General features: G+C 58.7%; 2 protein-coding genes and 1 long non-coding RNA gene across 4 annotated transcripts; 2 read left to right on the forward strand and 1 right to left on the reverse strand.

Moving 5' to 3' along the window:
- The first annotated feature begins 1577 nt into the window (after positions 1-1577).
- On the forward strand, positions 1578-5797 carry LOC147582142 (uncharacterized). Its single transcript, XR_015249853.1, has 3 exons — positions 1578-2301; positions 2877-3079; positions 5324-5797. It is a non-coding gene; the product is annotated as an uncharacterized LOC147582142 (long non-coding RNA).
- Positions 5798-23327: 17530 nt separating this feature from the next.
- On the reverse strand, positions 23328-65437 carry ACOX3 (acyl-CoA oxidase 3, pristanoyl). Its single transcript, XM_086705546.1, has 18 exons — positions 65334-65437; positions 58845-59002; positions 58286-58519; positions 57114-57188; positions 56676-56765; positions 54165-54308; positions 49697-49785; positions 46998-47094; positions 45180-45362; positions 43420-43542; positions 41811-41931; positions 39459-39581; positions 39161-39274; positions 34113-34228; positions 29694-29868; positions 28573-28640; positions 26328-26414; positions 23328-23797 (listed from the first exon to the last, which is right to left on the reverse strand). The coding sequence occupies exons 2-18, from the start codon at positions 58986-58988 to the stop codon at positions 23678-23680; spliced, it is 2103 nt and encodes a 700-aa protein (XP_086561672.1). The 5' UTR covers positions 58989-59002; positions 65334-65437; the 3' UTR covers positions 23328-23677.
- Positions 65438-74982: 9545 nt separating this feature from the next.
- Positions 74983-105042, forward strand: TRMT44 (tRNA methyltransferase 44 homolog). 2 transcript variants are annotated; one of them, XM_086705547.1, is made up of 12 exons: positions 74983-75617; positions 76408-76522; positions 83886-84105; positions 85588-85656; positions 86445-86552; positions 88228-88299; positions 92253-92359; positions 93434-93617; positions 95514-95584; positions 95771-95922; positions 98102-98218; positions 104110-105042. In XM_086705547.1, exons 1-12 carry the CDS (start codon positions 75029-75031, stop codon positions 104337-104339), a joined length of 2034 nt encoding a protein of 677 aa, XP_086561673.1. In that variant the 5' UTR covers positions 74983-75028; the 3' UTR covers positions 104340-105042. The 2 variants fall into 2 exon arrangements, with proteins under 2 accessions (XP_086561673.1, XP_086561674.1); XM_086705548.1 differs by having other exon boundaries at positions 74984-75617; positions 95514-95922.
- The last annotated feature ends 33821 nt before the right edge of the window (positions 105043-138863 follow it).

The following is a 138863-nucleotide window of genomic DNA, read 5'->3' on the forward strand; positions in this document are numbered from 1 at the left end:
AAGCTTACCTGGGGTTGGCACCATGCAGAGAAGGAAGGAAGTGGGGGGACTGGCCCCCAGGTAAGACCGATGTCTGCACCCCCAAGAGCACTGCCTCATGCACCGGCCCAGCGCTGTCACTGGGAGGTCCCCAGGGACAGAAACCCCCACTTGCTGCTAACCGGCCAGGAGCTCCCAGGGTCACGGAGGGGCGTTCCTTACACTGCCGGCTGAGCTGGCACCAGGGGGCCGCCGAGGGAGGAGAGAGCCGGTCTAAGAGCCACAGGTGGGGCCTGGGCCCGGACAACTCTGTCCAGGCCCCGGAACAAGCTGTGCCCATATCAGCCACTGAGTCAGGCAACTGCCCTTTTAGATTAAGCTGGTTTGAGTCACGTTTCGACGCCTTGTCGTGAGAGGGTCCAAACGAACCCAGTGAGGGTCTTCTGCGCCCGAAAGTCATAATCAGAAGATTTGCATCACAAATCACAGCCAGATTATGGAAAGAGCCCAAATGTCCACTGACTGGTGAACGGATAAAGAAGAGGTGGGGTCTATTCACACCCCATGGAATACTACTCGGAGATGAAAAAGGATGAAATCCTGCCATTTGCGACAACATAGATGGAACTAGAGCGTATTAGGCTGAGCAAGGGACAGATAAAGGTGAATATCAGATCATCAGGGAAAGACAGATCATATGATTTCAGTCCTCCGTAGAATTTGAGAAACTCAACAGATAACATAGGGGAAAAGAAGGAAAAGTGAGAGGCCAACAGAGAGGGAGGCCAACCATAAGAGGCTCTTAAATACAGAGAACAAACTGAGGGTTGATGGGGGAATGGGGGTGGGGAAAATGGGAGATGGGCACTGAGGAGGGCACCTGTTGGGATGAGCACTGGGCGTTGTGTGTAATCGATGAATCACGGGAATCTAGCCCCAATGCCAAGAGCACGATGCATACGCCGTATGTTAGCCAACGTGACAATAAGTTACATACACCAAACAAAGGTTTTTTAATCGTATCTTACAGCCATGTTAGTCCAAAGATGAATGTGCCCAGGCCGTATTTCTTATTACATATTCATATCTTCATATTACATATGCGTATCTTCACGTTTCCTTCTGATTCCAAAAGGACTTAAGGCTGAACATATGCAGGGTCCTGTGGGCCTGTGTGTGCCCTTGCCCGCCGGAGGTGCCGGCCCTGACCGGCCGGCCAGAGCCGTGGGCACCCCACCCACCCAGCACCCACCCCACCTGCCCGAACGCCGGGCAGAGCTGTCACGGAGGGAAACTACCCACCCACAAAAGCGCGTTGGTGAAGAGGGCGGAGGTTGCTGAACATCTGCTCGAGTCTCCCACAAAGGCATCGGTACCCGAGGCCCTGGTGATTTAGACCCGTGGACCGCCAGTGGCCTGCCCAGGAAGGGGACCCTGAGGGTAAAGACCCAAGAGCCATGGCCCAGGAAAGGGTGATCGGAGCACCACGGCAGGCCTTGGGGACACAGGGAGCCCTGTCCCAGCGCCTGACCAGGTGCCTAGTGACCTCCTAGATATCCCCCCGATCAGCCCCACCTGCCCCGCCCCGGTCACCCCGCTCGCTCAACCCCACCTCTAGGGAGTGCACACCCTTTGGGGTCCCCTAGAGCCTCAGGTAAGGGCCGGCTCCTTATCCTGCGTCCCAGTCTCTGCCTCTGTCTCGGGGTCTGCCCGGCCCAGCCCGTCCTCACCCACGTCCGGAGGCCCGCAGGCCACCTGGTTCAGCATCCCCGGCCCAGCCTGGGGTCTATTCCACCTCCTTTCTGGAAGGTTCAAGTCCTCTGGCTTGACCCTGGCGAGCTGCAGGGACTTGGGCCGTGAGGGTCCCAAGGCGACTGTGAGGAGGGATGCGGCCCAGCAGGGGAGGGGGGGTGAGGAGTCCTAATGAGAACCAGAGGGAGCTGGCGGCCCAGCCCTTCCTGGCGGGAGCCCCTCCAATCCCAGAAGGCTGCAGTTCCGGGGCCGGGGCCAAGGGGGCTGCGGTTTACGTCAGACAAGCCTGGGGCTTCTCCAGTCAGAGCCTCTGGGGTCTGTCACGAGCATTTGGGCCAACCAAGGACCCCCGGCTTTTTGGCAGACTGTTCTGCAGCAAACATGAGGACCTACTGTGTGCCAGGCACTTGTCAAGCCGCATCTTGTTAACTGCTTTCATTTTCAAAGTAGCTTTCTTCTCCCCGCTTTACAGATGAGGAGACTGAGGCCCAGAGGCCCGAGCCCTTAACCTCGGTCTGCACAGCTGGGAAGGCAGCCCGGTGATTTTATCCTTCCCACCGGTGCTTGTAGGTGAGATAATCACACTCAAACGCGAGGTAGGTGGGAGGAGGGGACAGTCTGCTCCCCTCCCGCAGGATCGCCCATGGCACGGGGCGGGGGAGGGCCTCTGGGGCCACCCCGAGTTGGGAGGTCGGCTGTCACCAGCAGGGAGGGCCACGGAGAGCGCCAAGGGGCTGATGCAGGGGCAGCCAGGTGTGTTCCAGAAAGGTGCAGGTGCCCCGGGCGGGGACGACAGTGCTGGCCGCTCCCCCCCGCGGGCCCACCGGTGCCAGGCTCACTCCCCAGGGTCCTACGGCCAGCGCCCACAGCACGCAGACCCAACGGGCCAGATTTCTGACAACAGTGAGCTGATGGCAGTCTTCATTATGTTCCCGCAGCTCCACACTTGATGGGCTTGAGGGGAAAACACAGCCACGATTTGTTCCTTTGATTATTTCTGGATTTGCAGTCCAGCTCCCATGACCACAAGAGGAGACCGAGACTGGCTTTTCTTGTTTTGTTGTTTTTTTAAGTTGAAGGACACAGGAGTGTGGGCCAAATGAGACTGCTCGACAGTTAACTTATTTTTATTTTTTATTCTTCAGTAGGTAATACAAGAGGGCAAGGTCACTTATAAGGAATTAGGAGTGGGAACGGCTTTGGACTTGACGAGGGCTACACTGACGAGAAGGGGATGGAGCCAGTCCTACGCGGTTGGCCCCTGCCCAGCTTCTTCTGTAGGAAAATGATTTCCAGACTAGAATTCTACCCAGTGCTATAGACTGAATATCTGCAGCCCCACCCCCAGGTTCGTACGTTGAAACCCTAACCCCCAATGTGACGGCGTTAGGGGGAGGCCTTTGGCGGGTGCTTGGGTCATGAGATCCCAAGAATGAGATCAGTGCTGTTACCAAAAAGACCTCAGAGTGCCCCCCTTACCCCCTCTGCCTTGTGAGAAATAAGCAGAAGGCGCCATCTGTGAACCAGGAAGCAGGTCCCCGCCAGACACCAAAGCCAACAGAGCGTGAGCTCTGCCCCACGAGGGAGTCAACTCAGACCAAGCAAGATGCAGAACACCTGGTGTGTCCAAAGTTCTGGGCACTTACTTGTTTATTGTTTAAGTAGCCTTCACACTCCGCGCAAAGCCCAGCGAGGGGTGTGAACCCACGACCCCGAGATCGAAACCTGAGCTGAGATCAAGAGTCGGACGCTTAACCAGCTGAGCCACCCAGGTGCCCCCAAAGCTCTGGAGATTTAGACAAGACAAAGAGTTTGGTGTTGAGTTAGGAATAAGCACACACACACACGAAAACCAGATAAAATAACATAGCAATTGATAACTATAGGGGAAAAAACGTAAGGCGGATAAAGTGATCATCGTATATGACCTGGCTCTGCTGGCTCTGCTGTGGGTTACATTTACATGATCATATGAATCCACTCCACACCACACTCTCTGTGATCGGGAGGGATGATGAGAAGGCGTGTGTGGGGTGGGAGTAGGGATGAGAGCAAGCTAGTGCCTCTCCTCCATAAAGGAAGTCAGTACTATTGACCAAGCTGAAAAAAGCAAGAATCGGCAACACAAGAAGGCTATTTTGGAATACAGACATAAACACCCAAAGAATTAGTTTCAAAAGGAAAAAGGAAGTGGTTGCCTCTGGGGAAGAACAGTTGGTGTAGTGGGCGGGTTCATAACAAGCCTTGGGAATGATATAATTCCTTAGATCACAAGCGCATACAGCTTTGATGTAAAATGAGACAGAAGGAAAGCTGTCCTGCGAGCCGTGGAAAAGAACAGCTCGGACGGTGGCCTGAGACGTGTGTCCCAGAGGGGGATGGGGAGTCGTCCCAGCTGGAGAGGCAGGGGGAGGGGGAAGCATGAGATCTCAGGGCCACAGGCTCCTGGTGGAGGGTGTAGACTTCAGAGTCCAGCAGATAGATGGGTCCGGGGGTCCCCACTGTGTGGGGTCATGTCCCCCTTCCCAGTGTCGTGTGTTGTGTAGGAGGAAGACATTTGGCCTCACACCCTGAGATGCGCAGGAAAGTCACAGCAGCAGAGGCCGTGTGGACGGGGACGGGGAGGTTCCGGCACCTTGAGCTTGCCTCCTCCTAGATCCTAACTGGAGTCCCTTGAGTGCGGGGGCTGTGGGCCCAGGCCTGGGGACCAGCTGGTGCTCGGTGCCATGGGCCCATGTGGCCAGCCCTCGTGCCATGCTGGAGCTTTGTCCTCCTGATTCTGCCACCAGATGTAGGGCCGATGCGATTTTTTTCCCATTTGAGGGTCATAGGAGTGAGGCCCAGGGTTCATTTATATTCCGAGAAAAATATAACGCCTGGTGCCTCTGCCCCCAGCGCGAGAGCAAACAACTCCTCGCTCGGGGAAGAGGGGATACGGATCCGTGCTCACGGGCCCCAGCTGTCCCTTGCGCTCGGGCCAGTTCTCTCCAAATTACTGGCAAATTCTGCAGTTCTGACAACAGCTGTGAACACTCTGTCTCCCCGTGAGCTCCATGGCCAACGCAAAGGACTCAGTTTGCTGAGCCCTAAATCTGCCCCTGGCCCCGTGTGCCCGGGCGCCCTGGGCAGTGACACGGGTGGAGGGCTGGCTCAGGGGCCTCTGAGTGCTTGGTCTCGTCCTTGCTGCTTACAGCGTGGGCTGCTGTCAGGCAGCTTTGGTTCCCCCCCCGAGACGTGACGGTAAGGTGAGTCCCACTGACCCGGGATCTGCATTCAACCGTTACCGGGGAGGTTAAAGTTCAGGGCACTCTGGCTTGTAGGACTGAATTCCCACCCCAATCGCCCAAGGTTGAGAAAGGTGAGGTTCAGGGAGGTGGAGTGACCGAGCCCCGGGGTGAGCCCACGCACGCGTCAACTCTCTGGCCTCAAACCCGGGGCCGGGCCAGCTGGGGCTCAGAGGACCGCTGGCTCCAGTCTGGACGCAGCCTCTCGGGACACGCAAGGGACGCGCTAACTGCCCGGGCCTCAGTTTCCTCCCCTGGAAAGTGGGGAGAATCGTATCTGAGCGCTCCTGCATTTTGCATACTCTTAGGAGCCCCCGCTCTGCCGTGGGCGGACCCAACCGTGCCCGGGGCTGAGGGCAAGCAAGGGCAGAAGGCGGCAGACGCCGGAGCCCAGCGCCGGTCTGAACCCCAACTCCACCCCTGCCGGCTGTGTGACCCTGGGCGAGGCACCTGCCCTCTCTGTGCTTTGGGTTTCCTCTTCCGTGAACGAGAGAACGCCTGGGGATGAGGCACGCGGCTCTCTGTTGGCTGCCTACCACGGAGCCTGTTACCGGGTGAGCTCTCTAGCTTTGTGGAGCAGACATTAGAGAAAACAGGGTGCTAGGCCAGGCTCAGCTGGAGGGAGAAGGACCCAGGGGTGGGGGGCCCAGGGGAGGCTTCCCGGAGGACACCCCAGGCCAAGGCCACGGGGGAAAGGAGCAGGCAGGGGCGAGGGCCCGGTGGGGGGAAGGAGACCAGGGGACCCTCTTGATGGTGCACAGCGGCCGGCTGGTCCCAGCGGGGCAGGCACGGACTGTGGAGACGCTGGACCCCCCCCCCCCCACCCACCCGCCAGACTAGTCACCAGGCCTAGTGATGCTGGTTTCCCACCAGCTTATTTTGTCTTCTAGAAAGAGCCGAGTGAAGGACCTTGGCGAGAAGTGAAGCCAGGCTCGGGGTTTGGCCGCTGAGGGCCGCGTCCTCGGGCTCTGCCCACGGGAGGGGTCCCAGGCCGCTGTGGACACAGCACGTCCCTCCCGGCCTGCCCTCTGTCTACGGGACACCCCTCCTCACAGACCGCCCCCCCCGCTCACGGGCACCCCCTCCTCAGGTCCACCCTTGCAGTGACGAGGGCCCCACCCGCATATGTCCCCGTGGAGGGGTCCCCAGGTTCGGGGACAAGGGGCTGGAACTGCTGCGCCCGCAAAGCCAGAGGCAGAGAGGATATGCAGGCGCGAGGTCGGCCCGTGGCATCTGAGCTGGGGCCCCGAATGACTCCCGGGGGCTCCAGGAAGCTGGGGCCCAGGACGGGGTGAAGGACACACGTTCGGGAGGACGGCGGCCACCTGGACCCCTTGGTGGAGGGCTCCTCCGCGCAGGCCAGGCCGCTCTCCCACAGCCGCCCGGCGGGGCCGTGTCTCCCTTGCACAGCTGGGAAGCCGGACTCGGGAGCCTGTCACTCGCTCCAGGTGGCCAGGCTCACGAAGGGCAGAGCAGGGCTCAGGCAAAGCCCCTCTGTAGCCTGCCCTGCCCACCTGCCTCCCCACCACCTTCAAAGCCAAACTGACCGCCGGGGTCTCCATCCTGGGGACTATCCGCCCCCCCTTCCACTTGACTGGACCGTGGCCGTCACTCCCTTCTCTTCGCATGGTGTGTGCAACCCAGCAGCAAGTTCTACAGGTGCCACCTGCAGACGATCTAGAACCTTCTCCCCACCTCTGCTGCTCTGAGCCACGAGCGGCAGCTGGGATGGCCCTGCGGGAGCCTCTGACCGTCTCCCTGCTTCTGCCCTTGCCCATTTTTACTTTTCCCACAGAACGTGCTGCTGTCTGGCATTTTATGTTTTTACTCGTTAACAGTTTCTCCTTATTGTTTCCTGTTTGAATCTGCCTCTCCCCCCAGATGTCCGGGCCACAGGAGCAGGGGCTCCCTGCTTTGCTCCCTGTGCCCCGTGTCCCGGAACAGCCGTCAGAGAACGGGCAGATGCAGGGTGGGGGTGGCCAGCCCGAGCGGGGCTCTGATGGAGGGAAGCACGGGGAAGGGCTCAGGAGGGCTCCCTAGAGGAGGTGAGGCTGGGTTGAGTCTGCCTGGCCGTGCAATTCAGAAACGGGGTGTTGCAATGACCAGCATTAGCGTGGGCTCCGCAAGGACATCCTACCTCCCTGCTAATTGCATGAAGCTTTAAAGAGGCGATCGCAGGGGCGCCTGGGTGGCTCAGTCGGTTAGGCGTCCGACTTTGGCTCAGGTCGCGATCTCGCGGTTCGTGGGTTCGGGCCCTGCATCGGGCTCTGGGCTGATGGCTCAGAGCCTGGAGCCTGTTTCCGATTCTGTGTCTCCCTCTCTCTCTGCCCCTCCCCCGTTCATGCTCTGTCTCTCTCTGTCCCCAAAATAAATAAACGTTAAAAAAAATTAAAAAAAAAAAAAAGGCGATCGCAGAGGGCAGAGGCCCAGGTGATGCACTGTTGTGCCCCGGGAACCAGCAGGTGCCCAGTCCAGGAAGGCCTTCGTGCAACCAGCAGTAACCGGATGCTTGTCGTATGCGCAGGGGGCTCAGAGACCCCGAGGAGAACCACAGAGCCGTGGCCCAGCCCACATCCACAGACAGCACGTCCGTGGGACGGAAGCAGATGCGTCGCACGGATGGGTGAGAGGCAGGGAGCGGGGGTTGGGTGGGAACAGCCCCCACAGGAGGAGCTGCAGGGAGGACATCGAAGGAACAGTGTCAGAGGTAGAGGGAACAGCCTGTGCAAAGGCTCCAAGCGGGAGGCCCCGCTGCCCCTCTGTCCTCAGGGGGGCCTGATGGGCCTGTGGGTGGACAGTGCTTGGCCCTTCACACAGCGACTTCAGCAGGGAGGGCCAGAGCTCCTTTAAGCCGAAATTGGCCAGCACAGCTGTTCGCGTTGTTCGCTCTCCGACAGCAGCCTGGCCAGCACGCCACTGAAGCCCCACTTGGTTGTTTTGGGTTTGATTTGTGTTTTTCTTTTTAAGGAAAAACAGCTGCGCGGCCAAGAGCGAATGGGTATTTTGGAGAAACTTCTGATACCACAAGCCCAGCTTGGAAACTTGGAAACACGCCCCTCCCGCAGGGCCGGCGGCAGCGATCCCACGCACGGGCTGGACGGAGCTGCCCCCTCCAGGGGTCACGATCAAGGCGACCACCCGGTCCCTCGGGCCTCAGACTCAGGCCAGCAGGGCACCGGCCCTCCTCCGTCCTCCCGTGACGGGAGCCCTCCCTGCAGGTGGAGCACTCAGACCGGCTCGCCCAGTGCGTCCCCCCGCCCACTCTGCGGCCCCGCTTGCCGTGCGTCCCCCCCGACTCTGGGGCCCCGCTCGCCACAGCAGCAGTGACGGTCAGCATCTCCTGAACCTTCTAACGCCAGCCTGGCCTAGCATGTCTGCAAATCCTGAAGGAGTCCCGCCACATAGGGGACGCTGTCCCATTTCGCAGATGGGGGAACTGAGGCGCCACAGGCCTGCCATCATGTGCCTGAGCCCCGGAAGCAACATGCCAGCTCCCTTCCCTCCAGGGTACCTGCGTCCGGCTTAGAAAAGGGCCAAGAGGCAGAGTGGTGCCCGGTCCAGGGCCCAGAGGGGACACAGGGAGGTCCCTGGAGGCTGGCACGTGAAGGGCCCTGAACGCCAGTCCGAGGCGCCGCCACTGGACCCCCAGAGCAGTGGGAGCATGGAGGCTGGCTCGGGGGGTAGCGGTCCCAGGAGGGCCCCAGAGGGAGGGAGCACCCTGAGCCTCGGCAGGCCCAGGTACCAGGGGGCCGAGGGTCCCCTGGGAATCCAGCCGGTGATCCCAAGGATGCGCCTTCCTGGGGAGGAGGGGGCCGGGCCAAGCTACTTTCTTGGGGACCTGGCTCTGGCTGCCTGGTCCAGGGGAGGCGGGAACCCAGGGGCCCTGGCACCTGCCCAGCGCTCTCCCACGGTGGGCAGACCTTCCCTCCAAGGGTCGGTCTCCTCAAGGAGCAGAGAATAAAACCTCTTTTGAGCCTGGCTCCCCCGAGACGCGGCCCCACCCGAGGGCTGTCCCCGCTGCCAGGAGACGTACACACACGCACGCTAAACCCACGGGGGGTCTCTTTCCAGCCATGAAATCAAAACGTTCTGGAACAGCAGAGCTGGCACTGGGGGGTGAGCTGGCTGCCGCGTCCCATGCTTTGCTGTTGACTTTATAAATTGGGATAATGAGTCTGAAATGGAAACTTAGATCAGCCATTAAACAACAAAAACGTTCGTGGACCGCAACCCAGAAATTCTGCTTCTGGGAGTGCATCCTAAAGAAATAGTCCCAAATACGTGGAGGAGAGGGACGTGCACGCAGTCGCCCATCCACCCTTGCTGTGCCGTTCGCCAGGAACCGGAACGCGGGTCCAGCGGCAGGGGAAGGGCCGAGGGACGGGGCTGGCTTGCCGGATGGAATAGTACGCAGCCGTTTACAAGGTCCGCATGAGCGCTGCACGGCGCCACGGGAAACACCAGAAGTGGAGCGTGAACAGAAGAAACAAGGGAAGGATGGGTCAGCCCGGGAGACTCACTGCAGGAGGGGGTGTGCAGAGCACCATGCAGTGAGGCGCTTGTCCTCTGATTTTGGAACCTCACAGAATTTGTTTATATGGTTTGTATGGTTTTAACCAAGAGAGATGCTCTCAGCTGGAAGGCCTGTGCTAGAGCTTTGAGTTCAAATCCGCGCATTTAGGAGCCAGAGAAACTGAGGCACGGCCGGGAAGGGGGCCCGAGGCTCCATGGCAGAAGGGAAGGCGGAGGCCTCCTAACGCACAGGGCACCGGGGCACGGCCCCACCCGGGGGGTCTTCCTCGAGCCCCCAGCTGGGCCAGGAGCTGAGGGTTTCCTGGAAGGACACAGGCCTAGCCTGGGAACACCCTGCAGCAGGGAGGGGACAGGCCCCGGGGCCCTGGGGGAGGGGAGGAGCGCTGCCCGGTGAGGGGAGTGCCCACCTCCAGGAGCTGGAGCCCAGCTTGCTCCGCGCTGCCTGGCTCTTCCACACCCCGCCCCCGCCCCGGGTCTGCAGGGCTGGGCTCCCCGGGCGCCAGAGTCTGCGTCTTGAAATCCTCAGGCTCGGGCGCCCTCCGCAGGGGTGTCGCCGTCAGCTGTGGGAAGAGGCGCCGTGGGGCCCCCCCGACTCACTCAGCTTCATCAGCCGTCGGGGAACCGCAGACCGAAACCGCAGCGAGACGTTTCTGCACCACCGTAGAGGAGGCAGTGTCGAGACGGGGATGGGGGGGGGGGGGCCGAGGAGCAGGCCGCGTGCGGTCCCCCGGCCGTGAGCTCCCAGCGGAGACGCGCCGGGTGCACCCAGAGACCCGGGACGGCCTCAGGGCAGCCGCGCGGACACGGCCCAGACGGCCACCCACGGGCGCACGGGTAAACCGAGGTGCGGCCGCACGGCGGAGACCACGGGGCGTGATGTGGCGGTCTCCAGCCACACACGTCACTTGGGCGCTTCTCCCAGATGCACGGCAGAGTGAGCACAGCCAGACACAGAAGGCCTCGCGTCCGCGCCGAGCGGCCACGCTTGCGTGGTGCAGTGACCCAGGTGGGGGTGCGGGGAGGGGACAAGGCAGGCCGGGTTCTGCTCACGCGGCCTGGTCGGTAGGAGCAGTGTGAATCTGCCCGGGCGACTGGCCGGACGTCCGTCACGCAGAGAGAGAGCTGGGCACTGCGGTCCGGGGAAGAAGGCTGTGGCTTTCCCGTCACCCTCTGGGCTCCCATCTCCTCAGGACATCTGCCGAACGAACGGGACAGGGCCTTCTGGGCCCTGGCCGCTGCCTGCTCGGGTGGGTCCCTGCCCTCCTGGGCCCTTCCAGGAGAGTCTGGGGGGTCGGGTGGGGTGGCCAGGAGCAGCCTGCTCTCCCGTCGTGGTCAGCTTCCTGTGGGCCGAGAGGTCACAACAGAAGTGGGGGGCCGAGGACCGAGACGGAGGACTCCGGCAGCGTGCGAGGCAGGCCCTGGCAGGGGCACGGCGGGGAGCTGGCAGGGTCAGGGGGTCAGCCATGGCCTGATCTCCCAAGTCAGGGTGGTGCAGCAGCCAGGCCCTGTAGGGCTCCCCCCCCCCCCAAGGACCCCCACACTCGCCCTAGACATGCTGTGTTCCGAGTGCTTGCTGCCCAGAGGGCTTTGAGGGTAGCAGTAGAGTTTGCTGCAGAACGGGGTCAGTAGCAAAGAGAGAAGCCCTCCGCGTGCTCCGCAAGCCCACCGCACCCCTGCAGCGGGGCTTGGCGAGGCAGGTGTCAGGGCCGGCTCGAGCCCCCACCTCTCCCTTCCTGGCAGCCGGACCCTGGCTGGCCTGGCGCACAGGTGGGGAGACGCAGCTTGAAACAACCTTGAGATTGAACAGCCTAATTAGGATTGACTTTCCCCGGCTGCAAGCAAAGGTCGTGAGGCCGCCTGGATGGAGCTCAGGTTGGGGTAGGGGGACTCCCAGAGCCCTCCAAACACAGGGACAAACAGCCGCCTGCCCTTCTGTCTCTACTCACTTGCACCCTGGACCTCCCACCGTCTGCATGTGGGGAAACCGAGGCCCAGAAAGGGCCAGGAATTCGTGTCAGACCGCACAGCAAGGAACTGGGCCCTGGGTCCTTCTGCCAACACAGGACACTGGGGTTCCGATGACAAGCATTCGAGGCCTCGTGCCCCGGGGCCAAGGGGCTGGGCGGGGACCAGGCAGGATGAGTGTCACAGCCCGGACACGTCGTCAATACCGTCCTCCCCAAACAGTTGTCACAAAGAAGGTCGGCTTGGCAGAAGTGATTGCTGAGACCGGCGAGAGATAGGAGGTGCCTCTGTGGCCTGGGGCCTGCGGTGCAGGTGCCCCAGATGGGCCGGGGGTCAAGCGCGGGCACGGGGAAGAAGCCGGCCCCTTACAGGGGGGACGGAGAGGCCAGGCCTGTGCTGGTCAGCCAGGAGCGCTGCAAGGGACAGGACACCCGCCCTGCAGGGGCCTAAACAGCGGGTCTCTCCCACCAGCAAGCAGCCTGGGACTCAGATGGCCACTCAGGGGCCCTGCTGCTGTCACTGCTTTGCCCATCGCTGTCCCTGGCGGCCCCCATGGTCTCAAAGCAGGTGCCGCCTTTCCAGGCGGGCGGGTGGCGGAGGGCAGAGGGGCTTCCCAGAATCTATCACTTCCCGAAACCTTCCCAGAAACCCCATCCCCACCGCTGACACCCGCTGCCCAACCTAGGAGGCGCGGCAAACTGGCTTCCCGGGGCCACCGTAACAAAGAACCACACGCTGACATCTGTTCTCACGCTTTCCAGAGGCCAGAGGCCCGAGGTCAAGGCGTGAGGCCTCTCTCCTTGGCAGGGAGCCATCCTCTCCCCACGTCCTCACCTGGTTGTGCCCCTGTGTCTGTGTCCTAATCTCCCTTTTTATAAGGACACGGCCCTAGCGACCTCATTTTACCCTAGTCACCTCTTTAAAGACCCCATGTCCAAATATGTCACGTCTGGGGGGGCACCACTCAGCCATCACGCGTGGCCACCCCCAGCCAGTCCAGCGCGGGCCGGACAGGTCCGCGCGCTGGCCCAGGGCTGGTCAAACCACAACCGTTGGAGCCCGCTGTCTTGTCACCCTCTGTCCTCGAGGCTTCCTGCTTACTCGTTTAGCCTGAGGCGTCTGCTCCCATGTGGTGACCTCACCCGGAAGAGGTATCCGGGGGCTTCTGCCCTGGCGCAAAGTCTATGCAAAGGTAACAGGTGGTGAAATGTTCTGGGGCTTCCTTCACCAGGGGCCTGAGCCAGCCGCAGCCGTCTGGAACTCTGCCCGTGTTTACTGAGCACCTAGCATGTGCCCAGCACGGCGACAGGCGCTTGGCGGGCACAGCGAGAGGCAGTGGCTTCCCAGGAGGTCCAGGACGCCCCGGGGGGAAGTTCTCGGGGGCGGCAGGAAGGGCGTTCCAGGCGAGGGAGCAGCCGTGCCAAGGCCCAGCGGTGTGAGGAGGGGCTGCAGGCAGCAGCGGGAGGCAGGCTGGGAGTCCAGGCTCCTGCCCGAGGGCAGTGGGACCCCCGCGAAAACTCCGGGCTGGGGCTGGGCTCGGGTTTGTGTTGGACACACCTGGGGAGACTGGGCCGGAAGGATGGGCTCCGAACAGAGGGGAGGTGTGCAGCTGGGACAGACGCGCTCAGTAAGAACCTAGAGCAGCTGGACGGAGCAGGGAGGCAGGAAGGACACACCCGGACATCTGGCAGGAGCCAAGACATAGTCATCCTTGCTGAGTGTGGGGGTGCTGGGTGAGTGTGGGAGGGGAGGGTGGATGTCCAGCGGGCGCGGGAGAGATGGGGGGGTGGGGCTGGTGGATGTGGGAGGGGCTGGTTGGAGGTGGGGGAGGGGCTGGTAGATGAGGGGGAGGGGCTGGTAGATGTGAGAAGGGCTGGGTGGAGGAGGGGGTGGGGCTGGGTGGAGGTGGGAGGGGCTCGGTGGAGGTGGGGGAAGAGGATGGAAGTAAGGGAGGGGGATGAAGGTGGGATGGGCTGGATGGATGGCGGCAGGGAGGAGGATGGATGTGGGGCAGGGGCGTGGAGGTGGGAGGGGCTGGGTGGAGATGGGAGGGATTGGATGGAGGTGGGAGGGGCTTGTGGAGGTAGGAGGGGTTGGGCGGAGGTGGAGTGGGGGATGGAAGTTGGGGGAGGGACTGGATGGAGGTGGGAGGGGCTGGTGGAGGAGGGAGGGGCTGGTGGAGATGGGAGGGGCTGGGTGGAGGGGGGAGGGGCTGGTTGAGGTGGGAGGTGTTGGGTGGAGGTGGGAGGGGCTTGTGGAGATGAGAGGGACTGGATAGAGGTGGGAGGGGCTGGTGGAGATGGGAGGGGCTGGGTGGAGGAGATAGGAGGAGCTGGGTGGGGTGGGAGGGCCTGGAGGAGATGGGAGGGGTTGGGTGGAGGTGGGAGGGGCTTGTGGAGATGGGAAGGACCGGATGGAGGTGGGAGGGGCTGGTGGAGGTGGGAGGGGCTGGGTGGAGGTGGGAGGGCCTGGAGGAGATGGGAGGGGTTGGGTGGAGGTGGGGCGGCGGAATGGAAGTTGGGGGAGGGACCGGATGGAGGTGGGAGGGGCTGGTGGAGGTGGGAGGGGCTGGTGGAGATGGGAGGGGCTGGGTGGAGGAGATAGGAGGAGCTGGGTGGGGTGGGAGGGCCTGGAGGAGATGGGAGGGGTTGGGTGGAGGTGGGAGGGGCTTGTGGAGATAAGAGGGACTGGATAGAGGCAGGAGGGGCTGGTGGAGGTGGGGCACTGGATGGAAGTTGGGGGAGGGACTGGATGGAGGTGGGAGGGGCTGGTGGAGGTGGGAGGGGCTTGTGGAGATGGGAGGGGCTGGAGGAGATGGGAGGGGCCGGGTGGAAGAGATAGGAGGGGCTGGGTGGAGGTGGGAGGGCCTGGAGGAGATGGGAGGGGTTGGGTGGAGGTGGGAGGGGCTTGTGGAGATGAGAGGGACTGGATAGAGGCAGGAGGGGCTGGTGGAGGTGGGGCACAGGATGGAAGTTGGGGGAGGGACTGGATGGAGGTGGGAGGGGCTGGTGGAGGTGGGAGGTGCTTGTGGAGATGGGAGGGGCTGGAGGAGATGGGAGGGGCTGGGTGGAGGTGGGAGGGCCTGGAGGAGATGGGAGGGGTTGGGTGGAGTTGGGAGGGTCTTGTGGAGTGGGAGGGACCGGATGGAGGTGGGAGGGGCTGGTGGAGGTGGGAGGGGCTGGAAGGCCCAGGCACCCATGGTGTTGGTGGCCACGGCACCCCCATGCCCCCGGAGTTTTCAGGGGGGCTTGGGGAAGTGCGGTACCTGGCCGGAGGCTGGGGTCTGTTGAAACCACTGTGGTCCTGGTCCTGGAGCACACCAGGGAAAGGACATGGTCGCTCCCCTGCAGCCGGTGGAAGGGGCACTTCTCCAGCCTGGCTGCGGGAAGACAGGGAGCAAACACAGACCAGACGCCCGTCTGATGCCAGCAGCTGGGCAGGACGCCCATGCCCGCTTCCCTCCTGTCCCCACAAAGGACCGTGTGTCCCCCTGGCTGGGCTGCTGTCACAGCTTTCTGCGCGAAGCGAGGTCTCGGCCGCCTGGGCCCGCCAGGCAGGGGTGGGGTACCCTGGGATGGGGGCGGGCACCGTCCGCAGAGCTTTCATCATCACCGTCACCGTGGCCACAGACCGGAAGTAGGAGGGGCGCAGAGGTGAGGGTTCTGCGGCCTCCTGTCCCTGAGTGCCCTGTACCGCCTGCCCTCTCTGGGAGGTTGGGTCTGCCTGGCTGTAAACCCAGCTCCTCGCAACCCCAGGGGCTCACCTGACGGCAGGTGAGTGAGCGCACCGGGGGGGGGGGGGGGGGGGGGGGGCGACTGGACACCCACCTTCTTCACGGTCCAGTGAGGACGGACCATCCCAAACTCCTCGGGCTTTCTATTCTGTAACAGAGTCTTTCCTAAATCTTTAACACTCCCTGCCCACCCCCAAACGCTCCAGAAAGAACCACCAACTTGTGTCCTGTGACCCCCTGGTATGCCAGTGTGGCTGGAAGGGCCTGAGGAGAAGGTGGAGGGAAGGAACCTTCTAGAAGGAAGAGCTTACCACAGACAGAACACCCAGACAGACCACAAGGCAGAAAGTCTCCCTTTGCTCTTTTTCGCACACAGCGGTCCCGGAGCCTCCTCTGGACTAGCCCCTCGCCCGAGGGAGCCCTCTCCGAGGTGACCGCAGGCCGGTCACTGAGGCCGTCCCGGTATCAGCCTCCTCATCTGGAGAATGGGGATGACCCCCACCTCTCGGATCAGGTGACACGTGGACGGTAAACTGCTGGGGGCCTGCGCTGTGGAGGAGGGGGGGTTGGGTTTGCACCCAGCTCCCGCCTGTGGGCCGCTGCCCACCCTCAGGGCCCACGTCCTCGCTCTGACGCTGGCTGTGTGGCGGGCCCCAAGTGGACACTGATTCCCCAGCCAGCGTCACGCACACGTCTCCCGCCGCCTCCCCATGAACATCCGTGTGGCCCAGTGTCCACCCGCCCCGTGAATTCCCTGGACACACGTGTCCCCTTATTTCCCTCTGGGCAGCAGAACCAGAAATTGAAATCCACACACCCCGCGTGCATGTGCCCCACTGTCAGAGGGACCCTGGGCCAGCCGCCACACCACTTGCTGCCTCAGTTTCCTTCTCGGAAATGGATGGAGATCCAAACTTCTCTCCTCATGCTTCTGGAGGCTGGGAGTCTGAGATCCAGGCTGATTCCCCAGAGGCCTCTCTGCCTGGGGTGTTGACGGCCACCACTCTCCCCGTGTCCTCACATGGCCGGCCCTCTGCCTGTCTGTGTCCTACTCTCCTTACAAGGACACTTGTTGCACTGGATCAGGACTCACCCACATGACCTCATTATCACCTCCGTAAAGTCCCCATCTCCAAACACGGTCACGTTCTGAGATGCTGGGGGTGAGGGCTTCGCATGTGGGTTTGCGGCCATGACACCTCGGGTGGCTGTTACTTCGGGGAAGGAGGGCGTAAAAGCCGAGATCGGAAGCACCGTGGCCACAAGAATCCTTCTTGCGGAGCTCCCCTCCTCCACTCGCCCTGCCCGGCAGCCGGCCCCCTCCTGCACGGGTCCCCACGGAGGGCCTGCACCCTGCGCGGAGTGACGGGCTGAGCATGTGCGACCGCAGCCTCCTTGGGCAGTTCTGGAGTTCGTGCTCACAAACCGTCATCCTGAGTCCTGTCATCCACGTGATATTCTCCACGGGAATAGACCCGCCTGCCTCAGAGGCTTCAGTTACTGCAACTGGCAAGCGAGCATCTCTGGAAACGACATTTGTTCACTCCGTGGGACTGGAGGAGAGCTGCGGCTCGCGCTTTTCTCCTTGGGATGATTTTTAAAGAATTTCAACTGCAATGACGTTGCAAGATGAAAAACGGATTTTTCACCGGCTCTTGAGCTCTGTCTGGTCCTAGGGCTCCAGCATCAGTTTTGAGGCTGTCCACAGGGTATGCCTGCTGGAGATGGGACTCCATCCGTCCTTGGGGTGAAGGACGCGTCCACACCTCTGCTCACCCCTCCCTCCACCCGGCACCTCATGGGCGGGGCCCTGTGAGGGGCTCAACAAGAACCCCCTCCCTGGTCCAGAGGGAGGCAGCCCCACCCAGGGGCGGCTAACCAGGAGCTGCAGCCAGCATTGGGGCTGGAAAGGTGGCACGGGTGGGGAGGGGTCAGCGTGGGGGCCGAAGCAACAGCACAAACCCAGGCTAGTGACAGGAAAGCCCGTGTCTCCTATGGGGAGGGGTGAGTCGCCCCACTTGGTAGAGTGATGAGACCATAGCTGTATATGCCCATCGCTAAGGAACTTGGGGCCAAAATGGTCCTCCTTCCCTGTGGAATATCTAGACCCACCCAAATCATGCATTCATTCATTCATTTCATTCATTTATTTACTCATTCATCTTTTTCATTTAACTCATTGATTCATCTGTCCACCCACCCACCCCCCATCCACACGCCCATCCATCCATCCACCCACCCACCCACCCATCCATCCACCCACCCACCCACCCATCCACTCACCCATTCACCTACCCACTCACCCATCTATCCACCCATCCATCCGTCCATGCCTCCCTTCAGTGCTTGCCAAACACTTCCCATGAGTGGGCTTGTGCTGGGCGCTGAAGGCAATGGAGGATTCAGATCCAATCCAATCCCTGACTTTAATGAGCTTCCAGGCTGGTGGGAAGGCTGACCACAAACCAGTCAGTGTTTTCCAGGGAATTCTGGGCTATGACACGGAGGAGGAGGAATGTCACGTAATCCCTTTTGGGAAAAGGGGGACAGCTGGGCAGGGAAAGTAATGGGCCGCAGTAGCTGTCACGTGAAGTGGGAAGCAAGATCCTTCCCGGTACTATACCCGCATCCACACAGAAGCCCGAGGAAGGACACCGAGGGCGCCAGGCTCAGGCGCGGTGCCCAGCGGCTATCCTGGGGCTGGAAAGTCACGTGGGCAGCCAAGCAGCACCCAGGGATGGAGCGAACTGCCCACCAGGCCCCTGGCCCTTGATGACCGGGTGTTGGGGGTGCCCATACGGAGACAAAGACCACGTAACCAGGGCGCGCCCAAGGGGTGGCCCTCTGTGCAGGTCCAGGATCCACAGGAAGTTCCTGCTGTGGCCACCCTGGTTCCTGGAAAAGACCCTCTTTTGAGGTGGGAGGGCTGGAGGCCAAGAGCAGAGCTGGCCCCTGGGCGCGTGTGGGCAGCTGGTGGGACCACACAGGGTCATTCCCCATCTTGGCATCTTTGTAAAGGCCATGGGACGGCCCTTCCCGTCCCCAGGGTCACTGGCTACCCCGTTCTCCCCAGAATCCAGGCCCATAACAGAGGTGGGGGTCCTCAGACTCCGCACATCACCACTGGCCACAGTGCCCGGTCACAAGCATCCTGGTCAGTGAGCTGTAGGCCTTCCACATGCTCGGGACTATGACTTATAAAGGAGCAAACACCCTCAGGAACGGGAAGCAGTGTGCGCAAGCCTCCACACCCAGTGACCACACAGGCCTTGAACCTGGACCCACGTCCAAAGCTGGTCCTCTCCAGAAGCTGCCACCAGCCTCTCCGGGCTGCCAGAAGGAACATCGGGCTAGGGCGTTTAAGGACGATGACCTGAGAAAACAGTCCCGAAAACTGACTTTGTTTCTGCAAGCCTTGCTCAGGGGGAAGATCTCGAGAGATGTCAGAACTGTTTGCGAACTGAATTCGGGCACTTGGGACACGCACCCAGGGACTGTTCTCACGTCCTGTTTCCACGCCCCAAGCCTCCGGCCTTTGTAGGCGCACACTCAGGGTTCCTCTTGCAAAGCAAACAGTTCAGCACAACGTGGGCCCCTCCCCAAGAGACTGGCGAACCTAGCTGTATGCGCGAGCACGTAAAGGGAGTGACTGTGCTCACACGCCATTTCACGGGGCCAGGACTGCCTGCCTCTGGGGCTCTCAGAGCTGGGCCACCTCCCCGGGCCGCTGGGCAGCCTGGCGCGACAGGAACCAGCTGAGGTCCGTGCTTGCGCTTGAAGGGAAACGGGGCAGGAGAGTTTTCCCGGCAGCCGGCAGGACCCCTGGGTTCTCACAGGGCCTCCCTGACCTCCTGGACTCAGGATCAGTGCCCACAGCCGAGAAGAGTCCCCGCATAGAAGTTTCGATGACGGCAGGTGGCCGTAGGGAGAATGCGAAGGCGAAGCAGGGGCTGCGTGGGCTCGCTGGGCTGAACCACGTGGCCAGGAGTCCCCGATCCAGAGACTGAGGATGTCTTCCTGCCCCCCATGGAGAGTGGACCTCACACACATAGTCAGGAGCCACCCGGCAGGGCTGTTCTGCAGGTGACCGGGGGGCTGGTCTGACGCTGGGACTCCCTGCGTGGGGTCTGTCGGCCCGGGTGGCCTGCCTTGAGCTGCTCCTGTGCCTGGAGGCCGTTGCCTGAAGCCGTGTGGCCTCCTGTGTCTTCTGACAGGGCCCACCGTCTGGCGGGACACAGTCCGCATGGAGCGTGGGCAATGTCCAAACGGCTGCGTGCGCCAAGTCTCGCGGAAGGGAGGCTTGGGGACGGGACGCATGCCCGTTGCCCTTGGCGTGGTGCCAGGTGCGGCTGGGTGCTGGGTGCTGGGTGCGTGCTGACTTTGTGGGAGGGGTGGTCCCGGCGGCATAAAAAAGACCGGGGTAAAGGTGACTAGACTTAGGCCGGGCTATCAGAAGCACATCAAAAGTGACAGTCACCAAACATCAATGACACGTCCCACGGTAACAGAGGGCCCAACAGCCACCGTGGTGGCCACAAGGAAGACCTCAATCCCAGGATGTTAATGGGCTCTCACAAACGATGATGGGGTTTGGCGAGTTCTTCTTCATGCTGGTGTGGTTTCCATTTGTATCCACCCACCGGCCCCACGTAGCCGCAGGGGGCCGGCTCCTCGTCTGAGAGAGGACCCCACTCTGCAGCCGTTGTCCTCGGGGAGTCCGACATCCGGCCACGAGCACACACCTGTGTGCAAAGAGAGAAGGTCCCTCGCGTGGTCTTCTGCCTTTGTCTGTCTTTGCCATACATCCCCCTCGCCCCCCCCAGCATCGCACCAACGCAAACCGCTGAAGGCATTTCCTGAACGTCTGAGACCAGACAAAGGGTGCCACCATCACCTGTAAGTAAACTGTTCCGGCAGGGCCGGCAGATGCTAGCCAGGAAGGTTAAATGCCCGGTGAAGGTTTTGGAAAGGTAATGGCCAAACCATCGGTATTTGCCAATGACATACAGAGAAAACCGAAGAGAATCAGTGAAAGACTATTATAATTAAGGTGTTTTGAAAGGGACCAGTTACAAAGTAAACATACCAAAACAAGACAGCCTTTTATTAAAAACCTGAAAAAGTGGTCTTAGCTGGGAAGACTACTCGCCATATAGATATAAATTCTCCTGATAGTGATCTATAAATTAAACAAAACCCCCGAATTCCAAAGAATGGTTCATTAATCTGGGGAAGGGAGAGCTCGCAAGGACAAAACGATACCAAAATTAAAATGTGCATACTTAAGAAATGTTTTTCAGGGGCGCCTGGGTGGCGCAGTCGGTTGAGCGTCCGACTTCAGCCAGGTCACGATCTCGCGGTCCGTGAGTTCGAGCCCCGCGTCAGGCTCTGGGCTGATGGCTCAGAGCCTGGAGCCTGTTTCCGATTCTGTATCTCCCTCTCTCTCTGCCCCTCCCCCGTTCATGCTCTGTCTCTCTCTGTCCCAAAAATAAATAAATGTTGAAAAAAAAAATTTAAAAAAAAAAAAAAAAAAAAAGAAATGTTTTTCGAAAGATGAGCAGCACGGCTTTACCTGCTCCAAAGGATACTGAAAAGTACGAAAGCCACAAGAACAGAAACGGGAGGAGCTGACGTCAGAAAAGGCAATAAACTAGAAAAAGGCAGAAATAGGCCCTGGAACATCCACGATTCTGGCATTTGATCCAAGTGGCCGTTCTGGTTGGTCCATGCAAGGGGCCAGCTATCCTGGATCCCTACCTCACACCGTACCTCCAAGTGACTTCCTGGTCAGTTAAATACTGTGATGCACACTGAGAAGAATAAATGAAAATAGCAACAATCTTGGTGTGGGAGAGAACTTTCCAAGCATGACCTCAAAGGCCGGGGCAGAAAAGATTCTTAGTTTTATGTACATAAGATTTCAAATTTTATTTTAAACATCATGTTAAAGCAAAAAGAAAAAATTAATTAAAAGGCAGATGATAAATAAGGAAGAGTCATATAGACCATACGTATATGTTCAGGTTTATTGTCCTTAATATGTAAAAAGTATGTTTAAAATCAACAAAATATCGTAAAATCGAAAGGCTCCGTTAGGCAAAAAAACCAAGAAGGGACAGTCATCACAGAACACATAGAAACAGTCTCTAAATGGATGAAAAGACCCGTGCAGCCTCAGTGGGGGGCAGAGAAGGGTGCACCTGCCCAGGAGGTGTCAGGGCTCCTTACCTCTCAGACTGGAACCAGGAGGACACTGCAGGGAGGGGCCAGGAAGCAGTGTGGTAACACAGAGACACCCCGCACCCCAGGTGCCGCGTGCGGGCCAGGCCTGTGTCTGCTTCTGCATCAGCCCATGTCAATGCCGACAAACCGCAGAACTGGCAGACTTTGGTGCGTGCGGTTTCACCAGGGACACACGGGGATCCGCCCAGGCGATCTGGCCCCGCCTGGCTCTCACCCTATGCTTGTCCACCCTGGCGCCACCATCTGGGACTCACAAACCCCACCCTCAAGGCGCTGGTCCTGGCGAGCCGGCCTCCAGGGGCGGACCCGTGCACGGAGCTGCTCGGAGCAGAAACCCTAACGTCCGCGTCCCTCAGGAGGCTTGTGGACTTGAACCTTCGTGATGCTGGATAGGGGAATGCCCGAGGTGTGGCTTTAAGCGGGAAAGGGAGTGCGGCAAGAGGATGACCCCGTTTCTGTTAGGGGAATCACACGCACACGGGCGAGTGCACAGACACAGAGGGGGGCCTCGGGAATGGGGTGCCCCAGGGATGAACCACCCACCAGGCCCCAAGCGGTGGGCACAAGTCCGTCAACGTTCATGCCTCGGAGTGGCGGGGGCCGATCCGGCCAATCAGGACCACGAGGGACCGAATCCTTTGCCCTCTGGCCCCAGAGTAAATGAACACACGGCCAGGGGTTATCTCTGAGAGTGGAGTTGTTTTCTTTGACGGTTCCCAGTGCCCAAGGGCCACGTGTCGGCCGCACGGCCGGATTTCCAGTCTGTATGACGTGCCAGCTGCCGTGCTTCAGGGACAAAGACATTCCTGATGGACGGACGTGACAGCAAATCCTCAGAGAAGCTGCACGTGTGACACCAAGAGCCAATGTGTGGTGCCCTTAGACGCAGCACCCTCGACCCGGACGACCCCTTTGGGGCTGCTGGCAAAAACCACCCACCGCCCGCCGGGAGGCATATTAAATTCGGGTGCCATTGGATTGTTTCCTGCTTAAAACCAGGACACCGATTCTAGTGAGCGCCTGCTCCGTGCCAGCCCCGTGCTGGGCCAACGATGTTGGGATGGCCACGCAGGGGACCTCGTGCCCGGGCCACCCCGCACTTCCTGGCTGTTTGGCCCATGGCGGTGATTTAGGCGTTTGGGGGTCAGCGGGCACGGTAACACGACTCCCCTCACACGGTCGTCTGAGGGTCCAAGGAGGTGGGGACAGCAAAGTCCCTGCACGCAGTAAGTGCTCATCGGAAGCCGCCCCTGTTACCCACTGATGTGCTCCTGGCTGCCCTGGGGGCTCGGGGAGTGGGGCTGAGGCTTGAGAAGTCAGGGTCACCACCCAGGGGGTTTCCGAAGCTGGAAACAGAGCTCAGGGCCACTCTGGGCTGTTTGGGAAGGTAAGACTCCGTCCTCGTCCGCTTGGTACCACCTGTGCTCCGCGGGCGCCTGGGTCACGTGCGCCTGCTGCGCTCGGGCCAAGGGGCAGACCCCCGAAACGGAGAAGGGCCCCCAAGCCCGTCACCTGGAGCCGGGACACAAAGTGACCGGGTGGGTGTCTGGCAACCTCTGACCTGGCCCCTGCCGGAAGGAGCTCGCACTCAAGCGCGGCGTGGGGAGCTCCGAGCCGCTGGCTGACTGTGGAACGGACCCCCCCCCCCCGCCCGAGCAGCAGACCGCTAGACAGCAACGTGCACGAGGCCGGCGGGTCAGGACTTGAAACTGACCAGACCGGTGTCACGCGTCTTTTTTCTTTGGAAACACTTCCTTGATGGAAACTTCTATGTTCCCATAAGGAAGTCATGAAATAGATTTTCTTCTCCTTAAACATCTAACACTACGTCATCCGGGTATGATTAAAATACAATTTAATTACCTGATAAAGTCACATTAGTTAACAAAAAGCATCACGCTGGCATCATTAAGCGTTCAGTGAAGCAGAGCTTTGTAGAAAAATCAGAATGCAAAAGGTCATCCGACCAGAGAACCTCTTAATAATGAGCGGCTGGCGGCCTCGTCCGGCCCACGCTCCGGGGCTGAGCCCTCCCGGTGAGGTCGGGAGACGGGCCGGGCACAGGACCATCAGACGAGCGTTCAGAAGGCGGCAGCCATTTCCAGTATCTTCCGGAACCAGCATTTGAGGTCAATGTCCTCATCAGCTGGATGAGCTCACTCAGACTCAGCTGAGCGAGCCGGTGAGCCTACAGCCTCGACTTCAGACTTTCCACGTGGGTCTTACTGGCAGAAAACTCCGCCCACCACGATGCCCGCTCCAGCACTTGGCTCTCCTGAAGGACGGCGGTCCAGAGGTTTTTATAGAGCTGCAAACAAGGAGCACACGCGTGAACAATACACAAGTTTCCTGAGGACGGCCGAGGGGGCAGACGCAAACCCCCTCGTTAGCTTTTGCTGAAACCACAGGATGTTCTGTCACCTTTTAGCAACCTTTAAGGGGATCTAATTCACGGAAATCTTTTTCTCTAACCGAAAGCAAAGGGTAGAACGCGTTTACGAGGACGGCTCCTCACGCCTCCTGCCCGGACTCTGCAAGCGTGCGCTAGCCTTCGGCCCTGACGTGCCCTGTCCCCACGTGGCTGCCGGCGGGGCAGGAGCCCGGCACGCACTGTCCCCCTCTGTCCGGCTTGCCACCTCCTCCGGGACCTCCACACTCAACTGCCTCCCGCTGGGCAGCCCCGCGGGACAAGGAGAGCGGCCGCCGTCCCGGACGAAAGGCCGTGAGCGTCGCGGGAGCTGGTGGCTGGTCCTTCGCCCACCCCAAACCGGGCTCCCAGGCTGACCTCCAGCCCGCGGAGACAAGGAAGGGGCCTACGCTGTGCCTGGCTGGGATCGACAGATCTTACTTGGGAGAATCGCCTGCAATTTGCCTCCGACACTGTGCTCTGCCCCCTCCCAGACACACACACTCGGGCTCGCCTGGTGACGGGCTCCGTGGCCGCTTGGAGCTTCGGGCTTCGCTTAACGATCGTCTCTAATAACCTCTGGCGGCTGTGTTCGTTCACTCAAGACGAACGTCTCACGTGGCAGCACCTGGCTAAGGTGTGCGCCACAGAAACCACCCCGACAGGTGAGCCTCGGGCCGGCTCTGGTTCCCACCATGGAGTCCCCACACCGCGGGACGTGCCCCCGGGCACCGGTCGCTCTCCGGCCCGTCAGCCTGGCTGCCTCTGCAGGGCAGCCGCACGGGCGCCTTCTGTGAGCACCAACGCCCCCCTGTGCTCGGGGCCCCGGGGGCGGCCACGTCCCCGCGCTCCGTGACGCCACCGCCCCTGCCGTGTCTCCTCCTCACGCGCCCCCCACGGGCCCGGGCCAGCCCTCTCCCGTGGCCTCGTCGGCACGTCCTCCTCCGTGCGCCTGAGGGGGCCCTGGCCACACCGGGGACCCATTTCGGCCTCCTGCCTCCTCTCCAAACGGTAGATCTGTCCCCAAACCCTGGCTCCGTTGCCCCTGGTGGGGCAGCTGTGGGCAGGCCACCTGGCTTCTCCGGAGGGTGGGTTTCTCCCCGGCACGACGGGCGTGCGACATGCACCGTGTGGGAGGGGGCCAGACGCCCAACCCTGCAGCGCGAGGACCGCAGGCCTCCATGGGGGCCACTGTCCCCTGCCAGCCTGAGTCAACGGGGGACTTCTGTCCTGCCCACCCCGGGGCCCAGTGCACCATCCCAAAACCCCACGCGTGGCCTGGGCCGTGCCCCTTTCCCGGATGTGATCTCGCAAAGAACCGAGTCCAGCGTTCCCCTGAGCACACGTGCAGGGGTGCTGTCCCCTTTTGTCCGATTTCCACCGAAACAGAGCCTGGGTCAGCGGCACGTGTCCCCACAGAAAACACACGGTCTTGGGGGTCGGGGGTCAGGCGGGAGTCATTCCTGTTCCACTGCTCACAGCCACAAGACCTCAGGTAAGTGACTTTACCACACTGAAACGTCCCCGCGGTAACACAGGGGCAAACACGGGGCCGCCTGTTGATAGCGCAGTGCTGGGAGGTGCTGAACAGACCTGTGAGCATCAGCCAGCACACAGGGTTATGAGCTGGCTCAGTAAAGAGCACAAGGATCACAGGGCAGGACAAGGTGGGGCACACGCCTGGGGGTGGGGGCACTTTGGTTGGAGCCAGAGAAGACCTGAGAGGGGGCATTCTGCTTGGACCCAATGAATGGAAGTGGTCCAGGAACAGCAGGTACAAAGGCCCTGGGGTGGGAAAGCTCACACACCACAACAGAGAGGGATGGTGAGGCTGGAGTCCAGAGGGCCGGAGGAGCACGGCATAAAACGACCTCGGAGAACCAGGCAGAGGTCAGGCCGCCAGGCTGGGGGTGTGGGAAGGGCCGTGCCTGCAGTTTCCGGTATGAGGGCTCAACAGAAGAGCAGCCCGACGAGATCACTTTAAGAAATCATCCTGCAGCATGGCGCGACAGGACAGATCGGGGAGCCGAGGGGGGCTGCCGGGAAGTGAAGGAACGAGGGGTGAGCGCCCGGTGGCCAGAAGGGGTCAGGAGCCAGCACGGCAACGGGTTCCCGGGGGTGTGAGCGCGAGGGCCGCACGAGGGCCTGTGCTGACCCGGCGCCCCGGGCCGACGAAGGTGGTGCGGCCGCCCCCATCTCAGAGGAAGGCGGGCTGGGGGGGGCAGGATGGCTAAGTCACCCCAGACATCTCCCGGCCGCTCCCTCCACCGCCGCCCGAGCGTGACAAGTCCCCAGAAGGCGCCAGGGCGCTCCGGGCCCACGTCAGCATCTCGGGCTCTGCCACAGCCACCGCCGGCCCCCGGAGCAGCCCCCGCTCGCGCTCGGACACACGGCGGTTCCCACCGGGCCGCAGGGGGACAGCTGCGCTCACCTCGCCGTCGGCTCTGCCAATCGGTGAGTCCAGGATAAAGTCGGGAGGGGCGATCACGTCCACCAGGGCAACGGCGTCGTCTTTCAGCTGTTGGGAAACAAAGTCCGTACGCCTGGCAACCCCTGCAAATCTCCATGGCGACCCCTAAGAAACAGAGCCCGGGCCGCCTGTTGCCACGACCCGCTAGCAACGCTGACCACAGCAGGCGCGCGCGCGGCTCGGCCAGTAACGCATTATCTTTTCGTTGGCCTGGACTACAGATCCCCCGGGGGCGCGTCTGAATATTTTCACCACGTTGCTAATCACTCAAGACTTCCAGCGTGTTAACTGCTTTTCAGTAAGGTAGGGGCCCCTCGTAAAAGCGTCCTGCAGGCTCGCTAACTGGCAGCCGTCCTCCGAGATTTGTGTCTGAATCCTGACCCATCTGGGCAGCTGCCGCCGCAGTAGAGGAAAGTATGTCCGGAAAAAATGTGACGGGGAAGGTGTTTACGGGGGCCCGGGAAGGCTGTCCCACGAAGGCTGCCGGTGCACAGCGCTTTTATGACTCTCCCCTCGTGCGAGTCACCTTTCACTGGGACACGTGGAACTTATGTGAGGAGCCTCCCAAGAACTCTCTTGAAATGCAGGAGCGTTTTTTTCCCAAAATAACCGTGAAGTGTCCCGGCTGCACTGACCGGAGCCCTGGAGTGGGGCAGCCTCTGCGATGGAGGCAAGCAGGCGGCCAGCGCGGAACAAGGGAGTCCGCGAAGCAGAGGAAAGGAGAACGCCCGCGGGGCTCAGAGGCTGCTCTTTAGCGCCCCCGCCCGTCTGCCCCGCGGCTGCGTGCCCTCTGCCCCTCGGGCCTCGGATGAACAAGCCTGGAGCCGTCCGCGGAGAGACCCCCTCGTCCAGACAAGGAAACGGTCCGGCTCGGGGGCCGTGCGTGGGGTCTCTGTCTCACTGTGCACCTCAGCCGAGGCCGCACACCCGCCCACGATGCCCACGTGAACCACCGGACGGGGCTGGCGCCCCTCTGCCTGCCTGACCCGGGCCTCCCCGAGCGAGAATGGGGACCTGGCCCTGCCAGGCGGTGGAGGGAGACGAGGCGTCGGCTGCACACCGTGCACGTGACCACCTGCCTGCGGGGGTCACGGTCACCGGGCGGGGGTCTCGGGGGGCTCAGCTGTTTGAGAGCAGAGGAACACCCGCCGCGCTCTTTGTGAACGGCAGCTGGCCCCCGCGGAGCCCACACAGGAAATCCCTGTGGTCGCTGGTTTTGCTCGAGGAACAGTAAACGTGGCCACACGCCGGGGCGGTGCAGCCACAGACGCTGATCCAGAAACCAGGAGGCAGAGGGACCACACTCACGAGGGGTCCGGGGAGAGGGGTCACCTGGAACTACATCAGCTCCAAGCACGGAGAGGGGCCAAGTGAGGTGGCCCGTCACCGGCCATTGAGACGTCTGATAAAATGCTGGCAGGGCCTTGACTTAACTGTCCAACGTCAGGAAGACAGAGGACGCAGCTACCTGCGGGGGCCCGACAGGGCAGCACCAGCACGTGTGGCCCTTTAACTGCAAATCGGTTCAAAGTAAGGACAGACACCCTCAGCCACACCGGGCACACTTTCACCCGCCAGCCGCCCACGGGGCTGTGGTGATCACAGGGGACAGCACGGCCCCAGGACACGTCCACCCCCGTAGACGTTCCCACTGGACACGGTGCCACACGAACATAAAGCGGGGTCTGGACCCACCTGACCTTTCTGGATGACAAAGGTCAAAGAGTACAATACACAAAAAAATAACGAGGCACCTGGGCGGCTCGGTTAGGCGTCCGACTCCTGATTATGGTTCAGGTCACGGGCTCATGGTTCGCGGGATCGAGCCCCAGGTCGGGCTCCGCGATGCGCTGACAGCACGGAACCTGCTTGGGATCCTCTCTCTCCCTCTCCCTGCCCCTTCCCCACTCGCTCCTGTGCACTAAGTACCTAAACAAATAAGTAAATAAGCCACGAAATGAATTTAAGCTGGCCACCGAGTACCTTGGAAGGCTCGAAAAAAGAATTACCAAGGTAGCTGTAAAACAGCGTATTACAGAGTCTGGATTCTAAGACGCTCCCTAAAAATCACTCTTTGCCTAACATTTCTGACACGAGCATATTTTCCCGTTCTGGCCCAAAGTCGCACGCACGCTCGTGTGTGTGTGTCACCAGGCAGCGGTTACCTGGAACGCAGGTGAATCACAGGAGGGTGATTGCAACTCACCTGTGCGCACAGGTCCAGGATGGCGTTCTCGATCATTTTACCCGCCTGCTCACCAGAAAAGTAGCCACCTGTAAGCAGAGGGCGGGTCACACTGGGCACGGGCGCCCTGCGGCCACATGGGCCCCTCCGGGCGCCCCACCCCACCCCCGCCTCAGGAGGGCTCCCTGCCACCCAGGCCCGACTGCAGCCCTTTTCCAGGAACACGCTGGCCGGGGCCAGGGCTCCCAACGTCCCTGTCCCATCACTGCACATGCGCCTGGAGGCCGCGGCCACCACCGTGGCCGGCTTGTGGTGGCATCTAGTGGGCCCAAGCATGCGGCCTGTGCATTTGAGAGCGCATTTGCTGCAGAATCTCTTCTTTGCCTTTTGTGATGGAAACTGCCCGTCACTGGGAGTTGTGTCGTAAAGCACGCGGTCTCCTGCCCTGCCCCTGCCGCACCCTCTGTTTGAACCGCCCTCCCCTCTGCTAGCCTCGCATGAGCTCTCGTGGCCTCCGGGGGCAACACCAGCCCCGAGGGGGAACCTGGTTCTTGGCAAGGGGAGTAGGGCACACAGGCTGACTCCTCGCCAGGCCGGATGCACGCACAGGACACTTACAGACACAGCATTAACGTGTCCGGAGGGAGACTGGGGAAAAAGGTCTAAAGTCTCTCCTTGGAAGGACAATAATGAAAACAGGTTGAGAAGCTCAGGCTTGCCCCATGTTCACCAATCTCCCGGGAATCAGCCCACACACCACCTCCTCCAGGCTGCCCTCCTGGGTCCACAGGCTGGGCGTTCCTGAGGGTGCCTCCCAGCAGCCTGGGCTTGTGTCTATGTAGGACCTATGGGACTCGAGGGGTGGGTAACCAACTCCCTGTCTGGCTAACGTGGGCCTTCTGGAATATTCTCTGAACTGGAAGTGGACTTCAAAGGGACCCTGAGTGAAAGCGAAACTACGTCGGCAACATCGTCCTGATGCCACTTTTCTTGCTCCTCATCTGCCCACAGGCTCACGCAGCCTGTGAGGACCGCTCAGGACGAGGAGCCAAAGCCTCCCGGACAGAACAGGCTGCACTCCGGGGCGGGACGGGGCGGGACGGGGCGGGGAGGCGGGCTCAGGGGCGGCCGCAGGGCCTCACCTCGGTAGAGCAGGGCCGTGTGCTGGTTCAGGGACCACAGGGCGTAGAGAGCACTGAGCCGCTGGAGCACGGCCCGCAGCGGGGGCGGCACGCTGGGCTGGTGCACGTACTCGTGGAACGTCCGCACCACCGTGAGCTCCAGGAACGCCAGGGCCAGGGAACGGCAGCGGTACACCTTAAAACAGAGCACGGCCCGGGGCCACCGACCCCCGTGAGCGGGCGGCCGGGGCTCCTGTCACAGCGGTTTCCGGTGGAAGAAACCCTCGGGAACACAGACGAAGGTCTGAGCTCCGGCGCACGTCCAGACCCGGGGACGACGACAGCAGGTGAGGCGGTGCACGGAGGGGTTACGGCGTGAGAAACGCCCCCGCGGGAGCGCTGCGGACAGGCCCGCACGCCAGAATGCCCAGCTCGAAGCTGGCATTTATGCTCTCTGAGGCCTCGGGAAAGCCGGCGTCAGCAGCCCCGTCTGGAGCACACAGCCACAACTGCGCCCCCAGGAGGCACGAGGGCACGCCGTGGGACCCCTTCCGCGCCCGGAGCCACGGAGAAGTCGCCGGGTGACCCGGGCCAGCCCCTCGGGGTGACGCTGTGCCCCCTCTCCTGGGCTGCTGAGGAAACCCGATTCTCCATCCCACTCACACATCTGTCCGGAAGTTCGGGGACGGCTGACGGGCGGCCAAGGCGTGGGGCCGCCCCCGGCCGGGTCTCATCTGCGGGCACGGTGCTGACACTGGCTGGGTCAGCGAAAGCAGGAGGTCACTGCAGACCTCTGGTCCCGGTGTCTCCTTTTTTACCCAGCATCCGAAGTACCTGCCGGTCGTTGTTAGCTTTGCTCGTCAGCTTTTCTTTCTCTATCTCCACTCGATCATCTGACCGGATTTTTTTAAATCAGAAAAACTGCACTGGCATCACCTGACCTGTTATAACCAGCAGGTGGTGCCTTCGCACGGCAGCCTTGGGGGCCGAGTCCATGCGGGACGGCTCCGCTGGCCGGGCGTCGGCCACTCCGCGCGTCACCTGAGAATCTGCGCAATGACGGCTGTGGAGCCCACGATGTGAGGGCCGCACGTGCTAGGTCCGGATGGCTGGGGAGGCAGGACGCCTGTGTGAGGGAGGCGCGGCCCAGCGGGAGAGGCCTGTGGCCTCTGAGACTCGGTGGGCCAGAGGGCAGGTCTGCTTCCGTTGGCTGCGGCCCCAGACCCCCCGAGGACCGCTGCACTCAACGTCAGGGGCCCTCTGCTCGCTTAAGTCTGCCCCCAGGGACGTCTGCCACCTCAGACACATCTCCGGTTCTCAAAACTCAGGGGTGGTGTTGACATCTTCGTGGGTAGAGGTGGGGGCGCTGTTGAGCACCACACAGAGCACAGGACAGGCCCCCGTCCCACCGAGAACTGTCTGCCCACGTGTCCACACTGTGGGGGGCCCCTTGCCTCTGGACGGGTCCGGATGGAGCCCCTGCTCCCCCAACCTCCACTAGCCGGGGACATGAGGTGGGGCCACAGCTCTGCTGTTCAGCTCCCAAGCGGTCTTCTGACCCTCCAGCGCTGTGCTGTTTAACCGTCCCCTTTGGGAGTCTGATGAGGCACACCTCAGACCCGATGTGGCCGAGGGTCACCTGTCACTACGCAGCAATGGACCTGGGACCCCGTTTGCAGAGAGCGAGCACTCAGAGGCAGGGCCGGTCACACGTGCAGAGTCAGGAGGGGTGGCCCCTGCCCCCAGCCCTGTCCCCTCTCCTCAGTGTCCCCCGTGCCAGGCTCCCCTCTCCCACGAGCCCCACCCCCACCCCCACGACGTATAAACCAATCGGGGTCCAGGTATTCATTTCTGCTGTGCTCTGATCACTGAGGATATCTGCACATTAACAAGCGACGGATACTTCCGGCAAAAAACTAACTCCTAACTGTCCCGGTGTGGACGTCGGCACAGCTGAGCCAGGGCATTTCTCTTGGCCTCGATTTCCTTACGCATCAGAGAGGCCGGCACGAGACGAGAATATGCGAGGAGCCCGTGTGTGGCCGGGGGAGGAAAGCTCATCTGCGTTTGCGAGGCAGACGGCTCTGGACGGGGCGGGGCTCCGGGAGGGGGGTCTCTGCAGCCCACCTGTTCACATTTTCTCACTTTGGGCCCGGGAGGGGATTCCTCGGCCCAAAGAGGCAATAAACGCAACTATTCGAGAGCCTACTGTGAGCGGGCAGGTGGCGGGTTAGCAGAACGGCAGCGGTCTCTGGCGGCCTCCCCCGCCGAGTCCCGGCAAGCTCGTGCTGGGACGACATGAGAGCAGCCAGCATCTGCCCCCAAGGACACAGCAGGTTCGCTCCCTCCATGAGCCGCCGGTCACTGTCCTTCGACCCGTGTGGCCCTGGTTCAGGTTAAGCAACTGTCGTGCCTGCCGCCTTGGGCCAGCGGCTGGTTCCCCGCCCGGGAGCCCTTTCCCTCACGGGGACGCTGTCTGTGGGTCATGCTGTACGTGCTTCCCCAGTCTGTGGTCTGTCTCCTGGTTTCTGTTTATAGAAATAGTGAAAGTTTACATAGTCGGATCTGACAGTTTTTTTTTCTACGGCTTCTGGGTTTCCTGTCTTAAGGCTGGTCCCACGCCGAGGCTGCATCAGCGTTCTCTGACACGTTCTTCTCACGCCGTCCTGCTGCTCCAGTCGCGATACGGGAAGAGACGGCATCTTCTCTGGGACACATGAACGTCCAGCCCCGGCCGTGAGAGCTCTCGGCTGTCGGAAACGACCCAGTGCTCGCTCTTAAAATGCTCCGTGATCCAGAGCAGGTGCGGAAAATGCAGACTGCTCCTGGGCCATTACCTCTCTTCCAGGCCTCACGGCTGCTCCCCGGGCTACACCCCAGCTTCTGAGTGCCGGTCAGCTCAGCAGCTCTCCCCAGGCACCCCACCTCTGCTGGACCCAGAACCCAGGCTGGGCCAGCTGGCCTCTCCGTCCTTTTCAGCCATGTCGCTCACTGAAACGCTGCTACGAGGTCCTTCAATGAAGGTCTAAGGGTGAAATATTTCTAAAACAGCTGCGCCCCTGCTCGGGGCCCGCCGTCAGGGTGTCGGGCACTGGGGCGGAGGGACAGCACGGACACCCACAGCCACCCCCGGGGAAGCTCTCTGGCATCCGGACGGAGGTGCCTTTTGTACCCTCCTCCCCTCCAGAAATGGAGGACCTGTTCCATGTCAACAGTGACGGCCTGACATGCAGAGGACGGAGGGACGCGGGACAAGCTAACGTGCTGCCGTCGCTGTCCAAAAGACTAAGCCTGCCGTGGCCCCAGCCATTCCACAAGGATCCTTTCCCTGCCCCCCAGTTTTGGTCATTGTGACACGAGCTACAGTTTGCTAACTGCAGCCACCTGCTGAATTCGCTTCCTTGAGGCCCTGGGGCCGACCTGGGTCTACTCTTCCAGGCCTTTCCAATCAAGACGCCATCCTGTCCCCTGAGCTCCACACCTGGGCAGGTGTGTGCGGCAGGTCCCGGGAGACACCACCCGCTTTGCTTCTGGCCGCGTCCACCCGAGCGCGGAAGCCGCCGTCCCAGTGTAACGGGAGGGGGGGGCATCTGCAGATGCGCGGATGAGGACGCCGAGTTCTCGACGCAGAGCCTCACGAAGTGAGACCAAGGAGAGGGAACGCCATCAGTTCTAGAGACTTCTTGTTTCCTTCATCCATGGCCTCCCCAACAATACCCTGGGTCATGACGGGCCAGCTCCTGACGCCAGGAGGCATGTTAGAGCAGGCTGCCTCCACACCGTGGATTCCGGAACCCAGGAGCTGGCCCTGACCGAACACGAGAACCAAAGCCACCCTGGGACCCAAGGCTCCTTGAGAAGGGCAGTAATGACCTGAGAGCAACCAAGTGCAGGGCCGGTGGGACCTCACGTGAGTCACCAAGCTGTCGCTGGTCGGCTGGGAGGGACCAGGGCTGGTGCCTGGCCCCAGAGCCCAGTGTCCCAGCTCCAATAGTGACAGCTCTGGACACTGAGCACTTTGTTTGTTTTGTTAATTTTTTTTGAATGTTTATTTTTGAGAGAGAGAGACAGAGCATGAGTGGGGAAGGAGCAGAGGGGGGGGGGGGACACAGAATCCGAAGCAGGCTTCAGGCTCCGAGCTGCAGCACAGAGCCCGACGCGGGGCTCGAACCCACAAACCACAACATCATGACCTGAGCTGAAGTGGGACGCTCAACCGACTGAGCCACCCAGGCGCCCCGAGGACACTGAGCACTTTAAACACGACACCCACAATCCAGCAAGGTCTCTGCAGCAAACTAGGGTGCAGACAGGTCGTGCACCTGAGGGCATAGGGGCAGGAGGGCCTGGCCGGCCACCAGCAGGACATTCAGCTTACGGGGACAGGGCAGCACAGAAATCCAAAGCAAATTCAAAAAGCAATTTTAAGAACAAGCATACCTGACTGTTGTTTCTTGCTTCAAAGTCACTGTTTCCTGACCTCTTCTCTTGGTTGACCTTCTGCACACTCTCTCGGAGCAGGTAACAGACCAGCCACTCGTATGCCGCCAGCGGGACTTCAAGACAAGACACAGAAGAGAAAGTAGCGATAGAGCACCCACGTGTGCAGAGCACTTACGCGGGCGGGAGGGGCAGAGGGTGCACAGTGATCTTCGTGGCGAGAGTGCGAGGCGGGCCCGGTTCACGGACACGGAGGCACTGGGAGGGCACGGCCTCAGGCTGGGACAGGCACCGGGAGGGCACGTTCTGGCTCCGACTGAGGCCATGGGGCCACAAAGCCACTTTGGGTTGGCGGCAAGTTCTGGGTGACGAGACAGGGCGCGTCGCCTCAGTGTCACTACGGATCTGCACGGACGAGAGGACGGCTTTGCAGCAGATGGCGGGCGAGTGGTGGGAGGAAGGGGTGCCTGTTCACTGGCCAGCACGGCCCTTGGTCTCCCTGGGACTAGCGGGCAGCTGAGCGGGGGCTTCTCGCTGGCCCTCCCGGGGCCTCAGCCTACGCGCCTTCCTCCCAAGGAGCTCTAGGCAAGAAAGGAGGTGCCACCACAGAGTGTAGACAGACAGGCACGTGCTGGGAGGGGCCGGAAGAGGGAAGGCCGCAGGGCGCCCCCTGGCCCGGGAGCCCTTCTGCTCAGCGGTTGCCCTCGGCGCGGGGACCACAGGGACCTGGCCACGCTGGGTCCGGCCCCAAAGCCTGGGCGAAGGGTCCTGGGGATTCCTCCTGCGTCACACAGCCCACTCCCGGGGAAGACAGGCGGCACTCGCCGGGGCCCTGCCGCGGACACTCGACTGTCTCAGCACAACTGAGAGGTCCGTGAAAGAACAAATACACTCACTCACGGGGCCGAGACAAAGCTCACACGCCGAGCGCACACGGCGGCCCCGGTTCCTCTGGGGCCTCCTCGAGCCCGTGCCAGAGACCGGCCAGGTGTGGGGGCTCCGTGGGGGCCCCCAAAAGACACGCTCACGTCCTGACGCAAAGCCTGCAAGTGTCTTTCTTGGGAAAAGGCAGACGTGAGCAGCTAAGGATTCTAGAGACTCCCCTGGAGAGTGTGGGCCCTAAGTCCAACAAGTGTCCTATGGGGTCAGAGGGGAGATACACATATGGGGGGAGCATAGGGCATGGAGGAGACACGGAGTGATGCGACCATGAGCCCAGGAGTGCCGGGGGCCCTGGAGGCTGGGAGAGGCAGGAAGGACCTCCCACCCCCAGCCTCTGCAGCGAGCGCAGCCCTGCCCCACCCCCTGGTCCCGGGGCATCTGGACATACCCGCCGGGCACTTGGCTCCACGAGTGACACCAGAACCCCCCGTGTCATCACCCCTCCCCTCCCCTCCCCCCGGGGGCTTTGTTCTCACCCAGCCCTCCGTCCAGCAAGCCCCTCTAGGCCGGCCAGCCACCTTCCAACCACCTCTCTGCCTCCCCCGACACTGCCTCTGCTAGACCCCCGTTTCCTGGCCGATCCCCCCTTCCAGGGTGGGGCCCCAACCTCGGTGCGCCCAGAAAGCAAGGCTCGGCCGACTGGCACCAGCCCCCGGGCTGGCGTGGCAGAGTCTGGGTGTGGCCTGCTCTCCATCCATGCCCCCACACCCGGTGCTCCTCCTCTAGACCCGCAAGACCCCCGCGGAGCCTGCCGCCGGGGAGACAGCTGAGTTCTCCCTGCTCCGTCCCTCCCGAGGGAGGGCTTGGAGCGGTGGCCCCCAGTGAGAGCGCACCGTGGGCCAGGCCCCACCCAGAGCAGCGTGGGGACGACTGTGTACTGCAGGGGAAACTGAGGCTCGGAGAGGCCAAGTGCCCAGCCGTAGGTCTCGTGGACTCCAGAGCCTGAGCTCCGTGACTGCGGCCCGGGACCCGCTGAACGGGTGGTGGGAGGCGAGCCTCTGCCTGGTGTGCACACGGCTGTCAGAAGCTGCCTGGTGTGCAGATCAGCCAAGGAAAGGAAAAAACCAGGCCTCGTGTCAGGTGGCAGCACAGGTCCTCAAAGGCGCCGGGACATTTGCGAAACCCGTCCTCGGCACACACGCTGGCCTGCAGGTCAGAGGAAGCGGGGAGATGCGGAAGGCAGAGCCGGGAACCCCGCCCGCCCCTGAAGGAAACCCTCTGCACCTTCCCGGCAGGCTGCTTCTGCATTGAAGGGTCTCGTGTCCCGGTCCTACAGAGCTTGAGGGTCAGCAAGATTTCACGTACTCTTTACCAAGGACGTAGCCGACGCAAGCCAGGGCCCACGTGTGGGATGTGATGGCCACACGCCCCAGGGCCACGTGTGGGATGTGATGACAAGGGGCCGGCCACGCGCCACACGCTGCCTCCTCCGTGCGCGGAGAGGAGCATCGGCATTCGGGGTCGGGCGCTGTCGCCAAAGGAACTTCAGCTGCATTGTTTCCTCCCGAAAACGCAGGCCAGGGCAGTCACAGGGAAAACACAACCCTGTCCGGGCACGTGTCCTGCCGCGGGTTCGCAGGTGCTGCCTCGGCTTTCGGTGTCCGCGAGGGGCGGCGGGGGGGACCCGTGTGGAGTCCTGGGGACGTCACGCAGCTGGCAGACCGCTTGTGTTCCATCTGGTTTCACGACGGGTGACGGTTTCTGGGGGAAAATTCTGGTGGCGTTGATGTCGCGAGAGGCATTAGGTTATTTTCCGGCGCGTTCTGTAGCAACGCTGGGCTGGGGAGCTCTGCCACCGTCTGAAATCGATCTTCAAGCATGTCCCACCGTGTGTACAAGGGCAGACGGAGACCTGTAGGTCACTTACTGTCCGGAAAGCCGTGACAGAACGTGGCGACCGATGAGAAATCAAGCGGTTAGGGCAGAAGCTTCCTGGATGACAATGGAGGAGAGCCAGCTGGGAAGCCAGCCGGCCTGGGTCCTACTCTTGCCCCGGCTGCTGACGTGGGCTGGGCCAGCCGGGACCACCCGGCCCAGCCTCCTCTAGGGAGACGTGAGCAGTGCGTGCCCCGCAGGGCCAAGCGGACAGTGTGCGGCCGGTTCCAGCACCCGCAGCTGCTGCGATGTCTCGGGCTCTCGGTCCCTGGCGGGTGGGCAGGCGGGCGGCAGGTCCTGTACCCAGAGGACCCAGCGGCCCCCGGGCCCCAGGGGACGCTCACTCTGGGGTCTCCTGGCGCAGCTGCCCTCCTCCCACGCCGCAGGCGCTCAGCTGACAGCGGTCGGGGGAACAAAGGGCATCTCGCAGTGAGTCTGGGGAGGCCAGAGCCACGCGTGGCTGCGTTTACCGCAGTGGCCGACGTGTCCCAAACACAAGCACGGCAGGAGCACGGTGCCCAGCGTCCCCACGAGAGCCTGTCCCTGCCCACCCGGGGACGCCTGTGCTTCTGGAAGAAGTTGCCTTTCCCCCTGCGGCTGCTGGGTTAAGAGTTGGCTACGCGTCCGGCTCTTGATTCTGGCCCAGGTCATGACCTTACGGTTCCCGGGTTTGAGCCCCGAGCCAGGCTCTGTGCGCTGACCGTGCAGAGCCCGCCCCGGATTCTCTCTCTCCCTCTCTCTCTGCCCCTCCCCGCTTGCTCTCCATCTCAAAAATAAATCAACGTTTAAAAAAAGAGAAGAGCCTGGAGAGGCGGGTGCTGCTATTGCCCCGGGCGTGGCCAGCGGGCCGAGGCGGGCAGGGCCGGAGCAGACCCAGGCGGCCGGGTGCCCCCTCGCTCTCCTGGCGGGTGGGCTGCACTTCCAGGTCCCGGGAGGCTCAGCGGAAGAGCGGCTCCTGCCCGGCCCCCAGGACGCGTGCTCCGAGGTCCGCCTCGCCGCCAGCCCACAGAGGCAGCCCGCGAGGGCGTGGAAACCGGCGTTTCCGGGAGGAACGAAGCAGGTGCGTTCGGTGCTCATGGGTCGGACGACGGTGAGACCAGTGGCGTTTCTGCTGTGGCTTTGAGTGCCGCATGTCTGACACGGGACTTGACAAAAAGCTGAGCGGGGCCCCGCGGGGGGCGCAGGCCCGGCCACGAGTTCCAGCCCTGTTCCTGTGGGAGTCTCCTCCGGGGGCTTCTGGGGGCCGGTGCTGGGCCTCGGAGCACAACAGGCCGGGCCTGACCCGGGCTCGGCGCGGACACCACGGACGTGCCGCCGGACCCTCCTGGGCCTGGGCGCCGGGGGAGCGTGGGGACGTGGAGGGGACCGGACAGAGCGGGGATGCGACCAGAGCCGCTCCGCCTCACACTGGCCCCCACCAGCACCGCCACCACCCCATCCGGGACACCCATCTTCTCTCGTGTTGCTGTGTTCCCACGGCGGACAGAGCGGCCTTCGCCCCAGAGGGACGTTTCAGAGTGAATCGTCACAGCGCACACACAGACCTGTCAGTCAGCCGCTCTCTTCTCCAGAGTCCCGTGTTTCCCCCAGCCCTGGATCAACGCGCACGCTCCGCTGGGCACACCCCCCCCCCCACCCCATGGCCACCCCGCCCGTGTCACTGACATCTCAGACGGGCTGTCCTGGGCAGTCAAGCCCAGCGTGTGGGCCCCTGCCATGCAGAGCCCCTGCTCCTTTGCACAGGCCCGTCTCTATTGGACCATAATGCCGCGTGAGAGCAGGAACCCGGTCGCGGCCGGCTCTGCCCCCCAGCCAGGCTGTCACGGCCACACAAGACGAGCACGGGCACCAATGGTCATGGCCGCCAAGCCTGTGCAGAGGCCGAGGGGGGTGAGCACACTGCAGAGCGGGGGCCGCGGAGGTGATGCCAGTGTGGCCAGCACGCGCAAAGGCCCTGAGCAAAAGGGCCCCAGCTTCCTGTGAAGACGGCTCAGTCACAGGGGCGGCCGGCAGGCAGGAGCCCAGCTGCCCAGCGAGGCAGGACCCCAGAGCCTCTCCGTCTTCGCCCTCAGAGGGGGAGGCAGCACCCGACTCAGGAGTCGGGCCGGGGAGGTGCTGGGTGAACACGGGAACCGACCAGCCGCCTGCAGGCCCTACCAAAGCCCCCCACTGCGGTACGGTGTGCCCCCCAGGATCACGAGGGGAGGGAGATGGGGAGAGAGCGTGCTCACCTGACGACTCCGAGCAGCCGGCGACACTGGGGCGCGAGAACCTCTGGTCGAGGATGTCGGGATAGGCTTCCAGAAAGTCCACGGTCCCCAGAGGGCTGTCAAGGCGAGCGCCACCTACAAGCACACCCAGGACCCGGAGTGACGGACGCCGTCCCGCCTCGCTGACCACCCCCCCCCCCACACCAGAAGGTGGTGAGTCGCTGCCTGAGGACACACGTCCTTCCTGCAGACACGGGTGGCTGAGCTGGCCCGGCGGGGCCCGGACGGCCCAGCTGCACCAGCGGGGGCGGGGTCTTACCCTGGAGGCGGAGCTCCAGCAGGCCCAGCAAGTAGCCGCTGGTCTGCTGCAGCAGGACGTTGTTGTCCCCTTCGTACGTGCAGTTGGGGTCGTTCTCGTTCCTGAGGTCGCCCAGGCGGTTCACTGCAACGGACCACACGCTTCATCACTTCCTGCGCTCGCGGGACGGTACTGCCACCATCCCCCGGCCCGACCGAGACACCGCGCTCTGAGGCCCCACTCCTCCCCAGCCGGGTCTCCACCTCCCAGCCTGGCCGCTCTGCCTTTAAGGGGACACACACAGCCACGCGGCCAGGCCCCCGACGTCCACGGCGCGGCGCTCGAGAAATGCCCGGCGTCGCCCGCGTCTCCCTCTCCCCTGCTGACCGCGGGCCTCGCGAGGGTGGCTGACAGGCACGGGCCCCTCAGGGGAGCTGCCCACCCCGTGGCATTTTTTTACACAAGAAACGTCAGGTATCAGAAGACAACGCTCAGCTTTTTTTTGTTGTCTCTCCCGCCGACCACGGGACTTCGTTCCTCTGCCTGTTTTACAAGGTACGCTTTCCAGACCCTCCCGTCTGGGTCTCCGTCCTCCGACGGAGAATGTTCTCCACAGGCCAGGCTGGGCCGGGAGGAGCCAGAGGGAAAAGCGGGGGCCTCCCAGGCTCACACGCTGCTGGGAACAGGGCCAGAGAGGGCGCACGAGGTTCTGTAGCTGCCGCCGGGCTTGTGGTCACCTGTGCCACCCTGATCGTTTTCCCCCAACTCGGTGCCCCAGGCCGTAGAGAGACCTCCCTACAGAAACAGTCGGGCGAGGCCACGGAGAAATAACTTGCAATTGCTATTAAACCTAGACAGGGCCCATGACATCTGCCCCGCTGAGTCGGGTCTGGCCCATTGCGGCCTGGCGTTTACACACAGGACACGGACACAGGAGTTTCTTATCGTCTGCACTGCTGCACGTTCAAGTTCATTATCCCACTTATGGCCCAAAACGGCCAACTGTTTACAGGGACTCCAGGAGTCGTAACGACAGAAACTACAGAACGCTGCACAGAGGACAACATGGGTGAGTGACACGGCACAGCCACGGTCGCCTGTTCGTCAGCAGGGAAGGGGGAGGCGGAGGCAGCCGAGGGACGGCCGAGGGCCTCCCGCGTGACAAGGAACGGGACAGATCCTCGCCGGGAGCACGTGATTATCCACAGCCCGTCACTGACATGCTCGAGCTCGGCAAAAGCCTGCAACGCTTCTGAAGGTATCCGCTGAAACAAGGCTGCCGCGTTCTGCTGTTTGGGAGGCGCATGGCCTTCTGGGAGTAACTGGATGTTACCCATCAATTATTGCAGAACAGGGGACGCCTGGGTGGCTCAGTCGGTTAAGCGTCCGACTTCAGCTCAGGTCATGATCTCAGGTTTGTGAGTTCGAGCCCCATGTCGGGCTCTGTGCCGACAGCTTGGAGCCCGGAGCCTGTTTCCGATTCTGTGTCTCCCTCTCTCTCTGCCCCTCCCCTGCACACGCTTTGTCTCTCTCTCTCAAAAAAATGAATAATCGTTAATTTTTTTTTTTAAATTATTTCAGAGTGGCACACGGGAAGCTCACAAATGGTCACGGCATCTGCGAGAGTACTGCAAGTTCCAACGGTGACGTGGCCCCCGGCCACGTGCCACAGGCCCGACGCGGTGCCAACCACTTTACATGTATTAACTCACATAAGCACCGCACGTGCCCGTGTCGTGGCACGCTTCTGTCGACCCTGGTTCGTAGGTGAGGAAACTGAGGCACAGCGAGGCTAGCTGGCGGGCCCGTGGCCGCGCGGCCCGTGACTGGCAGGGCAGGAGCTGGTCGGAGGCTGTCGGCTGCCTGCTCTCCTTACCACACACCAGCTGCCCAAACGACAGCCAATGCCGAGAAAAACTCTCTTTTCCTACGTTTGAGAATTTTTCACCAGAACAAAACGCGCTGCTAGTTTACTGACAGGTCAGTCGCCAGAAAGTTACGACTCAACGAACAGATCATGTGCTTTGTGCTCTGGTTGTCGGCGGGCCCTTCACAGCGTCTCTCCTCAGACGTGGCGACATGAGGCCTCGGAGAGCGCAGGGATGTGTCTAGACCAGGGGGTCAGCAAACTTGCTCTGGAAAAGGCCAGACGCTGAGCCTGAGCTCAGGCTCGACGCAGACGACTCGACTCCGTTCGTCGTGCGAATGCGGCAACAGAAAACCCATGGACGGATGGGTGTGGCCACGTGCCGATAAAACTTTATTCGCAAAAACCGGCAGTGGCTGACTTTGGGCGCCTGGCTGCAGTCTGCGGACCCCTTGAGTCAAAAGGAGGGCTACGGACGGGAAACGGTCACGCCTCTCGAGACCTACCCGCCAGATAGCCGTGTCCTCCGCACGCCTCCCGGCATTCCTGAATTCCCCGCTGCGCGGTCCACGAAGCCAGGGGCTTGCTGCCCGACACCAAGGCGTGGATCTCACGTCCGAGCTCTGCCTTGGGAGAGGAAATCGACAAGAAGAGATGAAAAGAGGCTGACCTCTTTTCATCAAGAGATGACCAGAGGTCAGAGGTCAGTTCGCCCCTAGCGTCGAAGGCTCACGTCCCCTCTAGTCTAATCTAAGACACGCGACAGCTGCGGGAGAAAGGAAAAAACAAAAACCACCTTAACCTGAAAAGGGGGGGTTCACCTCCGAGTGGCTACACTGTGGTACAGACAGTTCCATGGCAACGAGCAGATGGACCGGGGCTCTGTGCAGCAAATAGACGCCAGGGGCATAAGGGTGATCACAGACGCAAAGCACAGAAGCAAGGAGTCCATCGCGGCTCACTTCCCGGGAAGCTCGTGAGCCTGAAACGGAGCACTTGCGGAGGAAGGAAGAACCGAAGGCGGGGTGGGGAGGGCGCGCCCCTCTGAGGAGAGGGGCGGGCGGGCCCGGGGCGCAGGAGACAGCATGGGTGACAGGGAGCCACAGTCGTCTCTGTAAGGGTGTCCCGGCCAGCGTCTCGGGGCGGGTCTCACCCTTTCCTTCTACCTGACGGCTCACAGAAACAAGAGAGATGAACACGCACCCCCGCTAAATGAGATGGTCCGTTTTGCCAATGTTTTCAACTTGAAAACGTCAGGGCCACTCCCAGGCCCTGCCGTGCGTCGGTTAAACCGCTGGGTTTCGGAAAGAATAAAGCGTGAGTACTCTTCAGAACGTTACGAACGGGACGAGTCCAACGTCAGCTGCAGAAGCTTCAGTGACTCATCCCCGTGCTCCCAGGGCCTGTGCTTTGCCGAGCAGCGCACCCTGCTGGCCGCCTCCCGACTCCCGGATGTTTACGCTGAATGTTCCAAAACGTGCTAATTTGATACAGGCTTTTTAGGGTGTTGGACTTCGCACCGATCGGCAAGATTTCTGACCTGTTTTCAAACCTGTTTTCTCGTGATTCACATTTCACTCGTGCCCGGGAGGCGACGTGAGGGGCTATGGAAAGTCCGTCGTAAACCGTTTACACAGGAATCAGCCAAGGATGACTCGACACAGTGCCTGAGCTCAGCGGACGCTCAAATCTGGCATAAACCCTTGACTGTCCGTTCAAATCCAGTCAGCTGGATTTAGCCTTTGCAGGATTGTTTACGAAAGGATCGGAGCCGTGAAATCTACCGAGGGGCCGGTATCGTGGACTGTGCAAACTCATCACGTTTTCAAAAGCAGAAGGCCAGCTGAGCTCACGGACTGGAATTAGGAGTCACGTCAGCCCGTCCTTGAGGAGCAGGAATACGGATGCACACCCGAACGGTCCACACCACAGCGAGGATTCTGGGGGTCCTGAGCAGGGGGGCGGGGCACGGCTAAGGACACGCCTCACGTTCGCCCCACGAGGCCGCCACGGACGGACAGATGTCGTTCGGGAAGACGGGTTGACGTGTGCCGTTCAACCTCGGCGACGGCTAACGAGGTTCGACACCACGGAGAAAAGAGAATCGCCTCTCACCTGCCTGGTGCCGCGGTCCGTTCCCATGAGGCCTTGCTGAAACTCCGCCAGGTTCAGGAAGAGCCATTTGGAAAAGTGGTCTAAGGCATACGCAGCCGCCAGGTAGGGAAGTAGGCGCCATCGCTAAAATCGACGAGACGCTCACGTTAACACGGCACGGTCCTCCCACAGAGCCTGCCCGCGCTCGCAGACAACACCCTCCTCCTCCTGAACCCACCCCCTTGGCGGAGAGCCCCCCCCCCCCGGGCAGAGACAGCACCCCTCCCTTCGTAGGGAACCAACTCCTCCTCAGAAAACGCACCCCCGCCTCGTAGGGAACCCAGTGCCCCCCTCGGGGACCCCCACCCCCCGCCCACGCGCAGGGAACCCAACTCAGCCTCACTCAAAGGTGCTCTCTGTGTAGCAGGCTCAGGGGTCTCACCAACGGGACCACTGGGAGGGTGACTATCGGCCCCCCCGCCCCGCCGGGCTGCACAGGTGATCGCTTGTGCTTTGAATGCCCACCAGGGGCCAAGTGATGACCCCTCAGCCACCTGGGAAAGTGAGGCCCACAGGGGGCCAGGAGTCTGCCCGGGCAGGGAGGGGGTCTCTGCACGCCCAGCGCCGCACGGCTGGAAGGGCGTGGAGGAAAAAGCGGGAAAGGACCCGGCAAACGGGCACCACCCCCACGTACCGCTTACGGAACAGAGGGCCACACATCCTGCCAACCGCTCTCCGTGGACTCGGGCATTTAATCCTCATTGCCACCCCACGAGGAGGTGTCATCGGTTCTGGTCCGTGAGGAACCCAGACCCCGGGGAGGCGGCACAAGGCGGCCCTGCCCAAGGGCACGCGGCCAGCCGGGTGGAGCCCGAGCATAGTGGCCCGAGCGGGCTCCCGGACCGTGATTCACCCTCGATGACCGGCAGTCGGGCGCGCTGACCTCGCAAAGGCCACGGGCCTCGCGGGGAAAGGAACGGCGTGTGCCACACAGAAGTTTGCTTGTTACGAAAACAGGCACGCGGCCACGGTGAGAAGTGGGAGAAGAAACAGAGATTCTCTTACGGTTCCCTCGGGCTCTCCCTCAAACACCCCTGCGTTTCCACAGTGCCCGGCCCGAGACGGGGCCGGGCTTCGCTGCCGGACTCGGACAGGAGCCCCCTGTCTGACCCTCAATGCCCCCACCTGTGAACTGGGAATTGCGCCCCACCCGGTGAAGGCCAAGTGCGCCAGGAAGGCATGTGAGAAGCGTGGAGGCCGGGCGTGAGAAGGGCGGATACCGCACAAGCACCGCGTGCTCCTGGGATAAAACCGCGCCCCCTTTGGCATCCAGGCCGCCTCGTCCCCAAGGACGGGCCGGACGAGCGTCCCTCCCGCTACTCAAAATGCTGTCACCACAAACGGCCCGAGCGCCCGGCTGCCGCGGCGGATTGTTCCCGCGGGGTCGCTTCTTCGGGACATGGTGAGGGAGCCAGAGAGTGGGGCCCGGGACGAGCCGCCACCGCCGGACCCCGCGGAGGCTTTGCGCGCAACCGCGTGGGAGCCTCACCAGCACACGCTTCTTCCAAGGGCCTCATTCGGGCTACCGCACACACGCCTTTTCCCGAAAACGCAGGTTGGAGAAGCCTCCTGCCCAGCGGCCAGGCTCCTTCCCGTCAGTTGCCCTGACCGTTGCCTGACGGGGTCTGACGGCCCCCCAGCAGCCAGAGCGCAGCGGCTCAGAGACCCACAGGTGCCCCCGCGACAGGAGGGACAGGCCGGGACACCCGCCACAGCCGTACCTGCGTCTGATACTCGAGCACCGGTACCTCCTCGTCGTCTGTCGGCCCGAACTGACGCCGCGTGGCTGAGAAACGAAGGGCTATGGAAACGGCCAGCTTTAAGTTCACCACAGACATGGCCACGATGATGGCCCGACCTATGGAGAGGTTGTTCAGGGACGCCCCGAAGCGCTGCTTGGCGTCCTACAGGGAAAGCACACGTGGTGAGTGCGAGCGGGACTCCCGGCGGCCTCGGGGACAGCAGCACGCAGACGGCTGCGCCCAATGGTTCCCCGGGCGCCCCCCGCCGTGCACCCCCAGGCCAGGACCGCCGGGAGGGCCGGGCTGCGGAGGTGCAGGTGTCATAAGGCCCCCAGCAGGGACCCTCCGGCTGCAGGAGGAGGGATCAGTGCCCCACAGGGCGCCACCCCCAGCCGCCCGGAGCCCCCCAAGGCTTAGCCACGCCCGGCACGAAGCAGGGACCCAGCGCTGAGGCGTCTCCACTTGGTGCCAGCGTCCCGTTCCCGTGACCCCTGGTGCCCCAGAATCCTCCCTCCCCGTGGAAGACGACCTTCCTGATGGCGTCCTTTCACGTGTTCTTTCACGACAGCTAATGGCCTCACGGGCACCGTGTCAATCCGCCGCAGACCTCAGGGCCCCGGGCACCGTGTCCCACAGTGGCGGTGCCGTGGGCACATCCTGCTGCCAGTCTTAACTCGTCCGGGCACCCCGACCTCCCTCACCTCTTGCCGCCTCCCCTGGCTTCGCTTCTTTCATTCTTCAGACTTTTCTTCCGCAGTTACAGCCCCGGTGGAACTGGCGTGGCCACCTTGCGAGCCCGCGCCTGCCGGAGGGCATTCCCCACACCCCACACGCGCACGACACTTTGGGGGTCACCACGCCGCCTCCTCGCACGCAGAAACCCGGAGGCTCAGGGAGCTTCGCTCCGTGGGAGCCAGAGCTGCGCCCTCTGCCAAGATCCCGGGGGCGTCTCTGGGAAACGTTCTCATGTCTCTGCGGCGTGTCTGACGCGTGGGCTCCCGTGACTTGTCCCTGGTGCCGCACGGGCCCTCGGTCGGGTCTTCTCCCCGTCCTCGGACGCTCCTCGCCCCTGCTGCTCCCACACTCGCCTCCTCTCGCGCTGCTTCGGCCTCTCCTGTGCCTTCCACGGACCCCTCCCTCGGGCCTCCCAGCCTCTGACCCGCACCTGCTCCGTTCGTCCCCTCGTCATGTGCCTTCCGTTCCTTCGCCGTCTGGTTAGCGTCTAGCGAACGGTTGATGTTACTCTTTCCGTTTCAAAGAGACTCTGGTGTCGTGCTGATTTCTCGTCCCTAGCGCCCCTGCCACGCTTCCTTCCAATCCTGCCGTCCCGACTCCAGTCAGGCGGTGCATGTCCTTGGACAGAGTCCTCCTCCCACGGGCCCACCTGACCTCAGACACCAGGAGGCGACCAACTGCTCCAGTGTGTCCCTGACCATCGTGTGTCTATCACTCAAAGGACTCCGGGATGTGGTAAGCCCCGGACACCAGAGAACACGGTCACCCCCATTTGGGATGGCCGCCACACGCCCTTAAACCCTTTGGGGGAACAGCACCAGCAGGGGGCAGCCTCCCTGACCAGCCCTGGAGGGCTGGGGGGTGAGCAGCGTCTGGCATCATGCCCTGGGGGTGCAGGGGACCCAAGTGCCACCTTCCTTGTTGGTGACACTGGGACCTGAACCGAGAGGGGTTTGCCACTGGCCAACCCAGCCGGGGCGGGTCTCCGGGCAAGCCCCGGGAGCGTCCTGTGCAGCAGAGGGCCTTCCACCCGCGAGCTTCCCCACCTGGAGACACCTGTACCTTAAAGGGGGTGACGTAGGTACCCTCGGGGGTGACGTCTCCAGTCTGGTTCAGGAGGGCTTGGCGAGGAATTCTCACCTTGTGGAACATGGCAAATCTGTGGGGAGATATGGCAGGACTTCTGGTGACACGGGGCTCTGGCCCTGACATCAGTCTCCTCTCCTTCCAGAAACCCAGCCAAGTAAGAGCAAAGGAAAGCCAAAAGGGTGCCAATCCCCCAAAGAAAAAGAAAATGGGAGAAGATAACAGAGACAGGAAATTCCAACGAGTTTTTCTAGCCAAGAAGCTCCAATAGAGGCTGCCTGGGTGGCTCGGTCGCTTAAGTGTCTGACTTCGGCTCGGGTCACAATGTCACGGTTCGAGCCCCGCGTCGGGCTCTGTGCCGACGGCTCGGAGCCTGGAGCCCGCTTCGGATTCTGTGTCTCCCTCTCTCTCTGCCCCTCCCCTGCTCTCACGGTCTCTGTCTCCAAAGCAAACAAACATTAAAAGAAAATGTTTTTTTTAAAAAGGTTAAATGAAAAAATGGGATGTGCGTGAGGCGGGGCTCTAGGCCAAGACAATGGCCACATATTGGGAATCACGAGCCAGGTTCCTGACGCCGCTGGGACAAAGCTGGTCGGTCAAGAAAAAAGGAGACAACTGACTTTTCTCAGGTTCTCACCCTTCAATTTCATACCAGAATCCACGATACGATGTGAAAAATCAACAAACTAAGGTTTTGGACTCTCGCGTGACACAAAAGAACATCGTTACCGTATCAGTGATCCAAAAGCAAACAAATCCGTTTCTTCTGAAACTCTGAGAAGAGCCAACTCACTCCCACGTCACTTAGGGAAGCTATTTTTTATGGCTGTCAGGTTGGGAAAGCCTATTCCTTTGTCTAAGGGACAAGGTCAGGCAGAGGACTGGATGTTCCATAACCTGAACAAAAACCCCAAACCACCTTGTGAATATCGAGAGCTCCCACGGCGACCAATCTCATGACCAAGAGCACTTTGAGTGCCATCCAGAACGCTCTCTGGCTCACCCACGGGAGACGGCGGTTTAAAGCATGGCGTCATCGAGCCGGAGGGGAGCAGGGCGCCAGTTCCGCCCAAGCAGGGTCCTGGCCACCTCCTCCCTCCGTCCGTTTTCGTCTAGCGCCCACCCCCTCCGGCCCGGCTCACTGACACAACCACCGCTGGGCTCTCTGCCGGGCCACGTCCTCAGTCTGTCCTGCACGCGGGAGCACGGCCCTTTCCAAACTGCTGACTGGAACGGGGACGCCCCGCACAAGTCCCTTCAAGCCCCCAGCCCCTCAGAGAGATGTGGGGAGCCCTCAGACAGGGGCCCTGCCTACAGCCGGGGGGCGCCCACCGTGACCCTCAAACAGGCCAGGCTCTCTCTCCCGTGGTCCCCGCGCAGGCGGCCCTCAGAGCCCGCCACCCCCTCCAGAGGCCCGTCAGGACTCTCCTCTCACCCCCCTGCAGGGGGTACCGGCCCTCTCCCTGCACCACTGCAGGGCGGCCCCACTCTGCAGTGACTGCCTGCTGTCCACGTCCTTGCTCAGCCACCTACTTCTCGGTGCCAGTTTCTGTGGGTCCGATTCACCCTCTTATGACGGGGCCATCGGGCCTGGCACCTGGCGGATGCTGAGAGAGCCACGAGGCGGGCCGACAGCAGGTGACACGCTGTCCCCTGGGTGCCGCTGATCTCTACGCCACTCCCCGCGTCCAGGCCGGCCTTCCAGGACCCCGGGGAAGAGCAGAGACGGGGCTGTGTGCAGGGCGGGCAGGAGGGGCGCCCTCCCAAATTCCTTAGGAGGCGCCCAGGGGATCTGCAGGTGAGGGATGCTCGGCCCCTGGGGACCTCCAACCTCCGCGGGCCGCCCTCCCGAGCACGAGACGAAGGGGAGCGGCAGACGGGCCCCGCTGGGAGACTCTGAGGCCCTGCCGGGATCGGCCGCCTTGTCCGGGCCTCATGGGGTGGCTCTGACCGGGCGCGGTGGAGGCCGCGGGGGGCCCAGACGAGGCCCAGACGGGGCCCCCCCCCCCCCCCCGGGCAGTGAGGGCAGCCATCCGCCTTTTAAGAGCGGACTCAGCGCCAGCACCCCCGGAGAGCTCCAGCTTCTTGCTTGAAAGCTGAGGAATGCTTCTTCGAGCACGACTGAAAACTCCAAGCGCCCTTTTTAAGGAGTGGAAAATCTTCCCCTGTTGTGCCACAGGAGCTGGAACAAGGCTGAGCCACATTTCTACTTGTGCAAGTATTTGCTGGAGTTCGACCGAAAGCACAATCTCACACACTCCCGTCTGGGCACGTGCGGACCACAAAATCTGTTCCAGAAACAGATGGTGGCCAGCCCGCGGGTGTGGGCATGACAGGGGCTGTGACGTGGGGTGTGTGACCCCAGAGTGTGTGCAGCACGATGTGTATATGACACGGGGTACGTGGGACACAGGGTGCATTGGACACGATCTGTGTGCATGTGAGAGAGGGTGTGACACAGGGTGTGTATGTGACACAGCTCTCAAGTGACAGGTGACGTGTGCGTCCCAGCACTCTTTCCTGGCCCCACAGGCGGCCGGGAGGGTGAGGACAGCACTGAGGGTCCTGGTGGCTCCCAAGCTGGAATCAGCAGGCACCCGAGAGCCGAGCAAGCACCCGCGGGTTAATGACCCTGCAGAGGAGACCGCAGCCATCGGGGCCGGGCACACACTCACCCGTTGTCGACGCCGTTCAGCCCAAGCTTCTTCCCTATGTCGCCAACCATCACCCCCGGCATGGGAAGAAGGGTCTTGGGGTTCCGGATCTGTACGAGACACAGAAAGCCACAAACGGCAACTGTTAGGACCACACAAAAATCTCAAGAATACGTTACAAAACCCCGGTGACTAAGCCGTGGGCTCCCTTCGTGTCTCTGCAGGGGGTAAGTGGTGCCCTTCAGAAACGTGACCTCGTCTGGGATCTTTGCGACTGTAATTAAGTGAAGGATCTGGAGACGAGGGGGTCCCGGATGACCCAGCTGGGCCCCAAATCCAATGACAAGTGTCCTGTAAGAGACAGAGGAGGGGAGGACGTGGGGAGAAGAGGGTGCAGTCACCAGGGGCCGGGACGAGGCAGGAACAGGATGTCCCCTAGAACCTGGCGGGGGGCGGGGGGTTCGACACGGATCTCAGACTCCCGGCCTCCAGGACCGTAACCTCCTGTTGTTTTAAGGCCCCGGTTCGTGCCGTTTGGCTACAACGGTGCCGGGCCAGCAGCTGAGGAGTCCCCGCAGCCTGGAGGCCGTCCGGAACATCCATGTCACGTTCAAGTCGGCCACAGGGCTGGCGCCGGGCTGTAGCGAATGACAAGATGGCCGGGTGCGGGGGGAGAACCATCCCCAGATTGGCTTTGGACGACCAGTAAACACGCTTCCCTAAGTACAGGTGCGGCGAGCCGACAGTTCTCACTGGGCGAGCTCCGTGCAGGGACACGGAGCGTCCCCCCCGAACACCTTCACGGGGGCGATTCCGCACCCACTGTGAGCCGGCACCCTCCCCCCAACCGCTGGGGACGAGGGCGCCTGAGGCCGGCTGGCTGTCCCTCCCAGAGGGCGCCCCAGGCATCCAGCGCTCGGGTCGGCCCCACCACAGGAGGATCACCCAGCCCGAAGGTCAACAGCGTCTGGGAGCTGGAATACTGAGTCTGCACTATTGGGAACTTTTATTTTAGAGGAACACTCTTCTGCCTACACTGATCATCGCGACAATGGTATTTTGGGTACAACAAAGGCTGAACCCCCAATGCAAACACTCTTCCCCCTTCCGACTCTTCGGTAAGACCCAGTGACACTTCAGGCACTACCTTTTTATAACATTTTAAAATAGAAAATCGCTGGAAAGAAAGTGCACATGGAGAGAAGAGGCTCTAAAAGAAAACAAGCTGGTGCGTTCCGGGTCATCGCACAGAAAAATACCGCCAGGGTGGGTTCCGGTTCACGGGGAAATCTACGATGGTGCAGTGGCCCCAAATACCACACCGACCTCCCAGTGAAGGAAAGGAGGCGGACTTGAGTCCACGGCAGAACGCGTTAATGTCAAACTCCTCAAATAAACCTGATCGCGTGGATTTCCGTATCACAGTGCCACAGTCTGCGAAGGCTCCCCGCCTGGTATAGAACCAACCTGCGACAAATCGCGCCGTATCGGCCGCGACCTGTGAGGTGCGTCACAACCCTAGAAGAGTCTTGTGATCACTCCTTTGAAGCTCTCTCCCTCCACGGGGACAGGGAAGCGCCCCCCCCACCCCACCCCACCCCCGCGAGCCCCGGCCTGACGCACACTCGGCCTCAGAAATGCTCCCCTGGATGGAGGCACGACACAGTCCTGCTGAGTCCCTAGAGCACGGTGCGTAAAGAGTCCAAAACACCACGCGCTCCCGACCACGGCACAGAAAGACTGAACAGGGCCGAAAGCTAGCCAGTTTCCCCCTAGAAGTTCACGTCGGGTACAAACGCACACACCCAGAAACAGCAGGGGGCGGCCTGAGGTGAACCTGGTCTGCAGTGGCTCCGATGTGAATTGGAAAATAAGGACACCAGCAACAAGGGAAAAAGGGGCTGGAATTAAAACCCTTTGCGCCTCCAAGGACACGAACAAGAAAATGGGGAGACAACCACCTACCGGATAAGGGGTCGGCCTCCGGGACGTGCGGAGAGCTCTCAGACCCCAACAACAGAGACAAACTGCCCACTTCAGAAATGGACCGAGGGCACCTGGGGGGCTCAGTCAGTGGAGCATCCGACTCCCGATTTCGGCTCAGGTCACGATCCCCGGGCTCGGTGCTGACGGTGCAGAGCCTGCCTGGGATCCTCTCTCTCCACTCCCTTCCTGCTTGCACGCACTCGCACTCTCTCTCTCTCTCTCAAAATAAACAAACTCAAAGAAAGAGAAGAAAAGAGACTGAACGTATGGCACCGATGGACGGCCTCCCGACCAGTGACACTGGAGCTCTGACCCACAACCCGCAGCAAACAGTGCAGGCGGCCAAGCAAGACGCCTGTGACGGTCGGTCAGAGATGGGGTCACTTAGCTCGGCGGGGAGCTAACAGCTTCTCCTCTTGTCCTGCTGCCAGCCCAGCACCAGCCTGAGAAAACCAAGCCCACTCCCCTGGCCAGACTCAGTCACTGCCCCAACCTCCCAAGGGACAGTGGCCAAACCTCCCCCTCCAGGCAGCTCCGAGCACACAACCTTTGCCTTTCCCGTAAGGGAGGTCTTGGCTTATTTCCACAGGGCAAGGGACTTGAACAGATATTTCTGCAAAGAAAACATACACGTGGCCAACTGGCACACGAAAAGATGTTCAGCATTGCTGGTCACGAAGAAAATGCGAATCACGAGGCGCCTGGTGGCTCAGTCGGTGGAACGTCTGACTCCTGACTGTAGCTCAGGTCGTGACCCCAGGCTCGTGGGATCGAGCCTCCCCCCACCCCCACCCCCGCCCCCGTCGGGCTCCGTGCTGAGTGTGGAGCCCGCTTGGGATTCTCTCTCTCCCTCTGCCCCTCTCCCCTGTGCACACTCTCCAAAAAGAAAAAAAGGAAAAGGAAATGCACATCAAAAGCACAATAGGGGCGCCTGGTGGCTCAGCCGGTTAAACATCCGACTTTGGCTCAGGTCATGATCTCACGGTTCGTGGGTTCAAGCCTCGCGTCGGGCTCTGTGCTGACAGTTCGGAGCCTGGAGCCTGCTTCGGATTCTGTGTCTCCCTCTCTCTCTGCCCCTAACCCACTCGCATCCTGTCTCTGTCTCTCTCCAAAATAAATAAATGTTAAAAAAAAAACAACAAGAAAACAAATACCACCATGCCCACTCGTGTGCGTATTTAAGAAAAAATGGAAGATACATATTGGCGAGGATATGAGAAAATCCGAACCCTCATGCGCTACCGATGGGAGTATAAATTGGCAGAACCGTGGAAAGCAGTACAGCAGTTCCTCCAACAGTTAAACACGGAATCACCCCAGGACCTGGCACTTGCACTCCTGGGCGTGGACCCCCGAGAACGGAGAACACGTGGTCAGACAGACAGGTGCTCATGAACGTTCACGACAGAAACAAGTTGGAAACAGCCAGAATGCCCATCAGCAACCAGGTGCACGAACTGCGGTCCATGCACACGAAGGCTTATCCCCCCCCCCCCCCCTTAAAAAGCACGGAAATTCTAACACATACTGAGCACGTTCTGACAACGTGGATGGCCTTCAGAAAACAGGCTGAGGCACAGAGGTTCATGTTGGAGGGTTCCTTGCGTGTGGAACATCCAGTGCAGGCGAATCCGTGGAGGCAGAGAGCAGGCGAGCGGTTGCCGGGGGCGGGGGGGCGAGGAAGGGTGCGGGGCGCCTTCCCGGAGACGGAAACGCTTTAGGACTAGACACGGGTGCGGATGCCCAACACTGGGAAGGCACCAAAGGCCCCTGGATTTCGGTTCACTTCGTATTACTTGAATTTCACCTCAATGAGGACAAAGGGACATGGCTTACTTTCTTCTCTTCCGAGAGGCCCCTCACCCGGAAGGTCTTAACAAGAATGCCAGAGTGGGGTTGGGGTGCAGGGCAGCGGGGCTTCGGTCAGGATCCAGGTGGCCAGGACAGGAAGGCCCGGACAAGCTTCCGGAAGCTCCGGGTTCAGGGACACCACGGCAGCCCCGGGCGGTCGGGAGACAGGCCCCACCAGGGAGGCAGGAAGCCCAGGCCTGGCCATCGGTCCCAGGCGCCCCCGTGGCAGTAGCTGCTGCATGTGGCCCGGGAACAGGAGACGTCAAGGCCCCGGAGTCAGACTTTAGGTCGGCACGAGAGGCCACATCGGACGTGCTGGGTCAGAACCGCAGGAAGGCGGGGCCGGGAAGCCCAGGTTTGCGAAGAGTGTCTGGAAAGATGGCGACGTGGCCGCCGGAGGAACAGGACGACTCTGCCTCAGATGACCTCAGGTCTAGACCAGGGTTGACCAAGCCCGGGCCACCGCCATCGGGGGCTGGATAATTGCCTCTTGGGGGTGGGCAGGCCGTCCTGTGCGTTACAGGGCGTCCGCCGCGTCCTTGCCGCGTGCTCACTGGACGCCAGGGGCGCCCCCGCCCCAGCTGCGATGAAGGCGCCTGCCGGTGACGCCGAGCGCCCGTGGGTGAGACCACCCCGCCGAGAGCCCCCTCACCTGCACCAAGAAGGAATGCAGGCCGTGGCAGCGGCCCCCGGGCGTGTACAGCTGGGCAAACACCACAGCGTGGGTGGCCGTCTTGCCCATGTTGCCGACCCAGAATTTGGCGGCCTCGAAGTCCGGGGAATGTAGGACGAACTCCTGCGCAAGGGGAAAAGGAAGGTTAGAGCCGTAGTCCAAGTTGCAATGAACAAGTCAAACACGTGCAGAATCCCACGTTCTCTGCTCAAAGTCCCTGAAGAAGAGCAGAACCGAGCGCACGCTTTAGCTCCCGTGTGGCACGAGGGGGGGCCCGTACACGGAGCGTATCCCTGGGTGTTGTGACTTAACGAAGACACTGGTACGGAAAACCACTCCGGGGTCAGACGATGAAGTACACGCCAACTTCTCCGGAAGCCGGCCGGTGCCCACGGAGCGGTCACCGCGACACTCGTCTTCCGCGGCCCCTCCTCTGTGCGCTCCTCCCTGACCCCTCCCTGGGCTCTGACCAACGACAGACCTTCTTTTCCCACGGTCTCCCCCCGCCTACGAGCTCCATGAGGGCCACGTGCCCAGGAGCACAAGGCACCTCAAGACATCAGGGTGAGTGAACCCGGGGGTCACGGGAGGGGCCGGGAGGCTTGCCGGGTATTCAGCAAGGCAGGAGACGAGCAGGGGAGACACGGGGCAGGGGCCCTGGCTGGGGGCCGGGAGGGTCCATGAGTCGGGTGGGGTAGGGGAGCCTGTGAGCGATTCCAGCGTTGGGCGGGGAGCTTGACAGCTGGACAAAGCCAGAGTGTGACGGCGAGCTGCCTCCCGTGTAACCTGCAGGCCACTGCGGGCAGAGCCCGGCGGGTGTCCTTCTCCCCGCAGGTGGGAAGCTGTGAAGGGCACACGGGGAACCCCCTCGTGCCGCCCAGCGGTGTGCACGGGGTCATGGCCTCCAAGCGCACCGTGTGACTACCTCGCAGATGTTGACGCCCCACTGAAGAAAAGCGGGGGGGATGGGGGACTGGAGTCCCCCCTCTGCTCCCCCCCCTCTGCAGGCGTCCTCCCTGCATGTGGCATACCGCCACCGTCCCCTCCAGGTCTCCGTGGCCCCCTGGCACACCTAACTTCTTGCGGCTGTCCGTCCGTGTCTCCGCTCCGGCACGAGGGATCCCCCAGAGCAAACATTCACGTGTCACGTTCACCGCTAGCTGCCCGGTCCCTGAAAGCAGTGCCCGGCACGTAGCAGGTGCCCGACCAGCGGCCCACAGAGGACTTCGGGCTCCCAATCTCCCCCGCTCCGACGTCTTGCTCACTTAAGTACAGGTGCCGAGAGGAAGCAGGTCAGAAGCAGGCTGCCCCATGGACGGCCAGGCTTCGCCCAGGCCCCGAGGCCACGTGGGATCCGCCCTCTCCACCTCCCCACTTAGCACCGAGAGCCCGCGGCACCAGAGGGCAGAGAAAAGAGACGGGGCCGGGCCAGCAAAATCTGGGTTCGGATAAAGGTACCTGGTGGCTAAAAGGCCAATAAAAAACCGAAGAGGGCTGTCGCTGATGGCTCTCTGCCATCTCTCCGCCATTCTCTGGCACACGGGACCACGGGCACTGCACCACGACCACCTTCCCCTTGGCCCTGCCCTGCCCCGCCTCAGCCCCCCTCGGCTTCATGCCTCTGCTCTGCTGGCACACAGCCCCTCAGCACACAGTGTGCACGGAGCCCACATCCCTGAACGCACAAAGGAAGGAATGAGAAGCCAATACACAAGCACGGGGCTTTACTTTCCGTTACACGGACTCTTGCAAACCACACTACCGACAAGGGGCAGGCGAAGGGCTCCTGGGACACTAGGGCAGGTGCAGAACAAGCAGCGGGGACCGCGGTCCTCGGAGGAGCGGACGAGACTGACCCGGCGGTGGGAGAGGGGCCAGGGGGTGGGAGCAGCACAGCACAGAGGCCACGGGCGGAAGCTTCCCGACCCATGCGCCCCATCCGCTCCCTGCCCTCCCTTCCCTCCGCGCCGCCAACCACCCGATAAATCATGATCCCATTTGCGGACACGTGTCTCCCCGAGAGCGAGGACAAAGCCCGTGAGCGCACCGTGCTGGGACCGACACCTGCACAGGGACGTGCTAGACGGAGACGTGGACACGGGAGGCAGCGGCCAACGGTGCAAACGCCACACACGTCTGCATGCGGGCCACGGGATGCAGGAGGGCGGTGGGGCCAGAGGGGCCAGACACGGGGGCAGGAGTGGACGGGGCAGGCCCCGGCCGGCGGAGCCTGGCACGCACAGGGGGCAGGGGCAGCCAGCAAAGACCAGAGCCGGGGAGACTCTTCTTCACGCTGTTGGTTTTGTAAACGAACCGGGCCACGTCCAAACCCCAGCAGGCAGGTGAACAAAGAAAGGAACCTCTCCCCCCAGGAGCCGCCACCCTCCCGGGTGAGGAGTCTCCGTGTGCACGGTAGAAGCACACGTGTCTAAAGACGGGTTTCTGGGCGTAAGGACACTGCATCACACGCGACGCGCACATAACACCTACCTCCGTGGCGGGGTCGTAGTGAGCGGTCGTTCTGATGGCCTTGGCGTTACTCCCGTGACTTACTTCAGTCACAGCAAAACATCCAAAAATCTAACGCGGGAGCACAAAACAACGTAAGGCAAGAAAGGTTCCAGGAGGGACCCGCTGCTGTCCTTCCTCGAAGGACAAAACCCCAGGTCAAAGCACTAAATCCCCACTCCCCCCATTAGGGACACCACGTCCCCCAGCCTGTGAGGACGGCGGGTTAGGTGAGGTGACAGCCGCCTTGCCAGGGCCGTGGAAGGAAAGGGAAGGCCTCGCTTCGACCGCAACAAGCTAAATGCACCGGGTGCTGGGGTTTCGGCGCACACGGCCCCCCGGAACCTCCTCTGGCACGCGGCCCTTTGCAGAGACATCTGGGGACCACGGGCTCACGGTCCGCCGGGACTCTGAGCTCACCTCCATGTTGAGGATCTTGGGAAGGTATTCTAAATGTCTTTCGGAACCAGACTTGTAAATCGCGAATCCAAAAACCTGAAAATATAGAATCATCAGAGAAACCGGTGGCAGTCAAGGAGTCCTGAGGTCCCGGGGCCTCAGGAGCCACACGCGCTTTGACACCCGTGGCAGGGAAGGGGGGGGGGGATGGAATCCGCGTCTGGTATGCTCAGCAGAAGCACTTCAGATGCCTTCGGGAGGTCCCGAGGGGCCGCGGACAGGGGGAGACGGCAGGGGACAGGGGAGAGGAGGGAAAAGGGTGCACACGGGCCACATGTCCCACCCAGCCACACACACCTCCCCACCTCCGCCTGTGTGCCGGCGGGGGGCACTGGCATCTCCCCAGACCTGCTTTCCCTTCCCTTCTTGTTTTTGGCTTTTGGGGGGGGGTTTGGCATAAAAGCAAAAGAGTCCCCCAAAGTTCCTTCTCTTCTGGAGTTTTCACTGCTTGGCACTCCCATCAAGGACTCACGTATGCAAATTTGCACACACAGCCGGAAGAAGCTGGACTTCTCCCTCAAACATCACGAGATCTGCCCACACATTCTAATCTCTGGGTTTGCTTCCTATATTATTTTTTTATTTTTTAATTTTTTTTAAATGTTTATTTTTGAGAGAGAGAGAGACAGAGACAGTGTCAGCAGGGGGAGGGGCAGAGAGAGGGAAACACAGAATTTGAAATAGGCTGCAGGCTCTGAGCTGTCAGCACAGAGCCTGACACGGGGCTCGAACTCACAGACTGTGAGATCATGACCTGAGCCAAAGTCAGACACTCAACTGACTGAGCCCCCCAGGCACCCCTCCTATATTAGTTTCTAGAATCTCTTAAGAGAGCAACGGCTGGCTGGCTCCATGGGTACAAACAGCACGTGACTCTTGGTCTCAGCGTCACGAGTTCAAGCCCCAAGAAAGTAATCTCTTAAAGACACCTCCCCAGACACACACACCCCACGAAACCCTACGAGCGAGCAAACACCAGCCGCCGCCACACCCCGCGGGCAGCATCTGCCCCTCGTGCGCTGAGGACCCTCTCTTGCACCTCCTCCTCCCACCCGGCCCCGGACGGCGCCCTCCCCCGCCTCACGTGGGGCGTGAAGGGCTCGATCCCCTTGGCCTCCTCGCCGCCCACTCACCAGCAGGTGCAGCAGGCACTTCTGAGCCAGGGACCAGTCGTACGTGCCCAGGCAGGTGATCAGCGTCAGCACGGACTGCGGGTTCCGCACCATGTCCTCCACGCGGAGGAGGGCGCGCTCCAAGACCCGCTTGCAGCGGAGGAAAGTCAGCTCTCGGTGCTTCTCCAGGGAGAGCTCGTGGCCGCGGGAGCGGGCGAACAGGGGGTCGTCCTCCAGGGCTGAGAAGATGCTCTTCTGGAAATGCGAGAGACAGGAACGGCCAGCTCGAAGGCAAACAACGGCCGTGCGCCGCGCTCTCGCTCAGGCTCTTCCCGAGGCCGCTGGTGCCGTGGGACACGGGCGACCCCTGCAACCCTGGGGCGGACGAAGGCTCCTCCGGCCATGGGCACGGGGACCTGAGGCCTCAGAAGCTTAACCAACCTGTGTTCGCCCGGGGCGGGGGGAGCCTCCGAGGACACGGGCCAGGCCAGGGGCCAGCTAGGGTGTTTAGGGTCCTTAGGGGCCGCACGGCCCCCTGTGCCTGCGAGCCAGACGCCCGGCGTGCCGCCCGGAGCCTCACCTTCAGGCGCAGCATGTCCTCGCCTTCCAGGAACAGCGCCAGCTCCTTCCAGCAGAAGGAGGCGCGGGCGCGGTAGGCCTGCAGGGGTCCCCCGGGCAGGTCCGGCAGCAGGGAGGCAGTGTCGCCTTCAGACGGGGCCGCCATCGCACCGCGTCAGCCTGCGGGACGCGGACACCGGAGTCGGCCGCCATGCCCGCTCGGCCGCCCGCAGCCGCGCGACAGGCGGGACAAACACAGACGGACTCGGAAGGGCCGGCAAGAGTCGGTCACCGCCCGAGACCTCGTGCGCCCCTTCCCCAGAGAGAAAGGTCAGGAGGCAGCCCCGGGCAGCTGAGGCCAGAGGACGCCTCGCCCTCTCGGGGCCACCGGACACACCCCCGAAGGCCATCGACCTCGCGGTCCGGGAAGCCGCCCTCTGGAGTCCGGCCAACACCGGCCAGTCCACTCTGGCCACACAGGACGGCCCGCCAGGGCACGGGACACCTGCCAGAGAGCCTTTGAACACAGCCTTTTGCCCTGAACTCTCCCGACAGACACACATCTGGCTTCCCACCCACGAAGCGGGCACCTTGCAGCCCAGCCCTCCTGACCAAACAATCCTCCCGGGTCTTCTCAGAGGAGTGCTCCTTTCCCACCGTGGATTCCCACTGGATTCGAGGAGCGGCGGGAGAGCGGAGTCCGGGGCGTGGACACCCCCGCCCCGGTGGACGCCATCTAGGACGCTGGGTGCTGAGTTGCTCAATTTTGCCCAGAAGCAAATGGGAACTTGATGAAACAAATCTCTTGATGAAACAACCTCATGTGTTTGTTTCCACGTGAGAGGGGCAAGGTGGGACGGGGCCTTCCGAGCACCCGAGTGGCTGTTGGGGACCGCGCCCTGTGGACTATCTCTTCTGGAACCCTCCCCCAAAGCGCAAGCCCACGCTCACGTCCCCGCTGAGGGATGGAGAATCTGAAGCTCGGCCGGCACTTTCTGGGGCTCCCGGGGCTGCGGAAGGGCAGCTCCCAAGCCCGAGTCCCCCTCCACAGGCGCCACCTTGTGATGGAGAAGCATCAGCACAAACTAAACCAAACGCAAGCAGACGTTCGACGGTGAAGACGGTGAATCACCAGAACAGAAAAGAGGAGAGCAGCAGAGAAAACCAACAAGAGGCTGGTTCTCCGGAAAGACTGACAGAATCGACAAACTTTTAGCTAGGTTGAGCCAATCCAAAAGGGGACATTACTACCGAGCCTAAGGAAACAACAATGATTCTGGGGCACCCGGTGGCTCAGTCGGTTGAGCGTCCGACTTGGGCTCAGGTCATGATCTCCCAGTTCGTGGGTTCGAGCTCCGCGTCGGGCTCTGTGCTGACAGCTCAGAACCCGGAGCCCGCTTCGGGTTCCGTGTCTCCCTCTCTCCCTCTCTCTCTCTCTGCCCTTCCCCAGCTCGTGCTCTCTGTCAAAAATAAATAAACATTAAAAAAAAAAATTTCAAAAGGGAGGGGTGCCTGGGTGGCTCAGTCGGTTGAGTGTTCGACTTCGGTTCGGGTCATGATCTCGTGGCTCGTAAGTTCAAGCCCCGCGTCAGGCTCTGTGCTGATGGCTCAGAGCCTGGAGCCTGCTTCAGCTTCTGTGTCTCCCTCTCTCTCTGCCCCTTCCCCACTTGTGCTCTGTCTCTCAAAAATAAATAAATGTGGAAAAAAAAATCAATAAACTGCCCACAAAGAAAAGCCACAGGGCTTCAATTGTGAATTGTAGCAAACATTTAAAGAAAAATACTATGTCCACAGTGTTTTCCAAAAGACAGGAACAGGGTGACCCATGAGGCCAGCGGGAGACAAGGGAGTCGTGCCCCAGGAAATTAAGGTCAGGTCAACATCTGAAAGTCAATCAGGGTAAGACACCACGCCAGCAGAATAAAGGACAGACATTCACGATTGTGCCAACGTGTGCAGGAGAAGCATCTGACAAAATCCCGCACCCTTTCGTGAGAAATTCTCAACAAAGCGGAAACAGGAGGAAACTCCCCCCACCTGGTAAAGGGTGTCTACAAATACCCACAGCTGCCCTCACACTTCAGTAAGGATTCATCACCTTTCTCTGAACATCGGGACCAAGACGAAGATGTCTGCTCCGCCCTCCTAACCAACATAGTGCTGGGCATTCTAGCCACCACAGTTACGCAAGAAAAATGAAATCAAAAGCATTCTAATCAGAAACATCTCTCTTATCTGCAGATGACATGATTTTGTATATAGAAAATCCTAAGGAGCCCACTAAAAAACCATTAGAACAAATTAGTTCGCTCAGTTTACAGGCTACAAAATCGACTGTATTTCTATATACCAACGATAGCTCCAAAATGAAATTAAGAAAACATTCAACTTACAACAGCACCAAAAACAATAAATTCAATAAAAAAAAAAGTGTAAAGCATTTTTGAAAGAAACCTGAGACCTGAATAAATGGAAAGGCACCCCCCTCATTCATGAATCAGAGGGCTTGATGTCGTCGCAAAGCCGACACTCCCCAAGTGATCTGCAGAGCCCCTGTGGCCCCAGTCAAAATCCCAACTGGCTTTGTTCTGCGGGAATTGAAAAGCCGATCCTAAGATCCATGTGGAAATTTAAGGAACCCGGAATAGACAAAAACGTCTGGAAAAAGAGCAAAGTTGGAGAATCCATTCTGCCTGATTCCAAGACTTGCTGAGAAGTGATAGTGACGAAAACATCATGGCGTCGGTAGAAAGTCACATGTGTGTAGATGTACAGAACAGAACTGAGAGTCTGGAAGTAAACCCTGAAATGTAGGGTCAACTGCTTTGGGACAAGGACGCCAAGACAACGTCATGGGGAAGGAACAGTCTTTTCTCAAACGGTGCCAGCACCCCAATGTCCACGTGCAAAGGAATGAGGGCCAACTCTCTCTCACACACACACACACACACACACACACACACACACACACACCACTGAACTCAGAAGGGACACAGACTTAGATGTACAAGTTAACACGAAAACCTCTAAGAAGAAAATGCAGGAGTAAATCTTTACAATCTGAGGTGAGCCAAAGCCTTCTTGCACAAGCTATAAAAGTAGCTAACTTAAACTTCATCAAAAAACAAAAATAAAATCTTCTCCTGCAAAGGATGCCAACGAGTAAGTGAAAAGACAAACCAGAGAATGGAAGTTATTTGCAAATCACGTATTGATGAGGGACTTGTACCCAGACTGTACGAAGACTCTTAGTAATGAAGGCAAATAACCCAATTTAAAGGCCTCAAATAGAGTTTCTCCAAAGACACCACAATGGCCAATGAGCACATGGAAAGACGCTCAATATCATGAGCCATCAGGGAAGAGCAAACTGAAACCATAGTAAGACAGCACATCATAGCCACCACGATGGCCACGATCAACGGGATAAATGACAAGGACGGATGAGGACGTGCAGAAATTAGAGCCCGTCCACCTTCTTCAAAAGTTTAAATATACGGTCACCACGTGACCCGGCAACTCCGTTCCCAGGTATACGCCCAAGAGAAATGAAACATGTGCACAAATCTGTGTGCGGGAATGCTCGTAGCATTTTTATAATACCCCCAAAAGAGGAAACAACTCCTACATCCATCAACTGATGAATGGATAAACACAATGTCTTCTTCCCAGAGGATGAAATACTCTTTGCTGCAACCCGATGAACTGATGAACGTGGACGATGTTACGTTAAGGGAAAGAGGGCACACACAGAAGGTCATCCGTGCCGTGACTACCGATGCAAACTGTTCACGTTCAGCACAGGTACGTACGTAGAGACAGAAAGGAGATCAGCAGCTGCCAGAAGCCTGGAAGGGACTCCTAACGGGGCCAAGGTTCTTTTGGAGTGAAGAAACATCCTAGGAACATCTTTTGCAGTGAAGCAACATCCCTACATAGGGATGATGGTTGCACAACTCTGCAAATACAGCACTGAATTGTACAGTTGAGATGGATGGATTGCATGCTGAGTTAGATCTCCACAAAGCAAGACTATTTTGAAAGCAAGGCCCCGAGGGCACCTGGGTGGCTCAGTCGGTTAAGCGTCTGACTTCGGCTCAGGTCATGATCTCACCCTTCCTGAGTTTGAGCCCCGCATCGGGGTCTGTGCTGATGGCTCGGAGCCTGGAGCCTGCTTCGGATTCTGCGTTGCCCTCTCTCTCCGCCCCTGCTCCGCTCATGCTGTTTCTCTCTCTCTCTCTCTCTCTCAAAAATGAATGTTTAAAAAAAATTTTTTTAAACAAAAAGAAAGTAAGGCACAGCTCTGGCAGAATCCAAGTGCTCAAAAATACAAGCTATAAAGTCCAAGGGGAATGTGGTCTTTCCCGACTCCCCTGTCCCTTCCTGCTCCCCTCTGGCTCCTTGTAGACCCCCAGCCTCGGCTATACTCTCACTCTGCAATGCCTGCTGAAATTGTCCCTGATGCACGGAGGAGGCTTCACAGACCTGAAACGAGACCCCCGCACTCATTCGGCAGTTTCCTGGACACCCCTCCCCTCTCACGTTCTAGACTTCCGCAAGCTCTGAATGTTCAAACCCAGGGCTCCCTGACCCAGCCCTTCCTTCCACAGACCCAGGTCCACACTGCCAGTTCCCACGGGTTACCGGAGCTATCAAACCTGAGTGCCACGCTGGACTCTCCTTCTCTGCTTGCCCCCAAACCTAGTTGGTTAGCAAGCCCTCCACTGCACCTCTACGATGGCTACGGAATCATTTCCCTCCGCGACTATTAAATCGATCACAATACTGTCCAATCATTGAGCAATCACTGAGTGCAGGTGGGCGTTAAGAAGTTACATGATCTCTGGGGCGCCTGGGTGGCTCAGTCGGTTAAGTGTCTGACTTCGGCTCAGGTCATGATGTCGCGGTCCGTGAGTTCGAGCCCCGCGTCGGGCTCCGTGCTGACAGCTCAGAGCCTGGAGCCTGTTTCTGATTCTGTGTCTCCCTCTCTCTCTGACCCTCTCCCCATTCATGCTCTGTCTCTCTCTGTCTCAAAAATAAATAAACGTCGGGGCGCCTGGGTGGCGCAGTCGGTTAAGCGTCCGACTTCAGCCAGGTCACGATCTCGCGGTCCGTGAGTTCGAGCCCCGCGTCGGGCTCTGGGCTGATGGCTCAGAGCCTGGAGCCTGTTTCCGATTCTGTGTCTCCCTCTCTCTCCGTCCCTCCCCTGTTCATGCTCTGTCTCTCTCTGTCCCAAAAATAAATAAATGTTGAAAAAAAATTTTTTTTTAATAAATAAATAAACGTTAATTTAAAAAAAAAAAAAGAAGTTACATGATCTCAACGGTGCTGGTGACGCCATGTATTATCAGTACTCTTAACTCTCCAACTCTTAATTTTCCAGACGAGCAGACCGGAGCTTGTTAGCGTGAAGTCGCCCAAGATCTACAGCTGGTATCGCACCCGGTCTCAAATCCCATGACCCAAAGCAGCCAGTAAGATCCCTAGGTCCCCATGCCACCAGTGGTCACCAACATCACCGCAAGATTGTGCAGCTGCTACCAACCAAGGATTCCGAAGCCACAATGCCTGACGTGAGATGCCAAAGTCAGCGCTGGCTTCCGAGTTGGGTGAACTCAGCCTGCCGCCTCACCTCTCTGTGTGTCACGGTGACCACACGGAAATGCTAGTCTGCTGTCTAGCATCCAGGCTGCTGCAATTCATAGGGGCACTGGAGCAGTCCCCGGCAGGGAGTCAGTGCAAGAACGACAGCCGCCTTCGCTCAGTTTTCCTCTCGGGGGCACAAGAGGTGACTCTAAAAGGCGGATCTGCTCTGATCATCCTCCCTTTAGGTGACAGCTGTGGGGTGACCTCGGGGGGGCAACGTCCGCACTCCTCAAACTGTCTCACACGCTTAGCGGCCGGGTCCCCAGCAACCCACCGCGGGGATGGATTGTGAACCCCGGATCCGTGCACCTGCCGACCCCACCCAGGAACTCCACGTGGTTTCAAAGTCAAGGCCTTTGTTAGCAGAGAAACCGCTTTAGCTTTGCCAGGTCTCCAGGATCTGTGAGTCACCTTCAACACATGAAGGTCTTTTTGGAAACTCCCTTTATCCCTGACACCCGTACCCCCCCCCCACCCCACCCCCGCCTTAAAAGTATATACTCAATTGCTCCCACAATCCCAGGGCAGCAGCCCTTTCTGCTTGTGGGCCCTGTCCCCAAGCTTTAATAAACTTCCTTTCTTTCTTTTTTTTTTTTTTTTAATGCATAACAAACATCTCAAGAATTTCTTGACCCTTCATTCCTGGATCCCGTATCACATCAAATCACATCAGAGTCAACCGGATTTGGCAATTCACCGCATAGAGAACGAGGAAGAAGTCAGAAGGTTTCCGTTGAAAGGGAACTGAAAGATGGGCAGAGTGGTCGTGGGAAAAGAAGGATGACCCCCCCCCCCCCGCCCGCCCAGCTCGGGCCAGGCACTCCGTCCCCTGCCACGCGCGCCCCGCGGCCCCACGGAGTCCGACCTTCGATCTCGCTCGCCCTCCCGGCAGCTGGTCCAGCGCACACAGCGGGCGCCCAATAAATGCCCTCTGAAGCGCGCGCACGTCCGCGGGCGAGCGCTTGCAAGGCCTGGCCCACGCGCGCACCGCCTCCGGCCCACCGTCCGGCCCTGACGTCATCACCCCGCGCCGCCCCACGCCCCCACGCCCTCACGCCCTCAGCGAAAAGGCGGCGCGCGGGGGAGGGTGGCGGGGCGGCCTCCGGGCGCGGGCGGGCGCTCCTCCCGGCCCCTCTCTAACTGCATCGGGGTATTTGCCTAACGTGCAGGCGCCCGGGGCCGACTCCAGAGCGCCGGCCTGACACCCCCGGGCGAAGCCTGCGCCTTTTCCGGTGACCGAGCTGGAGCAGGTGCCCGAGACCGCTCCAGACCCAGCCTGCTGCCCAGTCCCCGCGAGCGTCCCCCGGCAGCGGCGGCCCGGCCGCGCGCGCTAGTCCGCAGCCCCGCGCTCTGCCCCCACCCCGCCTCGCTGCCCCGGGCCTCTCTCCTGCCGCCGGGTCACCTGCACCCAAATCCTGGTCCCGGGCTGTTTGGGGGGGGGGGGGGGGTTGGGGAGGGAGGTCCAAGCTAAGACACGCAGGGCATGGGAGCCTGCCTCATAGAGCTCGAACCTGATGTGGAGGAAACGTAGATAGAAACGTACGTTTCCTACCAGAGGAAACGTAGGTAGAATCAAATGTCCTTCTAGCCGGGAACCCATTGACAAATCCCTGAGGCAGGCAGAGTGTGACATTCCTCCAAGAACTCCACGTGGTTTCAAAGTCAAGGCCTTTGTTAGCAGAGAAACCGCTTTAGCTTTGCCAGGTCTCCAGGATCTGTGAGTCACCTTCAACACATGAAGGTCTTTTTGGAAACTCCCTTTATCCCTGACACCCGTACCCCCCCCCCCCCCCGCCTTAAAAGTATATACTCAATTGCTCCCACAATCCCAGGGCAGCAGCCCTTTCTGCTTGTGGGCCCTGTCCCCAAGCTTTAATAAACCTTTTTCTTTTTTTTTTTAAATGCATAACAAACATCTCAAGAATTTCTTGACCCTTCATTCCCGGATCCCGTATCACATCAAATCACATCAGAGTCAACCGGATTTGGCAATTCACCGCATAGAGAACGAGGAAGAAGTCAGAAGGTTTCCGTTGAAAGGGAACTGAAAGATGGGCAGAGTGGTCGTGGGAAGAGAAGGATGACAAGTTCAGTGCTGAGATGTGTGACATTTAAGATGCCGGTGGGCGATTTTCGTGGAGATGCTCAGCTGACGCTTGGAAAGTCTGTCTCTGTTCCCACCGCACGTTGCAATACCTTCTCATTTGTTCCGTGACAACGCGTCTTCACAGCTGTGAAGCTGTTACTCCCATCCAAATCAGACTTCTAGTTGGGATATGTGGAAAATGTTGCGGTTCGGAGCTGACGGCCAAGAAAGAATTCTTGAGATGTCTTCAGTGCAAAAAAAGTGGTTGTATTTTTTTTTTTAACGTTTATTTATTATTGAGAGACAGAACATGAGCATGGGAGGGGCCAAGAGACGGGGAGACACAGAATCGAAAGCAGGCTCCAGGCTCCGAGCTGTCAGCACAGAGCCCGACACGGGGCTCGAATTCACGAACTGTGAGATCATGACCTTAGCCAAAGTCAGACGCTTAACCTACTGAGCCCCCCGCGGCGCCCCAAGAAAGTAGTTGTATTAAAGCACGGGGACAGGAACTGTGGGCAGAAAAGAGCTGCCCTGGGATTGTGACAGACGACGGATTATATACTTTAAAGTTGGGTGGGGGTTAGGGACTTTTGGAAGGAAGGCAGAGGCAGCTGAATCCAAGGGAGATCGCGTGTACGGATCTTCCTGAGTGGAAGGGGTCATCTGTAGGCTTGAAGTTATGGCAGCCAAGGGGTCTCAGCACCAGGTGGAGAGACAAGGGAGAAAACAGCAAAACAGGATTTGAATAACAGAAGGAAAAAGAAGTTCATCAGGTGCCTGGGTGGCCAGCTGAACATCTGCCTCTTGATTTCCACTCAGGTCATGATCCCAGGGTCATGGGACGGAGCCCCATGTTGGGCTCCACACTGAGCATCGAGCCTCCTTGGAATTCTCTCTCTCCGTCTGCCCCTCTCCCCTCATTGTCTCTCCCTCTAAAATAAATAATAATAATAATAATAATAGAACTAAAAATAAGCCCAAATAAGAGTCCTTTGGTAGTTGATAAAAATCCTCTCCAGTCCAAGAGTTGAACCGATCATTGAAAGAAAGACAGGGATCTTCTAAAGAGCCAATCTGAGTGTTCATGTCAGTTAGAAACCCAAAAATATTCCTGTGGCCATCTGGAACGTACACACAGCATTCTGTGTTTATGAGATTACGAATTCCACCTCGCGCAACTGTTCAAACATCTAACGCCATTCTGTTTTGCAACACTGCCTTATGCATTTGTGTTATCTCGGTGTTTCTCAGGGAAACGCTACTCTGTGTCATTTAGGACTTTGGCTGCATACTTATTAGGGGCTTCCACGTGCCAAACAACATCCTCCGGTCCCAGAGAGGGAACAAAGCTGGATGCTCCGTGGTCATGCCTTAGAAACAGAGCGTGTCCACTGTCGTTTTAAATTTGGAGGGTTAGCTATGTTGGTAATGGTTTTGATAATGGGTCCGGGCAGGCAAAACCCAGAGTACAGCGGCCTGTACTATCCAGCCTGGGGGAAGCCGTGGCCACAGGTTAGAGCTGCACAGCCATTGGGCCCTGTTGGGAGCCAGCCATCTGGTTCTGGGCCTCCTTGAGCTGCAGTGAGGTCAGCATGGGTCTGGAAGCCAACTTTTCAGGGGACTGTGAATGCCAGGCCAAACATAAAATAGTAATTAATTTTTAAGACTTGAGCCATTTGCTGAGCTATTTGTGCAATAAAAGACAGTCCGTTATGGGACGCCTGGGTGGCTCAGTAAAGCGTCTGACTTCAGCTCAGGTCATGATCTCGCAGTTTGTGAGTTTGAGCCTCGCATCAGGCTCTGTGCTGACAGCTCAGAGCCTGCAGCCTGCTTCAGACTCTGTGTCTCCCTCTCTCTCTGCCCCTCCCGTGCTCCCGCCCTGTCTCTCTCTCAAAAATGAATAAACATTTGGGGGCGCCTGGGTGGCTCAGTCGGTTGAGCGTCCAGCATCAGCTCTGGTCATGATCTCACAGCTTGTGACTTCGACCCCGCATCGGGCTCTGTGCTGACAGCTCGGAGCCTGGAGCCTGCTTCGGATTCTGTGCCTCCCTCTCTCTCTGCCCCAACCCACTTGCATTCTGTCTCTGTCTGTCTCAAAAATAAACAAACATTAAAAAAAAAAAAAAAGAATAAACATTTTTTAAAAATTTAAAAGGACAGTCCAAAGGACTGAGGGAGTCCAAATCGAGGGACGATTTCTCTTAGCAAGGTTTTTGTCACTTCAGTGGTCTTTTCTGTTCTACAAGGAAAGGCCTCTATCCATCTAGTAAAGGGGTCTTCATAAAGCAATAGGTACTTGTATCGTTTACAACGTGGCATGTGTGTAAAATCTAACTGCCAGCAGTCTCCAGGATATGTCTGCTGCCTGGGAACTGGCCTTCAAGGGGGCGGGGGGAGTGACTTGCACCCTCTGGGTTTGCTTGCTTGCAAGTAGCACATGATTGACAGGCCCGCTTCGTGCGAGTGGTTAATTCCCTCGAAGGTGTTGTTACCCATCTGTTCCAAGGCCTTTTCACCCAAATGAGTAGTCCGGTGTAACCCCTGTATTATCTTCCTTTGGTTATTTTTTGGGGTGTAAAGATTTTTTTTCCCTGATTATTAACAAGCCAGTCCTGTGCATGTTTTGAGTATCCTCGTTCCTGGGCTACGTGAATAGCTGGGCTATTCCTGGGCTGTCGGAATAGCTTGGAGTTATGGACTTCATTGGACTTAAGACCGGCGTAAGATTTAATATTTATTCTGGGCCATCTCTTGTCTACATAGCCTGACAAATAATTTCCTTCAGATCCTACGTTCTTATCCTTCTGATGTCCTTTGAGGAGAATTGCAGCTACCTCCTTAGGTAGGCATACAACCCCAAGAAGAGTAATCATTTCAGGCCTCTATGTGGGGAGTCAGGGCATGGTTATAATCCCTTTTCTTCCACAGTGCTCCGTGGGCATATAGGACTAGGAAGGCATATTTGGAGTCGGTATAGATAATAATTTTGAGGCCCTTTGCCACCCGTAAAGCACAAATGACTGTTACCAACTCTGCGTTTTGGGCAGACGTATTTGCTGGGAGGGCTTTGACCACAACAGTCTGCATCAGACTGGCCACAGTGTGCCCAGCTTTTCTTACGCCCTTTTCCACGAACCTACTGCCATCGCTTAAGCCAACTGTTGTCTGCATTTTCAATACGGGAGTCTTTTACGTCTGATCGGCTAGGATAAACAATAATCTGTGAGCAGTCACGTTCTGACGCGGAAGTACGACCATCAGGCCCAGGCACAAGGGCAGCTGAGTTGAAAGTCTGACAGGTTTTAAGTATTATTTCAGGGGTGTTTATAACCATGGCCTGGTATTTAATAACTCAGCCTCTGGTCATCCGTTGGTGGCCTTTGGTCTCTAAGATACCCTGGACCTGATGTGGGGTCCTCACCGGCAAGGACAGTCCTGTAGTGAGTTCTGAGGCTTCTTCTCCCAGGAGGGCTGTTGTATGCTCGGCTAACGCTTCTATTTTCAACTCTACATCAATAGAGGTGACTCCTAGGACAAATATGGCTAAGAGATAAAACCACCAAGAAGGCCTCTTTGAGGGCTAGCCTTCATAATATCCTCATTATGAGGAATCACTGGCAAGTGGGAGACCTGTCTCAGGACCTAAGGGCATTCCCGAGTGCACCATCCAAACCAATCACAGGGAAAGGGGAACCATCCATTGTCTCCACAAGTCCACAGTTATTCCCATGGAGGGGGGTCCGCTTTGGTTTTTAAGGAGCAATTTTGTCATCCCGGCTACACGGAGTTGGTCAAGGTGACAGGCGAGTTATACGATTGCTGGGGAATCCACCTCATTTTCCAGCTGTTCAAATCATCATATGCCCGTGGGGGCCTGTGACCCCCACAGAATACAAGCATGAAGACTGTCTGGACCTGAGCTTCTGTGGCAGATTCTCTTAAGTGTACCTCAAGTTGTCTAGCTGAGGCAAACAACAAACATTCAAAGACAAACCAGGACGAGAACTTAACGTATGCATGATTTTCCTCTCTCAAGTCGCCCTTCTTTCCAGAGAGAGTCAAATTAAGTCTAATTTGTTTGCAAAAACAAGGCCAATTTTAACAAACGTGGCCTAGTTATTTACCTAAGCTCAGCAAAAATAGCGACTGGCCATATAGATCTCTTAAAACAATTTTTTTTAATGTTTATTTATTTTTGTGAGACAGAGAGAGAGATACAGAGTACGAGCAGGGGAGGGACAGAGAGAGAGGGAGACACAGAATCCGAAGCAGGCTCCAGGCTCCAAGCTGTCAGCACAGAGCCCGACGCGGGGCTCGAACCCATGAGGTGTGAGATCATGACCTGAGCTGAAGTCGGACACACAACCTGCTGAGCCACCCAGGCGCCCCCATGTAGATCTCTTAAAGTTGCCTTTGCTGAAACTTTTATAAGGAATCTCAACTGAACTTTTAATAGCCTCTCTGGCCCAGAAGCCAAGCCAAGTACTTACCATCAGACAGGCCTGCAATACCTGTAAATGTGGGTGAATTCCTCTTCACCAGGTCCCCAAGATATCCTGAGGTTCCTGCACCTGCCAGGAAGTGACATGCTGTACTCACCTGGTGAGGCTGCTGGGAACTCTGTAAGCAAGGTATCAGGCCAACATTTCCAAGGGACCCTACTGGTGCCATGCTTCAGAGAGTCAACCTTGGTTCCCTAACGCTGTTCGGTCATATCTGACACCATGTATGTCTCTCTCAAATATGGCACTGCAGTCAAAGCCTTGTATTTCCAACGGTGTCCTGTTAAATAAGGTTACGGATCATCAGAGACCTGGTAAAGTAAAACACAAAAATTGGGCAAAGAAATGAGGAAACGGTTCCACGCACATGTTCTTACCAAGAGCAGACCAACAATCTAAGAAAATTTTGTATCCGAGAGAAGGCAGACTTTCAATCTTATTCCAGTAAACTTTAAAAATCCATTCATTTCAACCTTACTCCATCCTGAGCACACATAAAATTCCTTTCCAAAGATTTCCCTTCACGAAACTTCCACGACTTGCCTTTGCGTTCAGATTTTGCCCGAAGCCCTTTCTCTCCCAACAGCCAGTCTCGTTTAGGATAAGGTTACTTTCTTTTACCTTCAACACAAATGTATTTCCACACCTTACATCTTTCTTACAGTTGCTTCCCTTATTTCCGTCAGTCTCAATTACACTTGGCAGAATTTTAATGCTTAGGAACCATAGTCTCCGGAGAAAACTAAGTAGTAACCAATCGTGAACTGTTACACCAGAATTCTTTAGATGGCAAATTTGTGGATACACGTAAGCACAAAGCATGTTTTCCAACAGGCCCAAATATCCTTAGTTTCTCTGCAATAAGGAGTCAAAAGCAGATAAACCTTACGCTCAGTAACCAATGCTCTAGCATTTTATCCTAGTTACAAAAGACTTAGATGTCCAATGGATTCAAGCCCAATTTATCATCCAAACGAAACTTTGAAGCTTCAGGTTACCAAAGACTTTGAAAGCTACCCTAACAATTACCCATGAAAACTTAGAGACAAAAGCCACCATTGTATCAAGTCACCCTTTTGCTAATTTCAACGGAGATCACATGAGCTTATTTGACCTTTAGCAAACCTAGGTAGAACATGAGTTTCGTATTTAATGCTGATAACTCTAACGACGTGTCCATTTCAAACTTAAATTAGATGGAATTCAAATTATGTTCAACCTGGGTCCACTTAAAAGTCAATCGACCCAGGGGCGCCTGGGTGGCTCAGTCGGTTAAGGGTCCGACTTCGGCTCAGGTCACGATCTCGCGGTCCGTGAGTTCGAGCCCCGTGTCGGGCTCTGTGCTGACAGCTCAGAGCCTGGAGCCTGTTTCAGATTCTGTGTCTCCCTCTCTCTCTGACCCTCCCCGGGTCATGCTCTGTCTCTCTCGGTCTCAAAAATAAATAAACGTTAAAAAAAGTCAATCAATCTGTTCCCCATTGTCATTTTTTTTTTTTTTTTTTTTTTAACCTGGGAACTCCGGTGGGGAAATCCGAAGTGGGCAGTCCAAGGGGGTGCTCTCTGCTTCTGGTCCTCCAGGGTGGGAGAAGGAGCCAATGTTGCCAGAGGCACGGAGTCCAAGGGTGGCATAGAACCAGTTATGCAGGCTGCACCCCAGGTGGTGCAGAAACAGGAGACAGAAGAGGGGAGGTGCTGTCAGGAAGCAGAAAGAGCGTTCCTGGTTTTCAATCAGCTCAGACGGATGAGCAGAAGCCGTGTTTTTTTCCCCCCCACCAAAGTGGAACTATGCCATCCAAGTTGGGCTGCAGAAGACGGGGCATTTCCCCGAAACAAAGGGAGATTCGGCAGCTGCTTAAAGTCCCCGTCCTGAGGCAGACTCACCAAACAAAGACAGTGGTTCCAATTATAGCCATCAACCCGGGAAATGAATGAGGGAGAAGCCCCCACATGTATTAGGAGGAGTAACAGTGACAAAGGGTCAGCGTCCCCTTTGTCAGGGATGGCCTGTATTTCGTCCAGCAACCTGGGTTTATTCGGAGGAGGGCTGTTTAGATAATAAGAGGCCCTTAGGCCCTGATTTAGAGGCATGAAGGCCTGGACCTGGGGTACCTCGGTCCATTTGCCCTGTTCCTGCAGAAGAGATCTAACTGCTGGGTCCCTACTAAGGCCACGCAGTTAGAGGACATTAGTCCTTTCCCAAATTGTTCCCAGGGGGTTAAAATGCATCCCAAGAGAGAGTCCTTGGGGACCGAGGAGGAAGCTCCCACGCTCCTAGAAAGGTAGTGAAGGTCTGTTACCAAGAAAATCCCCCCACCCCCAACACCTGGGTGGAGTCCCACATGCAGGACACGTCAGAGGTGCCTGGTGTCAAAGTGACCTGAAGCGTCACTGGAACAAAATCACTACGATCACCGCCTGTAGGAGGGAGGCCAGCCCTCCCCCCCCACCCCCCTGCGCTTCCCCATTGCCTTCTAGACTACAGTGGGTGCCCGTGTATGGACTGAGTTTGCCTTGCTGAGAAGGCCGTGCTGAGCCTTGGCTTGAATCCTCCCCTCAAGACCGGAAGAGCCTTAGATCACAGAAAACTTCCCTCTTTCTGTAACCTCTGAACCCCGTGCCTGTGTTGAATGTTGCAGTTCTCATGTTCCATAGCCATCGTCTTAGAGGTCTGCCTCTATGGTCGCCCTGAAGGTTTCTCAAATGCAGGGTCTTAATTAGCTCTGCATTCTCAATGCTTAGCGCACCCAGGTCTGCTCCCCCCTCCCCCAGACCTCCCACCACATATCAGCAACGGGTGAGATCTGTAATGATTCATCGCGGGTGCTCTAACCAGGCTACACCTGTTGGGAAAGAGTTAGGGGTTGTAGCTGCCAGAAACCGGGGCGAGGCAAGAAGTGCTCTCTCTTAGAGCCTCCAGAAACTGCGAGACGATAAATTTCTGTTGTTTGAAGCCACCCAGTTTGTGGTTCTTGGTTCCAGCAGCCCCGGGAAAGGAAGAAAGCCTCATTAAAATGGAGTGAGGTGGCCCTGAAGGGGGAGCACTCACACAGGTATCTCCGGCTGCAGCCAGGATCACCAGCAGAGAAGAATCATTTGAACAAGAGAGGGCATTTTGCACATAGGCATTCCATCTCCTACTTTTAAGAGAAAGAAGGAAGATCCCCAGCCCACCCCAGCAACCACGCGGAAGCATGGCTTGCAGCCCGGGAGAAACTGTCCAACCTCAAACCTCGTGTTCTTCTCCCCTGAACTTTTGTTTAAAACTCCCTCCCGGTTTCCTCCTAAAACCTAACACATCCGCTGAATTTTCCTTCGTGTCTCCAGACTTGGCCCTGGCTCACCGTAGCTTGCACGGCCGGGCCTGCAACTTCTCTGCTCTTCCCGAACAAACTCGTTTTGCTAGTAAAATGGGGGGGGGGGGGGGGGGGGGGCTCTTCATTTTTTAAGATTGACCGTAGAGACAGCATGAAAATCAAGCACACGGTCCAAGACTAAAAGGGATGGCGTGAACGGCTGTGTCGACGAGGTTCCATGCCTCCTTTAGGTCTCACTGAATTCCACAGGAACGGGTACGTGCTCGTGTCTCCGACAAATCACCCGCTTTGGGTCAGGGTTCCCTTCTTCTGGATTCCCACAGAGACTCTATAGCGAAGGGCAAAAGTCCCAACAAGAGGGACGAAAGCACACAGAGGACGAGGGCTATCTGGGGCTTCTGGTAACGGACAGACTCTGCAGGCTCTGCTGGAGATGTGGGTCCCCCCCGGCGGGCCCGGGTCCTCCCGGGGACACGCGGGCGACACTGGAGGACCGGCTGTCCCCAGCAGGCCCAGGACAGGAAGCCTGCAAGAGGCGCGTGCCCGCGCGCTAGCCCCTGCGCGCTCCCGGCGCCCCGCCCCGTGACGTCACAGGCCGCGCCGCCGGGTGCGTCATCGCGGCGCGCCGCCGCCGGGAGCTCGGCGCGGTTGGACTATGGCTGAGGTGGGCCGGGCGGCGGTGCGCGACCCTGGGGAGCTGCTCCCGGGGGGCTTCTGGGAGGCGGTGGCCGTGTGGCTGGAGAAGCCGCAGGTGGCCAACAAGCGGCTGTGTGGCGCCCGCCTGGAGGCCCGGCGGAGGGCCGCCCTGCCCCGGGTGTCGCCCCGCGGCCGCAGGCCCGACGCGGGCCCCGAGCAGGAGGAGCCGGGAGCGGCCGGACGGGGTCCGCGCCCCCCCGAGGGGGGCCCGGGTCGCGGGCCCGAGGAGTCCCGGCACCGGCGCCAGCAAGGGGAGGGCCCCGGGGAAGCAGCCGCGGCGCCCCTGCTCGTAGAGGGCCCCGGGCAGCCCGACAAGGCAGGAGCCGGGGAGGGCGATTTCTCCGCCTGGGATCTGGATTCTCTGTGGGACGATTTCTCCCGAAGCCTCGCCGGCGGCAGCCACGAGTTGCTGGCCTTCCTCACCGGGGCCCGTGCGGGATCGCAGCCAGAGGCGCCGAGCGAGCTCGACGTGGTTCTCAGAACCGTCATCCCGAAAACAAGCCCGCTCTGCCCGCTTGCTGCTCCGAGGAGAGAAGTTGTCGTGCAAGGTAGGAGTGTTTCCGGTAGCGAGGGGTGCCGGAGATCGAGGCGGACGCCAGTCAAAGCGGCCAGGAGAGAGACGGATTTTAATTACAAATACATTATTGCAGTAGGGAGAGGTGTCGGGCCTGAACTGAGCTCCACCTGCATTTGTGCAGAGTTGACCGGCGTTTGAAAGGGAGAGGGCGGGAGTAGGGAGGTGGTGGCGGGCTCCGCAGAGTGAGAGAAGTGACAGTTAAGGAAAGACAGAGGATTGGGGTGAGTCCGTGCCCCTGAGGCCTTCAGATGTGGACTTCAGCGTTACCAGATCGGCTTCGCTGCAGGGGAGAGGCAGTGCTCCTCTACAAGGAGGGCCGGGTTTTTTGTTTTTTTAAGTTTATTTTTGAGAGAGAGAGCACAACGGGGGGAGGGGGAGAGAGAGGGAGGCACAGAATCCGAAGCAGGCTCCAGGCTCCGAGCTGTCAGCACAGAGCCCGATGCAGGGCTCGAACTCACGGATTGTGAGATCATGACCTGAGCTGAAGTCGGATGCTCAACCGACTGAGACCCCCCAGGCGCCCCAGGACTGCCGGCTTTAGGACTGCTTTCTCCCTTGTGCACCTGGCACCGTGCAGGCTCGGGATGCAGCAGTGGATGGGACATACGAGCATGTGTGACCTCCTGGGCGCTATGGTAAATAGAGCGAGGAAAAGCCATGGGAGAGCAGCAGCCTGCTGATTTTTTACTGTTTTTATTGACGCTTCTGCTAAAATGCTGACAAACCGTTTAATTGATTATCCCTGTGTCCCGCTCCCCCAGATGTCCTCAACGGAACTGTAACATTTTTACCTTTGGAAGAAGATGACAAAGGGAACGTAAAGGTTGAGACAAACAACGTGTATCAACTCCGGCTCGGTCGGAGCAAAGAAGAATGGTAAGAACTGAACAGTGGCTTCCTCCTCCGGCACTTTGTTTCCAGGCAGGTGTTGGAGCAGCTGCAAGATTCAGGCCCCTCGAGAACTGAAGGGGCAGCTCTGGTGTGAGAACCTTCCTGGGAGGCTTTGTCCCTTGTTGGCCCCTGTGTGGGGGTGGGGCGGTCACCGCCTGGCCTGAGTCTGTGTTCTTCGTGTTCCGTGAAGCCTTGAGAACTGGTAGCAACCGGTTTTAGCGTCCAGGTCAAAGAATTGCAAATCCTTCCATTTTATTCCTTGCAACTTGGGAACTTGAGTGAGTGTCAGCTTTCTTGTTTCCTTCCTGCTGAGGCTCCCCCATGGTTGGGATGGAGTGGGCACCCAGTGGTGCTTCTCACACGAGTGGTACTTGAGCAGGACCCCCTAGTTCCGTGTGGCATTTGGGCCTGTCCAGCAAGTGTCCAAACACCTGTTTGGTGTTTTTTAAATGACCGAGTCAGAGGGAGGGTAAATTCACTTACCGCTCTGCCGCTGATGTTTTCCTGAGAGCCACATCTGGAGAGTACAGATACTTTCCAGAGCAGCCTTGAGGATTGTGTCTGTTTCATCAGACGTGGCTTTGTAGAAAGGAGAGGAGTACAGTGGGAAGCCTGGTTTTGCAGTCAGAAAGGTCAGAAAGGGCTGGGTTTCCCCCTTAGCAGTGTGGCCTTGGGTATGTCGCCTCTGTGGCTCCCAGTTTTCCCGTCTGAAATGGACTTAATAATTCTTGAACCTCTGAGGAGGGGCCTAGGCTTCCTGGGGACCTGTTGCAGGCAGAGAAGCTTGCCGGGAATTCTTAGGACCTGGGTGAAGCCTCTTTGTTTTTGTTTTTTGTTTTTATATTAAATATAATTTATTAAGTTGGTTTCCATACAACACCCAGTGCTCATCCCAACAGGTGCCCTCCTCAATGCCCATCACCCACTTTCCCCTCTCCCCCACCCCCCCATCATCCCTCCGTTTGTTTTCAGTATTTAGGAGTCTCTTACGGTTTGCCTCCCTCCCTCTCTAACTTTTTGTTCCCCCCTTCCCTTCCTCCATGGTCTTCTCTTAAGTTTTTCAAGATCCACATATGAGTGAAAACATATGGTATCTTTCTCTGCCTGACTTATTTTACTCAGCATAATACTCTCCAGTTCCATCCACGTTGCTGCAAATGGCACGATTTCATTCTTTCTCATTGCCAAGTAGTATTCCATTGTATACATAAACCACATCTTTTTTTTTATTTTTAATTTTTTTTTTTTCAACGTTTATTTATTTTTGGGACAGAGAGAGACAGAGCATGAACGGGGGAGGGACAGAGAGAGAGGGAGACACAGAATCGGAAATAGGCTCCAGGCTCTGAGCCATCAGCCCAGAGCCTGACGCGGGGCTCGAACTCCCGGACCAGGAGATCGTGACCTGGCTGAAGTCGGACGCTTAACCGACTGCGCCACCCAGGCGCCCCAAACCACATCTTCTTTATCCATTTGTCAGTTGGTGGACATTTAGGCTCCTTCCATAATTTGGCTGTTGTTGAAAGCGCTGCTATAAACATTGGGGTACAAGTTCCCCTGTGCATCAGCACTCCTGTATCCCTTGGGTAAATTCCTAGCAGTGCTATTGCTGGGTCATAGGGTAGGTCTATTTTTAATTTTTCATTTTCATTTGTTTCCATATATTTTTTAACTTCTTCTCTAATTGCCTGGTTGACCCATTCATTCTTTTGTAGGGTGTTCTTTAACCTCCATGCTTTTGGAGTTTTCCAGACTTTTTCCTGTGGTTGCTTTCAAGCTTCATAGCATTGTGGTCCGAAAGTATGCATGGTATGATCTCAATTCTTGTATACTTATAAAGGGCTGTTTTGTGACTCAGTATGTGATCTATCTTGGAGAATGTTCCATGTGCACTCGAGAAGAAAGTATATTCTGTTGCTTTTGGATGCAGAGTTCTAAATACATCTGATCCAATATATCATTCAGGGCCCTTGTTTCTTTATCGACCGTGTGTCTAGATGATCTATCCATTGTTGTAAGTGGGGTATTAAAGTCCCCTACCATTGGGGCGCCTGGGTGGGTCAGTCGGTTAAGCGTCCGACTTCGGCTCAGGTCATGATCTCGCGGTCCATGAGTTCGAGCCCCATGTCAGGCTCTGTGCTGACCGCTCAGAGCCTGGAGCCTGTTTCAGATTCTGTGTCTCCCTCTCTCTCTGACCCTCCCCCATTCATGCTCTGTCTCTCTCTGTCTCAAAAATAAAAAATAAATGTTAAAAAAAAAAAAAATTAAAGTCCCCTACAATTACCACATTCTTATCAATAAGGTTGCTTATGTTTGTGATTAATTGTTTTATGTATTTGGGGGCTCCCGTATCCGGCGCATAGAAATTTATGATTGTTAGCTCTTCCTGACGGATAGACCCTGTAATAATTATATAATGCCTTTCTTCGTCTCTTGTTACAGTCTTTAATTTTTTTTTTTTTTAATGTCTGTTTATTTTTGAGACAGAGAGAGACACAGCATGAGCAGGGAAGGGGCAGAGAGAGAGAGGGAGACACAGAATGTGAAGCAGGCTCCAGGCTCTGAGCTGTCAGCACTAGAGCCCGATGCAGGGCTCGAACTCACGAACTGTGAGATCATGACCTGAGCCGAAGTCGGACGCTTAACCGACTGAGCCACCCAGGCGCCCCTCTTGTTACAGTCTTTAAAGTCTAGTTTGTCTGATACAAGTATGGCTTCTCCACCTTTATTTTCACTTCCAGTAGCATGATAGATAGTTTTCCATCCCCTCACTTTCAATCTGAAGGTGTCCTCAGGTCTAAAATGAGTCTCTTGTAGACAGCAAATAGATGGGTCTTTTTTAAAAAATCCATTTTGATACCCTATGTCTTTTGATTGGAGCATTTAGTGCATTTACATTCAGTGTTATTATAGAAAGATACGGGTTTAGAGTCATTGTGGTGTCTGTAGGTTTCATGCTTGTAGTGATGTCTCTGGTCCTTCGTGGTCCTTGCAACATTTCACTCACAGAATCCCCTTAGGATCTCTTGTAGGGCTGGTTTAGTGGTGATGAATTCCTTCAGTTTTTGTTTGTTTGGGAAGACCTTTCTCTCTCCTTCTATTCTGAATGACAGACTTGCTGGATAAAGGATTCTCGGCTGCATATTTTTTCTGTTCATCACATTGAAGATTTCCTGCCATTCCTTTCTGGCCTGCCAAGTTTCAGTAGATAGGTCTGCCACTAGTCTTATCGGTCTCCCTTTATAAGTTAGAGCGTGTTTATCCGTAGCTGCTTTCAGAATTTTCTCCTTATCCTTGTATTTTGCCAGTTTCACTATGATATGTCATGCAGAAGATCGATTCAAGTTACGTCTGAAGGGAGTTCTCTGTGCCTCTTGGATTTCAGGGCCTTTTTCCTTCCCCAGATCAGGGAAGTTCTCGGCTATGATTTGTTCAAGTGCACCTTCAGCCCCTTTTTCTCTCTCTTCTTCTTCTGGAATTCCTATGATAATGGATATTGTTCCACTTGATTGAATCACTTAGTTCTCTAATTCTCCCCCTCGTAATCCTGGATTTTTTAATCTTTTTCTCAGCTTCCTCGTTTTCCATAGTTTTATCTTCTAATTCACCTATTCTACCCTCTGTCTCTTCAGTCCACGCTGTGGCTGCCTCCATTCTATTTTGCACCTCATTTGTGGCATTTTTTAATCCATCGGGAGTATTTTTTAGTCCCTTGATCTCTGTAGCAATAGATTCTCTGCTGTCCTCTATGCTTTTTTCAAGCCCAGCAATTAATTTTATGATTATTCTAAATTCTTGTTCAGTTATATTTCTTAAGTCTGTTTTGATCAATTCGTTAGCTATCACTTCTTCCTGGAGTTTCTCTTGAGGCGAATTCTTCCGTTCCATCGTTTCGGCTACTTTTCTGTCCCTTTTGCCTTTTAAAAGCTTGTTGTGTGCTCTGCCCGTGCCGGCACTGCTGTATGAAAGGAGGGTCCCACGCCGTCCGGGGCCTGGCCCTTCAGGAGGTTGTTACTTGCTCTCTGTTGTTGTGACTTTGGTTATTTTATTTCCTACTCATAGTGATGGTTTGGACCCTCCACCAGGTGTGCTTTGATTCGTTCCTTGGAGTAGCCCTGGAAAGGAGAACAGACAGACAGGAGACGAAAACACGCACACACACACAGAACAAACAAACAAGTAAACAAAAACAAAAAACAAACTAAAAACAGTCCAAAAGCAGAAAACCAGAAACACCGACTACAAGTAAAGAACAGGGTGGAGGTGCTGACGGAAGAGGACAGAGAGAAGTGAGAGGAGTGGGGGGGGGGGGGGGATAAACATTGACCAGGCAGAGAGACTAAAAGGCTTAGTCCAGAGAGAGAGGAAAATAAGGAAGGAGGCAGGGAAAAAGAAAGGAAGATACAGTTACCCGGACAGAGAAACTATACGGCTTGATTATTCCAGAGAGAGAGAAAGGAGCATAAAGAAGGAGGTGTGGAACACGTGTCAAGAGAATGCGTTAAATTTGTCTGTTTAGACAGACCAATAACCAGAGTAACCAGCCTGGGGGAGGGAAGAGATGAGGAGGAGAAATGGGGGGGTGGGCAAGAATATATGTCTGTATCCAGAAGTGACCTAGAGTTAATCCAGGCAACGCTGCGTCGCTGGGCTGGGGGAACCGTCCGCAGGGTCTGTCCAGCTCCGGGAGATACGCGGTCACCCAGTGCGGAGGGGCGTGGTTTGGTGTAGGCTGGTCCCGCCTTCACCGTGGGCCCCAGGACTGATCCCTGAAGCCCCACCGTGGTGGTGGTTGTGGGGTGGGGGGGGGGGGGGATGGCGATCCCCCAGTCTCTTCTCGGCGGACCTGGTAGACCCCGTTTGAGTCGTCCTCACTGTGCCACGGGCGCAGATGGGGGCGGTCCTTCTCGCTCCGCCAACTCCCCTGACCCTGCGCTTGGCTAGGATTCAACGTCCCGCTCCGTGTGCTCTGGTGCTGGGGAAGCGCCTCTCCATGTGGCCTGATACGTGGTCCCGGCTGGCCGTGTCTGTGCCCCCGCGCTTCAGGGAGGACCGCCTTCTACTGTGGACCTCGCTACCAACCTCCCCACCGAACCCCGGGGGTGGCGGACGCAGGCAGGCTTTGTCTTATTCCCACAGCGCTCCAGGGAGGGGGCCGCTTTCTCCTACTGCGGACTGCGCCCCTGACCACACCGAACCCGGCCGGCTCCCCTCCTCCCCAGGTGCGTGAACAGGGAGCCGGCCCCAGTCCGATGAAAGCCCCGCGGTTAGGGATGGGACCCCTCTGAGTCCCAGCCCGAGGTTTCTCTCTTGTCCAGATACAGTCCTACGCTTCCCCAGCCGTTCTTTCTCCTCCCTTTGTCTCTCGGAAGAAGGGGATCCCTCCCCTCCGTGCCTACACGGCCCGTTTTATCTCCCCCAGTTCACAGTCACCCACTTACCGTTTCTCAAGTTTCCCCATTTTCTTCCCAGTAGTTTCAGTCTCTTTTCCTGCCAGACTCTTGGGGTTCAAAGTCCTTTGGCTTCAGCACTTCTTTGTTTGAGAGACACAGGAAGTGTGGATCCCCTTACTTCTCCGCCACGTTGGCCCCCCTCCTCAAGAACCACGGGTGAAGCCTCTTTGAATTTTCAAGAGACTGCCCAAGGAAGGGGGGGGGGGGCCTGGCCCCAGGCCCTTGCCTCAGCGAGCGCAGGCGCCTTGGGGAGAGCCATGTCTCCCGTGGCGGTCGCCTGGGGTGCTGATGGCAGAGCTGTTAGGTGAGCACTGAAGGCTCCTGCTCGGGTCTGTTGTGAGGGCGCCCAGCGGGGCCCGGCCCTGGCAGTGCCCCGTGCAGGTGATGCGTCGTGGTCACGTTCTGGGCTGACGTCCTGAGGACTCGGGCTCGGCTGCCCGCTCCCCATCTTTCCAGGTTGGCATTTCCTGTCCTTGCCCCACCGGGCAGCCGTCCCTCACATCCCCTTGGGCACTGGGACCAGATACCGAGCATCAGTTGAATGGGAGTTGGTGGGGCCGCCACACGTGCTCCCCACCGGCACCTTCTGTCGCGGCAGTGTTGGCGTGTGCCCGCCGCGTGCTCAGCACTGGGTAGAGCGGTGAGCGGGTCTCGTGGGGCGACACATCTACACGCTCTGCCACCGGGTAGTGCCGAGTGCCGCGAAGTACCGTAAAGCAGGTGAAGTGGGTCTCTGCCTTCCCTGACGAGGGGACATGGGAGCAGTGTCGTATCCGGTCCACGCGGGGTGCGTGGGGAATGCCTCCGAGGAGGGGACATCGCACGTGAGGCCCGAGCGGAGGAGGGAGTAGCCGTGGGGACTCTGGGGACACCCAGGGAAAGAGCACGAGGCCCAGGGAAGAGCAGGGAAGGGCCTGACAAGGTGTGCGGGCCCCAGCGGGAGAGCTTCCAAGGTGAAGGGAGTGGAAAGGGGTGCAGCCCTAGTCCTGCCCAGGCTCTTGCCGCATCGTGACCTCGCGGGGGTGCATCTGTCGTGGAGAATCGGGGCCTGTTACTTAGGAGTGACTTGTGTCCCTCCGACACACACGCTGGCAAAAAGCCTGCAGGTCCCTGCTCCCTCTGGGGCAACTGGCCACTTGCCCTTGTCCCCTCGCGCCCTCCCCAGCCCTGCCCCTCTCATCCGGCTGCCTGTGCTTCTGCTTACTCTCAGGGGCCCCTTCTCTCTCTGCCTGACCAGCTCCGTGCTGCTCTCCCCTTTATCGTGCCGCCAGCGTTGGGTCCTCAGAGGGGTATTGTGGGCTTCTGCTCGCGCGTTCACGCAGACGGTGAGGGCCTGCCGTGCGGCCTGTGTGCCGTGGGTCCCCGCACCCGGAGCTGCGGGCTGGCCTGGGCCCCGAGACACGTGGAGACAGTGAACCTGTGAGCTGCCCGGGGCTGTGCCTGTGCTTAGCTTTGTGACTGGGCACTCAGCTCTTGGGCCAGTGAGTTTTAGCGACCGGTGCGCTCGCATTTGAGTTGCCCTCGTGGAGATGTGGAATATGAGAATGGGAGGAGAACCCTTGGACGTTGGGAAGCTGGCTGGTCAGTGTGTGAGGCAGACTGTAAGAGGGGCTTTGTCATTGGTCATCCATCCTTGTGACGGGATGTGTGGGACGGGCAAAGGCATCTTTAGCCCTGGTGGCAGGGGAAGAAGACTTCCCGCTTTTAAAACGTGCGTTTTTCTCCATTGGATGAAAGTTCTGCAGCTCGTTCCAGATTTTTGGGTTTCGGGTCAAATCGTTATGTCAAGGTCAAATAGCTGTGTTAACATGCACTCTACTCTTGAGGGAAACAGTTAACGTACAGATAGGACTTGAAACCAGCCCTGCTTACTCATGTTTCTCTTATTTTTAAAGGTTCATATCTATTTTAATTTTCTGTCCAGAAAGATGGCATTCAGACGGAACTGTTTATCCCAAACCCGCCTGGCTGGGGGAAGAGCTGCTGGCCAGGCTGGCCAGGTGGTCTGTGGGGAGCAAGAAAAATGGGTTTAAAAGCACCCTGTCCCTCATTTCCGTCATCGAATACAGCAAGACTTACCAGGCGCTTAAGGAGAAGCATAAAGACATGGTCAAGGTAACTCTGGGGAAAACACTTGTGACTCCCTTGTTCCGATGGGTGGCGGTGACCAGACAATAGGTCAGGCGGGTAAAGTCGTTTCTCCCGTAGACCTTCCAGTTCATCCCGACGCAGACATCACGGCAGAACATACCCACTTACGGGCCCCACTGCAGGCAGGCTGTACTTCGACATTTGTATGGATGCGAACCGCAAAGATATTGACAGATGTGTTACGGAGAAGGATCTTCTCTTTTGCGCTTTGTGAATTTTTTTCCAAGCGAATAAAAGGGAATATTTAATTGAAAATACTTAAAGATTAGTTACTCAATTGCCACATTTCCTTAGGATGTACTTAAGGATGTTTAAGGAGAATATATAAAAACTTAAAGTACGAAAGCATATGTTTTCCGAAAGGAGATACATCTCAGATCACGTCTATCACTACATATTGAAGACATAAAAAGAAGGTAGCAGCAGACGTCTGTGTTCACACCCAGAGGAAGAAATAAAGCGTCACTAATGGGGCTGAACTTCTCTTGTGCCCTTGCCAGGGTCCGGCCCTGTTCCTGGAAGGAACCATGACCTGTCCTTTCCATGTGTGGTTTTTTTTCTCAGTTACCTGTGGTCGTGTAACAGGGTGCCCCAAAGGTCACAGGCTGGAGGCAGTGACCCTTCATTAGGGCACCTGGCCGACCTAAGCTGGGGACCCTCCTCTTCCAGATGCTGGTCTGTGAGGCCTTCATTATCTTACTAACTGTTCGGTTCTTTCAAGAAAGGACCTTCTGTTATCCCAGCCTTTGAAATTGTCCTGAGTCACGCAGACTGCCCTGCCTAATCCCCCATGCCTAGAAACAGAATCCAGAACAGGACAGAACGTGTAACCTTGTTGGTGTTTCCTCTTCTGCCAGATGTCCTCTGCACGTTGCTAGTTTCGACGATGGGGTGTCACGCTTGTGCAGCTGGTGTTGCACAGCTTTGAGAGCACCTGACCGTTGTCCTGTGTGGCGGCTGAGGTTTTCCCCTCAGGCTTTGTCCCTGCTTTACGGATAGGGAGATGGGGACCAGCTGACAGCCAGTCACCAACCGACGAGAGGGCTAGAGCTCTGACCTCCTGACCCTTTCGCTCTCCTCGCCCGGCGCCTTGCTCATTTTCCTCATCTACATAAACGTCAGGGATGGCATGGCCGAGAGCTTTCCCCTGATGTCCTGTGGTCTCATCTGAATGTCTTACATGTGTTGTCCTTGCTGGAAAATCCTGCCTTGGACGGCATTGCCCTTGACGGGTCCTGTGATGCATCCAGGGTACAAGTTTTATGTGTCTTGATGCGGACCTCTTACTGCAGCAGAGTGATCCTAAGTGTCTGCTTTGCAGTGAGCTTATTTTTTTAAGTTTTACAGCCTGATGAGTTTGACTTGTGCCTTATGGGGATACTTAAGTATAGCAAGATGGCTAGGTGCTGGGAGAACAATTTACATACGCTCTTACTGATTTCTCAGGTGTGGCCTGAAGTTACTGATCCTGAGAAGTTTGTGTATGAAGATGTGGCTATTGCTGCCTACCTGCTGGTAAGGACCGCTGTCGTCATCTAAGCTCCTGTGGGGCGGGGCAAGGTTGCCACTGGCAGAAGCTGTCAGCGAGGAACCGCACGTACCGAAGGGAACAGCATGTATCGAATTCCCTGCCTTGGGGCGTGTCTGGTTCTGCTCGCCAGGTTGGTAACAGGTGCAGCGGTCGGATTTTGCGTGAGTGTGGAATGAGTCTGAGTCGTGTGAAGCCGAGCTGTGGGGACTCCAGCTTAGCCAGGTGCCTGCTTGATTCACCGTCGCCGTGGACACGCTGGGCGGCCCTCGCTGCTGGCGGGGCCCATGTGATAGGCACTTGCCTTCCAGTCCTGAATCTTCCCTTAGCTAGCTCACCAGTCTTGATTTTAGACTAGATAATTTCCAGTTTCCTTTCCTCTGTGATTCTCATCGCCCGTTTAGAAACAGCGTATCTTGCCTTGATTATCAAAGTAGATGGTCTTGAAGAACATAGAGAAAGCACGAGGACACCAACAAACAATAATCTGTAAAGCTCTTGCCCAGAGATGACCACTTCCATGCGGACTCTTGATGGAAGAAGAAAGCTTCGATGCCCCCACAGCATCAGGCAAGAGCAGGGGCCGACACCCCTTCCGCTCCCTCCGCTCACCTGTCCGACACCCACACAGAAGCCCAGGGCCACAGACGAGGCCTCTCTACCTGTTTTGGAAACGTGATTTGTAATCCCACGTGGGGTTTGTGTCTGAATTACTCTTGGAAGAAGTGAATCAGGAACTGATTATTTTTTGTTTTGTTTTGTTTTTTTAAATTAGATTCTGTGGGAAGAAGAAAGAGCTGAGCTGGGCCTGACAGCCAAGCAGTCCTTTGTTGACCTAGGATGCGGAAATGGTCTCCTGGTTCACATCCTGAGCACCGAGGGGGTAAAGTGCACTTCCCTGGCCGTTTTGGCTCCTTTTCTAAAGCGTCTTCCGGTCCAGCACAAGGGCCCTTGAGCTCTTTCTCTGCCGGTACGAGCCGCATCCAGGGTCTGCCTGGCTGTCAGACTCGTGACTGAGGAGAGAGCCGGCGGCCCTCGCGCCACGTAGGACAGGGCTCGCGGGCGCGCCTGTAGAACGACAGAGCCCACAGCACGGCGGTTTCTGCTGTCGGTGCCTCTTCGGGACACTGGAAGGGAGTGGAAGGCAAGGTGGATTCTGCCCTCCAGAAGCTTAAGTCCAGCTCGGAGGACAGTGTTTACACTGTGATGTAACACGGCCATACCGAGTCTTGCACCATTTCTGGACCCGTGAAGTAAAGGCAGGAAGTGCTTAGAGCAGCCCCCGCCTCCGGGAGCGGTTCCGTGTGAGTGCGAGCCACGACCCGCCCAGGCTGGTGCTTCCAGCTGGCGTCAGCCTTCCTGTGGAGTCGCCGAGCGGAGTTGCCTTAGCTTGGCAGCTTCACACTTCGTCACGGGCACCACGGCTGATTTGTTTTTGTTTTTAATGTTTATTTTTGAGAGAGAGACAGAAAGTGTGAGTGGGGCAGGGGCAGAGAGAGGGAGACTCACAATCCGAAGCGGGCTCCAGCCTCCGAGCCGTCAGCACAGAGCCCGACGCGGGGCTCGAACCTAAACTGTGAGATCGTGACCTGAGCCCAAGTCGGACGCTCAACCGACTGAGCCCCCCAGGCGCCCCGCCCCGGGAGCTGATTGAACTGATTTCTTCTGAGGGTAGCATTGTTTTCTGTCTCAGAGACGTTCTGTCCACAACTGTAGGAACTTAAAACGGGGCTGTTACAATGTACCTTTAATTGCTCTATAAAAAAAAAACAAGGTCGTGGCACCTGGGTGGCTATGTTGGTTAAGCGTCCGACTCTTAATTTGACTCTTAATATTGTCTCGGGTCGCGATCTCACAGTTCGTGAGTTCGAGCCCCATGTTGGGCTCCGTGCTGACATCTCGGAGCCTGCTTGGGATTCTCCCTCCTCTCCCCTCCCTCTTTCTCTGCCTCTATCTCTGCCTCTCTCCCTCTTGTACGTGCTCTCTCTCTCAAAATAAGCAAAAATTAATAACAAAAGTGGAAAACTGAGTTTGTAATTCTAACAGCTGTGCCCAAGTTGTCTGTGGGATGTCGGCACATCGGGTGGTGACTGAAGGCTGGTGGGTGAGGAGGACGGGGTTCCTTGTGCATCCCCTTCTCCGCCTGACTTGGAAAGAAGCACGGTTGCCCTGGAGAGCCGGCGGGCGCGGGCACGGCGTGCCTGGTAAGGAGCAGCCGAGGAGAACGAGCCTCGCCTGCTGGCAAACTGGAGGGGCAGATGTGCTGGGGTCCGCACTTGACTCTGGGGCCCTGGCCCCGGACGCGTGCCCGCTCCTTGACTGCATTTCCCCTTCGTGACGACTCCCGGTGACCCTTAGCAGGGCACAGGTTCTTAACCTGTGCCTTGGAGGGGCACGAGTGTCTGTTGGCATTGCCGAGAAACCGCGGGCGCCTTCACCGCGGAGGTTGAGGGTCTCTTGTGCTTCACGCCAGTGGCAGTACCTGCAGAGTCGGATCTGTTCCCGCCAGTTCGTAACAATGCGCTGCCGTTAACCTTTGATTTCTGAAACTATTTCAGCACCCAGGCAGAGGGATCGATGTCCGAAGAAGAAAGATCTGGGACGTGTATGGACCGCAGACTTGCTTAGAGGTACTGGTTTTGTTCACTTGCCTGAGCCCAGCAGGTTGTCCCCCGGTGACCCTTGTTTTGCCGAGTGTCCAGGGGCCTGGTGCGTGTTACCCAGTCCTCACACAGGGCCAGGTGTCCATCCCCTGTTGTCCCCGCCGCCCGCAGGGCAGGACACACGCATATCTGTTTGTCCTACCTCCTGTTCTCGACTGTGTTTTTGGATGACAAGTTACGTTATGTAAATCTTTGTGCAGGAATCTTAGGTGATAAATCTTAATCCACTTAAGACAAATCTGTCATAGGCTGAGCTTTAAAACTTTTTTTTTTTTTTTTAACATTTATTTATTTTTGAGACAGAGACAGAGCACGAACAGGGGAAGGGCAGAGAGAGAGAGGGAGACACAGAATCTGAAACAGGCTCCAGGCTCCGAGCCGTCGGCACAGAGCCCGACGCGGGGCTCGAACTCACGGACCGCGAGATCGTGGCCTGAGCCGAAGTCGGACGCCCAACCGACGGAGCCACCCAGGCACCCCTAAAACGTTTTTAATGATACTGTCGTGTTGGTTTTCAGAAAGGTTTTCTTTCAAACGCTTTCATTTCAGGAAGAATTTCGCGTGCCGTAAGATACGCATTCAGGAAAACAGGAAAAGCTAGAGATTTGCGTATTTACCAAATATTTGAGTGCCGCTTTCCTGCCGGGCACTCTCAGGTGTTGATGCACGTGCTGCCCTCACGGGGGTGGGAGGCACCCCCAGGTACAGCGTGGGTACGGGGCGCCAGCTGTGACGTGTGGAGCAGGGTTGAAGACCTGAGCGGGGCGGGGAGGACGAGGGCGCCACTGCGGGGCAGGTCCTGCTGTGTGCGTGGTGGCCCCAGGAGGGCCGCCCTGCAGGAGGGCTGGTGGTGAGAAGTCCGGGGAGAGAAGGTCAAATGCAGCCGGCTGGGGGGCCGCGGACAGGGGCGGCACATCTGCTCTGAGCCCATGCCTGTGGGGCCAGGGTGAACCCGGGTCACTCCCGCCTTGCTCTGGAGTAGCTCCCTCGCCCTGCTACCGATCAGAATGTGTCCCAAGGGGGAAAGTGACCGGCCCCCTCAGCACTCCCACGTCAGGTGCGGATGGTGTCGGCATCTGGTCGAGGCCTCCGAGCTGGCCGGCCGGCGGGGTGCTCAGCGGTGGGGTCCACGCCCTTCGCTCCTCCCCGCCACCCAGCTCTGCTCAGCTGCCCTGGTTGCCTCAAGGCCTTTGTCCTGGACTTAAATGCAGGGTGGGACAGGACACAGGTTCTCCTCCCCAGAGGGCAGAGCGCCGACAGGACTCTTCATGTGTTGATTTCCGGGAGAAGAGCCTGGCGCCCCAGAGCTCACGGCCTCGGCAGGTACTCTCTCAGCCCTCCCGCGGCCCCGCTGCCCTCACGAGGCAGGGCTCAGCTCTGTCGTTCCATCTACAAATAGGAAATAAAAGTGACACCATTTCTGTATTTTTCTCTCTGCCTCACTTTTAAAGTTGAGAATAATATTGAAAAAAATACTGCAAAAAATAAAAAAGATCAGCCTCCGGAGGGAGGTTCATTGCAGGCTTTGCTCATGTTTTCCTTGTATGTTTGTGTTTTGCTTTGTAATGTAAGAATTTGCACTTGCTTACACATTCATACATCAAAATAGGTTAAACGTTGAGAAAAACCCCAGGTTTGAAGAAAGTTGAGGAGCCGGGCGACGGACTTGGGGGGGCTCTGCAGACGTGCAGACAGGTGCACACAGACCATGCGTCACCTGGTCAGTCAGGCTCTGGGTTTAGTGCGAGGCCGATGAGCAGAGTCCCAGGAGTTACGTGGTTGGTTTCAGAATTCCCTGTGTCCCTGTGTTCTGTGAAAAAGCAGAATAATTTCTTTGGGTAAGAAGTTCAAACAGCAGTTGAACAGGCCCTCTGTTTAGTCGTGACCCTAGGACAGAGCTGGCTGGCATGACATGCCCCTTGGAGAACGGGGAGAAGGTTCTAGTTCTTTATTTGAGGTTCCCCAGCACCCCGACTTTTCTGTGGAGGGGGAAACTGCCCCAGCCCCCTCATTCCAGGCCTGCTCAGAAGGTTCTGGGTTCTAATCTCATGTGGATCTTCTTATTACTCCTGGACCTTCAGTCGTGGTGTTGAGTCCTGCCTGTTCTCATGTGCAGCGTGAGGCTGGATGCTGACCACGTTTGTGTTACACCTGCTGCAGGGGAACACAGCCAGAAATGAGTGTGCTTTTGTTGGTGCGTATGAGTGTTTGTGTATATGTCCTGGTGTGTGAGTCGTTGCCACGAACAGGGACAGTCTGTACAATGGCTGAGCATGAGTTTACAGGTTCTTCCAAAAACCCTATTTGATTGTAAGCAAGAGACTGTTAAGAAAAAAACACTAGTTTAAAGAAGTTTTTTTAATGTTCATTTATTTTTGAGAGAGAGAGAGAGACAGACAGACACGGCATAAGCGAAGGAGGGGCAGAAAGAGAGAGGGAGACAGGGAATCCGAAGCAGGCTCCAGGCTCCGAGCTGTCGGCACAGAGCCCGACGCGGGGCTCGAACTCACGGACCGCGAGATCATGACCTGGGCTGACTGAGCCACCCAGGCGCCCCAAAACACCTGTTTTAAATAACATGTTGCATGGATCACAAAACGTCTTAATTGTGTTATGATGCTGTATAGGAAGGGGAACTGCTAAAATGTGCTGTGTTCAAGATGTTGATGAAACCGGCCTCGTTGTCTGACGTGCCGTTGGCCAGTGGCTGTAACTGTGATGATGGCGGTCGTGAACTGTAAACCACGTGTTTGTTAATGCAGGCCATTTAAACAGAAATACACGGATTTTAACATGTGTGTAAATAGAAGCACAGATGCTGAATTTAAGAACCAGAAAGATCGTAGAATCCAAATTCTACTTTTGTATGCATCACGTCTGCAAAAGGCACGTGGTTCTGTTGTCGTAAGGAACGGCCTTGGACAGGAGTGTTGTCCTAACGTCTTCCCGCTTTGTTCTGGCCGGGGTAGCCAGGTGTGCCTACTCCCTCGGGGGGGTCGTTCTTCAGTTTTAAAACAAGGAGGATTTTGAGTGGTCGCGTGTATCTTTTTTGTCTCCAGCTCTTACCGACAGACCTGCTATTGGGCCCTGACTTGAATCATGGGTGATGGTCTGCCAATTAGCAGAAAGAATAGGGTGTTTATGTAAAGTTCTTAAATCACAAAACGAAGCTGTTTTCAGCCTGATTGCAGAGGTTATCAGAACAGTTAACACGCCTCCTCAGTGGGATTTTACTTGGCCCCTGAGTGTTTATAAAAGATAATCACGTGATGGCAGCATATTTGTTGTTTCTACGTAAACTCTGGCAGTTTCTCTGGCCTCGCCCCTCACTTTTCACGGGTCTGGAGGTTGTAGGATGTGTTGTGGTTCTCAGCAAATCAACTTCAGGCCAACTTGCTTCCACTTTCTTGCCCCCGTATTCTGCCCACGTGGAGACAGTTCCTGTGTCCCCTCTCCTGTAGCTCCAGTGTATGTTCGTGTAGAGAAGCACTCTTTTTTTTTAAGTTTGCTTATTTATTTTGAAAGAGAACAGAGGAGGGGCAGAAGGAGAGAGAGAATCCCCAGCAGGCCCTGCGCTGTCAGCACAGAGCCCGGCTCGAGGCTGTGTATCATGAACCTTGAGATCATGACCCGGGCTGAGATCAAGAGTCGGACGCCTCACCGACTGAGCCACCCACATTGTTAAGGATCCAAAAGATTAGTAATCAGCGTTTTTAGTTTCTCTAGTGATGATGCTGTAAGTTGCTGTGTTTCATGCCCCCTGGGCAGACGCGGGCCCTGTGCTCAGGGGAACGCCTGTACCCATGGGGCCCCGAGGGGCTGAGGTCACCCCAAGCAAGCTGCAGTTCCTTGGGGCCTTTGCCTCAGTAGCTCTGTGCTGCTCTACTAAACAGTGGTCTTATCTTGTGTTTTTCTTTTAGGAAGGTGCAATCACACCCAGCGATGAGACCCTTTTCCCTGACGTTGACTGGCTAATTGGTAACCATTCCGATGAACTGACACCGTGGATACCTGTGATCGCAGCCAGGTGAGTAAGTGTCCCGCACAGCAGGGCGGGCGGCGGGAGGGATTTTGTTGCCTAAACCTCGCTGTCCAGAAGTAGCCACTTGCGGCTGTGGAGCACTGGAGACGGAGCTCGTTCGGACTGTGGGGATGAGAACGTGCCGAACGTGCTGGTTTAGGCTTAGATTCTGACTGCTTCTTAAAAAAAAATTTTAAACGTTTATTTTTGAGAGAGAGAGACAGAGACAGCGTGAGCCAGGGAGGGTCAGAGGGAGAGGGGGAGACACAGAATCCGAAGCCGGCTCCAGGCTCCGAGCTGGCAGCACAGAGCCCGACGCGGGGCTCGAACTCACAAACTGTGAGATCATGACCTGAGCTGAAGTTGGACAACCGACTGAGCCACCCAGGCGCCTCATCTGACTGCTTTATTTTACTGTTTGAGATATGGCTAGAAGACATCAAAGTACATCTGAATAGTGCTGACGAAAGCTGACCATTTCTGCAGTATTTCTGTCCAGGGAGACAGGTCATGTTTTGGAAGTTATTTTCTGATAACAGGAGTGAGTGTCTCCAGAGGGAAAATCTGCCAACACAGAGACGCCTCACAGCAGTACTGATGTTCACAGAGGGGGGCTGCGCCCGTGGCCATGCCTCTGGGTCGGCGGGGACCTTGTGAACACGCAGCTTATGGTGGCGGCCCGGGTATTTTGTTGCCGTGGCTCCTGATCCAGGCGTCTCGTGAACTGTTTCAGCTCTCGAGGAGCAGTGTAGCTCACGGAGCAAGTCTTAACGTAATCTTTCTCGTGCCCGCCTCTGAGATCTCGCTCCCGGCCGAAATCCCAAAACACTTTGGGAAGTTTTACGTTTCAAGTCAGTAAGAACAACGCAGTGGAACGCACTTTGTACAGACAGTTAGGCTCCTGGTCCGTAGGAGGCATAGACCACGCCGCGTCGTCTCTGGGAGCAGAGCGAGGGACAGCTCGAGCTCGGGCTCTGCTCCGGAACAGCCAGGGGAAGCAGATGCCTCTGCTTTACCGCGGTGCACGATGGCCACGTGGCTCTGTGCTGAGTGTTTTTGTTTTGGGGATTGTTTTTGAAGGTCTAATTACAGCTGCCGTTTCTTTGTCCTTCCCTGCTGCTTCTTTGACTTCGTGGGGAAATACGCCCGGAGGCAGAGCAGGAAGACTCAGTACCGAGAGTATCTCGATTTCGTGACTGAGGTGGGGCTGGCCTGCGGGTTCCACGTCCAGGAGGACTGCCTGCGCATTCCCTCCACCAAAAGGGTGCGTCCTGACCGCTTGGGGCGTCCTCGGTGGCCTCGGTGCGGCGTTGGTCTCTGGGGGGAGGGTCCGGGGCCGTGTCGCAGAGCCACAGGGGACCCCGTGATGTTTGAAAGCCTGTGCCGATTCCGGCATCTCGGACGCTGGTGGGGGTCAGAGGGCTCGCTCTGTCCCCGTGACCCCCGCTTTGAAGGCCTTCTGGCAGTTCCTTCCCCAGGCCCGCAGCAGCGCTGCAGGGAGCCCTCACCGAATCCTCATTTCCTTCCCAGAAACCGTGAGTGGCCCTAGGGGACCTTCCCAGAGTGGGCATCGGCTGGACTCGTGTGGAACGTCCTAAGCTAGTTTGTCCGAGGCTGCCCACCACCTCCGGGGTCCTCGGGTTTCCCAGTCACGGGCGAACCTGAAGTTTGGTTCCAGGTTCAGAGCGGTTCAATGTCTCGTTCCACGCTTCAGTAATTCCGACGTACCTGCGATGCGATTTGCCCAGGCAGACGCCGCCCCTGCCACAGTCTGTGTCCGCAGCACACGTGCCCCCTGTGACCCTGCCAGCGGGCCAGTCCCCTGGAGAAGTCGAGGGAGGTGCCACCGTCAGCCTGTGTTCATGTCAGTAGCTTCCTCTTATCAGACTCTGTGGCTGTCAGGCTTCTTACCATCAGCAAAGCACAGAAACCCGTCATATCCAAATCGTGAGTTTGATCGCTCGATGTGGCACAAAGGATCCAGGGCAGGTTTAGGTGAACTCTCGGCCCTGGCACTGCCTGGCCGTGAACTCCGGGGCACATTGCACACTGCATCCGTGCTCTCGTCTGTCCGGGGGGAGGGGGGGCCCTCCTGGGCTCGTCTCACAGACTAGATAGAACGGTGCCTTCATCTAAGGGCTCCGTGGTGGCCGAGAGGGGCCCACGATGGCCGCAGGTACATCATTGCTGCCGATGCTGCCACTGCTCACGTCACCGTGAGAGCGTTCTTGGGGACCCTGCTTCAGAGCCACGATGTCCTTCTCCTAAATGCCCTCTGCCTTGGCAAACCGCCCGGCTGAGGCTGGGATCGATTCTGCCAACTGCTCGAATTTGGGTCACGCGGGTGGGTGTTTGCACTGGTCTTTCCAGTACTAGTTGCTGGAGACCACGCACCGGTCCTTAATCTCTCTGAGCCTCAGCTTTCTCGTCACCCTGTGGCTCTGGGGGCAAACACAAGAGCAGGTGTCCACAGGTGGCAGCTCTTTGGTGAGGACTGGTCCTGCCCGGCACGTCAGGGAACGGGCCCCGGATCATGCCTCTGGCAGGTGGCAGAGCCGGAGAGCGGTCAGGGGCGGCTCTCGTGTAGTTAGATTCGCTGTCTTTCGTTGCCCGTAAGCTGGCTGTGTGGTTCGTGGCCAGGAGGAAGTCCAGAGATGCCGTGCTCAGGGCGGCGTCCTTGCCTGGGGGCTCCAGTGCGCGGGCAGCCGTCATCATCCTGTGTGGACGTGCAGGAAGGACAGTGCACGGAACGGACGTCCGTGCCGTGCCAAGTGCTGCCTCCCCTCTGGCAAGGTCGACAGAGGGACGTCCCGTTTTGAGAGCTCTGGGTGCCGTCCGTGTCTGCACCTGAGGGAGGGGGCGCCGGATGAAGGCTCCCACGAGCGATGTGTTCAGAACAGGCACGGCTGTGAGCTCGGTGCGCGTGGACTCGTACGTGTCTCGTAGGTCTCTGAGTGTCCGAGCCGCGAGACTCTTCGTGGGCTTTGGCTCTTGGTTTATTTGGGACACTGGTATTGGTATTGGCTTTTAAAGTAAGCATTTCTTTCACGATAAGCCTCTAAAATTTGAACGTAATTTGTACCGCAGAACGAGAGACGCGAATGGAAAACGTGACTTGCCACGGGATCCTGGTAAAACACTCTGCTTTTTTCACATGCAGGTTTGTCTCATTGGGAAACGCAGAACATACCCCCCCACCGGAGAAGCCCTCATGGATGAGCAGAGAACCCGGTACATTAATAGCAGGCAGGGCCGCCCCGTGAGCCCGCCCGGCCGGGAGCCTCCCCATCCTCCTCCCCGGGCCGCCGTGGCACGTGCGGGTCGCCCCCACGGGCGCCAGGCCCTGGACGCCGGGGCCGCCGAGGAGGGGGCGGAGGCCCGGGCCGCCGGACTCTGGCTGTCTGGATTTCACCCTAGAGAAAAAGCCGAGCGCGTGAGGAATTGCGCTGCCCTCCCTCGAGACTTTGTTGACCAGGTGGTTTTGCAAGTGGGACACCTGCTGTTGGATGCGGAGCGGCCGTGTGCAGGAAGTTCTCCGAGCGGGAGCTTGAAGGCCTGGAACCGAGGAGGTAGGCCCCCGGGACCCTGCCGCGTGCCTGCCGGGTTTTGGGCAGTGGCTCGGCCCTCCTTTGGGACCAACTTGGAATCCTGTGGTTGTTTTTGATTACATGTATTTTGAAGAGATATTGATAATAGACCACTTACACACTGGTTTAGGATTTTTTCTTATAGTTCCTTTTAACATAAGGGACTCCGCTCCCTCCGAGGAAGGAGAAGGAGGTGAGAGCAGAGCGGTAGTGTTTGGACCCGTGATCAACCTTTACGGAAGTGTCCAGGCTTCTGGGTGCAGAGCCACTCATTTTCCCTCTAAAGAAATTCTTTAAACCGGAAGCAGGTTTCTGAATGCCAGAAAAGCGTGCTGTCCTCTCGAATATAAGATAACGTTTTGGAGATGATGTGGTTTGTTACTGTAGTTCTCTTTGAAATCCCCCAAATGGCAAAAATCGGACATGATAAAAGGGACAAAATGACATCTGATTGTTCTCGAGTGGTGTTCAAGAGAAGGAGCCAAGCGTGGGTTTTGATGATTTTTGTAAAGTTGTGACCGGGACGCTGGCGGTCGGCACCAGAGGGCGCTGTGGAGCTGGCTGGGTCTGACGGCACCTGAGACTTGCCTGTGAGGTTTTGAGGTCTTTGGAGGAACTGGAGGAGCCCTCCCTCAGCCCGTCAGGGGGGCTGCTGCCTGGCTGGCCCCGTGGGTGGGGGGCCAGGGAGGAGGCGGCGAGCCCGGGCTCCCTCTCCCGTGACATCCTGCCTGGTGTCTTCACCGTCTCGGCCTCCCTGGCTGTTGTGACCTTGCCACGCGGCAGCGCCCGGAGCACCTCCTCTGCTCTGTGGGTCACCCCACCCTGGTGGTGTCTGATCAGAAGAGCCTCTCGAGGGATGAGGTGGCCGTCCTGGCCAGAACCCCCCACCCCACTCCCCACTCCAGCTGCTGACCGTCCGTGAACCGTGCACAAGCCCTGAGGGGCTGTGGCCGTTGTGTGGGTTGGCACCTCACTTCCCGGTGCGCCCTGCTGAGGCGGGGGCAAGCTGGGCGGGGGGGCGGGTGCTTCTGGCCAGGCCTCGAAGGGCAGGGAGCCACAGCAGGGGGGGCAGGGGCCACAGAGACACTCGGGCAAATTTCCCCTAACCCTAACCCTAACCCTGGCCTTCGCACCCCAGGATAGTCCTGTCCTCTGCTGGGTCCTCTGGGCTTGATTGAGCTCAGGAGGCGCTGGCCGCACCAGCCGTGAGCACCACGGCTCTGTCCTGGGCTCTGGGCTGGACAGCAGGCGGTTCTGGTCGTCGGGCCTCAGCTCATGGGCCTGCCCGCCTGTCAGAAACACCGGCAGGGCTGGTGCGCCCTCCCCCCCCCCCCCCCCCCCCCGCCTCTTGGGTCTCCGTGGTCTGGGGCTGGCCTGAGGTGGTCCCTCCTCCCCTGTGCCTGCCCCGTCTGCCCTGCGGGAGAAGCACGCTCCGCTGAGGTTGGACGTGTGCCCTTGGCCTCTCAGCCCAAGGTGGTCCCCTCGCCTTTTGGTGCTGGAATTTAGCGACCTCTGCAGCCTGTGCCTGTGTGATGTACGAGTGGGTCAGACCCCTGGACCTGAGTGATCTCAGTCTGGGGTCTGCCCTCTGCAGGGCATGGCTGAGGGGCCACAGGGCAGGAGGGGGTGGTCCCTGCCCTCACGGTTGGGTCAAGGCGCGTGCACGTCTGAGGATGAGCAACTGGGAGGCAGCGCGGAGCAGTGCGCGTGAGCATCAGGGTCCGGGAGCGTGTGCAGGGCCGGGGCACAAGAGGGACAGGAGGGCTGTCCCAGCTGATTCCTGCTTGCTCTGAGTGGGTTTGAGGCGGCTGAGAGGGGCATGTTGAAGGTCGGCTGGGCTTTGGTAGGTGGAATCACAGCCACAGGGCGGCCACCTCCCCTGGGTGCCCGGGGCTGGGCCGAGCCAGAGCGCTGGTTTTCTGTGGGGGGGGCTCCTGCAGAGTCGTTGGGTGGGAGTAGGTAAGCCCTGGGGTGTCGGGCCTGGCGGGTGGTCGGCCCCGGCATCTCCGGTGGCGATGGCTCTGCCCGCGGTCCCTCCCGCCGATGTGCGCCAGGCGCTGGAGCGGACGGAACCAGAGCCGTGCGCAGGGCCAGCGGCGAGCCGGTTTCACGGCTCCTGACAGCCTTTCTGTTGGTGTCGGGGAAACCCGCTTTTCAACAGGAAGCCTGTCCTTGGCGGACGTAGCCAGTGAGCTGGACGGGGAGACCCTGCGGAGGCTGAAGCGGGAATGTGGAGGCTTGCAGACGCTGCTCAAAAACAACCATCAGGTGTTTGAAGGTAAAGGGATTGAGCCTTGAGGTTCGGTTCTTCCTTTTTTTTTTTTTTTTTTGTTGAGAGTGCGGGCACACGAGTGAGAGGGGCAGAGGGAGAGGGAGAGAACCTTAAGCAGGCTCCACACTCGGCGAGGAGAGCCTGACACAGGGCTCGATCTCACGACCTGAGCCAAAATCAAGAGTCTGACGCTTAAGCGACCGAATCACCCAGGCACCTCCCTCCCCCCGCTGCTTTTTCTGGTAAGTAAAGCTCACTTTTGAGGAGTCTGAGATTCCTAGGAAGGTGGATGCCCGCGCCTGCCTCAGCGTCTTCTGCCCCATGGAACATTAGCCACGCCTCTTCTCTGATTCCCTCTGGTCCCGTCGGGCACAGCCGTCCCGCCCCCAGTCCTGGCCTTACCTGGCCTGTGTGAGTGCTCACGCCTCACACAGAAGGAAGACCAAGTCCGGAAGCCTGCTGGCTCCGTGCCGCTGGAGGACTTTCTGGGTGGGGAGTTGCTAATTGCCTTGGCCTTTGGCCGCCTGCAGGCTGGAAGCGTCCCGGGGTCCCAGCTGGGCCCTGGGCAGATAGAGGAGGGAGCCCCCGATTCCTGCCCACTCCCCTGGCGGCACGCGTGCACGGTGCCCTTGGAGCAAGGCTGGCACTGCCCTCCTGCCCTGGGGCTCCGGGCATCCGGGACCGTCGGGAGGTCGAGGGCCCAGGGCCTGCTCTCTTTCACTTGGGCAGCTGCTGTCCCTGCCTCCCGGGGTCTGCGGTCTGACGCCGGGGGGGGGGGGGGTGGGGGGGGGGGGGCCGGGTGGGTGGGGACACAGAACAAGCGTTCGCATGGGTGCTTGGCGTTAAAAGAAGTTCCCTTATTTGGAGTGTTCTTTATGTTTTAACTTATTTTTGAGAGAGAGAGTGGGAGGGGAGGGACAGAGGGAGAGGGAGACAGAGTCCGAAGCAGGCTCCAGGCTCTGAGCTGTCAGCACAGAGCCCGAAATGGGGCTTGAACCCACGAGCAGTGAGATCATGACCTGAGCTAAAGCCCAACTGACTAAGCCACCCAGGTGCCCCTATTTCGAGTTTGCAAACATACCTCCATCGTCACGATGGTTGATACCTTGTTATATTTTGTTTTGAGATCTCCTTCCTCCCTTGATCTTTATGGAAGCGTTTTAGAGCGCGTCCCGGCCTGCCTGCTGTCTTACCTGCGAGTGCCTCAGCCAGTGGCCTTGAAGGTGGTGGCGTTTCGCACCACCGTAGTGCCATGGGCACGCTTGTGCAGGAGGAGTCAGGAAGGCTGTGCTCGGGAAAGGACATCTCGGCTGGGACTCGGTCAGGAGGCCCAGGAGCAGCCTTCGCGAAGGCTCTGAGTTGGGGAGGAGGAGGCTTGCGGTGTGATGACGGAGGGGTGGGGGAGGCGGCGCCGTGGGGAGGGTCTGGCCTCTGTGGCGGCAGGGGCCCGGTGACCCCGCGTGGCCGACCCCCCGTCCAGCTGCGGCGTCGCCGGCTGTGTGCCTCTTCTGTGGCGTGTCCGGAGCCTCAAGGCCAAGTGCGGGGCCCTGTTCAGGCCCCCCCCGCGGCGCAGCGTCCGGCTCCTCAGGACTTCCTACGTGGAAGGAGCTTTTGTTCTGTTTCCACCGTGAGGTGTCCCACGAAGGGCTGGTGTGGGCTCGCGCTCCTTTCTGGGAGGCGGGTGTAGGGGTGCAGGGGGCTGCAGATGGCAGGTTGATGTGCAGAGTGGTGGCTCCGGGCGGAGGTGCGGGAACACGTGCTGAGGACGTGAGGGCCAGAGAAGACCAGGCCGGCAGGGGCTGCCGACGTGCCCCCGGGCCCACCTTCCCCTGCCGGGTGGGGCTCCTGGAGGGCGTTCCCTGCCTGCCTCCTGCCCGCCCCGGCCCCACCCGCTTCTGCCAGACTAACCACCCCCCCCTCCGGCCCCCCCACATGGCTCCCCGGCTTGTGTGTCTGTCACGATGCTGTTTCTCCCCCGCCAAGGCTGCCTGCTTGCTTCCCGCCCCCACGTCAGGCCCTGGCCTCTCTGGTGGCATAGCCATAGTTCCGGACCATAGCCAGGCATCTTCCCTAAACTGCTGCCCGTCCGCCCCACCCAGTCCTGCCTCTCTGGGCTCCCAGAGTCTGCGTGAGCTTCTGTCACACGGCCTCCCGTGTTCGGTCACCTCACTGCCTCAACTGGATAGACCGTGAGCTCCCTGTGGATGGGCCCGGCTGCTCCGTAGCCTGAGAAGCAGCTGGGAGCCCATGTCTCAGGATGAAGAAGGGAAGGTAGCCCCGTGAGGAGGGCACGCCTACCCGATCCTTCCTCGCAGGGGGTGGTGACTGGGGGCAGACTGTTGCGTCCCGGAGTCCCAGTCCGTGCGGTGCCATTGTGAGCAGAGCTCAAGGTAGGACGAGAGGAGGCCCTCGGGCCTTGTTGAGGGGGATGCGGGCAGCTGTCTGAGCCCCAGGATCTGGGCCAGTCCCCACAGCCCCACCTTTGTGCTGCTGCCAAGGAGGGTGGTCAGGTGGCGACTCGGGGCAGGTGGCCACAGCTGACGGAAGCACTTCTGTCCTCTCCCAGCCTAAGGGAGTTGAGTACGGCCACCTTCTCTTCCCTGCCTGTGTGTGTGCAGGCGAGAGCTCGGGTGTGCACGGCCCCTTACGTGTGATGCGAGAGCTCCAGTGTGTGAGGTCCCTATAGGAGAGCTGGGGTGCTCGCGGCCCCTACGTGTGCATGGGAGAGCTCGGGTGTGCACCCCTGCAGTGCCTTTGGGTGGCCTGGTTGCCCTTGTGGAGCTAGACTGTTTTCGTTTGGGCCTGACCTTGCTGGGGAAATGCTCACGATGGCATCAGGCCTCGTAAGCAGTGCTGGAGGCCCCATATTTGGAGTGGTTGCGAAAGCCGAGGCCCCGGGACGGGCAGCCCCACTGGGGGGTGGAGAAGCGGGGAGCGGGGCGGCCCTTCCCGAACTGGCAGTTCCTGCTCCAGCTGAGCTCTGGCCAGCGGCCTGGAATCTGCTGTTTCACGAGGCTTTTGTCAATTAAAATACTTATCGTAACCGGGAAGGGCTGCTCTCTTGTCTTTCCCAGTGCGTTGTTTTGTTTGCCTTCGTGAATCGTACCTTTTTTTTTCCCATTATAAATATGCATGCATACCATCGCTTTCTGTGCAGTTGACGTCGGGGGGCACGTTTATTTTTGGAAATGCTTCCAAGTAGGCGGCTTCGGGGCTGAGCTCTGAGTAAACATTCTGCTTGCAGTCATGCCGAAAATATGCACTGAGGCCAGTCTTATCTCTGAGGATGTTTTATTTTATCTTATTTTCTTGAGGGTGTTTTAAGCCAGGGTGGCTAGTCTCTGGTGGTGTTTATGGGACTGAGGGGTCGGATCCACTTTGGATGCCCCCAGTTCCTCCGGCGCCGTGCGCCATGGGAGGAAGCCACCTCCAGGCCTGCCTGGTGCGTGCTGTGGTCAGGGGCCAGGAAGGCCTGCCGGGGGTGTCACGGGCGTGGTACCAACTGAGTGGCCTGTGCTCACGGTGCCGACCATGTTGAACATGTGGCCGCAGCTGAGTTCTAGGACTTGCCCTGAGTCTTGAATGTTGAGGCTGGACTGGCCACCCGAGGCACGTGTGATCAGGGCCTGAGCACAGGGCACTGCTCCGGTAGATCGTCCATGGGGGTTTTGGGAACAGTCTACAGCCCGTTCCCCGGAGCGTTCTGATGTCGGCAGCGTCTGCTTGTCAGGAGCGGGAGGGGGTGGACCAGTAAGTAGGTTCCGAGGAAGCGAAGCTTCGGGAGGAAACAAACGTTGGATAAGTGAGCTTGGGTGGAGCGCACCTTGTTCCTGGGGTTCCGTGGTGGCGTCGGGGGCGTGTTTCCATGTGGGGAATCCCGCTGGTGGTCTGACCCGTGGGCTGGCTGGAGCGTGTGTGCAGCCAGGGCCGCGAGCGCCCTCAGGTGCCCCGCACGGGCCGACCCGGGATGGGAGGGGGGTGTCGGGAGCCGCCCTGTGTCCTGGGGGTGCGCGGGAGCGTGTCGCCCTCCTGTGCCAGGGCCGATCCTCTGTCATCAGTGCCCGCTCCTCGGGCCTTAGAAATCCTGGCTGGGAAGGGGCGGCTGGGTGGCTCAGTCGGTTGAGTGTCTGACTTCAGCTCAGGTCACAATCTCACGGTCCGTGAATTCGAGCCCCGCGTCGGGCTCTGGGCTGATGGCTCGGAGCCTGGAGCCTGCTTCTGACTCTGTGTCTCCCTCTCTCTCTGCCCCTCTCCCGTTCATGCTCTGTCTCTCTCTGTCTCAAAAATAAATAAACGTAAAAAAAAAAAAGAAAGAAATCCTGGCTGGGCCCCCGCTTCCCCTGACCCTGCTCCAGAAATGCGGCTGCGTGCCCTCTTAACTCACCAAACCACTGTGGAGCGCCTGTCGGGAGCCAGCCTGTCCTCAGGGGAGGGACCCCTGTGGAGGCGGGGCCCACGCCCCTCCCTCTCCCCCAGGTTTCTCTTGAACACATCTGAGCCTTTGGGCCGGGCCAAGGGCTCCTTGCTTTTTGGGGTCCACACCCCGGGCATCTGGTGGGAGTCTTGCCTCCAAGGCTCCTTCGGGGCATGCTTTGGGGCCGTGGCATTCGGCTGTGGGAGCATTCAGCGGATCCCAGTGACGTTTCCCTGACCTGAGCTCCCGGACCGATCCCAGGCATCAGCCTTGTGGGGAGCAGGCAGGAGGCCGGCTCCGAGGAGGGGGACAGTTGTGACAGGCCCGGAGTAGGTGCCCTTGGCTGCCCGCAACGAGGAGTCCCTCCAGTGAGCCCCTCCGTACACAGGCGCCTCTCCACAGCCCTTTCTCTGCTTTAAGGGCAAATGGTTCATACACGGCAGTCTGTGAGGACATGTTGCAATCACACGAGGTGATTTGAAAGCAAATCCGAGCTTTAATTTGTGCTCTCACGGTCTCATTAGCGGTTGGAGAGCCAGGTTTATTCAGTAGGCTTCTTTTATTTCTCCCTGAGCCTTTCTGTCTCCAGTGGTCTCACAGCTTCCAAGAAAACCAGGATGCAGTGAGCGGCTTTGGCCGTGTTTCTGTGGAGTTGCCGGCGTCTGGGGGAGAAAGGCCCCTTGAAAGCCTGTGGGGAGTCTCGGCCCGAGTGGTGCTGACCGGCTCGGGAGGCAGCTCGGTGCGGGGCCCGGTCAGCTGCTGGGGCCTTGTCCCCCCGCGTTCCAGGCCGGCCTCTGAATCCCTGCTGACGCGGCCGCTGTCCCCCACCCGCTGTTCCCCGACCCGCTGTTTGTGTTTGGGGGCTCCGGTTATGGGGGCACCAGCAAACCCTCCTCTTCGCCTGCCCAGAAAGGACCTTGCTTGTTTTCTCTCGCGCGCAGCGGTGAGGTTCTCCGGGACAGATGGCAGCGTAGTTCCCCAACTTCCGCTCTCACTCTGCGGGCTCCCAGTGCTCCGCCTCCTTTCCCACAGGCCCATCCTGCTGCCGTCCCCGCCGCTTGCCCCTGTGGTCACGTCCTGGGTCTTGTCAGCAGCAGACCCTCAGCTTCCCTATGCCCCTTCACCCCTGCCCCCGGTGACCCCTGCCCCCGGTGAGCAGCTCATGCCTCCTGACGGCTCCTGACCCCTGACCCTGGTCCCTGCAGGTGCCCTCGCCCTGGCATACCTCCACCTCGCTCCTTGCCTGTTCCCTCGGCCGCCTCCTCACACCTCCCTGCTGGGCTCTGCCTCCAGTGCTCCCCTGTAGGCCGCGTTGCTGGTGTCGGGCGGGGCTGCGGCCTGGCTCGCCATCTCCACGCCTGGTCTCCTCCCTGCTGGGGCGCCGCCGCCCCAGAGTCGGGCTCTGTGAGCACCGGTCCCGGCGAGCTGGTGGACTTGGAGGGTAACGCCTGGGCCGTGTCTCTCTCTCTGTCCTGAACCACAGTTCGGAGCGGGCGAGTTCACCTTCGCGACTGGAGAGAGGAGAGGCTCCGGAAGCAGCGGCAGCCGGAAGCAAAACGCAGACTCTTCTCGGAAGCTTTCAAAACCCGCCTGTGCTGGTTTTTCAGCCACCACCCTGACGGCTGCGCTCTGCCTTCGGACTGCTGTCCGTTTGCCCACGGGCCTGAGGAGCTGCGGCCGGCCCAGACCCCTAGGAGGAAGCAGGTTCTGTGAGCCTCTTCCGCCCTGCGAGTGCAGGCCTGGCGCGGTGGGGGGAGGGGGGCCGGGGCGCGGGGAGCGCGCCGGCCCCTCTGGGGACAGCAGGTCGAGCTGGCTGGGTGAGCGGCCCCCGGATTTCCGCCGGAGCGTGGCCTTCCGTGTCACAGACACTCAACGCCGCCACCCCGTCTTGAGTGCTGGGTCTGCGTTGTGAACGAGGTCGCCCCTAACCGTCCGGCACCTTGACCTGGGGAAGAGCGTACGGGAGTTGTTGTCGCATCTAGCTCTGGAGGTGGGGCGAGTGCCTGGCCGCCCGGCCCTCTCAGGGGCCCCGTCCCGGCTCGCCTGACTCCTCCTGTGTGACGGCCGGCCTGCCCCACGGAGCGCGGCCCTCCTGCCGCCCCCGGCTGCGCTGGAAGTTCAGCTGCCCCGGGGGTCGGTCACCACGCTGGTATTTTGGAAAAGCTGTAGCACATGGTTGTGCAGGTTATTTTTAGGTACAGAGAGCAAGAAACGGCCCTCATTTCTTTGGCTAGGTCGCTCTGGGTGACGTGAAAAAAGAACCCTAAGGAATACAAAGCAAGGCCAGAAAACAGAATTATCACAGAAAGGCAGAAACTGCCCCTGCCCTTTCTTCCCTGCTAGGTTTTCTCCCAAGCGCTGTTAGTAATTGTTTGTATTCTGGGAAAAAAATCCAACGTGTTTGTGTTTAAAATTATTTTTGGTTTTACGTGAAAGGCCACATCGACACACACGGTCCTGCCGCTCACTTTTCGCACAGTGTACGTATGTACCTTGGTGGCCTTTCGTCGTGTGGGTGTTCGCGGTTCGCCTGTGGCAACGACAGTAAATTCTTCCCTTTCCCTGAGCGGTGCCTCAGCTCGGTGCAGCCCGGGAAGGGCCTGGCCGGCCTGGCCAGGGGTGGGAGGGGCGTCCAGTGGGCCCAGGGGGCTGCGTTGTTTCCCGCCCCCAGCCTCTCCCTGCGTGAGGTTCTTGGGTGGCCTGAGCGGCCATGGTGACGGCCCCCCCCCCCCCCCCCGCCCCGGGCTCTGATGGGCTTGGCCAGTGCAGGCGGAGTCCCCTCCTGCCGCGTTGGCAGGACATGCCTGCCTGGTGTGGGAAGTCACGCCTGGCAGAGTGGAAGGAGAAAGGCCCGGGGTCCCAGCGCTGGGGCCGCAGCCTCCCCGTCTCTGGCCTCTGTCACGGAGCTGAGGTGCCTTCGTCAGTGAGGCCAGTGGGTTGAGATTTCCCTTAACTCACTGCCTGGCACGTGCGGGACGATTCCCGTCAAGACGAGCATCCCGGCCTCCCTGCCGTGGGATCAGACCCGAAGCAGCCTCCTTTCCCTCAAGGAGAGCACCTAACAGGGAGACGTGAGCCCGGGACTCCCTGCACAGGCGGGTGGCCCCAGCCAGGCCAGGGGGGCAGCTCCCGCTTTAATTACCACGTGAGGGAGCGATACCACGACAGCCACGGTTTCTGTGGTCTGTGCCTCTGTCCCCAGCCCCGGAGCTGCCACTCCCAGAGTGGGTGAGGTGCCCTTGGGAAAATGGGCCGCCCCCCAAAGTTTTGGGACAGACAGTTCGCCCTGAAGAATCCCAAGGTTGCATTCTCCGCCACGTGTGTTCGTTGGGGTCAGGGGGTGCCCTCTCGCGGGTGCCCTGGGAGACCCCTGTCCTGAGGTGGGTGTCCAAGGGTCCTGCCAGGCCGGGTGCTGTGCTGACTCACCACCCCTCACAGACTCCCTACCTGCCGCCCAGGACGGCACAGATGCCTGGGTAGGCCCGTCCCCTGGATCCAGCCTCTTGGTTCCAGCTGCCACTTCTTACTGGCTACGAGTACCACGGTGCCCCCACCCAGGCCACTAGCGGCAGGCCTTACGCTCACTGTGGGGTCGCCAGGCGCACCACACGCGCGTCTGCGGGGGTATGTGGCCAGATGATTGCTGTCGGCGGCGGCCTGGGCCTGCTCCGAGGACGCGCCAGGGGGACAGCTCAGCAGGTGCCGGAACATGGGATTTCGCGAGTGCCTCACAAGCGGTGGAGGTGAACCGGGCCGGGCGCCCAGCCCTCTGCCCCGTGCGTGGTAGGCAGTCATGCCCTTAGAGAGCAGCCTCTGCCCGGGCAGGCTCCGCCCTCGCCCCTCTCCAGAGCCCGGCTCACCCCATCTGCCACAGAGGAGGGGCGCTGGGGAACTCGGAGCGGTTAACCTAGCAATGGGGCGGTCGGGGATGGCACGGCGGCTGACCCGAGCGTCCTGAGGGCTGGGTGATGACAGCCTGGTGCTCTGGTGGGAAGGAGTCTGGTGCACTTGAGGCTGTGGGCTGCAGTCAGTGCAGGGTTGGGGGTGAGGTGGGCACGGGAGGGGCCTCTGGTCGGGTCAGGTGGTCCATCTTCCACGTATCCCCAGCCTCTCCATCCTCCACCTACCATGTGTTCCGGATGGCAGGGGTCCACTCCCACCTTGGAGGTGGCCCCCGTCCACCCTTCCCGTCGAAGACCCTTCACCCCCTCAAAGGGCACTGGAAGGCGACACTGCGTCTCTGTCCCTCTCTCCTCCTGGGGTGACCGTCCACTGAGGGTCACCGCGCAGGGGGATGACAGCCCAGCCCGGAGAGGCCGAGAGCGCCCTTTAACCTCCTCCCACTCAGCTCTGGCCGGCACCTCCCTGGGGTGCTTTTCCCGTGGGCTCCGTCCTTAGGGAAGAGGCAGCTCACGAGAAAGTACATTGAAAACGGATGAATCTTGGGGTGTCCCAGCTCCTGGCTCAGTTCTCGCAAGCATGGCCGTAGCTCAAGAAGCGGTTACCATGGCTGTTTGGAACGACCTGGGTCACCCCCCCACGAAGCCCTGGGTCCAGTGAGCGAGGCCAGAATTCTGGAAGGCCCCGGGTCGGGAGTGTCTGCCCCGTGAGTCTCTCGGGTCCTGTCATGCTTGGCGCTTGATGGAGCCCGCGTGTTGTCGCGTGTAAGCCCCGCCTCCCTGTGGCGCGTGGGTCACCTGGTGCCCTAGAGAGCAAGCTCTGTCTCCAGAGGCTGGACGACTTGCGGGAAGTCATGGTTGGCAGCTGCCAGGGTCAGGGTTCAAACCCGGCAAGCCCTTGACTGGAGGGGACACCTGGGGTTTAGTCGGCCGGGCGTTGATTCCCGTCCCACCCCTCGGGGCCCCTGGCGCTGCCCGCCATCATTGGTGCTGAAGCAGCTTTCGAAATGAGCCCGTCCCCGTAAACAGCAAGTCACCATAATGCAACGTGCTCAGTAGTTGGCGTTCAGTTGGTGTGTGGATGGGCATCCTCAGATCGTCCCTGTCCGGAGATCCCTGCCCTGTGACTTCTCCAGAGTTGCAGCCAGGCAGCATCATCGTCTCAACCTTTGGCAGAGGTCAGAGACCACTGACCTCCTCGCCACCCCGCCCTGGGCCGCGGTGGCGGTGCCTCGGCACCCTTGTCTGCGGACCCCGGGATGTAGCAGCAGCACGGAGGGCAGGCGTCAGGGCCAGCCGGCTGGGCCCCAGCAGGAGCCGGACTGTGTGGCCGATGCCGTCCATCAGCAGGGCGTCAAGGCCTGGGCCTGGGGGTGGTCCACCCCGTGGCTTCTCTAGTGAGGAGCGCAAGTGCGTGGCTCGGGGCCACAGAGCTGGGAGGTCAGTTAAAACCACACGGTAATCCATCCGGCCTTTGTCGCTCTGGGGGGACCTGGCTCCCAGGGCTCCTTGGGTAATTAGGAGTCTAGGGACTTTTAATCCGAAGAGGCCACAGCGGCCTTGGCGGCAGGGCTCCAGCCCCCTCTCGTTCAGGTGATTTATCCAGGTGAAGGGCAGCGGGGCTGCTCTCCGCCCCCGGAGCCGTCCGCCCAGTGCGGGGAATGGGACGTTCGCTGGCTGGGACAGAGGGTGGGGGTGGGGCGCCGCAGGATGGCTGGGGCACACTCCTGGTCGGAGCTAAGAGATTGCCCTTGCGCTCAGCAAATACAGAGCACGTGTGGTGGGCCGGGCCATGCTGGCACTGGGCACGCGGTGGCGCTCTCCAGAACGCACAGGGAGCCCTGGCGCGTCAGCTCAGACTGGCGGTGGTGCTGGAGCAGCGCCCCATCCAGGCGGGGCCAGGCTGGATTCCAGGGAGACCGGCTGTCCTGGGCGGCTGCGCTGTGGGGGGAGAAAGGGCCGCTCACGGAACAGGTGCAGGCCGTGGATCGCGTTTGTAGCGCTCGCTCAGGATTTGCAGTTCGTGCCCTTCGTGTGTCAGTGTCTACCTCAGATCAGTATTCTGGAGAAGGCAGAAGCCTCACAACCGTGTAAGTCTATTCACGTGCCTCCTGTTCTTGGGCTGTTGTCATACTGCCTTTTACTTCTCGTGAACCGACCAGCTCACTGCTCTTGCTGTCCCTCGAAACAGTCTTGTCAACTTTTTTTTTAAAGTTCATTTATTTCTTTTGAGGGAGAGAGAGCGCGAGTAAGCGTGAGGGGGGCAGAGACAGAGGGAGAGAGAAAATCCCAAGCAGGCTCCGTGCTGTCAGCCTAGAGCCGGACGCGGGGCTCAAACTCACGACCCAGGAGATCATGACCTGAGCCGAAATACAGTTGGACGCTTCACCGACTGAGCCACCCAGGCGCTCCTAGAGTCCGTTAACCTTTAAACGTTAAGAGGAAAACATTTCGTGTTGACCCGCATACTTCCCATTTCCCGTAATTCCCTCTTGCTTCCTGTCCGTGTGAATTTCTGCCGGTGTCACTTCTTTGCAGCCTGAAGATCTTCCTTTAGCATTTCTCGCAGTAGGCGTCTGCTGGGGATCTGACCGTCTGTCTTTTGTTTGCCTGAAAAACATCTTTATTTGGTCCTTGTGTTTGAAAGATATTTCAACGTTGCCCGTAACGTTCTGGCTCCACAGTATTTCTCTTCCAGCTCTTTAAAGGTGTTGTTCCCTGTTCTGGCCTGTGTTTCTGATAAGAGGTTCATCATGGTTTTCACTGTTGTGTCCTGTATGTGATGGGCCCTCTGTCCGTGGCTGATTTTAAGAATTTTTTTTTGCATCTGTGGTTTTCAACAGTTTTGTATAATGTGCGTGAGGTGTGGTTTTCTTTATTTATCTTGCTTGGGTTTGCTGAACTGTTTAAGTCCCTGGGTTGCTGTTTTTGATCAAGTTTGGGAAAGAACAGCCAACTTTGTATACATTTTCTTCCTGTCCTTGTTCCCCTCTCCCTCTCTCTCTCTCCCTCTCCCTCTCTCCCTCCCTCCCTCTCTCCCTCTCTCTCCCTCTCTCTCTCCCTCTCTCTCTCCCTCCCTCTCTCTCTCCCTCTCTCTCTCCCTCCCTCTCTCTCTCCCTCCCTCTCTCTCTCCCCCTCCCTCTCTCTCTCTCCCTCTCCCTCTCTCTCTCTCCCTCTCTCTCCCTCTCTCCCTCTCTCTCCCTCTCTCCCTCTCTCCCTCTCTCCCTCTCTCCCTCTCTCCCTCTCTCCCTCTCTCCCTCTCTCCCTCTCTCCCTCTCTCCCTCTCTCCCTCTCTCCTTCTCTCTCTCTCTCTCTCTCTCTCTCTCTCTCTCTCGTACGGGAACTCCAGGGATGTGTGTGTATGAGATCACTGGACACTACCCCACAGGTCATTGAGGCTCTTTATTTTTTAACCTTTTTAAATTTTGTGCCTCAGTTTGGATGATTTCTATCTTAAAAATTTTTTAAATGTTTATTTTTGAGAGAGAGGGAGAGACAGAACCCAAAGCAGGCTCCAGACTCCTGAGCTGTCAGCACAGAGCCCAATGTGGGGCTCGATCTCACAAACCGTGAGATCATGACCTGAGCTCAAGTCAGACACTCAAACAACTGAGCCCCCTGGTGCCCTTGGATGATTTCTATCTTAACTAGTCTCTAAACCATTGGTCTTTCTTCTACTGCATTTAGTACACTGTTAATCTTCAGTGACACATATTTTTTTGAAATTTCAAATATTTTGGTTTTGTTTTTCCAAGTAACTTCTCCTGAAATGTTCCATCTGTTCAGCCGTTGTCCGTCAGATTTAAAGTCCTTTTTTGGGGCGCCTGGGTGGCTCAGTCCGTTAAGCATCCGACCTCAGCTCAGGTTATGATCTCTCGGTTTGTGGGTTCGAGCCCCACATCGGGCTGTGTGCTGACAGCTCAGAGCCTGGAGCCTGCTTTGGAGTCTGTGTCTCCCTCTCTCTCTGCCTCTCCCTTTCTCACACTCGCGCGCTCTCTCCCTCTCTCTCTCTCTCGATCTCAATCTCAAAATAAATAAACATTAAAAACATTAAAATTAAAGTCCTTTTTTGCCAGCCCAACATTTGGGTCATCTATGGGTCTGTTTTTATTGACTGTTTTTTCTCTTGACCGTGAATCACATTTTCCCATTTCTCCTACGACTGGATTGTTCTGTTCTTACTGTGTAACAGACGGTGTGGATGATACGTTGTAGAGATTATAAATCCTGTTATCGTCCTATGAAGAGTGCTGAGTCAGCACCCGTTCATCAGTGATCACTGTGACTTGGTGGAGGCCTGAGGCTTGGCATTAGTTTGTTAAGGCAGATCTGTTTCTGGTTTGCCCTCATTCCACCCCCTGGTGTCCTGGGATGGGTCTTACTTCTAAGATGGGCCTTTCTGGGGGGGGGGGGGGCTTGCAGGACTTGAATCCCACACGCTCCCCCCTCAGGCACGCAGTGGCTGTGGGCCATGCTCAGCCGCCTTCTAGCTCCTGTCCAGAACCTTCCTTCCCTCAGCCTGCTTCGGTGCAATTCAGGGGGCATCCAGGGTTTCAGGGGGGCTCATAGGCAGATTGTGGGGCACCTCCCTCTGTGGTCCCTTCCCTCCAGGCCTGCCCCTCCATTTCCAGTTGGTATGGCAGCCCCGAAGTCCGTCCGTGGGCTCCTCAGGGCGGCAAGACCGCATCTTTCTGCCTGATCTCTACCCCCACGCACTGCACAGCCTGGGCAGCGTCCTCCCCTTCTGTTAGGGATAGACCTTCCAGGTTACACCTGGTTCTGACCCCTCTCCGGTACCCGGGAACACTTGTTCTTTGTGTCCCAGTTTATAGTTGTTAGCAGAAGAGTCTGCCCTGTGTAGACTAACTCCACGATCACTGCCGTCCAGGGCCCTGGGCTGTGAGCTGTGAAGGAAACGATTGCACAGGTGACCTCCCGTTCTGATGGCCAGCTTCCAGAGCGTGATGCCTGGCAGTCATCCTTGGACCCCTGGGTGAAGTCCACCCTCCTTCCTCTGTGTGGCCCTCCACACCAGGCCAGCCCTCGAGCTCAGCGCCCCCCTCGGTCCTGCCCTTCAGGACTCTAGCCTGGACAGCTCCTTCCTCCCCCCTGAACTCTCTAGACCTGCTCCGCCCAACGGGACTTTCTGCAACAATGGGGTTTGCCCCAGGCCTGCACTGTCTGGCGTGGTGGCCCCTGGCCACTAGCCATTTGAAATGTGGCCCTTGTGACTGAGGAACCAAACTTCTGGCTTCGTGCAGTTGTAGTCCAAGTTGAAATAGCTGCACATGGCTGGTGGCTAGTGCCTTGGACAGGGAGCTCCAGACCTTTGTTCCTCCGAACGTGGTCTGACACGCAGGGTCGGCCTTGCCTGGGAGTATGTGGGAAGTGCGGAATTGCGGGGTCACCACAGACCCGCGGACAGAAACCTGGGGCGGGGCCAGCAGGCTCAGCGGCCGCGATTTACTTGCTGTCCAGCTGGTGTGTGTGGCCGAGATGCTGCGCCTCTGGGCCTGTGCACCTGCCCTTCCCTCTTCTCTGCTTGGCAAGTTCCTGCCCTTCAACACCCAGAGGAATCCAGCCCTCAGGGAAGCTGCCCCCCTCGGCCCCCTTGCTGAACTCCTCACGCCGGCCGTGGGTCCTCTCCTTGTCTCCAGTCCCCGGCCGGGGGCGGCCCCTTTCTGGCGCTTAGGACTATCTGGTAGAACTCAGGCACCGGCAGTGCCTACACCACCCGCCCACGATTTCTGCCCCAGGACTTTGCTTTGTAGCCGGTGTTTTAAGCTTTGGAGATTCTTAGGGTAGTCAGTAGGGCTTAATTCTTGGGCAAATTTCCTTTCAAGAGCCCTCCCCACTTTCTTTTTTTTTTTTTTGTTCATCCTTTAAATGAAAATGCCGGTTTCTTGTTTAACAGAAAGAGTAAAGAAATGCAGACGTTGGTCTGCACGATGAGGAGACACCTCAGGGAGAACTGGTCGGATTCCTCCATAACAGCTGGGGGTTCCGAGGCGGGAGTGACAGAGGCCCCGTGGCTGTGTGTGCGGGCGGGGGTGGGGCGAGGCCTTTCGGGGGCCCAGGGGTCCTACACACCCCGACGCCCATGCTCTGAATCGCGTCTTCCAGCCTCCGCAGACACCCACGCGTCCTTTCCACCGTCCGGTGGGGTCCGCCCCCTGGGCCCTGCTCCACCCCAGCCAGCGCCCGGCCCAGCCTTCCCCTGAGCTCTGTGCTGGCAGCTTCTGCCTGAGGAGAAGTCCCGGCCATTCTGTCCCTGTGTGACACCCTAGCCAGGATGCAGGTGACAAACTGCTTTTCACGGAGCATGTGGGAGCCCGGACTGCCTGTCGGGTCCTCAGGATGTGAGCGGCAGGTAGCTTTTTGCGGTTCCCTCTTTTGCAAGGGCTGCTAGGAAGCTCAGAAGCAAGTTGCATTCAGGTCTCTGGGACTTGGTGCTTTGCATCTCTGGCAAACTTCTCTGTCCTCTTCACCTCTGGGAGTGCCAGATGTGGCTATCTGCTTTGATATTATCGGTTCCTTCTCTTTCTGTGGCCTGCTGCCCTGATCCACTGCGGGAACATCAGTGGCATAAAATGTTACCAGCATTGCGTGGCTGCTTCTGCCCCACCTGCAGCGTGAGACCTCAGGCCGCTCTTGGGTTCCTGGGCCTCAGCGGCACCGTCTGCAAAACGGGCCCAAGAGAAACAATCACAGGGCTGCTCAGGGGATTAAATATCTTGGGAAAAACACTCTTCCAACGTGGTTGGAAGGAAGGAAGGAAGGAAGGAAGGGAGGGAGGGAGGGAGGGAGGGAGGAAGGAGACAGGAAGAGTCTATGTTTTTCTGCTCCTTTGCCACGGGAAGCAGGACTGTGCAGACGGCACCAGGTAAGGTATCGATCTTCCCTGGCTGATGAGGTCGAGTCCTCCGCACACACCCGCACGTACTGGGCACCCTCAGTGTGCTGGGGCCCCTGCCCCTTTCTGAGCCCCTCCTCTCCAGGTCCCTCTGGCTGTGGGGTGCAGAGAGCACCCACCACCCTCCCCCCGCCCCCCCACCAGGCAGTAGGCGTCTCAGGGAGGATGCTGGGCCTGCCAGCTCCCAGCAGCTCTGGGGGCCCCTGAGGGCTGGGGAGCAGCCAGGGAGCGGCCGGGGAGGCAGCCGTGCCCAGAAGGAGCGGCTGGGGCTGAATGTCGGGGCTCAGGTAGGGGAGGAGAGGCAGTCCCAGGGGCCTCAAGTGGAGGACACAACAGCTCGTTCTGTGCCACCCTCTGTACTGAGACTTTGCGATGTGCGGGAACCAGACTGGGCACAGATTTCTGCTCAGTCCATAAAAGAAAACACTTTCGGGGCAGCACAGCTGAGAAGAAGTAGAACACGCTGCCTTCGGGTAGCGAGCACCCTGTCACCAGGGTAATGTAAGTGGAAGCTGCAGGATTATCCGGCAGGGATGCTGGACGATGGCTGTCCCTGCTATTTGAGGGGGGTGTGAGCTCCGTCATTTCCAGAGCGCCACCTGCTTCGGTCTGTGTTTGGGGCTGGAGGGGTCTTGGTGGAGCCTGGCTGCCGAGATCCGGCATCTCCCCGTCGTGCTTCCGCTCAGCTGTGTGATCGCAGGCGAACCCCTCGCCCGTCCTGGGCTCCAGGCCCTCCACCTGCGAAACCGGAGGCCTGCACGGGTGGCTCCTGCAACGGCCGTCGCCAGTGCTCCCCGCCCGGGTCTGGGCACCGGGGGGACGGCTCCCACCCCAGACAGCCGGGTTTCCTGCCTCTTGCAGAGTCCTTGGGGAGGCAGCTCCCCGCTCCCGGAAGGAAACCCCACCGGCTGTTCCCACGCAGCTTGACGTGCCGGCAGAGGGGCCGTGGACGTTTTCCCCCCAGAGACCATCGGTTTGTTGTGACGAGTCTCGACGTGGCCGTCTCCAGAACGGCTCGACCTGTAAAACGAGATCCTGTGCTCGGGTGACAAAGGCTGAGGGCGTTTTAGAACACTCCCGCGTCCCGAGCGTCCCCGTGGCGCAGTCCCCGTGACGGGCAGGCTTGACTTCTTTCCGCAGCGCTGGCGGACGGCGTGTGCGTGTTTCCCACAGACAGGTTGTCAGGTGCATGCACTCTTGCCTGCGGCTGCCTGATGGACGCGACGAACTGCAGTGAACTTAACGGCCTGAGGCGGCGCCTGCGAGTCCTCTCTGGGCAGCCCTGGGTCAGGAGTCTGAGCGCAGCCGCGCGGCCGGCCGGGGCCGTGGTCTCCGCTCAGGCTCACCCGGGGAGGCAGCTGCTTCTCCAGGCACACGGCCGTTGCCAGCATTCAGCTCCTTGCTGGCGGTCGGTCGGCTGGAGGCTGCCCTTGGCTCGCTGCCCCGTGGCCCTTTGCGGGGGCCACTCCAGACGGGGCCACTTGCTTCTTCAGAGCCAGCGAGGGGGACAGCCGTGAGCTGCTCCACTCGCGGTCCCACACGGCGTGCCCCTGGACGCGGCCGCCCGTCACCCCCGTGGACCCTGCCGGTGAAAAGTCAGGTGTGGGTCCCGCCCACACCCGGGGGAGGCAGGTCAGAGCGTGAACACAGGGGTTGAGCCTTGGGGCCGCTGGCCTGTGCGCCCCCATCCTCACCCTCGCAGACACACGCACCCGCAGTCACGCGCAGGCGCGAGGTCCCAGGCCCGAGCAGATCGGGATGAGGATCGACGGACGGGGTCAGACGCGCCCCCCACACCCGTCCCCTGCACGCGACGCGAGGGGTGGGAGAGCGGGCTTTGCGTAGTTACCTGCTGTGTGACCCCGGGCAGGCTGCCTCCTGCTGGGTCTCTGCTCCTCATCCACGAGCGGCAGTGGGGTTTGGCCCGGCTCCCAGATGCCGCAGACGTGTCCCCCAGCGTCCACGCCACCCACCTTCCAGGGGGATCAGTGGAGGTTTTGTTTTCCGAACGACCAAGCAAGTAACTCAGTTCTCCGTGGACCCTGGCTGAGCGTCCCCCAGATCTGACTCGGTCCGACTCTGGCTCCCTGGAGATGGCATCAGACCGTGCGGGTGGGGGCTCAGTCCCCAGGGCCGCCCCCTCCCCTTCGGGCTGCAGGACGACTGGCTGTGGAGCAGAGGGTCCCACGACCCCCTCCTCGGGTCGGATCGTTGGCCGGAGCGGCTCGCAGAGCTTGGGTGAACGTGTCGCGCACTGGATCGCTGGTTTATGATGAGAGGATGTCTGTCACCAGAAGAGCGGATGGGAGAGATGCGTGGGGCAGGTGCACAGGAAGGTGCGGAGCTCCCCGCCCTCCCCCAGCCCGTGGCCTCCGCGGCTCCGCGTTCACCGCCCTGGAAGCCCTCCCACGCGGCCCCGGGTCGGCTGGGGGGTGGGTCCCGGAGGCTTCATGACCCTGGCCCGACCGAGGGATCACTGGCCCTGGCCGAGGGGTCTGTCTCCAGCCCCTGTTCCCTCCGGGGTGCAGGGGTGGGAGGGGGAGACCCTCCAGTCACATGGTTCCTCCCCCAGGCCCCATCCTCGGGGGCTTTCCAGAGGCCACCTCACTCGCATAAGACACCTTGTCACTGTCATCACTTAAGCCCCAGAGTTTTAGGAGCTCTGTGCCAGGATGGATGAGGACCAAACATATTTCACACCATAAAACAGCATCACGCCTGCCCGCACAGAGCCCTGAGCCCGGCAGATGGGACCCGGGAGCCAGCCCAAAGCACCAGACGCTCAGGTGGGAATCTGCAGAGTTGGTGGTCAGGTGGAGGGTCCCTGAGCAGAGGGGACGTGCAGGGGCACTGGCAAAGAGCAGAGAAGGCTGCCTCGGAAGTGGCCCCTGCTGCCCGCTGTCTTCCACCCTGTGCTTGCAGATGGCGGGGCTGATCTCGGGTGGACGGAGATCCTCCGAGGTTTCCTCTGTGGCCCTGGAGGCAGTGGGGGGAGGGGAGGTGGAGGAGGGGGTGGGCGGAGGTCACGGGGTCCCCCGCTCCGTCTTGTTGCCGTTCGTCCTTGAGCAACCCCAGAGGAGGGGGTCTTCATTGGCACTCTGTACTGATGAGGAATCAGACACAGAGAGGTCGAGACACTTGCCCAAGGCCACACAGTGAATGGCAGCCCCAGAGCTGGAACCCCGGGCTGTCTGGCTTGTGTGCACACGGGACAAGGAAGGATGAAGGGCTCTCACTGCTCCTGTGGGTACTTTACGAGGAGATGGGGCCCCAGCAATGTCCTAAGGCCCCCCCCCCCCCCGCCGAGATCTGGAGCCACGGCGGGGGGTGTCCCACAGCTCCACGTGAGCCACCCCCGATGGCAGACCCAGCCCAGAGCTCCAACAGCAGGGGTGAAGCGAAAGGAGCTTCTAACACCTCAGCCTCCCCGGAGACTGTGGCCTGGAATGCCCCGTTTCTTAAACAGCCTGTTTAATCACCAGGCCGGACGCCTGGAGCAGGGCCCTCAGCCCCGCTGCCCAGGCTGGACGGGAGTGAGAACTGTTCTCTGCAGCCAGGGCCCAGCTCCATACTCGGCACCGATTCACCCCATTTAACCTCGAGCTCGGGCTCTGCTCCATCCCGGGGTCCCCGCGGGAGCCGGCAGGTCCCTCCCTCGGCCGGGGGGGTGGGTCCCCGGGAAGCCAGCACTGTGCTTGGACCATTGGCCAAGTGCTGCGTGTGCACTTCCTCCGCCCCGCCGAGGCTCAGCAGAGGCTCAGCGTGGAGGGCTGGGAGCCGTTTCTGGGCAGGAAGAAAAACTGTAACTCAAGCTCCCTCTCGCTCTGAGTGAAAAACTCTGCTGTCGGCCAGGCAGCCTGCCCTCTCGGCTCTCTGAGGGCCTTGCTGCAGCTGGGGACCCAGGGGCCCTATCGATGGAGCCCCTGAGACAGGGTGGCTGGCCTTCCTGTTGGGCCGGCCCCAGGGAGCTTCCCCATCGGAGCCCACCTGGCCCGGGCCTGCAGGTGGGGGTCCCTCACTGGGCCCCCCAGTGGCAGTCTCTCCACCCCACGCCTCTCCCAGGCTCATCTGTGTGCCCTGACCCAGGCTGTGCTGTGTTCCCAGCTGGGGGCAGACCGGCCCGTCAGAAACCCGGGGTCGTGTGCCAGTGACTTATTCTGCCCTAGGATTCAATCTAGAGAGAATGAGGCCAAACCCTGGGAGGAACCTAAGCAAACAGAGTCCCATAGGTTCCTAGAGTGCCTAGTTCTAGAAGGTTCCTGAGCTCCCGAGGAACACATCCCTGGCCGTGGGTTCTGTGACAAGAGCTTCTATCTCTCTCTCTCTCTCTCTCTCTCTCTCTCTCTCTCTCTCTCTGTTTTGGCTGCAGGTAGAGTTGGTTTCTCTTTCTTGCATCAAAAAGAGTTAACTTGGGTGTGGGAGGTGCCCCCTGCCTGGGGGTCCTGGGTCCTGCCCCAGGCTCCTCTACCCAGAACAGGGCTGCCCTTCAGTGTGCAGAAGAATTCAGGCTCTGAGGGCTCGAGAGCCAGCCCGAGTGACCACGGTCTGCACGGGCTCCCCCACCCCGCAGCACTGTCCCCCAGTTGGGGACCCACCGGGATGCAGATCCCTGTCTGCAGAAATGCCCGGCCCTGGCATGCGCTCAGAAGTTGGGGGCATCTTCTCTGTCTTCAAGGGGCCCCGAGGTGGCCCCAGGGTGACTGGGGTTAGGAGAGGCAGGAAGGGCACATTCCCAATGTCTGTGCCGTTATTAGCCGGCTGGGGGCCACTGGCTCTGCCTGTGGTTGTAGGTCATTGTCGGAACAGACTGGAGTCCCTGGATGCATCCCAGCTGGACGGGAGGCCTCTGACCAACCTGAAGCCGCCCCGTGTCCCTTCTGTGTCACGCAGCCGCTCAGGAAGCCCCAGTGACAGTGGATGGGAGGGAAGCCCGTCCCTCAAGCATTCACGGCCATGAGGGTCTGGCCGACCCTGGCTGTGGCCACGTGGCTGCAGGGACACGGACAGCAGCTCTAATGTGAAGTAGGTGCCACGCACCTCGGGTGACATGCCCACGTGGTCCCCTTTGCGGTGGGTCCTGAGACTGGTCTCCTGGGTTTGGGGCAAGTCTCTTCCCCTCTCTGAGCCTCAGTTTGTTCACCTGTACAGTGGGGATGTCCCTCTCTGAGTGAGTGACTCCTGTGTCCTTGGGCTGACCGGCTGCTTCGGGGCCCCTTCCCTCCCCAGCCTCTGCTGCCCCACAGGGCCCTGAGGGCTGGCAGGGGCAGGGCCTGGGGGCGCCCAGCCAGCCACTCCTCCCTGGAGCTGATGACAGACATGCGGAGTTTCCATGGAGGCTGGAAAACAGAACACAGAGAACTCGGAGATTTTGTCATCGCAACTCTCGAGTAACCGAAAACAATGAAATCGTAAATCTAACTCCAGCCCCTGGAGCTGGGTTTTCTCTGCGGTGTGGAGGTGCCCCCCGTGAAAGGGTGGCTGGAGGAGGCAGGGAAGAAGCTGGGTGCCTGCAGTCAGCCTGCGCCCCTTATCAGACGCCCCGAGACATTTCCAGGGACGTGGGATAACAGGCTGTAGCTCCTGGGCCGCCCGTGGCAAATGACACTCGGGAAACACAGGACAGGTGTCGGCTGTTCTTGTACCCAGGTCCCCTAGAAGCAGAGCCTGAGACCGGGGTTGTGGCTGTGTGATTTGTTGGGAATGTTCCCAGGACAGGGCAGGGTCTCTGCTGGAGTCACGCTTCGGCCTGGACCGCAGAAGCTCTTGAGTGTGAACCAAGCCACCCAGGCAGGCCCAGCTTGTACCTGCGGGTGCTCTGGATGGGGGGGGGGGGGGGGGGGTCAGGCGCTGACCCAGGGCCGTTTTCCTCTGAAGGGGCAGCTGTGAGGGTGAGTCAGCCCGATCCTCCGGCCGCTGGGGGAGGCTTGCGGGGCCTGGTCAGGGAGCTCCAGTCCCTGCAACAGCCGTGTGTCCGTTCCCATTTCACAGGTGAAGAGACTGAGGCCCAGAGAGATCATGGGGCTCGTCCAGGTCACACCCCACACGCAGTAGAGGCAGGGCGGCCCCGGGCGTGCCTCCCCCACACAATGTTGCAAGGAGGAGGCTGTTGTGTGCCGACCACCCCCCCCCCAACGCCTCTGAGGCTGGTTGCAGCCCCTCCACGTTAGCGTGGAAGCCGCGCCCAGGACCGCCGGGGCCACGGGGAAGGTCTCCCTGCTAAGTCGGAGCGGTGCTCTGTCCCCGTGGTCGCCGACCCGGGCTGTGGGGTGGGTGGAGAAGTAGGTTGTGGGGGTGCAGAGTGGGAGGTGGCCGTGCGGAGGGGCAGTGGGAACCCGCGTCTGGAACTCAGGCACGGCATTTCGGTGCCACCCGGGCAGAAACGGTGCAGCGGGGTCTTGTGCTATGATAAATCACCACTCTTAGCAGTTTAAATAACCCAAATGTGCTATGGGGTCTCACTGGCCATGGCTGGGCCCGGGGCAGGACTCCCTGACTCTCCCTCTTGCCTGCCCCCAGGTGAGTGTGGAAACAAAATTTAAAAATTTTGGGGCACCTGGGTGGCTCAGTCGGTTAAGCGTCCGACTTCAGCTCCGGTCACGATCTCGCGGTCCGTGAGTTCGAGCCCCGCGTCGGGCTCTGGGCTGACCGCTTGGAGCCAGCCTAGAGCCTGCTTCGGATTCTGTGTCTCCCTCTCTCTCTGCCCCTCCCCCGTTCATGCTCTGTCTCTCTCTGTCTCAAAAATAAATAAACGTTAAAAAAAAAAAAATTAAAAAAAATTTTAATGTTTATTCATTTTTGAGAGAGAGAGTTGGGGAGGGGCAGACAGAGGGAGAGAGGGAGACACAGAATCCGAAGCAGGATCCAGGCTCCCAGCTGTCGGCACAGAGCCCGACGCAGGGCTCGAACCCACGGACTGTGAGATCATGACCTGAGCCGAAGTCGGATGCCTAACTGACTGAGCCCCCCAGGTGCCCCTGGTGCTTCCTCACACATCTTAAAGCGGGGCTCCCAGCTGTCACCCCAAGTTTAAACGGTGTTGCATGGTAATATGACAATTTTTTCCTTAAATGTTGACATTTAAAATAATGCAGGAAATTGTGTCTGTCCTCATCTGGTACAAACCAGATCACACGGGATCTAGATTCCAACTGCTGAATTGGAAATTGTGCGCTGTTTATGACTTACGAGTCTTCAGACCCACTCCGTGATGCACAAAATGAGGTAAATTGAAACAGATTAAAAAAGAAAAGTTCAAAGCCTGGGGCGCCTGGGTGGCGCAGTCGGTTAAGCGTCCGGCTTCAGCCAGGTCACGATCTCGCGGTCCGTGAGTTCGAGCCCCGCGTCGGGCTCTGGGCTGATGGCTCGGAGCCTGGAGCCTGTTTCCGATTCTGTGTCTCCCTCTCTCTCTGCCCCTCCCCCGTTCATGCTCTGTCTCTCTCTGTCCTAAAAATAAATAAAAACGTGGAAAAAAAAAATAAAAAAAAAAAAAAGAAAAGTTCTGTGATCCTTATTTATATTCTAATACCTTACTTTTTTTTTCTGGCTTTAGTTATCCCTACATTTGTTATTAGAACCCAATTGACCAAAACCACATAAGTACAAGGAAAATTAATTTTGATGACAATTATTAAACATAAGCTCATGTTTTGTTGGAAACAGTGAGATGGGCAGGGCCGCTATTCACTGTCTTGTGTTACCCACTGCGGGAATTTGAGGGGGGTCTGGTATCCATCTACGTTCACTTTCAACTTCACAGATAAAGAATCGAAAAAGCCCTATTGACACGGTGGCCCCTTGTCGGGGTCGGTCAGGGAGGCAGGACCACTGTGTCTCTGACGTGTATCTGTTTCCTGTGGTTCTTGAACGTGTGTGTATAGACGTGCATATATGCAAATCTGTAAATAAACATGTACTTAGGTAAAGGATTGCATACGTAAATAACGAATATATTTTTAAATAGAATTTATTACAGAATTAAAAGTAATTTTATTAGATCAATCCATACATTTACATAAACATGTGCAGACATGCGTGTACACGAACGTACACATTTCTACGGAGGCTTACCTCTAGCAGCACACGTGTCTGTATCTGTAAATTCCTCCATAGGTAAAAGCATGTACACACACATACATCCACATGCTTGAATGCAGGGCGGTCTGCATCGTCACACGCGTGTATCTACATCTCTTTCTAAAGGGACAGGCAGCTGGGGTTGGCCCTGCTGGTGCTGGTGGGCTAAGCGGTGTGATGGGCTGTAGCGGCCGGGGGTGGGGGGGGAGCAGGAGCCCGCACGTGGGGCCCCCTCCCCACTCCTGGGTGTGAGCGGCAGGTGAAGGTGTCCTCTGTGACCTCGGACGTCTTACCCGTGAGGGGGGAGCAGAACACCTCATCCGCGGTAGGAACACCGGGAGTGCTGGGAACGGAACAGCCTCTGCAAAGCGCAGGGAGGAACGGAGGAGAGCACTGCCAGGAACACCCCAGCGGGGTCTTCCGCGGGGGGACCTGGCAGGTGCTTGCAAACCCCGTGGAAACCTGGAGAACGAAGACCAGCCGACCTGAGGGGGCAGAGCTCGCTGGAGGGCCTCCGCCCGGCACCAACACCTGTCCCTAAGCGGCAGGACGGACACGGGGAGGGGGGACCCCAGGCAGGCAACACAGCCGTGGGAGCGTCGACACCCGTGTGGGTGGATGAGAGGCCGCTGGCTGGGGTCAGCGGTGGGGAGAGTGAGCCTTGTCTACCGTAGATACCCAGGCTCCATTCTAGAAGGATCGCAGTTTCGGACTTGAAGGAGAGACGCCGAGTCTCGGGAGGAGACAGGACGGGGTGCTCATGACCCTGGCTAACGGTTCCCCGCCAGCACACAGGCAATCGCATCACGAAGGACCACGCCGTCGACTGGACCGTAGACGGCTGGAGATGTCAGTCCATCAAAACCGCCGTCGAGAGAACCAATCAGCCAGCCGGCTCCAGCACGCGGGAGCTCATGGCCGTGCCCATGACTGACCAAGCGTTTGAGTCTAAAAAACAGGAAAGTGGGTCAAAAAACTTTAAAAAGACACTTCCCAAGAGAACATTCAGATGATCAATACGCATGAAAAGCTGCTCAACTTTATCAGCCCTCAGGCAGACGCAAGTTGACCTGCAATGCACTCTCGAGAAACACCCGCCAGATGGAAGGTGCCAGGGCGCTCTCGGGCGCCCGCGGGGGCGGGACGGGCGTGAACTGCAGGGTTTGGGCGGCGGTCTGTACTTGTGACCTGGGCGGTGGCCACATGCACGTGTCCGTTTCGTGACAGTTCATCTTTATATTTGTCATCCTTAACAGATTGACCAAAAACATGCGCCCAAACGAACTCAGGCTGCACAGTAAGAAAACAGAATCCCCAGCGCGACGTCCTGTCCACGTGCACTGGGGGCTCTCACTTCGTGTATGACACGCATACTCGCAGAGCACCTGCTGGGGGCAGAGTCCTGCTCCAGCCCCGGAGGAGCTGATGGTGGACCGTCCACGTGAGCCCTGCCAAGCTGACCGCTGGGAGCTCGCCATCCAGGGAAGGGCGGCCGCGAACCCGCATCCTGGGTTCTCACTTGGCCCCAGGCCTCTGAAATGATGGATGCGATGGATGCACACGGCATTTCCACTGCCTGTTCTGGGTGCGGCTGCTTCTGACACAGCCCCTGCCCCCAGGCTGCCCCCAGGCTGCTTAGGGACGCGGGGCCAGGGCTGTGGGAGCCCAGGGGAGTGCCACACCCAGCCTGGGGAGGGATGAATCAGGGAGGCTTCCAGGGGGCGGTGGCTTTGGGAATGAGCCATGTAGGAGGCGGGGGCTCCTGGGTTGCTCGTGGCTCGGGGAGCAGCGTATCTGTCTTTCTGCAATATTGTTTCCCCCAGTTGCTCCCTGCTCCCTTCAGCCTCACCTCAAATACCTCTCCCCAGTGTGGGATGATGCGGGCTGTGCCCGCTTTTGCTTCTGGGAGCAGATGCTTGGGTTCTGTCCGGCTGTACCCCTGGAGTCCAGCCCAGAGCCTGGTTCACCCCGGCAGCTCAAGAAATACCTGTCCAGCCGGCCTTTGATCGGCCAGCTGACATGGTGCCCGGGACCCCCACACTCCGGGTCAGCTTTACGGCCCGTGTCACATCAGCCTCTCGGCCAGAATCACCGGAGATCTTGCTTGGCATTCCTGGGTCCCGGTGTTGGCACAAACACCTGTGATCTTGCCCAGAACAGGTCTCTCCCTGGGCCTCAGTTTCCTCCGTGTGTCGGGGGACACACACCTGCTTTAATCGGAAACCGGCCCCCAATAGGTGCTCGGGAGGTGCAGCGAAGCATATTGCCGTGTGCAAGGCCGCGTGATTGAAATGCCGCACTGTACCACGTCTCAGAGCCAAGAGGCCGGGGCCGCGGCCACCGCCGCAGGTGGGGAAGCACGTTGGGAGGTGGACACGCGGGCCGCACGGCCGGCATGGCCGTTTGGACTGGGGTCTCGTGACCAGGGATCCATCGCAGGCTGTCCGCGACTCCACGGAGAGGCCACCAGCCTCACCGACACTTTCCTCTGTCTGTAAACAAACTGCCCTCCTTCCGCCAGCAGGTGCTTCTTGGCGGGGAGACCCGGAGAGACGTGATTGCTGGGGCTCAGCGCACTGTCCTCCCATGGGTGGGACAGATGGTGGGCCGGGTCTTCCACACCCCTTTGGCCCCCCCGGGGCCTTTCGCGCAGCCTGCACGGAGGGTCGCTGGGGGCCGAGGCCCAGGGGAGCTGCGCTAAGACAGCGTCCTGAATGAGCTCAGTTTTCCTCCTGGTAGGTCCCTGAGCGGGGCGGTCCGGCGTGGGGAGGGCTGGGCTGAGGGGAAGGAGCCTTGTGCTGTTTGAGAACGAGAGACCCCGAGTCCCCACATGGGGACAGACCTGTGAGAGCGGGACCCTCAGGACGAATGGCCCACTTCCCTTTGTGTTCCCAGCAGCCCACTCAAATGATCTATGGGGAAGGGCCATTTTCAAGAGGTTCCAGTCGGTCCAGACCAGCACTTTGGTAAAATATAATACAAATAAACTGCTAGAAGATCAAAGAAAAAGACAGGCCCGTTTAAAAATTATGATTATTATGAGATTTAACAACACAAATCTCTGCGTCTGTTTTCCCCTGATGGTGACAATGGTTTGCAAATGGCTCTGGGCCGCGGCACGCTTGGGGTCACGCTGGCCAGGTGGGGTTGGCTCAGGAAGGTGGTTTGTCCTTAGCTGGGAAGGCGGGTTGCCGGGAGTGGGGAGAGCCCCAGTGCCCCAGGGACCAGGGGTCCAGCTCCGGGCACTCAGTGTGTGGGGGGCGGTCAGCAGCAATGCCGACGTGCGCCCCGAGAGGTGGCGGAGGTCATGGAGGGGGCTTGCAGTTGGACACCCTGCTTCTGAAGACAAAAAAAAAATCATGGCAGTTGGGGGTTCCTGAGCGAGGAAGGCCCATGTAGGAAGTCAGACCGAGCCGATCGTTTTAAATTCCTTCCATAGCGTTAATTTTCTTTTTTCCACTTTGGCGAGAAGATCAAAGAGAGAAACGGGGGTGAGGAGGAAGGGGAGTGAGGTTTGCTGCTTCCTTTTCTCAAGGCCCAGGGCAGCATTACCCCAACAGCAGATCGAGAGGGGCTTGGGTGTCCACCGGGGGTGCCTTGAACAGGATGTCCATGGGCTGCGTGGAGAGATTCACGGGGTGTGGGGGTACCGGAGAGAGGCCCTCCAGGAAGAGAACAGAGGCTCAAGGGGCAGGATGGAGCTGATGCCCCTCCCCCATGTTTGCAGTACTCCCAGGGGGAGGATAAAGCTGTCATCTGAGGCACATTCAGTGCCGCCTCCTTCTCTCTCTCTCTCTCTCTCTCTCTCTCTCTCTCTCTCTCAACACCCAGGATGGCATCGCAAACAGGACAATTACTTCCATCAGACAAAGAAACAGCAGGAGAAGCAAATGACCTGCTGTGTGACACAGGAAGTGATCACAGCCATGGTGCTTCAGCCTGGCCCCTCAGACCCTGGAATGGAGGCTCCTTCTACCGTCCCCCCTACTTTGATCACGGCTGAGTCCGTGGCACAAACACTCCCATGTTCGGCATGGTGGCCTTGTGTGGCTCATGCAGAGGAGCAAAGTGCCTCCTGCACTCCTGCTGTGCAGTGGGGCCTGACTTTTGTTTCCTTCCCCGCCCCAGGCTGTGAACTCCAGACAGATCCATCCACCTGTCCATCATCGACTCGCCTATGTATCCTTCTTCCCTCATTCCTCCCTCCCTCCCTCCCTCCCTCCCTCCTTCCACCCATCCTTTCCCCCTACAAGAGGCCGTTGAACCTCGGACAGCCAGGAGCTAGATACTGTGTGATCCCGCCTGGGCATCGCAACAATGTAACCTTGTAACAACTGGCGCTTCCGGCTCACAATATCTTGAAACGCCTGCTTCTCTTGTAGCTGATTTTAAACACGGAGGGAAGGATTGGTGTGCAGACAGCAGGAGCTGCCCCACTCCGCTACTGTGTGGGACGAGAACCGACGTCAAAGCAGAAACAGCCTCGGAAAGCGTGGGGTCCTCAGCGACGGGCCCTGCTTGCCAGGCGGCCTTCAGCAGGGGGCTGGGGTGGCAGCAGGCAGGGCATTTGTGCCGTCTTCAGCCACTGAATCGTTTACAAGTTTTCGAGGTGGAGACGGCAGGAAGCCGTTTGACAGGTGAGACGGTTCAGAAGCCTCCAGCAGACACAGGCTGTTTCGGAGGTTTCCTGGTGCCGTGGTTCACCCAGAAATTTATTTCAAAAGTCATTGCTCACCAGTGGTGATCGTGGCACGTTGAAACCAGACCCTGGTGAGGTTGTCTCCCTTCCTCCAGCACCCAGGCCGTTTGGAAGGGAGGTGCGGGGCCTGCCAGGGTTAGGAGGCCATGGCAGGCGTGTCGCAGCCCTGTCACCAACCTGCTGTGTGAGGCTGGGACACCCCCCCCTCCCGACCTTGGGCCTCTGGATACTCATCTGCGTGCTGCACACGGGCCAGGTGGCTTCTGGGTCCTTCCTGCTCAGGTGCCCTCAAGTGTCCGACACTGACACCGAGTCTGTTATCAGCTGCGGGAGGCGGTGGCCAGGAGGGGGGGGCGGCGTGCACGGGAGCACAAGCTCTGGGCTGAGCCATGCACTCCTGAGTAACCCGGGTCACCCTCTTCCGCCCTGACCCACACAAGGTGGGTGCCCAAGGCAGCGACCCCGGGCTTTTCGGGGAAGAAGGGGAGGAGGCAGGGCTGTTGGGGAGCCCTGGAGTGGAGGCCCTGCAGGGTCCAAGTACCCAAGGGCCAAATGACAGTGGGGGCGGGGCAGCCCCCTGCCCAGAAAGCCCCCAGAGACAGCCTGTTGGAGGCCGGGAGGGGCCCAGGCAGTTCGGCACAAACAGTCCCTTCCCAGCTGGGCTCCTTGGAAGATCCCCACACTCTCCCGTGGTGGCCCAGGCTGGAGGCCACGTCAGCAGCACGCCCCGCCTGGGAGGCAGCCCGGGCTCTCTGGGTTTCCAGGAGGCACAGGCTGCCTGCAGGAGGCGGGGGAGGGCCGGCGCCTGGGGACCTGCTTTCCTCTCAGCTCCGGAGAAGGAAAAAGTGACTTCCAAGAACTGAGTTGCATTCAGGAGCCTTCTTGTCTTGAAAGGACCCTTTCTCTGCACCGGCTGGTTGCAAAAGGCTCTAATTCATCCTCCTGGCTTCAGTGGCCTGTGAGGGCATCAGGGGGCAGAGGGCCCGTGGGGGGGGGGGGAGCTGGTCCAGGAGGGGGGACAGCGAGGGGGAGTGAGGGCTCCGGGCAGGACAGTGAGGCCTGGAAGGGACTCTCGCGGGGCAGGGTGGCTGGGAGGCAGCAGAGGCACGGGTGGCAGGCACAGCTCTGCCCACTGCTGGCTTCATGGCCACCTGACTCCTGTGGCCACACCAGCCTGGACAAGGCAGTTCTGGGAGCCTCAGCCTGCCCACCTGTCAAATGGGCGGGAGGTTGCTCTACATTCCTCAAATACTTTTTCCAGTTGTTTGCAGCCCTGATGATGGGTGTGGGGTGGGTCCTGCCCATGCTCTCATGGCATTTGCCCTGAAGTCCCATGATCTGTCCCTGTGTCCCCCAGCAGAGGAGATGGGGGGACCCAACTGCCCTCCCAGGGGCCAGCGGTGCCCTCACCCTGGGAGATGGGAAGGCGGGTGGGTAGCGTTGGGGGGGCAGAGCCTCCTGGGAAGACAGAAGGAACCTTCACAGAAGCCCCGTGCTCAGCGCCCCATCTGGTCTGTGTCGGGGCAGAGGAACGTGTGGGGAGGGAACGAGAGGGTGTTCACAATAAGTAGGACAACAGCCATGTTTCCGGAGGGCTCAGGGGCGCCTGGCAGTGTAGCCGCGAGACGGCTCGCTGGGTGGTCCTGGATCCATCCGTCGTCCCCTCCGATGCCATCTTCAGAGAGCCAGACGGGGTGTGCCCGCAAGGGCTCTGGCTGGCCTGCTCGCCCTCCTGGGTCACTAACTCTGTGAGTGCCCCTGGGTCGGCCCCTTTCCTTGGGGCCTCAGTTTCCCCATCTGCAGAGTGATGGAGAATGAGCCTCGGTTAGGGAAGGAGCCAGGCTTCCTCTGGTGGGAAGGGGAGGAGGCGCAGAAGTCCGGTGTGGAGCTGAGCTGGGGAAGGGGTGGGCTTGGTGAGACCCCAGCAGACAGGCTGAAAGAAAGGGCAGGCACCGTGGGGGCTGCAGGCGCGGGTGAGTGAAGCGCCCCGGGGCTTCTCCCGGAATGCTCCTTGAGGGGCACGGAGAGCAGGTGCGCACCCCTTGCAACCCCTGCTCTTCCCTCCCTCTTGGCTGGAATGCAGATGTGGTAGCTGGAGCCACAGCAGCCAGATTGTGACTCTGAAGACAGATACCACAGTATGTTGAAGCAGAAAGAGAGGAGGATCTAGGGTCTCTGCCAACCTCACATCTCCTGATTGCCCACCTCCTGACCTCTTTTACCTGAGACAGTAAACTGGCGATCTGTTTCAGCCACCTTCTGTTTTCTGTGGTCTGCAGCCCCGGCTGATCTTCCCTCGCACTGTCATCCCGCGTGACTGGCTGGAAGCTGGCCTGATGGGTCAAGGGAGGGGAAGAAAGGCGGGAGATCAATAGTGACGGAGATTCCGTTTGGGCAAAGCCTGTCAATACCACCAGTATCAGGAATGAGAGATGATGCCCACAGTCTGCAGATATTGGATGGAAACATACAGAACGGTATGAACCTCACGGCCAAAATTTCAACAAGTTAGCTGTGGGCAAACGGACAGATTTCCTTGAAAGACACAAAGTACCAAAGCTCATTCAAGAAGGAAAAGATAACCCAAGTAGCCCTTTTTCCATTAAAAAATTTTTTTGAATTAATAGTTAAAAACTCCTGCACAAAGAAAATTCAGGCCCCGGTGGTTTCATTGGAAAATTCTACCAAAATTCTAAGGAAGAAATTACACAATTCTACCCAAATTCTTCCGGGAAATGGAAGAGAAAGCATGTCTCAACTCCTTCTGTGAGGAGTTCCCCTCATCCATCATCTGGACGCCGAAACTAAATGTTGTAAGAAAAGACAGCTACAAGCTAATCTCTGTTATGAATATAAGAGTAAAACTTTTAAACAAAAATTGAATCCAGTAATATATACATAGGATAACATCGCAACCGAGGCAGGTTTATGCCGGGAACACGAGGTTGGCTTACCACTTAAAAAGCAGTCAGCGTAATTCACCACATTAACAAGCGAGAAATGAAAACCCACACGATCATCTCAATAGAAGCTAAGACACCTTTCGTAGAATCCAACATCTGGTTTTGGCAAAAACTCTCAGCAGACTAGGAGTCGAAGGGAACTTCCTCGGGATCGAGGACACCTGCAGACACCCAGCGTTCATGTCCTCCCAGGTGGAGCGGGACTGATGCCTCCAAGAACAGGGACAGCACCCCCCCCCCCCACTCTGTTAGCATCACGCCAGAAGGCTGGCCAGCGCAGTGAGGCAATAAAGAGAAACCAAAGCCATGCATATTGGAAATGAAGACCTGAAATGGTCTCTATTCACATACAACACGGTAATCAGTAGAAAATGTGGTGGAGTCTGGAGTCTACGAGGAAGCTGCTAGAATAGTGAGTTTAGCAAGGCTGTGGAATGAATACAAGGTCTGTATGTGAAATCAAGTTTTTAATATGGTGGCAACGAACAATTGGAAACAGATTTTATTTTACTTTTTTTAACGTTTATTTTTGAAAGAGAGTGCGAGTGGGGGAGGGGCAGGGAGAGGGCGACCCTGAATCCGAGGCAGGCTCCAGGCTCCGAGCTGTCGGCACGGAGCCCGACGCGGGGCTCGAACCCACGAACCGCGAGATCGTGACCTGAGCCGAAGCTGGAATTGTTTAACTGACTGAGCCCCCTAGGCGCCCCAGAAACTGAACTTTTAAATGGCCATTTACAATAGCAGCAAAAAGTGTGAAATACTTAGGAATAAATCTGATGGAAGAGAAGCAAGACTGGTTCACCGAACGTAGCAAAGCATCTCTAGAAGAAATGGAAGGTCTGAGGACGGGAGAGGCGTCGAGTTGCCCGTTCCCCAGGTCGTCCGTAGACCCAGTGGATCCCAGGCGAGGTCTCAGCCGGCTGGTTTGTGGAAACTGACCAACCGGTTCTCCAATTCGTGTGGGAGCGCTGAGGACCACAGTGTCCCACAGGAGCTGAGAAAGAACAGAGCGGAGGCGTTGCACCACCCGAGGGAGGGAGGCGCTCGCGTCGCGCATTATCTCATGGCATCCTTTCAACCACCGCACAGGGAGACCGAGGCACAGGGAGTCACTGCGTGACCCCACGTCCCGCAGCCCCCGCCCAGCGCGGGGGCGGGAGGCTCAGGGGCCAGGACTGCGCCCGCTCCACTGACTGCTGCGTCTTTGGCTTCCAGCAGCAGGCCGGGCACGTCGCGGGGCTTGGTAAGTACCAGAGGTAAGAATCGTCACGGCCGGTAGTTAACGTGCACTTCTGATGCACGCCTGGCTCCGTGCGAACACCGTGGGTGTGTCAGCCCTGTTCGATGGGTGGGACGGGGGTGGGGGAATGCGCCGTCCCGCCGCTGGTGCCCCGAAGAGGGACTTGGCCTCACCCCAGAGGCTGCCGTCAGGAGGCTGTTATTGGCTCACGTCCGAACTGTGCCCTCTGAATCTGGCCTTTGGTTCTGTTTTGAGTAATAAAGCTACAGTCCCGTGTCCCTTCCCATCCGCCTGACTACTTTGTCTCCCAGTGGCTCCAACCAATCTTGCTCAGGGCAAAAGATGATGATTGAGGCTTCTTCCCTCCCGGAGATAATTCACACCGCATCCCTGCAGGGGCGGGGGCTACTGATATTAGCCTCATTTGGCAGAGGAGGACACCGAGGGACAGGGAGATGAGCGGACGAATGAATGAACCAACATACGAGTGAATGATGGAAAGGTCAATGTGTCGCCAAAGCTTGGGCTCTTTGCCATGAGCTACCCAGGCTTTGCCACGAGGAGGCAGTTTGGGCGGAAGGCAGGTGGGTGGGGCAGTGCCTGGCTTGCTGGGTGATGGGGCCGGGCCCTCTCGGGGCTGGATCGAGGCTGCTCTGTGCCCGGTCGCCGTGACTGGCTGGACGTGGCCCCCAAGACCATCGGATCGTCTCTTAGCGATGGGTTCGTAGCCGGGACATGGATGGCAACCCAGCCCGGAGCCAGGGCCGGGTCTCCAGCCTCTCCTACCCCCCACCCCCCCAGGAAGGGCTGGACACAGAAAGGGCCAAGGAAGTCTTGTGGACAGAACTGTAGGGTTTCCAGCATTTCAACCTTCTCGTTCTGACTTTTAGGAGAGAAAGCAGAAGGCCCGTGTCTCCCCGTGCAAGCTGCAGGGCTGTGTCCCCGGCGGGAGACCCGCCTCTCGCGCTGAGCCTCGGTGCCGCGGGGTCAGGGCGGCCACCGCGGGCCGCAGAGCGCGCTCAGCCGGAATGCGGCCGAGATGTTCCCGGGGCCGTCTGGAGCAGTCTTCCCCGGAGCTCGCCTCCAGCAGGGGGAGGCTGCCAGGACTGATTTTCCACTGTGCGAAGGAACGCTCTGGAAGGAAGGAGGTGGCCACGTGGACTGGAGCCCCGGTTCCCGGCCAAGCCTTCCAACAATCCTTCGCATTCTGGTGAGCGAAGCCGTGTCCTCGTGTTGTCCCAGGGCTGTGGGGCCACCGCCCCGTCAGCAAAGTCAGGCAGCCCCACGGCTCGGACTTGCTTCCTACCGCAGGGCGCACTGTGTCCGGTGGGGAAGGCCACGCAGAGAGAGACGGTTACACGCCCACGGTCACGCTGCAGCGGTGGTCGTGATCGTTCACGGAGCCCTTCTGCTGTGCCCGGAAGCTTGTAAAGATGACCTTATTTAACACTTGAAACGGACTTTGCGGCCTTGTTTTATAGACAAGGAAACCGAACTAAGAGAAGCTAAGGAACCTGTGTAGGGCCGCCCAGCTAAAAGAGAAGCAGGGTTTCCACCTGTGTTGACGGATCGTGTTTCCACGTGGTTTCCGCTGTGGGCAGCAGAGGGGCTCAGGCCTGGCATCAGAGAAGTCTGCCAGGGAGCGGTGAGAACACAGCTGGGTACTGAGGGATGCATAGGAGTGGGCCCAGGGCAGGAGGTGAGGGAGGGCAATTCAGGTCTCTAGCCAGGTCCCTGACCCCGGGTTGCGTGGTAATCGGGAGGGCTTCCGGGGGGAAGGTGTTTCCTGCGGTGACCCCAGCTTCCGAATCCGTCTCCGTAGAGGACCTGGGACAGACAGAGGCTGAAAACTCAACGGCTTTTCATCGAGGGCCCTCCAGGAAGCCAGCTTGAAAGCACGTAGGCCTCCCCGTGAACCAGAGAGGTTTCTGGGCCACAGAACTGGCAAAGGGCAGCAGAAAAGCAGGGCAGAAGGAAGACGCATTTCAAAGGAGGGTCAAGAATTTGCTGCTCAGGAAATATTTCTGGAAAAGTTCAATGGGGCGTCCTGTGGAATCTCAAATATTCCACATTTAAGAGGAAGGAAGGTTTGTGTTCCCGGGATGTCGGCCCGTCTAGGCTCTTATTTCACGGGCGGGCGAGGCTGAGGGCTCCAGGGAGGGGCAAGGTCAGCAGTGGGAAGGCGTGCCTGGGGGAGTGGGCGCCTGAGCGCGGGCTGCACCAGACTCAGCGCCGCCCCCCCCCCCCCTTGTGGGCCGGCCCTCAGTCGGCCTGTCACTCTCCCTGCTCTGGCACTGTCTGCATGGCCGCCCTGGGGATGGGCATCGTTCTTCGGTGAGCCCCGGGCGGTGCACTGGGCGACACCCAGCAGGCCCCACACCCCAGTGGCTCGGGGACACGGTCCGGCGCACGACGCTTCCTCATCTGCGCGCCGCGAGGGGAGAAGCCGCTGCCGTGAAACTAGGACACTGCGCTCACCTCCGTGCCGGGCCAGCCTCGTCGTGCAGACACGCACGCTAAGGGGCAGTGACCCTGCCGCGTCCCCCTGCCCCCGGGGAGTGCGAGGGTGCGGGCTGGGGGCGAGCGCGATGCCGTGGGGACAGTCACTGAGGGGTGATGCTTGTTCCCCGGGGGCTGGAGTCTGGACACCTCCCATTTCTATCTTGGCATTCTGGTCTCAGTTTCGGGGCTGAGGAAACTGAGGCACGGAGAGAGCCTGTGGCCGTGGGGGCCGGGGCTGGAATGCCCCATCTCAGCACCCCACCCCCCTCCCTGGGCCGGGCCCTTCTGCAGCCACGGCCCCAGAAGTGACGCTGTCCCGGCAGACGAGCCTGTGCAGGCAGACGTGAGCTTGGGAGGCGGGAAACGAGCCCTGCCGGGATGGCCTCGTGTGAGTGTGTGTGTGAGCATGTGTATGAGTGCACGAGTGTGCGTGCACGTGTGAGAGTGCATGCGAGTGTGTGCGTGAGTGCACGTGTGCATGCATGAGTGTGCGTGTAAACCTGTGTGAGTGTGCGTGCACGTGTGTGCGTGCGTGTGCACAAATGTGTGCGCGTGCATGTGTGAGCGTGTGACTGCATGTGTGAGCAGGCTAGTGTGTGAGGGCAGGCCCACGAGTGTGTGTGCGAGTGAGTGTGCTAGTGTCTGGGTGGTGTGTGCGGGGGTGACTTGTGAGTGTGTGTGTGAGTGCACACACGCGTGTGTGTGTGACTGCGTGTCAGGGACCCTGCTCTCCGCGAGCTGATGTGCACTCACCTGGCTCCGCGAACGATGCAGTCCTGTGCGTGTGTAAATGACTTTTACGAGAACAAAATACGAACAAGGATGATTCTCCACCTTTTCTTGATCTGAGGCCCCCGGATGCCTTTCCTCTGAGTCCAGGTTTTTACAAAACTCCTGTTTTTAAGTTTATTTGCTTTGTTTTTACAATTCTCTACAGGCCGTTGGCTCTTTGGCGTGTGGTGTTGTGGGTTGTAACACGTATGTAGATTTGTCCAAGCTCAGCAGCCAGCCGCCCGGAGAAGACCCTCAGGCTGCGCTTGGGCGCCCGTCCCCGGCCCTGACGCGCCCCCCACGGCTGCTTCTCCGGGACGTCGTGTAGGCGGAACAAGACAGGACACAGGCCCAAAGCAGCCGCAGTAAAGGTCGCCCGAGAAGAGTGAGCCGTGGAGGGTGGCTTCCTTCCACAACGTGAGGCCCTTGGAGGCCGTCCCTGTTCGTCACATCATGGGACGTGGCCTTGTTTGTCTCTCTGTTCGCCCACCGAGGTCATGCGCCTTGTTTCACGTTTATGTCCTGTGCCAAATGTGGTGAGTCGTCAGCCACCGTTTCTCCGGATGCCCGTCACTCCCTCTCCCCGGACTCCGGCGACACAATCCTTAGACCCTCTGCTGTTTCCCCGCAGATCTGCGACTCTCTGTTCACTTCCTTCCTTTTTTATTTTATTTCTTTTTTTACTTTCCCTTTTCAATTGTATTTTCTTATTGAGACAAAATTCATATAACATCAAAGTCACCATCTTAAGCTTTTTAAAGTTTATTTATTTTTGAGAGAAAGAGACAGAGCATGAGCAGGGGAGGGGCAGAGGGGGAGACACAGAATCTGAAGCAGGCTCCAGGCTCCGAGCCATCAGCACAGAGCCCGACGTGGGGCTTGAACCCACAAACTTTGAGGTCGTGACCTGAGCCGAAGTCGGACGCTCAACCGACTGAGTTCCAGAACATTCCCGTCACCCCAGAAGGAAACGCCCTACCTATGAGCCATCACCCCCACCCTCCTCTCCCAGATTGGGCAGCCCCCCGTCAGCCTTCTGTCTCTGTAGATCTGTCTGGTGTGGACATTTCACGTGGACGGGAACCGTGTAACCCGTGGCCTGCGGTGTCCAGCTTCTGCCACAAGACGTCCCCACGGCTGTGTCCTGTCAGTGGCTGAGTAACATTCCATTGTGCGGACACATCACACGTTCATGAGCTGGGGGGCGTTGGCCTCGTGTCCCCTTCTGGCTGCCGTGAAGGACGCGGTGGTGAACATCCGGGTGCCAGTGTCTGTGTGAACCCGTGTTTGCAAGTCTCCTTGAGCTAAATTACGTGTAGGGGTGTCATTTCCGGGTCACACGGTAACTCCGTTTTTGACTTTTTGAGGGACCGTTTCCCACAGTGGCTGCACCGTTTCACACCCCCCACCGGGTTCCGATTTCTCTGCATCCTCGCCAACACTCACTACGTTCTGTTTTCTTCTTGTTTTCTCATTATTTAGAGAATACTTTATTAGTTTCTGCCACTTTCTGTTTTCGATGACAGCTGTGCTAGTGAGTGTGGGGACGTGTCTCCCTGTGGTTTGGATCCGCGTGTCCCTGGTGACGAGGGATGTGGACGCCCTTCTTGTGTGCTTCCTGGCCATCCGTGTGTCTCCTCTGGAGAAGTCTCTATTCAGATCCCTCACGTGTTAAAATTGGATTATTGGTCTTTTAATTGTTATGGTCCAGACACCGGACTCTTACCAGATACATCATTTGCAAATAGTTTGTCCCATTCTGTGTGTGTTTTTTTCCCCACTTTCTTGAGAATGTCCTTTACAGCAGAAGTTTTTAATTTTGATGAAGTCCAAATGATCTGTTCTTTCTTTTATGGCTCGTGCTTTTGGTTCCGTATCTAGGAAACTGTTGTCAAGTCCTTGGTCACAAAGTCTTCTACGTGTGGTTTCCTCCCGAGGGTTTTACGGTTTTAGCTCTTACATTAAAGTCTTTGAATTAACTTTGGGTTATTTTTTACATATGGTGTGAGGTAGGGGTCCAGATTTGTGGTATTTTGCATACAGATGTCTAGTTGCCCACCACCACGAATTAAAAAGACTGTTCTTTCCGCATTGGGAAGCCTCGCCACCCCTGTAGAAAATCAGTCAGCCGCAGCTGTCTGGCTGTATCTCTGGGCTCTGAATTGTAGTGCATCGGCCCGACACACTACAGTGTTTGCCCTGACGCCCGCAGCTCCCTGTCCTGGTGAAGCCAGCTCAGTAGCAGGATTCGAAGTCAGGAATGTGCCTCCTCCAGCTTTGTCCTCCTTTTCCTGGGGTGGGTTTGGCCTTTTGAGCTCCCTTTGCATTCCAGATGCGTTCAAGAATAAGGGCCTCCATTTCTGCAAGGCCAGGCAATTGGAATTTTGACAGGGACTGCACGGAAGCTATAGCTCCGTCCGGGGGATATTGCCGCCTTAACAAAACCCCTCCAGGGGCGCCTGGGTGGCTCAGTTGGTTAAGCGTCCGACTTCGGCTCAGGTCATGATCTCACGGTCCGTGAGTTCGAGCCCCGCGTCGGGCTCTGTGCCAACAGCTCGGAGCCTGGAGCCTGCTTCGGATTCTGTGTCTCCCTCTCTCTGGCCCTCCCTCGTTCATGCTCTGTCTTTCTCTGTCTCAGAAATAAATAAACATTAAACAAAATTAAAACAAAATCGGAACCCCTCCAGTCCACAGACACACAAGGTCTTTCCATTTATGTAGCTCTGCCTCCCTTGCATCTTGGGGTTTTACCTACAGACGTTCATGTCATGTGTAAATTGAGATCTGGGAGCCTGTAATTTCCTTTTCTTGTCTGACTCCCCTGGTTAGAGCCCCTGTACAACGCTGAACAGAAGTGGCCTCGCTCCTGAATTCAGGGAGGCACCCAGCCTTGCACCGTGGAGCGTGACGGCAGCCGTGGGTGTTCTCCGGACCTCCTTGATTGGGTGCAGGAAGTTTTCCCTCCTGTTCCCGGTTTGCTGAGTGTGTGTGTGAGTGTTTTTAATCATGAAACGCGATCATTTTTCAGCTCTTTTGTTCTCTTTTGTTCCTACGGGATAATTTCTGCTGCTCCGTCTTCAAATTCAGTTGCTTTTTCTTCTGTCGTTTCTGTCCAGCCATTGAGCTCCTGCAATGAGGTTTTAATTTCCACTCCTGCCTTTGTCAGCTCTAAATTTCTCATTTGGTTCTTTACATTTTGTGTTTTGGGCTGGCATTTTTAAAAAATCCTTTCTTTCATTTCAGCAGCGTTGACGCATTCTTCTTGGATTATTTTCACGCTGCTGCATTAAGGTTTTCATCAGGCAGTTCTGACGTCTGAGTCATGTTGGCGTTCGTGTCTGATGGTGGTCTTTTTCCAGGCAAGGTGAAGTTTTCCCGGTTCTTTGTATGCCAAGTACTTCTGGATTGTATCCTGGACATTTAGGATATTATGTTATACGACTCTGGGTCCTGTTTAAACACTGTGAGGAATGTCCATATTTTTGTGGTAACGGGAAACAGATCCAGCTGGGTCCAGCCCAGAGTTTCCACCAGCCGTCCTGGGTCCAGGTTTAACGTCCATTTCCAGCTCTTGTGGTGGTTTGTCCCGTGTGCACCACCCAGTGGCCAGTCTGGGCCCCGAGAGGTGGTCCGCACTCAGCTGAGTTCCCAGAGTCCTGGCACGCTGTCGACATCAGATCCACAAGTGTGCAGCTCAGGAGCGGGCCTGGGGGGTCAGGAGCAGCCCTGCGGTGTCAGGCTCCAAGCTCCTTCCTCTTTATGACGTCTCGGGGGCATTCTGGCTCTCAGGGGTCCCCTCCTCAGTCTCCTGGGCCGAAGGCCAGGGTCTTGGTTAGCCGGACTGCTGCACGTTCCCTGGAGCTACGCTGAGTGCAGGCCCAGGCAGTGCCAGGATGGGACACACAGCAACCAGCTTTGTCCCGTGCTCTGGGGACTTTAGTTCCCCTGATCGGAGAGGAAGCTTTGGGTACCCGTGGGTCCCGCAGCCCCGCCGTTAGTGTGGCGGCCGCTGTGGTCCCGGAGACGGCGGGAAACAGGCCACCCGGCCAGCACAGATGGAGGCCCAGCACCTGACGCGCCCTCCCTGTGCCCCCCAGCTTCTCCCTTAGCGCCCTCCGCCCGGTGCCCAACCCCAGGGACTGAAAACTCCCCGCCTGCCCGCTCCCCTCTTTCACCTGGCAGCCTGCAGGCGCCTCTGCGACAGGCTTCTGACTCTTCCCGGAGGGAGATAGTCTCTGCTGCCCCACCCCCCCTCTGGAGCCCCTCCTCTCCTCCCCCCTCCCTCCTGCCCCAACGCCCACGTGGCACCCACAGCCGTTTCTGTCTGTGCCTGTCGTCCCCCAGGTGCTGCGTCTTTAGGGAGGAGCTCTCGGAAAACCAGGCTCAGAGAAGCCAAGGAAGTGACTCGCGGTGGCAGAGCTCGGTCTACAAGCCGCATCGCCACACTCTGCCTTCCCCGCTCTTTGCACCAGAGATCTCCGAGAAGTCGGGGTCTCGCCTGTCGACCGCCTACTGCCCTCCTCCCCTCAGGTCAGCCTGAAGCTCCCCGGATGGGTGGGGGCAGTGGGGGGGTAGACAGGGAGGGGGTGGGAGAACAGTGCAGCACAGCCACGTTGTTCCTGCTCACGTGCAGGTGTGCGAGGAACAAGGACAACTCCCTCCGCCCTTCCCTCCCTCCTTGTCACCCCTCCCTCTCCCCTTCCCCTTCCCCTCCCCCTTCCTTCCTTCCTTCCTCCCTTCCTTCCTTCCTCCCTTCCTTCCTTCCTTCCCTCCCTCCTCCTCCCCCTTCCCCCTTCCCTCCCTCCTTTTCTCCCCTCCCTCTCCCCTTCCCCTTCCCCTCCCCCTTCCTCCCTTCCTTCCTTCCTCCCTCCCTCCCTCCCTTCCTTTCTTCCTTCTTCCCTTCCTTGTTTAAGAATCATGCAGTTCCCAATGGCTCACACTGTCCTTGACCTACCAGGGAAACCAGGAGAGATATCCATTCATTCATTCATTCACTCCTTCCTTCAGGAGACAGGATTCTGTGGGTTACAGTCGAACAGAGCTGGGTTCTACTTCTATTCTGTCCTGCAGGACCTGGGGCGGTGGCTCAGGGTTCCTGCCTGTCCCCCCTCCTCTGATTTTGCCCTCAAAGCCAGCCATCAGCTTCCTTATCCTCTACTCAGCCCTTGCTTCTCCCC

This window comes from Puma concolor, chromosome B1 (assembly GCF_028749965.1).
Source record: "Puma concolor isolate L17-30 chromosome B1, mPumCon1.1.hap2, whole genome shotgun sequence".
Taxonomy (NCBI): domain Eukaryota; kingdom Metazoa; phylum Chordata; class Mammalia; order Carnivora; family Felidae; genus Puma; species Puma concolor.

Excerpts from the sequence above, each read along its gene's own strand:
- ACOX3 (XM_086705546.1), bottom strand. The coding sequence starts at position 58,988 with ATGGCGGCCCCGTCTGAAGGCGACACTGCCTCCCTGCTGCCGGACCTG. Across the intron at positions 47,095-49,696 it reads CTGAACGGCGTCGACAACGG|ATTTGCCATGTTCCACAAGG; the intron begins GTGAGTGTGTGC and ends ATCTCCCCACAG. Across the intron at positions 29,869-34,112 it reads AAGCAAGAAACAACAGTCAG|GTGTACCGCTGCCGTTCCCT; the intron begins GTATGCTTGTTC and ends CTCTGTTTTAAG.
- TRMT44 (XM_086705548.1), top strand. The coding sequence starts at position 75,029 with ATGGCTGAGGTGGGCCGGGCGGCGGTGCGCGACCCTGGGGAGCTGCTC. Across the intron at positions 88,300-92,252 it reads GACCGCAGACTTGCTTAGAG|GAAGGTGCAATCACACCCAG; the intron begins GTACTGGTTTTG and ends TTTTTCTTTTAG. Across the intron at positions 95,923-98,101 it reads GAAGGCCTGGAACCGAGGAG|GAAGCCTGTCCTTGGCGGAC; the intron begins GTAGGCCCCCGG and ends GCTTTTCAACAG.